The sequence below is a fragment of the Athene noctua genome, chromosome 1 (assembly GCF_965140245.1).
Source record: "Athene noctua chromosome 1, bAthNoc1.hap1.1, whole genome shotgun sequence".
NCBI classification, from domain to species: domain Eukaryota; kingdom Metazoa; phylum Chordata; class Aves; order Strigiformes; family Strigidae; genus Athene; species Athene noctua.
Genome location: NC_134037.1, coordinates 144,061,305 through 144,197,089, shown reverse-complemented (window position 1 = coordinate 144,197,089; position 135,785 = coordinate 144,061,305). Strand labels below are relative to the sequence as shown.

Genomic DNA, 135,785 nt, shown 5'->3' with positions numbered 1-135,785 from the left:
ATATATAATTACTTCCAACTCCCACTCTCCCACTTTTTTTTTTTTGTTTTTAATTACACTTAATTTTTCAGCACTACTGTGTTCTCTTAAAGTGTTCATTCCAAAAGCCTTACACTGTCCTGTGCACAGGGAGTAACCATGATACAAATGGTATTTTAGAAACCGGTGCATAGAATAAAATAGTATTGTACATAAAAATACTTTCCCTTTGTCAGTATTGAAGTCTTTTGCATGTTTATTCAAGAAGTCCTCTATGCTCTGAAGAAGCACATTTATCATCTCCAAATTTCACTTTTCTTCAGCCATTTAACTTCACATAGTTTCTCCCGAGAAGATAAAAATAACCATGATGTTTGTTATTGAAGTTGCAACAAGAGTCAGTCAAAATGTACAGTATTAAATGTGTGCTTTAAACCTGGGAAGAAGATTATATGTCAATTTCTCTAGATTACACAGAAAAGCTGAGGTAGACATTATTTCCACTCCTTCAATGCAGTAAATAACATTATTATGCACCTTTCATATACCTAAGGTGTATATGGGCTGCTTGTATGACATAAATAAATGGAGAAAAAAATAAAATGTTAGAGAAGGAGAAGGAGGAGGAGATGGCTCTCCATGTGCCAGAGCAGAGATCAGTACTGCAGTCTATGGAGGAGACCACACTGGAGCAGATGGATATTCCTGAAGGACTGCGGCCCATGGAAAGCCCACTCTGGAGAAGAGGAAAAGAGTGAGAAAGAAGGAGCGGCAGAGAGAAACCGTTGTATAGTGACCATAACACCCCATCCCCACCGCGCTACTCAGAGTTTGGGGGGTGGGCAAGTAGAGGAGTCATGAGTAAAGAAATTAAGTGAGCCTGGAAAAGGGGGGAGGAACAGTGCTGTTTTGATGTTTGCCTTTTTGTTTCCTACTACCCAAATTAGTAGTTAAGTTTTTATTTTAATTGGCAATAAATTAAGTCCATTTTCCCCAAGTTGAGTCTGTTTTGCCTGCGACAGTAACTGGCAAATGATCTCCCTGTCTTCACCTCAAACCGTTATTTTTCTCTCCTTCCTGTTCTTCCCATTTTCTGCCCCAGTCCTGCTGAGGAGGGGAGGGAGGGACTGGGTGGCTGGGTGAGAATTTGGCTGATAGCCATGGCTAACCCACAACAATGTTGCAATGCCAGGTACTTCCCCCTCTTCTTTTAAAATGAAAATTAGGGTTAGAGTTTTTTCCAAGATAAGTGCATTCTGTTTCCAAGTAAAGCTAAGAATAAAGAGGGTCGCAAACTGAAATGAAACGTGAAACACATTAGAAATAAAATCATCTTATCAAAATGAGCACTGCTGTTTCCTCCTGGTTCATTAACTGCATGTTGTCTATATAAAAAAAAAAAAAAAAAAAAAAAGAAGTCTGAAGATTAAAAGAATCCAAGCCAATGCAAACTGTAGGCTTAGTCTCTCGGTTTCCCCTGACAGATACCAGTGATTCCAGGTCAGCTTGAAAAGGTAACATAAGCCAATTATTCCATTTCTGAGCTCTGTGGGGAAATGTACTTTCACATAGGTCCACCTGAAAGGGCCATTAGCTTGAAGACATTACTTGGTATCTATGAACTGGTATTAAGCAGCTTGATTTTATCTTCTGTGAGTAATGCATATCAAAACATGACTCTCATTTCTTTCTGACCCAAATCAACATAACACCCATGTTGATTAGTTTCAGAAGCATTCTACTTTCTCGCCCTTGCAGTGGCTTCCAGGCCAGTTCCACCTCCTCATGCTTTCCTACTGCTACAAAACCCACTGCCACAAAACACAGACTTTGCAGTTTATTCACTCAGTGACGCTTGGTTTTACTCACATCATTCTCTCTTAGGGCTGAAGCTTCCTCACACACATCTCTTTGGCAGCCTGACTTTCTATTTTGCATCTCTCCGAGACCCTCACACAACCAGGGGCAGCCCTTTAGTCCAATCTGTGACCCACCCCCAGCCCAGTGAGCTCCTGATTAAGAGAAAGGCTGAAGCAGATCTATGCGACAGTCTCAAGCCACAGCTGAGATGTCTGCCTACATGACATAGATATCACGGAGGAAGCCGGGATACCAGTGATAGAGGTCTCTAGGAGAAAAATCTTGTCCTGTGCTGCACACACCTAGTGCTATGCTGGGAGAGAGGTAGGGTTCATCTCACCTGTCTTAGGCTGTTTGTACAGGCATATAAATCCAAGTTTGTTTTCTAGATTCAGCCTATACACAATGATGAGAGAGAAGCATTCAAAACAGCGAAGATGAATCACACTTTCACCATTGAGTACAGATAGAAAAGAGGCAATTATTTTATCAAACCTATCACGCACAAAATCCTCTCTGTGTAAGAGTAATCTTTCCTTTCTGACCACAGCTGCCTTCGTGATCAGTTGGGAAACAGTCTTTCCTGCTTCTTTAACTGATAGGAGCCTAGAACCAGCTTGCCAGCACCAGACCACTAGCACATCAGGGTACTCTAGAGAGCTGCTAACCTCAAAGTGACATTTTTTCCAAACTGAACATCAAAAGTGACAGAGTCTGCTTGCACTTCAGGATCTCCCTTTGCCAAGCAGCAATGTCTAAGAAGCTGCACAAAAACATGGGAGGAAAAAGAGTCCATGCAAAATGCAGAGTTAATTCTACTAAAACCTGGTTTTAGTACCTGTAAGAATTCTCTTGCATATTGCTTGTATTTGTTTTTCTTCAATCAAAACAAAGGTAAAGCACAGGTCTTAACATGTCTGTGAAAACTAAGGAAGGGTTTAAGTGCTGATTATTATAACATTTGAGAAGGTGTTCATAAAGATTTTCATCAGAGCTGACAGAGATTAACACTGTATGATTACATATTTTTTCCCTTGAACAATTTCTTCAAATTACAGCCAAGATTACTTCCAACAGAGGAAGAAAAGATTTTGGCTGTCCTTCCCAATAACCCAGCTGAATCTGTAATTTGAATTTGTAATTCAGCTTCATTTTGAACCTAGAGAAGGTCAAATACTTGTACCTTCGATAAGCATATATTAATAGTAATGAGATTGGCATTAATAGTCTGCAAAGATCTCCATACACACAGACAAGTCATTAATATTTTGGATACATCTCTTCCATCACAGGAGACAGAACCAGCACACGATAGCTGTTCCTTTAATTTTTTGGAAGCTGAAATTGTGAGCAAGTTGAAATGAAGCTTTTACCAAAGTATGGAAGTGGGTGGCAATTGACTACTAAATACTAAATTATTGATAGTTGTCTACTAACATATATTTCAGTATCAACTTCAAACCTCTTTCTCCTCCTCCACCAAGTGAATACCATGCTGCTTGTTTTTGAGATCTTTGTCATCTGGAGATGCAGCTTCAAATCACGACACTCGTATTTATTTTTCTTTTCTTTGGGCTCTTACTTCATTTCTGATTCCTGACAACGCTTGACTACGCACTACAGGCCTCTGAGGTAACAAAACAGTTTTCAGCAGACAAAATCATCTTGGAAATTACAGGCAATTGAGTCGTCTTCAAAAATCCAGACATGACACGTAACTGCCATTGACAGAGCATATCATCCGAAACGAAGCAGCTGACCGCCTTGCACAGCAGCTACCCTGAGCACTAATGGAGCTATTTTGCCCTGCCTATGCAGACTGAGAACAGCTTAGTTATTTGTATCCCCATCAATTTAAATCAAAATAGAAAGGCCAAATGGGCCCATTTTTTGGGTACAGCATCCATTTATCAGTCTGTGGCATTTTAAGGACAGACAAGCCCTGCTATTCCATCAATTAATGGTCTTGCACCACCCACCTCTTACTGGGGCCACTAGCTAATTTTACTCTCAATTTCTCTCCTGCTTATATGAAACTGGACAGCTATGCGTGGCAGGGAGCAAGACAAGTAGTACTGACAGCGTACATGAATCATACTACTAGATTAAATATGGCTTGTTAGGAGAATCACAGTGCTAGGAAACCTGCTGCATTTCAAATAAATAATATATAAAAAAGATAGTTTCTACAGTCATCAGGTTGACCTAGTTGAGTTAGCACTGATGATAACACCCTCTATGGAAGTCAAGTCATGGCAGCACTACTCTGTAGACAAACACTTTATCTGGGATTTAAAAACAATTTTCCACAAGTAAACCCTACTCCATATTCTTTCAAACAGGTTCAACTCTCCCAGTGTCAGAGCCAATCACCTCACAAAAGAGAAAATTAAGCTAATCAAAACCGTTGGGGAAATCAGTCTGATCAGCAATTTGCCAGACTGGGGAAGCCACCTGAGATTTGTTTAAGGATCAGTACCTGAGGATCAGGAGGATATCGTGGCAAACAGAAGCTGATAACATGTGTACAGGTACAGTGCCTAGTAAAGATAGCTGGTCATATAATCGACACTTTCTTACTCCAGCGAAATTTTAGTATCCTTTGTTGTCTGGAAAGCATGGGCTAAAGTCCCCACGCTATATCCTTTGTGTACAGTAATGTCAGAATCTGCCAAGACTCTGTGCTTCCTCCACATAACAGTGCAGAGCTGAATGTCTGTGTGCCTCGACCTTCAGACACAGGGAATTCCCGATATCCACTTCCATGTTGGCCAGTCATCTTCCCACCATTGCCTGTCCAGACTTCCAGTGGATTTATTTCAACGGGTGAGATGGATTCCTCATGGTGTTTCATTAAGTCAAAAGGAGGGGAGAGATAATTTAGGCTCATCTGAGATGCTGGCAGAGACACCCTCCTAAGAGCTTTTATTGCCATGGCCATATAATAATACAGTCAAGAGAAAAAATGCCTATAGTTTGACATGGACAGCCTGAACCCATCCTCACATAGCTTAAGAACTTGCGCAGCTTCATGGTGTTTGGGCTCTCAGTCTTGCTGTCAAGATTTCTTCTCCAGAACCATTATCAGGAGACAGCTCTAAGGGCCCTGCTACCCTTACACACTTATGCCAAACCTTTCACGTTGATGCGATCCTGTTCAAGAGACCAGACTTCTGAACTTGTCTCAGCCTGATCCATTCTCAAACCTTCTCTAGTAACATTTTTAAGAACAGATTCAGACTCCCGTTTCTCTGTTTCTCTTGGAGGTGGGGGTGGGGGCAGGGAGGGGAAAACTTTATGTACAACATGATTCCTGTGGTTTAAATTGCTTATAGAAATTGTATTTTTCAATGAGTCTTCATAATACAGTGAATTTTTAGTGCAGCCCTCCTGAGCATTTTAAAGGACTCCCAGGCTCCATGGTAAGTCTCAGAAGTGCTTTGCATTTGTAATGAATGGAGGAAACATGATTCATTCTGTAAAACGCCAAGGAAAAGGCAATAGCCACAGCCTTTATCTCAAAGGACAAATTGTAGCTACAAGCACCCAGCTTGTAAGAAATGTTCTATAAAGAGTTATTTTTTGAGTTAATTTTCCTCACTCCAAGGAGCAAAACAGTTTAAAAAAAAAAAAAAAATCCTGTTCTTTTGAAGTTCCTGGTTTCTTTTTGATGCATAGACGCTCATCCATCTCAGACTAAAAAGACTTCAGAGGGAACACTGTCTTTTGTCTTTTCAGATCGGTAGTTCCTGCTGGACATGAGAACATCTTATCCTTGTGCAGCAGCTTTGCCTGCACAGAAGTGAGGTTCTGGAGAAAGCACGTGCGTTTTGCTGTGCATTCAGTCTTATTTTTAGACAGCCAAATAAACAAGTAAATGCCAGTTCTCTTTAAGCAACGTACATTACTGGTCTCCTCTATAAGCAACTTCCCACTAATGTGAATCAAGATCCACCTTCCCTCATTCCCAGCTGCGATGACAGGACTTTCACCTGCACTTGCTATATATAGGTTTAAATTAGAAATATTAACTGAGAATATACAAATGTTGACCAAAGGGACAACTAAAATTCGAGACCCTTGGTGACCTGTGATGACAGAAGGAATGGTATTGATGGCATTAAGTCTGTTTTATGTTTCTATTTGTAGAGGTCATTAATATCCTTCTCCTCCCAACTGAGGGGGATGCTGCTTTTTCTAACAGAGCAGGTGGTTCCCCTCCTAGGGGGAGGTCCTCCACTCCAGTCTTTTTTTCCTGAGAACATCTTTTATTCTTTCCATCTTTCCCCATATTTCATGAGTTATTTCAAGCCTGCTCACTTGAGAGACAACTTTAAAGCCATCTATTTCTTTATTTCTAATTCACTTACTTTCTAATTTGCATTTTTTTCCTAAAGACCCACCACATTTGTAAAACAGGCAAGTCAGTAGCAGGTAGGAAATGTTTGCTTTTAGTTTTTCTTTCCTATCAGACTGTATTCCCCCCCCACCCCCTTTTCAGATTTAAATAAGGAATCAGGAATCAAAAAAATACCTTTGTTTTCTCTGCCCGTTATGGGGCATCTCGTACCTCATCCTCCACTCAATGCCAGTCATGACCACTACTGTTCAGTTCCCTGCGGACTTTGCTGACCACACAGTGCTCTGTTGGGGGCTCACATCTCACCACCATGACATTGCAAGTAAACCAAGAAATCCAGCTATTTTCATCTTCCATTTTCTGATTCTGATACTCTAAAAATATCACTGCAAGGCAAGGTTTTGAAGTCTAAGGCACACTAACTCAGCTGGCCTTAATGACGCATGTTATATCTAGAGTACAGATTAAACTAACAATAACATTTTAACAAGATTACCCTAAACATAAAGCCAAATCGCTCCTTTTATTTCAAAATTACTATGAGAAAGGTAACGTTTTCTCAAATTCATTGTCTTCAAAACTAAAGGTTCATTCTAGATGAATACTAAAGTTTATGATTCATGCTATTATAACTAGTACACAGACTCTTAAAGAAAGCAGTGTTCAGAACTGAAACTTCCTTCCTCCATACCCTCCGCTTTTGTAAGAGACAGCATTTATACTTAGTTGAAGGGCATGAGCATAGTTGCTCCTTCAGTTAAGTGCTCCCTGGGCCCATTTATCTCCAGCTAATAATCCAATTTGCCTGGAAGTACTTGACTCCAGTGGGAGTACAATTCGTAGAGTGACTGCAGAAGGTAGTTCTTAAGGGACTCATCATATTACACAGAGACAGGCATTTTAAATACAGAACATATTCTGCCAAAGTGAGGTTCACTCATGCAGCCTGCTTCAGTGACATGGCAGTACTATGGCTTGCTTTTATTTCACTACTCCCACTTAAAACGCAAGTAGCAAAAAACCTGTTAAATCATTCATGGATTCATTTTACAGAATAGAGAGACTGCTGAATCCGGCTGTAAACAATAATTGTGCTTTTGATCCTCATCATACACCACATATATAAAAGAGAAAGATGGAGAAGTAATAGGGAAAAAAGAAAAATAACCAACTACTACAAATGCACTTTTTCTACTTACTTTGACTCAACTGGTTACAGGTGGTTTATATCCAGAAAACATAGAAACCTACCACAACCATCACCTTCACATAATACTTCCCTTTGTATTCTCTCTTGAAAGGTTACGACAATAGCCTGACTTATTAACACACAAAGAAAAAAAATCATCTCTGTTCCAGCCATTGTATTTAGCACCTCATAAACCAGCTCATATTATGGTAATGCTTCTGGGGTAAGGATTCACATAATTAAATATTTCACAGCCAGGAAAAGAAAGCAACTCTTGTGTTTAAGCAGGGCTAAGTAATCTCTCACAAAACACATGCTGTGATTTCAGTGGGTCTCTTTTTGAGACCCAAGCAGAAAGGATTTTTGATTACATTTCTAAAGACTAGGTCTCCAATACGAATGGTGGAGGATGAAACTGAATGCACAGAAGTATGAAAAATAATTCCCAGGACTTAGGAACCGCAGGCCCTTAAGTTCCCTAAAACTCACTCTATCAACCTTCATGGTGGCAGTCAATACATCTTAGCAGTGAGCCTCCCCCAAGGGAGCCAGCTGTCCTCTGACCCCAGCAGCTCCTGCAAGGACCACGTGCCCTTGGGAGAAAGATTCCTTCATACAGCCATACTCCTACACAGTTCACTTTCAGCTGTGGCCACACTGCCCCTGGTTAATAACAGCTACATCAACATCCACCAATAAAACACACTTAACAAACCGGCAAGAAGGATTGATAGCTGGTTTGCTACGTTCCCAGCAGCTCCTGCCAATGCTGAGCCATTTTAGGAACACTGCCTCAGAGCAAAAGCTCCCACACCAGGAGAGCGAAGTGCACTTCAGCTCATGCACATATGCACATGAGCCTGAGTTTTGGTTACCTCACTTTATCTTTCTCCAGGCAAGGCCTGAACCGTTCACTGAAGTTCCTTCGTGCAATCTAGCAGCCAAATCCACCTGGCTACAGCTCAAACTCTTGCTTTTCAGTAGCAAAACCTTCTCCAGGTGCTGCTTGTGTGAGGACCTAGCTGTAGCCCATCTTTATAGAATCACAGCATCATTTAGGTTGGAAAAGACCCTTAAGATCATCACATCCCACTGTTCACCATATTCCAAAATACTCTTCTGAGGTAGGGGGAATCCAAGAAATACTGCTTTGATTTAACACCACTGCCACAAACTGTGGCACAGTGCTTGATTCATCTGAGCTGTCATGGCAGATCAGGGGAAAAGGTCTCTTTGGAGGATGTCAGGAGATGATGATTGCTCCTGGCACACACAAAGATTCCTTTGATATCCCACTTGTACCTTCCAAACTGCTACCAGAAATGCAAGGATTTTTCCTCTTTACATCAAAAGCCTTTTCTATTCACTTGGAATACCAATGTTGCCATGGTATCCAAGCACTTTAAAGCCAGACCTGCATTTATGTGACTTTTTCTGCTAGATGAGGAAGTGGTTTTGTCCCCCTTTTACCAGGATCCAAACCCCCAAAGACCAGGTCAGGTGCTCAGCAGCCCTGGGAGTGTTAAGGCACATCCCTGGAGGCAGGCCCTCCAGCATCTCTAAGAACCTGCTCAAAACAACATCTCGTGGTTTGAGTGTTGGAAGGAGCTGGAAGCAACAGAACTACCCTTCTATCTACATTATGTGTGGGAGCTAATACAAAGAAATTTAGAATGAAGTGTTGACTCATAATGACACTAATGCAAAACCTGCTTCTGAAAACAATCCCTGCTCATTTTTGTCCTTATCTTTTTCTGTGCGTTAACAAGAAATGAACGAAACAGAGCATTTAGCTGATCTTTTGTGCAAACACAAAAGCTTTCATCCACCTCACATCTTCACTGACAAGATGTCAGTGCATACCCTTTCTTAAAATCCAGTTTGGAAATACCCAGCAATCGTCAGTTGGTCTCAGACACATTGTGCTGCTTCAAGCCCCCGCAAGCCACGTGCTTGGAGGTGCCTCCTGCTTCCCTCTAGAGCTGTCTCCCCCCTCACCCAGCTAGCTTGGCCCTGCAGGTCCTCAGACCAGAGCAGAGACTTCTCCTGCCTTTCTGGACATTACTTCTTCTGAACCTAGACATAAGCATTAAACCTGCCAAGCAGTCTGCAGAGCACTGACTCTCTAGAGCATAGGATTTACTCCTGCACAATAAGAGTAACATTTCTACTGAAGCGAGCCATTTAACAGAAATTTCATTAGGGAGAAAGGTCACCTCTCTAATTTCCTCTATAAATCCAATAGGACTACAGACAAATTTATTTCTGCATCTAAGAAATGGCATTATAACTTTTTACTTGAATGTCATAGCATCGTGTACTGTGCTGTCACATGAACACTGCAAGACGAGAGCAGGAACATTTCCTTCCATCCAAGGCTGTGCTTTTCCCTCTATAGTAATAGTTAATATCTTCTTGTTATCTCCCTGCTTCCATCTTACCTCATAGCTTTCTATTGCTTGAGTTTAGACACAGGACTGTTGTGGGTTTATCTTGAAGATTCAGGTGGAAAGAACAACCTCAGCAAAGTTTAAAGGCGTAAATCTGTTAGAGTGGGGACATGTGGCTGCCTGTTTTCTTAGCTGTCACTTGTGCTGTCTCCATGCCCATGTCACTTGCCTTTTCTACAGGACACCAAGCCCCACAGAGAGGGAAAATACACATTTCCAGTCAAGAGCACACTGTGCACAAAACATGTACTGACAAAATTGTCCCTGTCTGTTTGGGGTTCACCTTAAATTTAGGGTGCTACAGATTTTTTTGCTTTAGTAGCTTATGCACACATTACAAGATCAGCTTTTATGTTTACATTTATAGACGACAAAATAGCTGGACGGGAGGTCTGTGTACACAGGCACATTTGCAGCCTTGGTGGCTCCTCACTCACTCCCTGGTTGTTCAGGAACTACCATGGCAGTCACAGAAGGGACATGAGAGTCAATGGCTGAATTTCTTTCATCTAAATGTGCTCGCTTCTCTTTAAAGTTTATTTCTAGTTAGGAGACATTACCATATCATCGATGCTATTAATGCCCAAGCTGTTCAAGCCATCACCATTAAGTGAGTATGAGCCCTGCTTTCAACAAGAGAAACAGCAAAGCCAAACAATACAGCCAATCGATTACAGACAGAGAAATTAAACTCTTATGTCCTCAGTCCTCACCCTTTCTCCCTGGTAGCTCTGCTTTGGCCTAGGCAGTCAGTGAAACAGGTCAGCTTGGTCTGAGCATGCTGTGGCTGTGTGCGAAGAGCCCAGGCTGGCAGCTGGCAGGCGGGAGGGAAGGGTCAGCCGGCGCCCGCTGCTGCCAACAGCACCTTCTCCTCACACCCCTGCTGGGCGCGGGGCAGGCTGCTCCGCAAAGGCATGTTGCAAAGTGATGCTACGGACAGATTTACTGAAGAGAGAAGCCTTCTCATGCCATTCACCCTCATCAGTTTTTACTTAAAGGATGTCATGTTATGTTAGCCTAATAGTCCTCTAGCTCCAGCTTAATTGAACTGGATGAACTTAATATTGACTTTCTGTTCATTGTATTTCCTTTCTGCTCTCCTCATAAATGGGGATAAACTTGAATTACATGCTCATGTATGTGATTCTTCTTCACTCACACACCACTCACACACTTATATAGCATCCTTTCAGAAGGCCATTAGATGACACCTTAATCTTGAAAAGAAGTTATTACGCAATTGTCCACAATGAGGTCATGGTCTTAAAAACCTTCAACAAGGCAAATAAATGTCATTTACACTTCTACAGGTATGGCAAACTGAAGCACAATGGCAGCAATGTTTAAGGTGTTTCTGGTCCAGCCTGCTCTGATGGGGTTTTCTCTGGTACAGCTGTTGGGGTGTGGAGGATATTTAAAGCACTTTCTCATAAGAATATGTTCTTTTGGTTTTAAGCAAGTGACAGTTGACCAAGTTACAGCCAGGCTTCCAGAAGGTTATAGGCAGCATGTAAGCAGGTCTTACCTTAGCTCATCCTTGATGTCAAACTGAGTCCATTCTCAAACTGAGAATGTTGTTCATCACCTGCGGAGGGAACCCTACCTTAAGAATTAGAGAGCCCAGTAGCTAGGAGGGGAAACCCACACTCCCTCCTAAGCACTCACACCATACCCTTTAGTACCTGTTCAAAGCTCTTGTAGGTCTCCATTCTAAGGTATATCAAGGCTTTTAGTAGTAACAATGCAGAAAGTTGTCATAGAAATTAATTAGGCTTCTGAATTAGGCTTCACTGCGTAAGTGATTTTGGTGCAGTAGGAGCAAATTTACAATGGTTTATTATTGCTAATGTAAGAAGAGCAAAAATGTTTCCTGCTAACTTGGTTACTAAAGTAGCCTTGTACTATATTAATTTATTTCTTAGTTTAAGATGTTTGTAAACTCAGTAGAAAGGATGTTTTAACAGGAGAACATTAGTGGGCCAGAGTATGTTAATATTTAATTAAAAATAACATTAATACTTCCACATCCATCATAAGGGAGTATGAGAAGATAATGCACAGAACAAAGTATACTTTGCAGCATCTCTTGCCAGATAGGAGCAACTAGATTAGTTTGATGATTTAAACTAATGAAAGTATGTGGTGTGAGCTTGGGGAGGACTTACCAAAAATAAGATCCTGGGGAATCAGTCTTTTTTGCTGTTGTTCCCACACTAATCAGGTCCTGTGTCTGGAGCCACAGGGTATAGATTTTCTTTCCTGGAGCACTTAGCTGTTGTTGCTTGTATGATTTGTTAAAATTACCAAGGGGTTTTTTTGCTGTGCAAGCACACAATGTTTTCTAGAACTTCAATGAGGCTGTTAGAATGCCAAACCTAATGAAAGCATATTTAATTAAGGAATGTAGCTTTGATGAAAGAATATTTAATTGGGGCATGGTCTTTCTTCTGCTGGGCTGTACCCTACTGCAACAATCGCAGATGCTGATGGAGAAGGAAGGGCAGGGACCACAGAAATCAGCTGGGTTCAAGTGCTCTAAGTAACCTCTTTTGCCCTTGTCAGAGGCGGAGCGCTGGGTTAGATGGACTGCTGCTCCCATCGGCGGGTCTGTCTGCTCTTCTGAGTCAGCTGTGCTAATGGCGGGGACCTGAATTTGCCCAGGTCCCCTCTGCTGGCTGTAATGTCAGGGAGAAAAAATTGACAGAGAAGGAGGGCAGGTGACACTACCGCATGACACCTGGAACACAGATAATCAGTAGCATACCCTGGGAATGCATCTGGCACATGGCATTTATAAATGGCGTTTCCGGATATACAGAATGGCAATTCTGCAGCCAAATGGAGAGGGGAGACCCAGGTCACCGAGCTCAGGTCCAGCTCCTGCAGGCTGTGTCCCCCCATGCATGTGGTAAGGGCAGAGGGGTCAGGCTGTGACCTCTCAGACCTCTTACATATGCAAGGCAGATCTTCCAGCTCCCTTGATCCAGCTGTTTTGTCTGTGTGGCTGTGACTTTCTAGTTTCTATTAGGGGAAGATGGCTGCTGCTCACATTCACAAAGGTGAAATTCCTGGTGTCGGTCATTTGCCTTGCCCTCAGCCCAGATTTTCTAAATCAGCTTATTTGGTTTTAATAAGAAAAACTGCTATTCCCTTCACATTACACCTAATGTAATATCTAAGGGGAAGCTATGTGTATACTTTGCACTGAGCTAATGCCCCACCACAGGCTGAAAGGTGAGCTCCTACCCCAGATGCACCATCTGGAGTGGTCATCTGATCCCTTGCTGAGCTGTCACCTAAATAACAGAAAAATAGTCCTAAACAGATAGTAAACACAAAAAAGTGCTTGACAGGAGCACAGTGGAGGAGCCAAGATGCCCTGACAGGCGTAAGAGGAGGTACAAGTGGGGGCAGGACCTTTTCAGTGGCAGCTGCTATAGATCCCCTCGGCCCCAACCGTGTAACGTGACCTTTACATCACTTCTCATGTGCTTGACTGAAGTGGGGAGGTTTTATTCCCATCCTTCTCCTGACAGGGAGGATAGAGCTTCATCTGAACTGGGGAAATCAGCTCTTCAGTTTACTCAGTGGCAGAAACTTTTGAAGCCACATCAATCTGTGTGTCACTGACTCCAGGGCTGCTTAGTGGACAACGAGCTGCCACCATGTGTCACTAGGTTCAAACCCAGACAGAAGTCACCCCTACCGATGTATGAGGCACTCAGACAGCTGTCAGAACACATTACTCGCCATTTGTTACGTGCCCAGATATTCCTTTTTCAGGTCTTCTTGAAAGTCTGTTATGAATTTTAAAAAAAAAACAACAACCAACTCACAGAGTTCAATTGTCATGTTTCCCTTCCCACTTGCCTGTGGGGAAGAAGTGATTGGGCTTTGCAAATGAAGCCAGCAGAGATAACTGACAGCAAGAAAACTCTGCAGAGGAAATAGCGTGCATCCCCCAAGTGTATGTGCCACACAACCTGTGCCAACTAGCAAGTCAACCTGCTCTGGTAAACTTCTGTGGATGAATGACAGTGTCAGCAAGTTCTTCTATCGACCCTCCAGCAAACAGTCCCAAAATTAACTACCAGCCGCATTTACGGCCCATCTCAAATAAATGTAACAGAGTATTTGAATTTGAACTGTGGGCATTTTTCAGATGAAAAGCAGTCTGGCACTCTTCTTCAATTTCTTCCTTTGCCTTTAAAACTCACCTTGTTTTTCATTTGGTTTGATACAGTATCAACTATCACAAAGTAAAGCCTGTTCCCACCTCTGTCTGACAGATTGCCCTTTCATGGTGAAGAAATCCCGGAGTTTGGAGCCTCACCTGCCTCTGGGTGTACTGAGTCTGGCTGGGGTGGAGTTAACTTTCTTCTCAGCAGCCTGTAGGGTGCTGTGCTTTGGATTTGAGAATAAAGAGGTTGGTAACACACCAATGTGGTGGCTGTTGCTAAACAGTGCCTGCACAGTGTCAAGGTCTTCTCCCTTTTACAACTGAACATGTAACATAGACTGTAAACAACATAGCAAGGAGTAATGCAGAGAGGGCTCTGGGTTAGAGATGAGATAGATCAACCATTCAAAACATTTTAACTCCTCAGCACTGTACCATGTGGTCATTGGTTTAAATTGCCTTTACTTCCTTTAAATAACGAGTCTAAGAGGTGTCTTTAATTTGTCTTTATTCTTAGGTCAAACAATATCATCACTGAATTGAAGAGGTTACTGGTTGAAATACAAGTGCAGTGTGAGACAAATATGGAAGATAACACTTCGCAAATAAATTAATACAGAATAATTGTCTTTGCATAGTTCAGAAGTGAAAAGTAGGAGGCAGCAGTGCGCACGTGCTGTGAACTGACACACACCACCACAAAAACCCAAGTTCCTAGATGAACTCTTGCAGCTGCAAATAAAACAAACCAAACCAAAAATACCCCAAACCTTAGAGAGCGCTAACTATCAAAAAACAGGCAGAAAGGGAACTAATGAGCTTTTTTTTCTTTCTTTTTTTTTTTTTTTTTTTTTTTTTTTTTAAACAGACCATGCTGCAGAAGGAGTGTTTTCTCTACAGAGATTCTTTTAGATAATCTGCCTTGGCATCCCATAGCCTGTCATACCCGACTGTGATGCTCCTTTATTGCTGCCCATCTGAAGGCCTATTACATTCTGTCCCTGACGAAGCTGCTCTTCTGAAAATCCTCGTCGATTCTGCTGTGCTTTCCTGCCCAAATACAAACAAAAAAGCAACATACACACATACCATTATTCTGCATATTCTCAGAGGATCATGAAAAGCAATCTGAAATTGGCTCCTGTTAACAGATGTGTCCCCTGTAATGCAATATTTCATTTGCACCGTCCCATGGGCTGGACAATACTGGCTGGGCTAATTGCTTTCCTGAAGTTAGAAGTAATGCTCCCGTCAAATCTGCAACACTTCAGACTTTCACTGTACCACTTATTCCAGAACCCCAAGGGACTTCCCCAACAGCTATGACAGGTAAAATATTTATGTGGTGTTGTATATAACAGATGTTAAGTCCTATAGCTCTTAACAGCTGTAGTCCATGGGATCTGATCAATGAGACACTTACCTGTGCTGTAATACAAGATGATATTAGAGCAACAGAACAAATTGGTGTAATTTAACTCAGAGGAGTAAATAAGAGCTGAATGTACCCAGACAAACAATGGGACAGAGGAGCGACTTGCTCATTTTCGCTGAGTCAATGATGGCTGTCTGCAGGACAGAACAATTGTTCTGTTGCCATTTCCAGAGCTCTCTCCTCTAAGCAATAGACTTTGCTCTTTGCACCTGTGTCTTAACTGTATGACAGTCCTTTATCTTCTGTCAAAACATACTGACCACTTTTGTTCAATGTCCCCGGTCTCAAAAGCCCCTTGGATCAATGAACCTTTGTTGGAGTTTAAAAGGAGCCTCTTTTCCCTGAAAATACCACTGAGGGCCAAAGTTGCAGTTAAGAAGCAGCACAAAAGTTTGTTCTCTACTGCCTTAAGAGAAACTGTTCATCTTGGATCACTCTTTCATTTATACAAGGTGGGGAAAACACATCTTCTACAAGGGAGAAGGATCAGTCTGTTGCTACCAAATGAGCCGTATGAATCAGCAGAGCCCCAGACTGAGGGAGGCTTTCAATCAACCAGACTCTACTCCCACTGAAGTACAGTCTCTCTCTGCTGTGTCTGTTTGTCCTGGGATCAGGTTACCCTGCAATATAGGGCATCGTGTTACAGCTCCCCTTTTCTCCCCACTGCACCACTAGATGAGAATGCTAGATTAGGTGCCTGCTGTGATTGAAAACCATCAACATGATCCTCTCTGTGAGGGGCTGATCCTGCACTGTGCTGAGCACCCTGGCTTGAGTCCAAAAAAGCTCTTAAACTCTTCGCTGGGCTCAGGGTGTTCAGGACCTTGCAGGAGAAGAAACCATGTCAGCATGAAAGCCCAGCAAAGCAGAAAGGTGAGAAAGATCCACAGGAAACCACTACTGACTTGTCATTTTTCAGAACGGGTCTCCAGTGTTACTGTATAGACTAGTAAGAGGTCTCGTAGACGCCCATCACAGGCTCTCAGATCCCCCAGCTCTTGCCGGAAAGCATGCTGGTTTGGAGGCAGGCAAAATGCCTCAGAAAGCAATCCCCTCTCACTGCTGCTTAATTTCTTTTCCAGAATACTTACATGGGCATCGAACTACTGCCAGGAATCAGAGGATGTTTTTAGAACTACTCCTATTACCTAATTGAATCTCAGGTTCACTGTGTCTGCCTTTATTTTAATTAAAATCCCAGGAACACATTCTATTATTTTTTTCCACTCTTCTTCCTAGAATTTTCATCTGTGTTGTGGAGTATATCCACAGAAAGTTGAAAAGTGAACAGGGAAAAAAATTAGAACTGCAAAGAAGAAAAAAGAAGGGATACTAAGGGGAAGCCTAGATACGCAAATAAAAGTTGACTACATATTCAGTTTGGATCACGTAGTGTTATTTTTACCATCCAAAGCACCACATTTAGTATATGATGGTCTTATAGATAACAACATATACTTGCATTTTGCTTTTAGGTTGGTGGAAATGGCCTTAACTTAGACTGTAGAAAAAAAAGGTGAGGGAAGTCTCACACTACATCAGGTGCTGTTTGGCCTGTGTGCCATCACCTGGCACCACCCTTACCACAAACTGAGCCCACCAGATCTGTTAATTTTTTATTCCAACTTTGTCCCAGTGCTTGTGGTTACCACACAAACAGCCATGGATCCATGAATCTTGCTAGGGCATGCAAGGAAGGAGGAATTGGGTGGTGGGACTGGGTGTGAGAAGTACTGGCAACAGAAAGTTAAAGTGTGGGGTATCTTAATCACTGTATATCCCTGCATGGATACTCTTACTCCATTTATTCTTGACTTCTTTCAATCTAACTGAAGGCGATTAAGGGTCAGCCTGAAAGCCCTGACTTATGACTAACACTGGGTGGCAGTGAGGGGGCTTGAGCTGCCTGAAGGGATGGGAAAGCTACTCAGAAAACAGCTCCTGACCTGCAATATGTTATTTCCTTATAGAAATAACACCCGTTTTTCTTAAGGCAGTGGCTATAAAATGGTATTTCAGGGGCTGCAATAGCTATGGATTGGCTATCCAGGCAGTATGGGCAGGACAGACAGCTAGGGAAGAAGAAAGGTGATCACATCTTCATTTATGCCAATGAAAACTGTTCCCACCCACAATTAAGAGTCCAGATGAAAATTAATTTTTCCGTGCTGGACTTCGTTTTAGTTACATAAAACAAATAAGACTGTCTGGGTCGCAGTGATTTCACGTCTGGTTTATATTAAAGCATGAAACTGGATTTGAACCCAATTTTAAATCCAATTATATTCCATAAATACAAATCTATTTGTGCACTGTATTAAGTTAATTTAAAGTAATTTCCTATAAAGAATGCATAGGAGTTTGCAGTTACTCAAAATTCAAGTCTCCCTTAGACCACAGTTAAACCAGTTCAAGGTTTAAGACAATGAAAGAGAAGTTTGCTTTACTTTTTCTGAGCCTCAGAAAATTCAAGGAAACCAAAGACAAGTAGCCAAGACTCTTTTTGCTAACATGCCTCAGACATTTCAGCGTAAGAGATACTTTTGGATGGCAGAATCTCCTGTCAGTAATATGCCTGTGGGGCAGGAGGGCTAACTGTGGGAGGATTTCCTTTTCTTCCTGTTCCTGCTTCTCAACCTCCCTAGACAAAACAAATGGAGTTTTAGAGAAAATAAACAGCTTTGCTATACCAGAGAATTCTTCACAGATAAGTGGTACTCCCCAAGAAAAAAGATTACTAGGAAATGAAATCATTTTTGATTTGATGAAAAATGGAAAGAGGCTCAGTAAAGGGGTCACTATCTGGGGGTTTGCATACACCCATGACAGCCTTGACTTCATTAGACTGTCTGTTATCTGATGTGAGGCAAAAGTACGCTTTTCCTGCCAGCTACTCTTAGGACACAAATATCTGCATGGCTGCTGCCATTTTCGTTCCTTTTTCTTCATAAGTGGTCTAGAGGATTAGCAGAAGCTGCTAAATAGATGAACGCCATCAAAACTCGTGGCTGAGTTTCCTAAGTATCATTGATCTCCTTCTAGGGAATAAGAGTCAGGGATAACATCAGTGGACAAGAGAATTACATCTCTTCCTCAGTGATCATTGTGGGTCCCTCACACAGCAGGATGGATATGCTACGAAAGTGCCTGGAGCAGGATGCTGCACTCCATCCTGTGTGCACTACCAAAAGCCAGCCATCCAGTGGGGTCCCCACGCACGTGCACACACGTCCACACCAACACAGCCTCTAACAGACATGTCAAAAGTGGCGCCTCAAGGAGGAAACCACAGTTGAAGCCATGGGCAATGCTCCTTGGTCCTGGTACCAGTAGTGCTGTCCCATCTCCGGCACAGGAGGGACATGTAAGGTGGTGTGACGGCAGAGCTCCATGAGAAAAGCCTGCACTACACAGCTCCCACAGGGCTCCTTCCCAGCAGCCCTGCTGTAACTTTAGGCCAACAAGATGTGGTAAGATGTGGGCCTAGCAGTGATGCTGATAAAGTCAGGAACCAGTGAAAGGTAGAAAATGTTGCTGCCTGGCTGGGTCTTTGCTTCCCTTCTCTAGACTCCAGAGAGAAAAGTCTCCCCATTACAAGGAAACTTTGGAAAGATTCTTCCCTTCATTTCCAAATAAATTTTCTTAAAACCTAGGGCAGATGATATTACCAGCTTCCCAAGGAAGACAGGTCTGAGCAGCTAAGCTCTGGACTTTACCTGTGAAACCAGGATGGATCCCCTTTGTAGCAGCCGTCATCCTTGGTGACTGCCAAACTGCCCAGAGCCATTAAGGTTCTCTGCACTGCTGCCATGTCCTTCCCTAGAAAGCCAGAGAACGAAATTAATATAAGAAATCCTTGCACAACAAATAGCTTGGGACACATCCAATAAGACTGTTTATGAGTATTAACTAAGTCACTCAGCTCTGCTGAAAAATTGCATTATAAATATTGTTTTACCATTGCTGAAATTGAGGTACTGACATGCAAGAGCTCATGCTTGAAAGCCACCAAAGGGACAGCGTTAAAATGAAACTTAACAATTCAGACACTTCCAGGTTTCCAGGCTTCTAGCTGTTTTAATGCCTCCCCCCATACTATTTTAAGTCCTTCTCGACAATCCTTTTGGCAAAATTTTCTCCTAAGAAGAGACCACTTTGGTGTACAAAGAATGGCAATATACACAGTAAAACATGGCTGAAGGAGAACAGTGTGTTAAATAACAGTGCTGTGTCTCAGTTTCTTCACCTGCAAACTGGTAAGACTGATCCCACCATTTAACCCCTGGCAACTCCAGACTGCCCTGTGTTAACAGAGATCACAGCAAACCTGGAGAGCTCCTGTGCAGCTAACTCTTATCAGTCATTCCCAATTTAACCACCAAATCACCTCCCAAATCCTCCCTACTGGCTTCCTTTCTCAGGCTGCCAATAATCATAGAATCATAGTATGGTTTTGGTTGGAAGGGACCTTAAAGACCATGGGCAGGGACACCTTCCACTAGCCCAGGTTGCTCAAAGCCCCGTCCAGCCTGGCCTGGAACACTGCCAGGGAGGGGGCAGCCACAGCTGCTCTGGGCAACTTGTGCCAGGGCCTCCTGCCAGCCAGTCCACCATTCTTCAGCTTCCTCCCTATGTAACCTCACTTTAATCCTCATTTCAAGAAGTCAGGGCTCATCTCATCTTCAGTCAAGTGAAAGTTACATATCTGGTCATCACCAGTTCTTTAGGTTCACTGCATAAACAAGAGAAAAGCTTCTCTGGGGATAATTTAGCCCATCTGTATTGGGAAGGGTGAAATTGCCTATCACTTGCTTAGAGGCATGCCTTCCACCTAGCTGAAAATTCACCATGTTTCCAAGAGAGCACCTTACATCTTTGAAATATAAAGTTCATTTTCAATAGAGGTTTGCATTTACAAGTTGTATCCCCTCCTCTTGTCTCTCTTTCCAAAATGAGGATAATTGCTATTTTATTTTTTGGTCAACATCTTTTGCTGATTCTGCCACTGAATTTTAAAAAACAAACAAACAAACAAGCAAGCAAGCAAATCAGAAACAAGAGAGAGGTGGAAATTTTTTTTAAAAATTAAGATTGCTCCTTTTTTCTTGGTTCTTCCCCTGGACTTTGTCACTTGGTGTAAAAGTGCAGGGAGTCAGACAGATTCTAACTCATTACCCAATCCAGACATGTTAACTTTTGAAAAACATTCTAGCAAAAATGAGTTGCAGCACATATTTCCAATTGTGTGAGGTGGTAAATTGTTGTAAGTCTGCCTTTTGCCTCCCCCTTCTTCTGAAGTCCTTCCGTGTTTCTATGATTCTCCTCTCTCTCTTTCTGTTCCAGTTCTTCCTCCTTCCTAGGATAATTTATCTAGTTATCAGATCTGATTTTGACTGTAAGATATTCACTTTTATATATATGGGATAATAACTAATTAATAAAAACACGAGATACTAGAGACATGCTGATTACAACAGATTTCAGAAATACCTCCAGTGGACCAATATTAATGAAAATCACTGTAGACCAGCTGGAGTGTAGAGGGAAGCGAGTATTGCACGTTCTGTGTTTACGCTATGCATCACCCTAATTACAGGCAGATGCAGTTCAGGGCTTTGGTTCACACTAACCTAAATACGTAACACACCGTCTGAGGTGAGGAAGACACCCTAAAACTGAAAACATCTAGCAGCTTCCAACTGTGGCTGTCGTACAGCCTGTTAAAGTTCATAGCAATCCTATCTGCAGGGGACCATTTGCTCAGAAAAATCAATTGTCAGCCATCCAGAATCCTCGTTTTAACTGTATTTGTTAACACAAAAATGCATCAGACAGGGTCCTTGCTGAAGAGGGCAGCTGAAGAACTGACATCCCACACGCGCATGTACACAGGTGCACGTGGAAGGGCGCGAGGCAGAGGCACTCAGAGCTCCCCGGAGCAGCAGATGTACCATATGCTGTAACAGATGCCACATACAATGTCCTTGGGTTGCCTCCCATATAACAAGGAGCATGGTGACTGACTGGGATGAAGCGGGATGTGAAGAAGGATTTAAAAGTGAATGAGCTGAATAATGGCGGCAAGCGCAGAGAAAAGAAAAAGAAACAAAAGGCGGGTAGCAAAATATGATGATTGGCCTCGCGAAGCCATCTGGCAGCCCCCCCACGCTCTGCGCTCGGCTCTGCTTTATTTGTCAGTGGTGAGTGGGAGACGCTGCAGGGGAAAAACAGACCAAGTGGGAGCCGAGTGCCACGTGACAAAACAAAGCCACGGCCACGGCCCTGCTTTGCAGAGCCTCCTTGCTGCATATGAGGGGTGCTGTGGGTGAGGGAAGAACCCAAATCCGTGTGGTCTTGTGACATTTGCCCTCTTCCAGCAAAGGATACAAGGGGCTCGGTCATGACCATAAGAAGGGCTGTGAAAAATTTTAAATTTCCACTGAGAAAGTCACCTAGCGCTGCAGCCACCTGACAGAAGGGATAATGCACATTCTCTGAAGCCAGGCTTGACCCTGCCATTGAAGAAAATTGCGGTCAGTGCCTTCCCTCAGCTCCCATACTTGCTCGCTCAGAGCCACGGCGGCTGCCTGCCTGGCCCTCAGCCTCAGCATCCCTGAATCATGCTGCAGGGACCCACGCCGACAGCATTTCTTCTGCATCTTCAGTGTCTCCTGCAGCGTGCCCTGAATAGCGCAGCTATATCCACAGCTTCGTAGAGGATCTTGGCACAGCCTGTACAAGGAACAAGGGGCCTCTAGTCACTTTTTATGGTGAGCCTTTCTCTGGGAGAAACCTGGCTGGAAGGCTGCCTTCTCCAGGTCCAGAAAGGGGAAGGTTCAAACTCAAAGATGGAGCACTGCTCTGCATAGTATTCCTCAAATGCTGTTTTGTAAAGGCTGAACAAGTACTCAGAGGTACAACCACCTCTTACCTGCCTGGAAATCTACTGGGGAGGTATCTGTAAAAAACAGTGAACATAATATCTTGGGCATGGATTAGGGAAGGCTGCTCAGTAAGTTTAAGTCAGAAAGGACCGAAAGAATGGTGATACTTCTCCTGGACCAAGAAGCTGCAGAGATGAAGAAAAATGCACCAGATGGACTGAGTTTGAAACAGCCAACAGCAGACTGCATCCAAAAACATTTCCATTAATCATTACTCAGAATTTTAAAGCAAAATTTCTTGGAAAACAATTAGTGTCAGAGAAAAGCTGTTTTTCAGTCACACATATTTTTCTTTCCCTATAAACATACATAGACATCTCCTCTCTTTCTAAAGAGGTTAAGGCTTGAAGTGTAGGAGTGCTGTAACTATGAAATAGTGAAAAAGAGACTGTTCCTCCTCTCCAGCTAATGCATCCAGGTTCAGACAACTCAGCCCTGAAGCAGCACAGATGCTAGAGGTCAGAGTTATGGTTAGACACAAAAAGCTTGCAGTGACTCACTGCTGGAGAGACATACTGTTTCATCTCAGCACTGAAATGAGCAGCAGGAGGGATGAAAAGGGAGTGGGAAAGTGAGGAGACAGATTAGTTGTGGGAAGTCCTAAAATAACATCGGAGAAAAGTCTTGTATGTGTCCCTCCTAGGTTGTGAGTTGTGTTTTGACTTCCTGTCCTCTGGAAGTTACTAGCTTTTTCCTTATATCTGTTGAGAAAAGGTGATGAGTGAAAGGAAGAGAAATGAGGAGATTGCCACCATCATTAGGAGCTTTTTGTCTTCAAAGCAAGTCCTTTTCATCATTAAGGATCAATGTACCATACTTTCATTTGAGTGGTATGAAGCCATTATGAGATGCAAAAGACTGCAAAGAACAGCATCTGAAATGACCTATTATCATCCCTTACAAGATAGATGGAGTTTCTCTTTCAATAATAGCCTGCTAGGCTGGAGGGGGGGGGGGGGGGGGGGGGGGGGGGGGGGAGAGAGAGGAAGAGGGTGTTACTCCAGGAAAGTGAAAATCCCTTCATTTAAGACATTCAAAGGTAGCTGGGATGAACACTAAAGCCTGAGCTGGAAGAAATCGTCCTGCCCTTGTGCCCAAAGTTAGGATTTTTCAAGCAAATCTGTCACCCTGAGAAAATTACAGATCCCAGTCACTCCAGCTGTCAGTATCTCCTTCCCTTCTATGCCATCCACAAAGAGCTCCCTAGTCTTTCACTCCTCAAGCTGTCCTTCAGAGTAGTCATCCCTTCCACATATCCTGACCGTCTATGAATACAGACTCCACTGTTTATTGCTCCATGTGTGTTCCTACACAAACTATTTTGACCAGCTTTCTCAATGGATTGTTTTTCTCTTTCCACTGTTTCATTCTCATGGCAGATTTTTGACCCTTTCACACTTGCCTGTCACTACCCTACAGCTGTCCTTGCTCTGAGCCCTCACACAAAGAGTTTTGCATCACCTTGTCCAGAGGGATACAGGACATACAGTGTATTTGCCTATAGCACTGGGAAGGGATGCATCACCGCAGAAGTGGGCAAAACCAGCCACATACGAACGCACAAATGACTCAGCTCTTCAGGAACTACATCACGCAGCTTCCATTTTGAGCATGGGATGGAGATAGCCTTCACCTGGGTTACTGCAAAACTACAGGGGCACTCTGAATTTTTTTGCTGTTGCCATAGTGACCTCTCTTAAAAGACTGTATCCTTAGAGAGAGATGCTCAGCTGACATGGTGTTAGCAATGAGTTTTGCTTCTTGCTAGTCATAAATGAGCCTCATCAGCTTCACAGAGGTATATATGCTCCTGGGAATGCATTTTATAGAGCTAATTTAGGCTTTGCTTATAATTTGAAAACTGCAATAAAATCTTGTCACCAGAAAATAAGGGATCTCCATATTTGCTATTAGAAGCTATTTACTTGGAAATAATTAGCATAAAGAACATTTGTTTTATTATGTCTGTGGATTTCTATCAGAATGATGGGGTTTTGGATAACACATGAGCTTGGAAGGGCTCCATTATGCCCTCAGGGTAATATAAATCCCTCAGAGGAGATAATGCAGCACCGGAAGAACATGGTAATGAGGTAAGGCAAACAGAAACAAAAGATAATTACATTAGAGAATATGCCTTAGACAAAATGCACAATTACAACACATCAAAGCAAAGTAAAATGAAGACTCCAAGCTGACTTCTAGTTTATTATTTTTACCTTCCCATAAATCCACTGTCTGGAAAATATCTGTTGTTCTTACTCCGTAGATTTCAGCAGCTTTTAAGAACTGAGAAATTTGTTCCATCTGCTTGAAAGCCATTTTTGATTCAGAGATCTTTGCAATGGGCTCGTTTCCCTTCGGATGTAAACTGTTTATTAACTTGCATAACAGCTGAGAGATAAATACAGAAACAAAATTAGAAAGCAGTCACCAAACTAGAAGGCAATTTCTGCACATGCTGCAAAATGCTTTTGACCTGGCCGGTTTCTGTCAGGGACATAATTTCTTCAGTTAAAAGCAAAGTGAATTGATAGTAATCAAAGTATATTAGAAATGCATTAAAGCTTTCATCAACTGATGGCAATAGCCTCACCATATAAATCCTAATCCACTAGAAACAACAAAGCAATCACTGGTAAAGATTATATAACAACCGACAGAGAAGAAACCACATGCCCGAGCCAAAAAAATAAGCAATGTCAATTGAAATATTGTTAAAGTCACTTTGGCAGAGATTCAACGATTAGCGTATTCTTACAGCCCACTGCAAACAGCAGCATCTGCCTGTTTTCAATAAACCAATGGAATACAATGTTTTAGCTACAGAATTATTCCCAAGAAGACAACAGTTATGACATAATCCAATCCTTCAGATTTTCGATATCTCTTCACCTCTCCCTGTCAACACTGATTATTTCTTAAAGAGAAAAGTATACATCTGATTTTAAAACAGATCTCATTTAACTGTATGAGAAAAAGTGCTGAAGGAATGAGTCACACTCATATATAGAATGCATGACTCATAAGAATCATAAGGACTGTACTAATTCCAGTACACTAGTAGAATAATTATCTTCTAAGATTAAGACTCCTGATCAAAAGGAAATAAATCAGAAACAAAGATACATATTTCTGCACTGGCCATAAGCTCTGGCCAATTTAGCTAGACAAAGACAAAAAATAAGGACACTGGGCATATAAACCCATGCAAGTACACAATTAGATAAAACACTTACCGTTCCATCCATCAACCAGGTCTGAAAATGTTGCCTTCCAGGAGGAGGGTGCTCTATCTGTTCTCCACACTGTACAATAATCCAGTTCACCAGCCTAGACTCTAATTCCGGGTCATATTTCTGTTCAATCTTTTCCTGAACTTCTCGGCTTAAGCCATAGCTTGGTCCTCTGTTAGCCATCTCTGGAACCAAAGCAGAATTTCCTTAGTGGGTAGAGTCCTGATCTGCAGCTTTGGAGTATGCACCAGAAAATTAAAGAATAAAAGAGTGAGCAGCCTGCACTATACGTTACAGTTGAACAGATGTTCATCAACACTGAAAGTAACTGTATGGCACCAGCTATAGCTGTTCTGCAGAACAGGGGAGGGATCAACAAGGGAATATCCTCTTCCAAAAGCACAAATCAGCTACAACATTTGTATTTAAAAAGAAGCAAACACCGGCAGTCCCCTCATCCGCCCAAGCACAATAACAGAAGAGCAAGATTTAAAACTGAGTAGGTTTTAAAGAGAGGCTTCTGTTATGTTTAGAGAGAATACAAATAGAGTACTCAGATCAGTGTTAAAGCTGCCTACAAATCGAAAAGCACTTTAAAATTGCCTACCTAATACTTGCTAATAGGAAGAAGGTTGTACATGGGAGCTCAAGCAACCTGATTAAAGATGCAGTCAGGCTCTTCCTCAGCAGAGATGCAGCGATGGATATCCAGAGATCAGCGAACTGAAAAGCGTTGGTGAATTTAAGAGACGAAGGCTGCCACAATGCCCTGCTGCTGCTGCAGCATCGTGGTTTGAAGAACAGTGTATTGATTTGATTTTCCTCACATATGAGGAGGGTCAAAGCAGGGGCGTTGCTAAGAGCCATTAAAGAGGCCTGCCTACTCAGTCACAGCCTGGGGATCCTGTTTATCTCGCCCATCTGCAGTCTGTTTTCATGCATGTTTCCTCAGCCTTGCGCTGTTCACCCTACAGGCTCTGTTTTACTCCACCTAGTCTGCATCGACCCAAACTGCACCAAGCATCCCAGTGCCAGATAGTTAGAAATACAAATACGGGAACTTTAACAGACTTCACTCCGTTAAACAAAGGTAACGAATTACTACATCTTGTTTATTTTTAATCACAAAGCAGAAGCAAAACCTTTTTCTCCATTCTGTGTCACGATGTCAACAGGCTTACAGTGTGAAAAATAATTTCTCCTCCTCCTTGTTCAAATGCTGATAAAGTTTCAGCAAGGGCACAATAGAATGAAAAGTCAAGGAAGAGAAGGCAGGTAGTAGAATATTATCGCCACCCTATATTTAGTATATACTAGGCTATCAAATAGGGCAATTGTGTCCCAAGAAAACAACTTGGGCCACTGAAAACAAAGGAAAATCACCAAAAACTAGCAAACCTACTAGAAAGCACAAGGATCATATTTTTTGCTGGTATGAGTCAGCATACCTCCAATGACAGCAAGGGAGCTATGTCCATGTACGGTAGTTTAAATTTTGATTATACCACTGCAGTGGTGGGAGGGGAGAGAAGGAGAGTTAAGACAGACTTTTCTTCTGGTCTCATTTGCACAGATCTATCCTTTACTAAATAAAATCATTTTGCTCCTCTCTGAGTTGCACCAGAGTTTGTCAAATATCTTTCACCCATGCTGTACTATCTACCCTGCTATGAAATAGTTCCCTTTTGGCAAATGATTCATGTCCAGCTTGATATGAAAGGAAGTTGATAAACCTGAGGTGTATATACAATTAGCTTTGCCAACAAAAGTCCTCCTGCTGCATTTAAAAAGAAAAAAAAAAAAAAAAAAAAGGAAAGGAATACAGCTCCTTATATATCTATCTCATAATAGCGTCTTCATCCATTACTTTCTCATTTTAAGACCATGAATTCTCAGATTTATACTGCTTCAGATGTTGCCGGGCTTGAGCAGACTCACGAGATGAAAAATTTAATAGATGACCCAATTCATTGTTGTCCTCCACAGGCATTTCATTTAGTGCTTTCTCTTCTCTGCACTGGTAGCTTTAAGACTCTATGAAATATGTGATTACATAACTCAGAGCATGCTACGTGACAGGACCACCACTTGAGCACTTTCCATCTCAGCAAGGATGCTGGTGAAGGCACAGCAAATGCACAGGAATCAAGACTGCAAACCAAGCCTGGGGATCAGAGGAGTAAACTGCAGCTGCAACAGGAAAAGGCAGTACATGAATTTTATGTCCCTTCCATTCAAGCAACTGTTAAGGGCCAGGCCTTACTCTCTCTGGCTAGTTCCACAAAGAACAAGACACTTTATTTTGCACTTTCAGATCTTTTTGCGTTGTTCTGTTTAGAAGGGAGCTACCCAGGTTCCTTGGCTGTTTATGGTCACAGCAGGGCATCCAGTGCTCACTAGCAATGAGATTTCAGGAAAGCCACCTAAATTTGCATCAGCCTCTGACCCCATTTCCTAACTTGGGAGCAGGGTTAGGTAATCTAACTCTCCTAAACTGCAAAGCAGAGGTTCCCCCCTTCACAGATGTTGGCTATGCAACCTGTTCTCGAGGGACCATTGCATACTGTGAAAGCTGAAAAGCAAGTTTGACCATCAATATCAATTTTTAATAAGGCTTTGAAAACCAGAAAAGCTGCAGAGGATTGGAAAAAAGCCAGCCCCCTACCAATATTTCCAAAGCATGAGTAATCAAATCATAAGCCTGCTACTGTGCCATCCAGCCTAGGAAAACAATGGGATGAATTCTTTTAGAAAGCGATAGTGTTGATGCAATTTATTAAAAGTGCTGTAATACATTAGAGTTGGCTACTGCACAACACATTGATTAGAGAACTAAACTGATTCCAAAGCAACATGACACATTGAAGAGATTAAAGCTGGCTAACTAGTACGTCCTATAATATGACTGTAATTGAAAAATCATTCATGATCGTGTATATTTTCATTCAGTTTGTACAAGGCTGTGTTCCTAGGCCTGAACTATTTAAGATGTGATTAGCAGTCACAAAAAAAGTTCATACTCCCAGGAAGATCTCAGCTCATGCATGCCACAATGAGCAAACAACAAAGATAAAGACGATTCCTTGAAAGCAGGCAAAAATATGTCTCATTGCAGACAAAGTCTAGCCACGAATGAAGTAAATTCAGTAACACGAATGAAGTAAATTCAGTAACACGAATGAAGTAAATTCAGTAACACGAATGAAGTAAATTACTCCAGTAACAAGAGAACTGAAAATTAGAGCCTTTACAGTAATTACCTCAGAAGGATTATCTGTTTAGCTCACCAGAACCAGAAGTTAAGAAATGGCAAGCACATGCAGCTACAAAACAAAGAACTGAAGGAACTTGAGTTCCTTCTGATGAACGGAGCCATATTAAAGCCTGGCAGCTAGAAATGTGATGTAGAAGTGGCAGGTTTTCAGCAGCAAAGGTACTACCACTAGAACACTTCACCTACTGCTTCTGATGGATTTTGTCCTCTTATTTTTCTTGGGAATGCAATATTGGAACTAATGACTAAACCCACAAATCTCTTCAGTAAGTAGAGATGAAGCTTGAAGACATGAAGTAGGATTTAATGCCTGTAAGCGCCGTGGCTCATCTTATGCTTTCAGATAATGACAATATTACCTTATAAACTTTGTAAATCTATAAACAAATGCTGCCAACAACAAAACTGACATTATCTCACTACCCACGTTTAGATCCATGGTAGCTTGATAGCTTTCAATGTCTTCCAACTGGAACAGAGAGGGAGAAATAAAACTTGTCCTGCTACAGAGCAACCCTTAACCTTTGTTAGATTCTGTCTGGCAACTCACTCCTTGGAGTCTGGTATTTCAGTCATCCCAAAGCACTATCTTTCAAAGTATGCTGGATCAGTTCCCATCAGACAAAGCTATCCAGCGATCAGAATAACTGGGAAGTCCAAGCTCCATTGCCCAGGTCTGCCACTGTGCAATAACAGACCTTTCATAACTAAGTTTAAAAAAAAAAATCAGTACATTTTCCAAATCTGTAAAATGCTTTACAGCACCTGCCTTCACAAGTAAACTTCTGAGGCCCTGCATATAAAGCCTATGTCGTGACGGCACATTTTCTAGAGTTGCAGAGAGGATGCTAAGGTTCCATACAAGCTCAGTGCAAGTACTGGGCCTTTTTCAGGGAGCTGCAAGGCCAGCTAAGTGCTCTGCAGACCCTTGGTTTTATTCATGGACTTGCTTTGTGATAAGATATGTGGAGATGTTCTACACAAGAAAACTAGTCAGAGAAGTCAAAAAAGAGGTATAGGAATATTGCCATCTTTTTAATTGTGCAAACTGGGTGGCAGATATCAGAACAGGGAACAACATTAATTTGAAAAATTCTAACTTCCCCTTTATTATGAAATCTAAAATCTAGAGAGCCTCAAAGAGAAAAAGTGCTAACTGAAGCAAGTATCTCATCTTTCACCTGCAAAAGGGTTTCTTTGCCAGCTCTGAAGATGCTAAGCCCCAACAAAGTGCATAGTTTGAACACCTCAAATTTGAGATTAAAAGCAAATTAAGCCAGGAACAAAGGACCTTCCTATTTGTGGGACAGAACAGAAAGCACTGACACTGCAGTCTGCAAAACAAGGCAGCTCCTAAGGCTGCCACAAAATAATAAGTGTTTCTGGGATTCATAAGTCATTGACCACTTTGCAGGCAAAAACAGTTACCACTTACCACTGGAAACCAACTCCTGTAGATATAATTGCCAGCATTCCTGATATTCAAGATGACCTTGGAGGTAAATTGTGTATTTTAAGTCTCAAGATCTTTTAAGTCTTGTGCTGGATTGACAGACTCCTTGAAAGGAAGCCAACACATTTCATCATACCGATTCTTTATCTGTCCCCAACACAAACAATACCTTCTGAGAACTACCTTGGTCTGAAAATTATGCACTGCAATACACATTAGAACAGAAAAGAAGTAACAACTTAATTTCACTGAAACCTAGGTCAAAACAGACAGCAAGATTTATAAACAAACAAACAAAACAGAACAAATCTCCTAACTAAATAAATGCTTCTTTTTACGATTAGGGATTTAGCTTTGCTGTCAGAGGCTTTTTCAAGAGTTACTGTCCTAAGGACTAGCATGCTCTGGCATACTTTCTGCCAGCAAACCACATTCGATACAGAAGCAAAGCAAAGGATTCTCATAAGGCCCAGACCTGTTCCCAGGCAGCCCATGTCCTTCAGGAATTGCTTTTCCAGGATCAAAGTCTGGGCAGGCCATTGACATCACTCCAACCCTTTAGTGTGCTACTGTCCAGCATACCTTTGCTGCAGATATGAGCACCTGCTTCCACCCCAACCGGCAGCCGTGACCTTCTCGTGTTGCCATGTGGGAGGCAAATGGACAATATGGTGCAGGTCAAAAGGCCCCCAAAGAACATAACCTTTCACGTGCCAGCCTAAAAACATTTTAAATTTGTATTTTAGTCTCAGAACCAAGTGACTGGAAGTTTTAGCAGCTGTCATTTGGTTTTCATGCCGAATATAAACGCAGAGCTAGCTGAAGCTCCTTGCCAACCACAAAACAAGACACTGTAGCAGGATGAGAACGTGTCTATCCCTTCTCATCCACTAGCAGATCACAAGCTACAATTACTGTGTCATACGGAGGATGCCCATTTCTCTTTAATGGAACAGAAGCACTGGACCATATAACATACATATGCAGGACTTGAAAGAGAAATACAAGGTCAAGCCTGCAACTAGACTGCAATAGATCCTATCATTTAGATTTATGCAGACCATGGCCAGGGCTGTAACTAATATTCTTCTATTCTAGGCAAATATATATTGAAGTGAGATGAGGTCCTACAGTCACAAAGTAAATCTGAGCTACATAAACTGATCTATGAGCAGTAAATCTGTGACAAAAGTAAATCTTTTGTCCATCTCTGTCTCTTCTTCCCAACCGTTAGAGTAATCTCTTGCCCTAGTAAACACCTGCAGGAGAAAAGCAACATGCACAGTGGCATTAAAAACACAAATATAGCAAGCTGCCTGCTATTAAACAGAAGAGCCAAGTTCCCTCTGCCTTCCCTGTCCCTGCTGGGCTTGAGAACAAGGGCAGAAGGGTGAGAGCGTGCAGTGATTGTTGGCATTTCTGTACGTATACTTAACACAGTTGTTGAATTTTCACCAAGCTTTAGTAAAATTCTGCATTCTCACACAGCTGACTGAATTTGTACATCAGTGCAAAGCACAGACCACTTATCTTAAGAGACAGGTGAAACACATAATCCTCTTCTATTTCCAGGGAAGCCTTTAACATAATTTTTTTAGCCTTGTTTTTAAAATAAAAAATAATCTGAGAGGGTAAGGTAGGCCTCCCTATGACAGCACAACTTAAAAATCAAACTAGTTCAAATCTCATTTTTCCCCAGGACACAATTTTCCTCCCATTTCCCCCGCCCCAGAGGAGAGGATAGGGAACAAGGAGAAATGACAAGCACAGACCTGATTTAGCAACTCTGACTAGCATAGGTTCAAAAAAATGTTGTAACTCTGTACTGCAGTATGACCAGAGCATTGGAAACATGTGAGCAGCTGCAGACACATAGCTGGATGAAAGTTTCTCTCTAAGCACGTTTTAATTTGCTATGAAAAGTATGGTACCCCATAAATCTCTTAGCCCCACTGAATAACAGCATGTCCAAGAGAGCACATAATCAAAATTAACATACAAATGAAACAGCAGGAGGCAGTTCTTCTAAGGCCTATCCAGCTAGGGGGGTTTTTGTGAACACTGCTTTGTTTGTGTTTAGTGTTGACGGAAGAGAAAATAAATCAGCTAAACTGAATTTACATGAAACACTTAAATACCATTTAACACCAAAAAAAAAAAAAAAAAGCGCTGAAGTGTGTAATACAGAGGCAAACAACAGAAGAGACAGAACAAGTAGGATACTTGTTAAGATAAAAATTCATGTATATAAAACTGCATTAGTACAGCTCAATATACAGAGAATAAGAGCGCTTGGTTATTAGGAAACAAGTTGAATAAGCTTTAGAGAGCTTTCACCACATACTGGTCTATTACAAAATTTAATCCCAAACACAGGAAGGCATGTCTCACCATCGTCTCCCTTTTTAGAAAGCAGAATTGTTTATTTCCAAGTTAAGTCTCAAGTAGTTTGATTTTGCAATAGATCTGAAACAAAAATGTTGGTAAGGACTAGGGACAGTTGAGGTCAGCTGGTAATGCTTTTGTTTCTTTTTAAGGAAAACTGTTACCTGCTTCTTCGGTACTATATGCTAATCAAGCTTCCTGCCTAGCTATAACGGCTTTTTGTTATTTACTCAGGAAACTTGAGTGACTGTAACTAACTCCTCAGCCAGAGTTAATGTTATGTAGTTTAACCATTACATATAAGATAAATACCTCGAGGTGTTTATTCAGCTAGGGTTGTTTGATCAAAATCAACAACACAAGGAGCTGAGTTGCTCAGTTAGTGTCCAGAGCACTCTCGTATTGTGACAGCAGCGTCAGCCCAACGAGTCCGTACCATACTCAGTGACAGATGAGCCCAGAAGTCATTTTCAGAGTTGTCAGAAGTGAAAGATACAGAACGCTAACAACTTAAGCTAAGAGTGCTACTGAAAATAATTGAGCGTAGATTAAGGTATTCAAAGAAAACTAACGGCCCCAGGCAGAATAAGAGTTGGTAAGTCTGAAAGCATAAGAAACTGATCATTTTGTGTGAATCAAGCTTATTGTTGAGGAAACCTATGTTACATGTTCACAAAAGATACTTTCTATTTGGCGGGAAATTAGAAATCTGTATTTAAAAAAAAAAAAAAAAAACAAACCACACAAAACAGAACATAGGAATTCATTACAAAGGATTTTGAAAATTTGCACCATGCAGACCTTTCCAAAGGTTAGTTAGGAAAGGTAACCTTTTCCAAAGGTTACCTTAGTTTAATACAGTATTTCTAGAGGAAGGAAATACTTGTTTTTAAACATGACTAATACTGAAAATAATTCACTTTGTAGACATCTACTGGCAAAGATGAAAGAGATGCCACCAGCATTAACTCAGGGGACAAAATGTAGTACCAAATAAAATCGGAATGACACCATAATATGTGAATATTACATTATGCAAGATTGTCAAAGCCTCCTGGTAGGTCAAGAGCTAGTCACAGGTAGGATGTAAATCTCCCTGGTTATCATCTATCCCTTCTTCCAGGAATATGAACATGCCAAATTGACAGTAATCAAAATTCTGGCAATTTCCAGCATGAACACAAGGAAAATGTCTGTCTGCATAAAGTCTACCTGAAAGTCACCTCTTTGTATTTAAGGAATATAAACTGAATTTAGAAAATGGTAAATGAACAGAAAGAAGGGCACTAGCATTCTCTGCATCTCAGCACACTACCTAGAATACTGTCTCTATGACGGAAGTCTCATCTCTGACTTTGCATTTGCGCTGTATGTAGCAAATTTTGGGTGTATCTATAATGTAAATGCTACCACTTATCTCCATTTAGCAAGCAGAGAAAGAAAACAGAGAGAACTAGAAAAAGACTGGCCTGCAAAAAAAACCCCTCCCTAGGATTAAGTTTCAGTAATGCTGTGATTTGAGAACTTATGCTGCAGCTTTGTATCCTCAACAATTATTTCAATCCTGTTATGCTGCCTTCTCCCACCTAATGTTATTACAGCAGAATAATGGGGAAAAAACTCAATACCAAACAAAAAAAACCCAAACCAAAACAAAACCCCTGAAAACTACTCGCACATCTGCTCCCCTCAACATTTGTTTTCAACTGTTTTGCTCTAAGGCATTGTAACAAAAAGACCTTAGCCATAAAATCAATTATTTAATAAAGGCTAAGGTGAAGCTTTGAAAGACTACAATGCAATTCTTTCAAGAGAAATATGCAGCTACAGTTTATAAAGAAATAGAATGACTTTTTCCTGCATGAATTATTAAAAGCTAAATTGAATGTTTATAGGTATAACTCCCAATTTTAAAAAAAGCTCAAAAATTTTCAGCTACTGAAATAACTTTAATATGTGTGAACAAAAAGTACATCTATCACAACTGGTAACTTTGGGTCTTAATAAAAATTAATTACTTTGGAATTACTGCACTCCACTTTTTTCAACTTTTTCTTCCATTAACAGACAACGCAATCTAAGAGATGTGACAAAATTGGATTAAAAAAAGTCATAGTAAGCCAAGAGCAGAAAGTTATGAAGTAACTTAATTTTGATTTGACTATGTCTTTAAAATTCACATAAATCTACTTTTCAGTTTTTATCAGATGCAAGTCACATGAATACATGTAAAGCCAACAACTGTTTAACAATATATAAACCTGAACATAGCCCAACCTTCAGGAATGGAATGGCCAAGCAATTTGCCGAAATTATCTGAACTAATTGCTCTCAAAAGTAAAAAACACATTCAAAAGGTCTTAAAAGTAAATTTCATATTCTTACAAACAGAAAAAAGTCTACTCCAGAAACAGAAATACTTGGAAACAAGAATTCATGGAATGCTGCAATTCCTCAAACAAGTATCCTGAGCTAGGTTAATTGAATTAAGGAACTGGTACACTTGAATTACAAGGTTTGCATCTAAACTAGAGGCATCTTTTTTACTCTCATACCAGAACTCAAACTTTTTACATCACAGTTTCTTGGGTTTTGCAGTACTGAAGCCTAAATAAGAAGGTAATAATATTTCACAGGAACTCATCAGAAATCTAGGGCTTTTTGTTTTATTGTTGGGGTTGGTTGTTTTAGTTGTTTGGGTTTTTTGCTAAATAAAAAACATTACCTCAACGAAGCTCTATACAACATACTTCTACTTACAATGTACTTCTACTGACAATACTAACACTGAAAACAACAAACTCTCGAGAAATCTCTTTCCCCCAGGAGCTTTAGTCTTTTAAGGTAGCAATAGTGATGCCATTTGCTACTTAAAATACTAAAGCCAGAAACAACTATATACTTCTGACTGATGCTTCATATTAAGGCCAGCCTGAACTAATTATAGCCTCTCACCTAAGTAAGTTCCTCTCAAGTTATGAATGGTACCATATTTCTGGACAAAAACCCAGGTAATAGTCACATTTGCAATTAAATCTATTTACTATTAAATTCTAAGGATTTACATTACAAGAATTATCCAACTATCAAGTTTCAGTTACAGGTTTTCAGACTTGCCAATTGTGCACCTCAAATTCCTAACTCTGGGAGACACTATTTCTAATAACCTACAGTTCTCAAGTCATAAAAAAGAGGCAGTAATGCCCTATGGTCCTGCACCCCCCCACTTTAAAGAGGTCACTATAAAAGAGTCCCTGTTTCAGTTCAGTTTCAGTTTCCACCAAGATTATATATTGCTCCCTTAATAGTAGACCCACAAATCAATTATTACAAAAAAAGAGCCTAGAAAAGAGGACATAAACCCCACTGATCCTCCACCTGCACTTTGAGGCCCTGTGTTGTCAGAAGTTAACTTCTTCCTTATGTAGTACCCCAAGCACACCATCAGGGTGTGCCTTCCACTTTTCAATTTTAAAAGTACTGAAGGACAATACGATAATTTATCTGAAATCTGTTTATTGTGCTTTCTGTTATTCACTATTTCTAATAACAATAACTTTAGTGAACACTTAAGTTGTATTTTGTCTTGCACAAATGGTTCCAGACATAAGATACAAGAATGTTACAGCAAAAGGACAATAACAAAAAGGTGTCAAAGTCACGGGAAACTGAAGTTTTACCATACAGGCCAATAGTAACAAAAATGAATCAACATTTTGGTACAAAAGTGTAGGAAGCTTGCGAAAAAAGGTTTTAAGTGGTGAAGGAGAGGTTCTAAATACAACAGCAGCACTCCTCCACATTTTGGACTGTCTGTGCAAATGCAGCATTAATAAAATACCTGTCTTTACGAAACAGAGGTAAGGAAACAGCAGGTAAAGCTCAGTTCCTACTGTGATAGTCACAGGCCTGGCATCAACTTGTTAAGGACAGGGTTTCTGCTACTCATGGAAAAAGAGTCAGGTGTAGAGTCCATGCACATACACTACTCTGCAGTTCATGCTAGTGTTGCCAGCTTGTCAATTAAATCATCAACGGTATTCACAAGAAGTTTTGTATCCTCCTTCTCACTCATCCGATGTTGGCCAGTTTTGCGGAGGATAACATCCACATCTTTGCTCAAAACACGATCAGCAACTTGCATAGAGATCTGCCAAGGGACATCACCATCTTCCATGCCATGAATGAGTCGTATGGGACATGTTATCGGAATAGGACTATTTAGCAAACAGTGATTTTCTGCTTCTCTGATAAAGTCATATTTCAAGGAGTAATACCCTTCCTCATTGTGCTTTGTTGGAAATTTCCATTCACCTTTTTCTTCTATTTCTTTTTGTGCCTATAAAAAAGAGAGCAAAGAATAGACAAGACAGATGTTATGAGTTATTTAGTGTCTCAACTTATTTCTGCTCTAAATGCAACAAAACTTCCCCAGGCATAAAATTTCATTTTGTTCATTTTTATTAGCAGAGAAGGTATATTCCTGATTGCTTCCAGCATCCGAGAAGGCAAACCCCCTAGCATGTCACAAAAGCTACTCTGCACATCTCTCCTGAAAATTAATCTAGTTAGGATTCACCAATGAAATTAAGTTTCTCAGCCAGAATCTATCAGAAATAAAAAGATGTATAGCCACCATGAACCATGGTCTCTTTGGCTCCAATCAGTTCACTGAACTTTAAACAAAGAACATCCTAGGAAAAATGGAATTGCCAGCGATCAGTCTTTTCAAGTCTTTGCCACAATAGCTGCGTCTAAATACTGTATTTCCAGAATCTCACCTTAGTTTTAAGTAGTAATAATGACACTACGAAGTGCCTTGCAAAAGAAAAGAACCCACCACGGAAATATTTTAATTATTCTAAAGTATGAGTTATTTAATGCTATATTTATTTGTCACATTATAACACCTGATTTACTTTCCTGAAGACTGGACATCATCATCAAGGAAGCAACTCAGAGACATCCCACTATCTAAATCTTACAGTCTTTACAAACATGCTAATCTGAAGAATTCCCTTTCTACACACACAACCTGTGTCAGACTCATCTCATCCCATGTCATCTCAATTACTTTAGCAGCTACTTCTCCATCCTTGAAAGCACAAGGATCCAATTTGAATGCAAATATAAGACATTCAATATTGAAATCTAATGGACTGCTAAACAGCAGGGATCTGACTTCACATCCTATATGCCACAGTAATAATAAAAACACATTCTAGGTAGTGCTTACACTAGCTTCATACTAAAAGCACAGAATTTGCAGACTTTCAGATTAATGTAAATTTTCAGCTTACCTCCACCACATACACAGAAAACTTACTGGAAGACTTTCAGGAAAAGTACAGTCTGAACAACAGAACTTCTTAAATGCTTGATAGATTTTTAGATTGCACAAAAGCCAACCATCATATTTACCTCGATGGGAAGCTTCTTAAAAGTTGTCACAAGATGGTCTGCTGCTACAGCTACTCCAACTAAAGCAGCTACTTTATCTGGGCGTGCTATTGCAGCATGAAGCATCAGCCATCCACCCAAGCTAGAGCCCACCAGAATCTGAAAAAGAGAGAAAAGGAGATATTATTTTACAGGAAACAGCTAATAATTTTTTTCTTCTTTCACAAAGTATCAGTGTTCATTTTGTTTAACTACTTAAACCTTGGGCATAATCCTGCTGTCCTTACCCAGGCAGAACTGCTGTCACCTCCAGTGGAAATTTTGCCTGAGTAAGCACCACAGGATCTGGTATTTTATTATTCTTTTTGTTTGGCATGGCTGGTTATTGCTGTCTGAGACTGAAACACTGTAAACAAAATGAGAGTGGAAACAATTCAGTATCACATGCATACTTTGTTTCCTTCTTAAAATAAATGCACATGGTAAAGGTTCAGCACATTGAAAGAGGTCAACAAAATCAAATCATAATCCAAAACCGTTTTAAACACAATACTAGGTATTTTGAGGTTGCAGGAGATTTCAGGTTTCTCACAGTCATTTCTAAAGTAACTGAAGAAGTCAAATGCTGTTTCTTCTGATTTTTTGTTAAAGCTATTTTATCATACAGAGTAGCTTATATAGTAAAATTCTTGCAAATTATTTAATTAATGCATCAGCATGGGACAGTGACATACTTTTTCATGCAGAGGGCTGTGCCACTCTGGACAATTTCCTGTCCCCTATCAGGTGGAAATTCCACCATGAGGCTTCCTCAGACTCCCTGGGATGACAGCCCCGCTCTGAGCAGAAGGCTGCAATAAACAACCTCCAGAAGGTCCTGCCAACCCACGTTTCCATGATTTTGTCATCTACCTGCTTGCAAAAGAGGTCTTACAAATATGACCTCCCAAATGACTGAGCTTGAAAAAGGGCAGGTGTCAGATGTTAAATAGAAGCTACTGTTGACCAGAGCTACTATGGCATATTTTTGATCAATGTTCTACCTTGAGGACAAAAAGCATTCTATATTTAAAAATAAAATACAACCTGTGGTCCATCTGTAAGTTCATCCAGTATAGACAAAACATCTTTTCTCCACTTCCCAATTGTACACTCCTCAAGTTTACCATCTGAACTTCCACATCCCGTATAATCAAATCTGAAAAAATAACCATCAGATTGAAAGTCACAGTACTGTCTATAGTAACATAGAAGCTAACTAAACAGTACCATTTAAACAAATCAAGCAGGGGACAAGATAACGCACTGAATATTTTCTTACTTGTATCACTAACAACCAGAAATCGCATGAAATGAGGTTTAGACAAAACACAAGCAATTAAGTGATACAGGGTTCTCTTATTGTTTAATGTAAGAATATGCAAATTTACCAGAATACTTCCCAGAAAAAAAGATTTCCCGGACAAGAAACCTAAAATACTTCAGTTTAGAAGGTATTTTAAAATGTACAAGATCTCTTTCAAACGCTATCCCCAAATACGAGGACTTGTGAAACTCAGCATTCACCCTAGTCTGTCAAAGGAGAGTATCACCAAGCATGTGCATGTTCTTCTAAAATCACAGACAACATTGGGAAACTTAAGATTTGGCAGTTAAGAAGCATGCTTACAGTGGTAACTTAAAAAAATCAGAACTCTGGGTCCTTTATTTTTCATTTCTGTGCCTACAGCCTTAATGTAACACATAGCACTGGCTAGAACACAGAAATTGATCAGAGAATTTTCTGAATTACTGTCAGAACTCCTTCTTCTGATTTACCTCAGTCTCGCTACAGACAGAAATCCTACGTTTGAAACGGCAGACACTTCTTAGCTTGTGTCCAGCACAGCATGCATTCCAATCCAAATGCCAAAGTCTACATTTTTTTGAAAACCCCTTCCCCCAACGCATGATACTAGTTTCATTTTCACAAGAACAATACTCTGAACATACCTGATGAAAGCATGACCTAGAGAGTTGCAGAAATCTTCAAGGGCAGTTGCCTTCTGACCATTCATATTTGAATTCAAGCCTGGAAGGAAAATAACCCCTGGATTCCTGCCTTTTAGTCTATGATAAGCAAGATTTGGTCGATCTGGTCGAGTAAGGAAGCTGACCGATGATTTCAGTCTGCAAACTAATAAAAAGAGTTATTTTGTACAATCACCATGGTAATCTTGGCAGAAATACTAATATTTTTATAAAACTAGGATTCAGGAAATATGGGCATATTATGTGAAAATAAGGTACTTTGGTTCAAGAAAAAAAAAAAAAGTATCTACTATATTCTTTCATGACTAACTAGTATTGATCAACTTGAAAGGGAAAACCGATTGTGATTCATTCTCAAATCATTAAATGCCAACCATGTAAGTTCACTCACCATCAGCAAAGTGGCTGACTGAAGCCAAATGCTAAGATTTCCTATACTTCATTTGTCCTCATGTTTTATACCATCTTGAATATATTTACTCATTTCACATGAACTGGTAAGATTTTTCATCTGCTTAGTTTAACTTTTAATTTTTCCTTCTTGTTTCTTCCAGACTGAATTCCAAATATAATTTGGGGACTGAAGTACTCTGTGCAATCATAAGTATACAAACACACGAGGTGACAAATTTTTGATGACAGTTAAAGCTGAAGGACAAAAGTGCATCTGCATCAAAACCCAGATCCACAAAGGTGCAGATGGGGTGAAGCAGACGTAGTGGGGAAGTTAAAAAGTGGGAACTGGGAAAGAATCTAGTGACTAACTTTTTCAACATGATGAACATAAGTCAACATTAGTATTGTTTAAAACCAAATTAAATATATAACATCTAGCCTTTTTCATCATATCAGCAGCTATTTCTGCTTAAATTAAAGATTATTGCCAGGAACACTGAAAAAAAGGCTTATTTTATCATTACGCCATCTTAACATCAGCCTTTTTCTCAGATATGAAGCACAGAAGGTAAAAAACAAAATAAAGCTACATGTTCTGTAAATACAGACCAATACATGAAACACAGCCCATAATAAGAAACAGAGTTGACCGCTGTAGAGCAATGATTTTCTTATGCATCTCCAAAAGAGGCACAGATATCCCATTACAGGGTTGGTGTATTCCTGCTGGAGTAGTCATGGTATTCCAGTACTCAGATTGTTCTCTTTATCCAGAATTAAATATCACTTTCCAAACCTAAGTATTTTGCAAATATTAAAAAAATTAAAGATCATTTAGCACAACTTCTGTCAAACTGATCTGCAACATAACACATTGAAGAAAAGTTTTCCTATCAGCATAAACTTAAAGTTATCTTGTTTTCAGTTCAAGATAACAAACCAGACACATTTGGAAAGCAAGCACTAGGTTGGACTCTGTTATTCACATTACCAACCATCAAAAAAATTGGTTTCAAACAAGGAAAAAAGATTAACAAAGGAAATGCTAACCAATTAATAACTATGATGAATCTCACAGCTGCTACAGTAATTTAAGTTTAGCAGTCTGCTGTACCTCTGCTGTGGGGGAGAGCAAGTGATTTGCAGAGGGGTGTTATGGAGACTCAATCCACTCTATTATCCCACAGAGCAAGATAATATGTTAAACTGAAAGCTTGGTCAAGGCTTCTAAGACTTTGATACTCTCATTTCTTAGATTAGAAGAAGACTGGTCCTTCAACACTGTGAATCAATAGTGGGGTAGAAAAACTATGCAACCCCAAACACATCAGGGCTTCCTAGTGGTAAAGTAACTGGATAAATACTGCAAAACCAGGCCATGACAGTATTACACCACTTCACTGTTCTGCAGCTTTGAGTTTGTTTTTTTCACTATCAGAGAGATTACAGTCAAGGGGTTTAGGGGGCTTTGTTTGTTTTTAAACTTGCATGTGCATGAGTAAATGTGGCTGCATATCAGATGCAGGATGCAGCCATTATTCAACGCTTTCCTACAATCTAATAGAAATTATACCCTTTGAACCATAGATTAAAACCAATAAATCTTTCCTGAAACAAAGGGACAGTTCTTCATCCTACTGATGCATCAATTATTATAAAGTGTAATAAATGCCAACAGTAAAGGTGTATTTATTCATTCATGCTGTGGCTTTTGGTCTCTGTGTGTTTCTATCAGTAATCCAGTCCGTTCTTCACCTGCCAGTAACAAAGGAAATACTCCTAATTCTTTTCCTATCAAGTTTATCACTTCTTGATGTATTTTTCTCCCCCTTGGTGGCCTTGATGACCTTCGCTTAAGTCACTGGTTTTCCATCCTGCAGCACTCTAGGGGTGCCCTCTTAACTCTTTTGACAATTGGGCAGGCTTTAAACTGCAGCTACAAGACACAATCGCTGCCTAAGCTAGTCCACAAATAATATTCCACATTTAACAAGTTACTGCAGGTGCACCAGCAGCACTCTTAACCTTAGTAGCACAAAACCCTAAAGCAACCACCCCAGCCAATCCAAAAGCACAGTTCTCTGAATTAGTGCTCTCAGACTTTCCTTTAGACAGACAAAAACATCAATAACTGAACAGCTACCCAGTAATTTCTCCTCCTGTTTTCAGTGACAGATCTTGGCAAGAGCAGGGAAGCACTTCTGAAGGGTGCAAGGTGGTACTAGTATCTATAAAAGCAAGCTACAGACACAGGAGCTACCTCCAGGAAGACCACAGGCCCCCTCCCTGATGCTATGGAACTCTCTGCATATCAGAACCACTGTGCAATTTTAGTTGTGTGATGAACAACAGAAACTGTGACTGAGCCCAGCACTGTCAAAGCCAAAGAAATCCTCCCAACAACCTTGGAAATGCTCCAGCACTGTGACCTACCCACTGACAGCAGCAGCAGAGGATTAATGCAGCTGTGGGAGAGAACGGCCTCAACATTGTCCACACCTCGTTTCCTGCAGTCGCCTATGCTACAGGAGGAAGGCGGCCACCAGTAGGACCTGTTGCTTAGCCCACTCTCAGGGCACCCAACGGCACACTCAGTAACCAGCTATTCTGATCAGGCTATCACTCTTAACACACAGAAAGACAGAAAAACCACCAACAAAACCCCCCACTGTATTCATGTTCTTACGCAGATACAAAACGTGCAGCCTTACTAGCAAGTAAGCTTTACTCTCTTCTACACCAAGCAACCTCAGTTGAGGTTCATTACCTCAACAAGACCAGTCAAGATCTGTCAAATTTAAGGCAATGAATAAATTCAAGTCAGACAAGCATCGAGTCCGGAACAGCAAGATGGGGCACTACGTGTTTGGGCAGAGGATCACTGCTGAGCACTCAAAAGTGGATGCCCAGCCCAAGCTTTTCAAGCGGCCGGTGGAGGCTCACGCGTAGGCACGCTTCACACCCCGGGAAGCGAAGCGGCCCGTTCCTCCTTTTCTCAGCTCCTCGGAAAACAGCAACAGGAGCTCACACTGAAGTAAACACGCGTGGATAAGCAGCTGCTCCGCAGACACGCTCAAGTTGGGGCTGTACCGGCCCCCCCTCTGCACCCACACAGACTCGTCCCCCCGCAGGCTCGGCACGGGAGGAAAAGCCTGACACAAACCGCGTCCTCCGGAGCGGAGCGGAGCGGCGGTAACACCCCCACCCCGGGTAGGCGCCCTAGCCCTTCCCGGTGGGGGCAGCGCTGAAGCGGCGGGAGGGTGTCACCTCCAGCTGCCCGCCCCGCGCTCTGCCGACAGAAAACACCCGCCGGCCGTTACACCCGCCACGGACACTATATCGTCTCCCCTCCGGCGGACGGACGGACTGACACCCCCTTCTCCCCGGGCTCCCAAGCCGGCGGCGGGAGGAGCGGCGCCGGAGTGCCACCAGGAGTGCCCCGGGGCCCATCCCTTACCCGGGAGCCCCAGGGCCGCCATCAGCGGCGACAGCAACACCCCCGTGGCCGCGGCGCGATGGCGCCCGCCGCCGCCGCCCCGCACCAGCCCCCGCAGGGTGCCCGCCGCCGCCATGGCCCCGCCGCGCGCCGCACGCGCGCCAACGGTGGGGCGGGGGCCGCGCGCATGCGCCGCACGACCTCCCGCCCGCGCGGGCGGGGCGGGGGCGCGCATGCGCACTAGCGGGTGCCAGCGGCTGCCGGGCGTGGGGCGGGTGTGGGTCTGAGGGGTTAGTTGTGAAGGAGAAAACAAAATTTTGCCCATAAAGACACTTAACGAGCACCCCTCGGTGCGTTCTGGAAGGAGGACCCTCCTTGAGGGGCTCTCTCTACAAGACAAGGCCGTAAGACCCTGGCTGGAAAGTTCCGTCCTTGAAGTTGCCTGTATACATAGAGACATTTTATAACGTACATATATCAAATGCAATGCACATAGTTGACTGGTCCTTACAGCCAGACAGAAGGGACACTTAAAAACCTGCCGCCCCTCCCCTGATCACCTCTGTTATCCGGAACAAGAGGCCTTGTTCAGAGTTGCTTACATTCTGTGTGCTTGCTATCCATGAGAAACAATGGGAAACTATAGGCTGCACAACTGTTTATCATCGCACATTGTAGGCCACACAAATGTTTCTCACCGCACCCAAGGACACATACTAAATATTACTGTCCATACAGATGTTTCTCAGCAAATCCAAGGGCGGGTTGGACGCATCAGCTAGGTCAGCCTGTTCTTCAAACCACTAACAATAATTCGTAAGAAACTTCTAATCAGGAGCTACCGTTCTTGAAAAAAAAAGAAACATCCTGGAACATGGAAGCTTGTTAAAATTGTTTAATGTACATCAGCTTAATTAAGAGATTAGAGTGCTTCACCCTCACCCTTTGAGGCTGCACAGAAAATTAAAAACCCACCGTAACCTTAAATTGGAGGAAGAGTGTTACTAACCAATGATGGATTGAAGGGCTAAGGCTTGGACAACAGGCCCAAGCCAGAGTTGACCTACAGATGAATCCTGTATATTTTATAACTGATAACCATAGTGCTAACAGGTATTTTACTAAGTTATTACAAACCACCTATTCTGATGTAAATGTGGAGGTATTGAAGCCTGAGCAACAGGCCATGAGACAAAGCTGCTAACTCAGTATGTGATCATTAGTGAAATATGTATGGAAGATGTAGCTATCTTAAATTTATCTTTTCCGTCCTTTTTGTGTGGATAACAGAGTCATGGAGACAGTTGTCTGTCACTGAGGCCTAATCTGAGACTTTGCACATAATCCAATTAGAGAAGCAGAGGAACTCCCTTAGCTTCCCCCTTGAGCCTTGGCCAGCCTCTGAGGGAATCTAATGTGAGATTGAAACCAGATATTTTCACTTAAAACAAAGGTGCCAGCTATTCTGGTTTGAGTATATTAGGCTGGACCCTCTTGCGGTGACTTTGGATGCCTCACCTACAGATGGATGCATCACATGGGACTTTGCACTTGCCGGGACAGGCTCTTCAAATCCTTGCTGGAACTGGGGCTCCCTGGTGTCTGCCGATCTGGATGATGGAAACATATGCAAGTGGTGATGGATCTTTCTTAATCACTAGTCCCTATCTCAAGTAGTAATGATTTGATGCATTACCCTGTATTTTCCTATTTGTTTAAGTGCACTTAAACACTGTATTATTGTTATATTATTTAGTTACTTCTAGTAAAATACACCTGCTCTTTTCACTCTGGTGTCTGAGTTTAATTGGTATCCCTAATCAGAAAAACTATTTATTAGAGACAATAAATAATTAACCAATAATCATTATAGTAGATAAGTAATCATGTAGTTTGAAGCGTATAAATACTCTAAAGTTATTTTGTGCAGAGTTTTGAATTGTGGATGCTTTCCACCTAGCACCCTGCACAGAATAAAGCCGTACTGCCTCTCTGAACTAATCTTGGGAGAGTATTTCAGGTAACATCTTCATTGGCATCAGGGCTCAGCCTTTTCCTGGCCTGCAAGGCATCTGAACCAACCCATACCTCCTTACCCATCTCAGCCTCATTTTTATGGGCATAGCAGCCAAAACAAGGTCTTTAAGCGCCCGTACCTTTTACACCCAGGCTACGGCAGTCATCCAGAAAGGAAGAAAACAAGGCTAGGGAAAGTCAGTGCCTGCAAAGGTAAGGCTGTTTTCCCAGGCAAGTGCTAGACCATCCTGTCAGCAGCTGTCGGTCAAGGGACACAGCAGCTGAGGTTTTTGAGACACAGCCTATGTGGGTTAGCAAGTGCCCAAGATCCTTCAGGGTAGGTGGGTACTTGACTCCCACAGGGTTAATTGTGGAGGGCTTGCAGGCTGATCATAAAAGATAGTGCCTACCACCATGCTTTGCTTGCCTTGTCTTGATGTCCACCACTACAAAACGCACCACACTCTGTGGTGATGATAGCAAACTTAGTAAAAAAAAAAAAATCATAAAACCACATGGCTTATACAATGAGCTAATGCTTCCTGCAATTAAAGTCATGCCTAAGTCAAATATAAAATGAGAAAGTTATTATGTACATGCAATAAATAGACTACATTCCTAATTTTACTGCCATTTGAAAGATTATTTTCCATAGCTCTTTTATGGTCAAGCATATGGAATGGTTAGATCAAGTATTACTAAGAAATAAAAAATTGCTTGCACAACTGGATATGACTATTTAAAAGGTAACTAGAAATGTCTCAAGATAAAGCAGCAAATGAATATTTAAAACAAGTGTATTTTTAAAAATGTTTATTGAAATGCCTTCATCGCATCATGCAGGATACAAAAATCATTATTAGAAAACCTTTATAACCATACTTAGGAGTAAAATCAAGATACAACATCAGGGAAAAATAATAATTATATAAACCAAAGCAATTTATTTCTGATAGTGTTTTAAATCATTAGATTACAAGCTGTGATCTGCACAGATGATAACAATTATCTTGCAATAACAGTCCTTTCTTTCATGATTCAAGATGAAACTAATGTTCGTCATGCTAGAGCAACCATATCACCTGTGTATACCACAAAAAATTCAACCTGTTCATTACAGATACAGGGTTTAAAAAGTATAACAAAAATATTCTGCCAGCATACTTCTATTCATTCCATCAAAAGCCATTAACTTTTCATCAAGAAAAAAAAAAGGCTAATGTGCTTTCTTCTATTACACAAACCACATAGCGCATAAGTTTTAATTACTGAAATAGAACCTCTTTAAAGTCATATTATAAGAGACTTTCTTGAAGTTCAATTAAATAATTTATGTTTTTGCAATATTACTCAAGGAATTAGAAGTGATTTTAAAATGGGAGACCCCTGTACCCTCAGGTTTTTTGTTGTTTTAGGTATCGCAGTCTCTGCTGCTTGAAATTTTCAGCGTTTTTTATTCATACACTGCTTAGCGGAAACTCTTAGAACTTGCTTCTCTTTTTATTCTATTTAACAGCATTATTCTGTGCAGATACATATTTTGAAAAAGCTCTCCAGGGCTGAAAATCTGACTTTAAAGATTCTAGATAGGTAGAGGTTTTGATGCTTGGCTTCAAGGGGACCAATGTTTGAGAGGTTTCAGTAGAGCATTCACTTGACACAGAGTAAGGTTAGAACCACGCTGGGACCTTACTACATAAAAGAAAATTGTTGTAGGCTCTACAATCAGCTCATTTTATTCAATAGAGAAGATTAAAAACACCCTCCTTATGAGGAAGTTACTACGCGTGTCTCTGTTTCATGTCCTTGTGGAAAAAATGCATCTTTATAAAGCTATTCTTCTGGATTTCTGTTGAGCTCCATAGATGCAGACTTTAAACATGCAGTTGAGTCACTGAGTGTCTGAACACACAGAATATCCTAATAATTTAATTACAATAAAAGTCATTAAGAGTTTTGGCACTGTCCCCCCCTTAGAGAAAGTTAGGTACAGCTAACAATATGAAAACAGTATGATAAGGGAATCGTGTAACTCTTTGGCTCTGTTGTAATATTTAACTACTAAGGCAAGAACTCTGTGTACCTTAGGGCTGCTTTTTTGTTTACATTTTTATAAAATACTTGACTAAAAGTTTTAAAAAGTCACCTAATCATCTATAAATGTCAAATGCTGCATATTAAAATATATGCTTGTTACACCTTTTTGTTCCATTACTAGAATTTTTGCATACTGATGAGAACACACACATTTGTAAACTGTTTAGTATGAGTTTATGAAGACATTCTCTATATAAGAGAATTTGTAGAAAATTATCATTAAATCAAGATGCTGTAATTAAAATTGCCTGATTACCCATTTTGGAGGACTACAGTTCTCTCAATAGCTTTAGCTCTTTCATTCCTATAAAGATCAACTAAAACAAGTAACAACCCCCCCCCCCCTTTTCAATGCATTTGTAAGCGCCTCTCATTCTGAGGTTTTGGGTGCACATCATAAGGAGGACATTTCAGAGTATTCACTGGCTTTTCGAGGTTTTACTACATATGGCTAACTTCATATGTTACGTTATTGCAGTATGCCCTATTGCCCCTTCTGTTACAACATGAAGTGGGTGTAGCCTTCTGCGCCTGTAACAATAACATCCATCCATATCCTCATGGCTTCTGGCGAAGGAGCAACCATATAGTATATCCGGTCATGTGTCTTAACACTGAAAGTGAGCAATGGGTTGGGACTCTAAAATAAAACAGAAAGGAGGACATCAAAAGAATTACAAAGCCATTTAATGGTACCAGAAGTGAAATTAGTTACAGGGAGATTTATGATAGGGTCAAGGAGAAAGATAAAATGCAAAATGCTGTACCCACTGCATCCTACATTGCAGCACTGGAAGCAGAGATGTGTTTAAAGGGTTTGTATCCACCATAAACACTTACATACAACATGTTTCCACTAGACTATTACTCAGTAGTACAGGGCTCCAAACTGTTGTTTCATGCCCGAATAACTAACTCCCCCGCTTCATCCAGTGATCAAAACCACCTCCATGTGCCAAGGATATATTTGGCTTGTTCACAGCTCATTTCAATTGCAGATGAGAGACAGGGGATGCCATGAGCTGCCAGCACCAGTTAAGTCCCTCTCCACAACAGACACCATTAAGCCATCTCTTGATTTGCCAAAGCCACTGATTCCAGTGCTCCTGTCACTGGACTAAGGAATTCCTCGCAGCAAATCCCAGTTGGCAGGTAGACACTCCTATCTCTGCTTTCATCAGTATAAAAAAAAACCAACAGTGCTAATCACTGATCAGGCTTCATCTTCCTTTTCCTCCACTCTGCTGGGTTTTTTTGTTGTTTCTTTTTTTCTGAATAATGTCAGCTCTCCCTCTGACTTTACAGGAGCTACAATACTTCAGGTACTGCAGTATGATACTCAGTTAAGACAACAATAACAAAGTTTACCTTATATGCGTTCTTTAGATGATCATAATAAACTTCTTCAATAGCTTGAAAATATATTACACCTTTTAATTTAGTTTCATGTTTGTCTAAAATGAAAAAAAGAGAATTGAGAACTGAACAGTACCTCAAGAAGCAAAAGCTTAATGTGCATTTACATATATGTTCAGCTGATAAGTAACTGGACCAACACTTCTGCTTGTGAAATCCCACAGAAATCTGCAACCTTTCTTACTAGTTAGTTGGTTTTGTTGAGAGATGCATTTCCTAGTTTAATATGTTTTCTTTTCCACCTGGTTTCCAAGGAAATAATGCTTTTAGAGTTTCCTCATCTATTTGCAAGTTACTGAAGTGTCTAGACATTATGGCCAGTATTAGCCAGCAGAAGGACAGATGTCTCCAGGATACATCCAATCTTCCAATTCCACGAGAGCCAGCCAGACTTCACATAGCTTGCAGGCTAAGACCTACAGCTTGCCTTCAAAGGAAAACTGTTATGATAAGCAAATTTGAAATACAGTCTGATAACAAAAGCTTTACATTAGAACATCATTTATGCTTGTACTTAGTAAAAAAATGCTTCTTCCCATTTATAATAATCTCCCTCAGTCTCAAGCTAATATTTATTATTTAAATGGGAGGTTAGCGGATTGTAGACAAGTTGCTATGAGCTCTGACACATGAAAAGTTTACAGGAGATTAAAAGTTTCTGTGCACCAGCTGCATCATCATAGCTGTCTTTTTGCACTCTCCTACTCCTGACACCCAAAGTAAAAGCCACATTAATTAGACACAGTTTGCCCCTGTTGCAAAAGGAAACTCCCCATTTGCTTCAGAGCGCCTGCGGTGAGAACACCTGAATGGATAGGTACTCCAGGGAGGCTGCTAACAAGGAGTAGGTTGTTATCCAGCGGTACTGTGTTTCTGGTACCAACACCCCACTGCAGCAAAGCTGAAATACAGGGTAGACATCTTCTCACTTAAGTTTTGATATCGACAACAGAGACAGAGCTGACAATCTCCCTGTGAAGTCAATGGAAACAAGCAGACACTTGCAGGGGGTCAATAAACTACTTTAGACATCTTACAATATTGCTTTTTGTCACAGCATTAACTAGTGAATCATGAAGGCAAGGATACAGACGGTGAACTTAACATCCTAACAGTCACAACTATAATGTTTCATGAGAAACAGGAACAGGGCAGATAAGCATCTACAGTACCCTTCCTGCAATGGAAGATAAATTGTTAATCTCAGAGGGTGACACTGAAGGGCAAACTTCCCTCCACTCTCAGTACTTTTACATTAGGGGAACATAATGCCTTCTGACCCCAAGTCAGTAACACCTTAACACTGAACAGTCATGCAGAACACATCTTTATCAGTCCCTTGAGAGATTCTGCTGTCATTTTGAACACTCATGAAACTCAGCTTACATCCTGTTGGTAGCTGCAGGCAGTTTCAAAAGTTTCATGTGATGGCAAAAAGAAATCCCAAAGACCAAACGATTTAGCACTGGGAATCTTCCTGCCAGCCCCCAGGCGATCCATAAAACTACTGAGGTGTAAGATTATGACGTTATAGAGCAGTATACTGCCTGTGCTGTACAAGCAAACAGTGATCCACTCCTCTTTCAAATCCCACCTGGGGTCTTGGTTACATGAGCATTTCAGGTACCCACAAGCTCCCAACACAACAGTCTTTGTAGTGTTCCCTGTATGCTTCAGGTCAGAAAGTGCAGATGCTTCAGCTGCTGCACTAAATTGTCAGACTTTAGGGTAAATTCTTTGTTCAGTACGCTTGCAGAACTAAAACAATATACAAGCATATTCACTTAGTGTTCAGTTACTCTGAATTTAGTGTAAATATTTATTTTGGAAGTCTACTACATATTTAAAAATCTAGATGGAGCCTCATTCATACGAGCAGCTGCACTATTGTGCAGCTGGTACGTAATTCTCATGAAACTGTGTTTGTTGGCTGGAGTCCTTGAGACATTATGAAAAATTTATTTGGTAATTGAAATTGCATTATGGCAACTGTACTGCACTCAAAACTGAAACTGTTAACTATTAACACAGCTACTAAAAAAAAAAAATTGTAAAAATCAGTACCAGATGGGAACACTACTGTATGTTACAGGCCTTGCTAACCAATAAACCAGATGTTAAGAACAAAATTTTAAAAAGTTTGTCATGTTCTTCATAGTATTACTGCAAACAAGTAAGAAATATTCAGTGTATATGTAATTAATGAATATAATGAATTCAAAAGTGTGTTTTGAAGATGATGGACTGAGCAATGCATGAACCCTACCATCAATTTTAAGTTCCTTATGAGTTGCTGGAAAGCAATAATGTCATAAGAGGAAATGGAACTGTTTGGGTGGGTTTTTGTACTCGATGTTTTCTTCTGCTTCTTGGCAATGACCATCTTATATATGCCCCTGTCTGGCCTCTCCTAACAATAAATATTCAGAACACAAAGTCATTTTTCTGGCTTCCTCTGAAACTTCAGAGTCAAACCCTGTGTGGATTTGCATAGCAATCAGACATATATGTTCTTGAATTCAAAATTTCTGGGTTTACCCCAAGATAACAAATTAACGTAATGCTCATAATGGCTCCAGATACTGTATAACACCACTTAAGTGTACAGACACCTCTTCAGAGTTGCATGTCGTTCATTTGAAATTCCTTAGACTCTCAAAATATGGTAAACTCGCAGAGTCTACTCCTGTATATTTAATTTCCTGAAAGACTTTTCACCACATCAAGCAACAATACTGCAGAAGCATTCTATTTAATTTTCATGGTATGTGTAATAAATTATATTCTTGTATGAAGGGTACAAGAAATCATTCTGTCATTGGGGAAAGTATATAATATTTTAAAATAAATTATGTGGAGCCATTATTCTGTGTACTAGGAACCTGATGAACTTCCATTTTTTCCTCTTGCCCATCCACATCTCTCACTTTGTTATGCTCATTTTTGCCTTACCTGGCATTAGGATTGAACAGTATAGGGAAGGGATTGCACAAGTGCTAAGTTACATGTAAAACACCTGACAAAATGGAAACGTAAGTTTTGTTCAGGACTCCCTACATGTTCATAACTCAGCTGAGGTTGATAGGAAAATAGAGGGACAGGTGTGCCCCTACTAATCCTGCAACCTACCTGCATAATAAGTAAAAGTTCTCTTGTTTCTGTCAAAAACAAACCATCGTTTTTTCCATGTTTTAATTTTTCCTCCCATTTTAATCAGAAAGCCTCGGCAGGTCTTCTCCGTGAGGGAGACATGGTAACATGTCTCTATGTTGTGACCAGCTGTTTCGATGTGACTTCGTAGGTCAAAGTCTTCCTTTCTAATGGGCAGATAGCGAGTCAAGGGACGGGCCTACAGTAAAGAAAAGAAAATTGTATTATTTTTAACAAAAGCCTTACCTTCTTCACTCCTTCTGCTGCAAGGATGTAAGTGCGAACTGCCCATAGAATCTACGAATGAACGTAAGAGAAATAAAGAGCTTTTGCTGCAGCCCTAATCTTCTTTAAAAGAAAAATCCTTAAAATTTGTAACTTTACAGTGTTGAATAACTTTATAAAAGCCAGATCAGAGCATAGGAGTTTCTTGAAATGTTCAGTTGATAAGCTGGTAAAACAGGGGCCAAAGCACAGAAAAGTTGTTTTAAAATTAAAACATTAATTAAATGTAAAAGGTGTGTTGCTGCTTCAGATGAAGGGTAAGAACTTAATTTGCATGCTGTTAAGATAACCCTTTATTTCTCTGGGCTAGATACTCACTACACATATCTCACTCATTAATATTTTATTGCTACAGGTATTTTCATGCAAAGTGTAATATAAATAATAATATGCTATTACAGGAAAAATTAATAATGAGAGTGAACTGTAATCACCAGTTAGTTTCACAGAGACTGCTGTGAACAAAATAGAATTATTTTCTTCTGAACAAATTAAATGTGGTATCTAGTTGACAGTCAGCAATAGGGCACAGAAAGCTGAAGTGCACCCCTCTGCAAGAGACAGCAAAGCAGCACAGGAAACGGTGCCTCATTCCTGACTGCAGTTCAAGACTCTGCATCAAGTCTGGATAGTATCAGTGGGGAGAACAAGCAGGAGGAGGTAGTGATTTGGGATCTTGCCAGATGCAGGAACATGCCAGTTTTCTGTGCCTGAAGGATCTATGAACACACTGCCACCCCCCCACCCCCCTTTTAAACACAGAAGGCAAGTCTCCCATGGCTCCTGTTGCAGGCAAGGCAGACAGAGGCTACATCACAGGGCGACTCAGAACAGAAGCAGAGTTTAGGTGCTTTGAATGACCCATCAAAGGAGCGTCTCCCTCTCTTTCTCCCCCCTGACTCCAGAGAAGTCACTGACCTGGAGAATCTAATCTGCCCCTGCTCCATGCCTAAAGTTAGCCTGCTAAATCCGAGTGTGAGTCACAAATCAGAGCGACCTTCCCTCATCCCATTTTCAAGAGCCACTTGGCACAATGGGAGCTGTGTTGCCCGCAAGAACTCTTAGAGCCCTTCTAAAATTATGCAGTCCCGTATGATACAGGCTGGCACCAGCAAGTGCAAAGGTGGAGTTCCTTCCCCTAGTTTACGTTTCTAAGTGCCAGGAAGTGCTGAAAAAAAAAAAATAAAAATTGGGTCTCACTGTACAAAGGAAAGAAAAAAGTTAACAAAAACATCAGTTATTTTTGACAGATGTGCTTTGTCTTCCTGCCAATTCAGTCTTCAGCCTCTCTGTCAAGTCTGCCAATTAGCAGTAACTGATAGGCCATTCTATTACAACACATACACGCTACAATTTGGAACAGAGACATGAGCATTGCATCGTTGCTTATGCCATACTTGAGTTGTCATTAAAATTTCTTAGAAAAAAAGAAGGCATTCAAATAATGTACACATAAAATTTAACATTTGGTAACTAAATTTTATATATAAAGAATGGATATATTTAACCAGAAACAAAGTTCCTCTGCAGTTGTCCTATTGTTCTGATTTAGTGTTATCAATTAGAAAGGCAAGTTACATAGGAATGTTAATTAAAAAATATAATAGTAACTCACAAAACAAAGGTAGCACAGATAAAAGCAGAAAGATATTCAAATATGATACGGAATCTTCTGCGCTCAGATACGTATATTAAGATGGAGACATCGTCTTGCTATACTATACCAATGATAAAATGACTGCCTAGTCCATTTGCTGTACCGTGGACATCTTATTAACTGAGATGGACTAAATAAATAGGTAAGACCTCTAAACCTAAACAAAGCTCAGGATACCTCTAAATCCTAAGAAGCAAGAAGATGTTGGAGGTAACACTGTTTTAATTAAACAATGTTTCTCATGTTGTATAGTCCTGATAACATTAGAAAAAAAAAATATTACTTCCTCTCTACAGTAGATGTGGAGCTGGAAAAGCTTATTCATCTGGGGTTTTCAATCAAATATTTGGAAGTGACAATTCACATTCCAAGCTATTTTATGTATTAAAAGAATGGGGAAAAAAATTACCAGTGTCTTATAAAATTAATAAATACTTGGACATCTATCTAAGGCTCCAAGAGCCCAAACATACTTTTAGCAGCACAGTTGCACCTCAGAAATACTAAATCCATATTCAACTGAAAGCAGTTCTGATTATCACTGGCAAAAATACACTTAGTCTCTTCTGTACACCAAGGGAAAGTCTGGCACTTAGAAACCTGTCATGTCAATGTATATAATCTCACCTGTGCTCTTTGTTTCTCACGTATTTTGACTTCCTTTTCAATTAATTTTTGCCTCTGGCTAGTTTCTTCTTCCAACCTTTTCTCCAGTTGCTCTCTGCGGCGCTTCTCTTCTTCCAGAGCTCGTTTTTTAGCTTCCATCTCCCGTTCCTAAATACCACAGCATATGCAGAACTTCAATTACACAGTCATCTGCAGAACTTCAATTATACAGAATCATCTAGGTTGGAAAAGACCCTGAAGATCATCTAGTCCAACCATTAACCTAACATTGACAGATATGGTGATATGACACCATATCCCTCAGCACTACATCAACCTGACTCAAACACCTCCAGGGATGCGGACTCCACTGCATGAAACTATATACATGAAACTATACTTGGTAATGTAATTCCTAAGCTAGAACTAAATTCCTTTTTGCCCCTTCAGTAGGCAGAAATATATATGCAGCAAAGTGGACCAAGAGCTGGAATCAGAATTGCAAATATTACCACTCTAGAAATGAAGGTTCTTCTTAAGCAGCTCTCCTAGCAGGCGTAGGAGCAATGCTGACCTAGCCTCTGATGAGATTTTGCCATCAGCTCACCCACAGAGATAGCAGGTATTGACATGAGCTCAGAGATGTAGTATGAGGGTGAAAGGAGATCAAACTAAAGGGGGAGAGGTAATTTTTAAAGTGCCTATTAGGTGTAAACTATTTAGGGTCTAGTGTTGTATTTAGGAGGATATTATCTAACATGCCCATTCTTAGTTTTACTCATAAAATTATGCTTACCCTGGTCTCAAGCAGCCTAGTCTTTTCAGCATGCGCTTGTTTCAGAAGTCTCTCCATCTCTTCTATTCTTGCAACATTTGAAGTGCTAGCACTGCATCAAAAAAAAAATCATTTAAAAGAATACTTGGTATTTAAAGACATATTTTACATTCCGACATTAGTTTTGATCCTGTTCTGATCCAATTCAGTGCAGTAGGACACTAACAAGAAGTAATATATAAAGTACATGGTATGCTCTTCATGTATACATTCCCCATGCAGAGCTGTAAAAAATGCAGACTTGAGTGCCTAAAATTGCATCTTGTCAGTCCCCTGTGGTCTGTCATCTTCTCCTAGATAACAGAATATGGATGGAGGTGGTTACCATGTCCTAACAGAACATGCTCCTGATCCTCAGAGCTGGCATTAGTAGCCATCTAAATATACCAGTCTCTGTTTTGTGTCTGAGCTCATCATCAAAAAATGCTCAATAAAAAGAAGATTAAGAGGTATGCATAAGGGCCATTCAGTGACAGAGCGGTGTCAGGAAGAATCTACTAGTTAAAGTAACTGGCAAGCCAAAGAAATCACGAGTACTAGATCCTGGCCCAGCACAACACAACTATCACCTTTGTCTGTCCTTTTTTCTTTTGTTTCTTTTTTCCAGTGCAATTTCTTTGTTTCATCTCAATTTAACAGCCATTTCAACTGTGGCATTTCCATGGCATGCTCTCTACTTTGTTTTTCATCTTATGCTGTTCAAGAAAAACAGTTGATGTTAAATATTACTGCATTACCATTAATAATGCTATTAGACTAAAGCACAATGTGAGAAAATATAATGTTTTCAAATGTTTAGGGCAGAGAGCAGCTTGACTCCAGATTGTACTGAAAACGCTATTTGACCACTCAGGTGGATGTGGGTATCAGATGCAGATTTGCTTATGCTATTTAATAGCATGTAGACCAACTGTGAAGGGACACAGGTAGAACGGAATTAGTCCAAATATGTGTACTGGGCAAGGAAAAGAAAAAAGTAAGAATGGCATCCTTTGCTTTCTGAGAATGCCTCTGATGCTTATATCTGTAAGACCAGGACTTCTGACAGTCTTCAGAAGACAATTCTCTGTCTGATACTGGAAATATATTTCATGAGAGGATGCAATAAAATATAAAAATACCATACCTCATTTAACCCAAGCTTGCACAGAAAAGGTATAATCCATCTGAAATCTATCTGAACTTTATTGAGCTTATTGGCTCTGACAAAAAAAATGAGACCACTGACTTAGATGCCTAAGCCTAGTTTGGCCAAAGTATGTTTAGTCGATGGGCCAGGAGACTCTGCACCAAATATCGTCAGTAAAAGCAATGAGACCATAATTTAAAAGTCATTTGAGCAACCTGGAAGACAGTCAATTTCAGTCGGTTTTCCCATATTAAACTGGTTAACACTTCAGCTTAGTTAAATTCTTTCATCCTTGATTTGCTTATCCTGCTCATAGAAATTATTGCACTAGCAGAAGATCACAATCTCTGAAACCTTTGGCCATGAAAAATAATTTGCTAACAAACCTTGAAACAACTGTTTGGTGAGTTGATGAATGATTACAGCAGTTCTATTTCTTCTGTACTTTGAACACAGACAGATCTTACTCATTCCCAGCAAAAAAAGTCTCAACTTACACAAGGTAAAATATAACCTATATATTTTAAATATGTCAGAAAAAAGCATAATAAATTGTTTTCCTCTAACGTCTGATATGGATAGGAAAGATTCTTAAACACCATGTAAAACAATCTGAATAAATTTTGCTTAAAGGAAATTTTGTCAAGGAAAATGAACTGTCTATCTTCCAAATTTTGTCAACAAAATCAGAGCACACTCTTTCCTTCCTTCACCAAAGTTTGCCTTGTGAGAAACTGAAAGATCTGCTGTAATGGGTCCTTTTCTGTTTTCCGGATTGGTTTGGTTGTTGGGATTTTTTGTTTGCTTGTTTGTTTTGTTTTTTCTCTTTCATCACTGGCTGGAAGCTGCAGAAGAGCCAGAGGGAGGCAGAAGGGCAAACAGCACCAGTGAAATTCCACAGCCGTTGGGGCTCCCCATCCTGGGCTGGAGATTTCACTTACGAGATGACCCCGAGGTAGCTCAGACACACACCATTTTCCTCTGAAACGGTCAGAGCACCAAAGAGAGACAGATCTCATATCACCACTCTGTTACATCACTGCAGAGATAGGGTTAATTCCTAGCCTGTCTCCAGCTATCAGAAACTTGCTGATTATATATCTATTTAAAACAGAAATCCTCAAAACCTGAGTCTCAATATTTTTACTTTAAAAAAACAGCCAGCAGAATGAGTAGCACTGTATTTTCTGAAACCCTTAACATTGCAGTGATAAAGGCTACAAGAGGAAATCAGTGGGCTGATACCGTTACAGGAAACAGATGCTGAATAAAACAACACACTAGCCAGAAAAGCTGTCCTTGTGTTCATAAGGGATTTTTAATCCTGTGACAACACTGTACTTAATTATCAGCCTCCACTTACGCTTGTGAAACTGCTGGGGCAGGACTGTGAGCAGAAATGAAAGCACTATCATAAAACCAGACTGTCAGAAGAAAATTGTTTGCACACAATTTTGAGAGCCAGCTGGACTGTTCTTTTAACACAGAACACTGATGTTTCTTTTATCCAAGGAGCTGTGTGTGAGCTGACAGCCTCTGAGGATGAGAAAAGCAACCGAAGGCTCTAAGCCATTCAGTGTCATCTCTTTGTTTTTATTGACCTAGAAAAGGGAGAGGAAGGGGTAAAACAGACCACTGGAGAAGCCCTAAGTGTTTCAGCATAAGGCTGTAGAAAGCTAACATGCTGGACTTGCAGAACAAGTGTACTTCATTGCTCCCAGATGTCCGTGAGAAATTTCCTATCACAGGAAATTCCTTCCCTGTAACAACCAGGGAAGGAAGCTCAGCTATTACCCACTCTGAAAAAAGCATCGACAACTTCATACTTTCAGTTCAGTACAGACACCGAATTCTCTGTGGCCTTCAACATTATCACTTAGCCTCTCCATATTTTTATTTTCCATCTTTAAAGAAAGCATGAGATGATAGCTAAACCTGATTATGAAGGCCTCACATATACTAAACATTATGCCTGTCTAAAGATCTTACATTTTCTTAACCTGTTAGCATCATTCACATTACCACAGCATCAACATGTACATATTCTCTTTTTTTGGGTATTTACCTGGAAATGTTATCTGGCGAGCACGCCGATATGCTTGTCTCCATACTGTCAGAACTGTCTAAGCTTAATGAGTCAAAGGCATGGTCCTTGTAGCTGCGATCTGGGTAATGGAAACTATTCAAATACACATTCGATTCAGATGCTGTTCTGCTGTAGAATTCAGGAGACTTCTGCCTTTGGTTTTCACAGATACGCTGATGGTTATACCCTACAGAGTACAGAGAAAACATTTCTTTTACACAGAAATTTTGTCACCCGAACATAACGTGTTAGCAGCAGAAGTGTTTTGAACACCACCTTGGTCTTAAATGCATTGTGACCAAGGCACTACAATATTACGGTTAATTTTATGAGTTAATCATCACTGAAATAAAACCTTTAAATACCTGTTTTATCTACAATGGACACAAATATATGCAAATTAGTATGGCTGGCTTTTAAATACATATTCTTGTATGTGTATTATGAAAATTTCATTTGAATGAATGACATTTTCATTTTAAAATTAGGCCTACTCTGGAAACTAATGCAGCTAAATTCAGGGATCTAGAAGAATTGCCACTGATTACATTAAAGAAAAAAAAAAAGTCCTGATATTCAGTGGTCTTGAGTACTTGTTTGGTTGGTTTTACTGAATGTGGATTATTTTTTGTCTGTTTGGGGAATTTTGCCTTCTGGTAACTGCAGGTTAGGCTTTTAGTTTCAGCTGAAATAATATAGTCTACTTGTCACATCATCATAGTGACTAGTGTAATTTCCTTGAGTTTTCAAACTGCTGTTCACCCTACATGATTGAAGCAGATCCCTGTAGCTCAATGACTGTAAAGAAAAATAAGGTTTATTCAACATTTAAGTTCTTTGTACTGTTATTTTTCCACAAAATCATCCTTTCTGAAAAGTCATCCTTCTTGAACACAGGGAACGTTCTTCAGCTACGTCTCCTTTAGAAAATATCTCTTCAGAATTATTTTTATCTCATGTCTCCATTGCTCTTTGTAAATAATGCAGCAGTATTTACACAGACTTACAGAGAGGTTGTTGAGTTTGGCTGATGAAGAGCATTGTATAATGACAGTTGTCATTTTAACTGCTTAAGTTATTTTACAGTGCCCTTTTGAAGTTGTTCAATCTATGTGATTACAAATGCAAATGCACTGCTCATCTTCTCCTTCAGTCAATGCAGGAAGTGAGACTTTCTCACAGTTCTGATACTCAGTCAAGTTTACAATACTCTCTGCACATTCCTGATCCAAAATCTGAGCTGGTGGCAGAGTTGGAGATTAGGAAGGACTGTTAGACTACATGAAAACCTCTCAGTCATACGGGAAGGCAGCCACTGACATTCTACATGTTTAAGATAATCAGATGCAGGAAAAATGCAAAGGTACAAATGCAGCAAAGCCCAGATAAAAATTTTTACTAGACACCATTAAGACGCTGATATTAGGAAAACATGCTTAGAGTGAGAATATTCTCCTGCCTTACTCTTATTCTCTACCTGCACATACAAGGTTACTGTCTGGTATTTTTTGCTGTGCTGGAGTAGGGAGAGTCAACAGCTCTACCTTGGGAAGCTCTTGCAGCTCTACCTTGGAAAGGCTATAATATTCTCCAAAACATATCTGAAAAGCGTGACTGAAGCTGAATAATTAAAGCACATTATTACAGAAATCATGCTCTACAAGCATTTCCAAAGCACACAGTTTCCTCCTTCCTCTTCACTTCACTCTGTACCATACAAAGGTTTCTTGCAGACAAAGCTGGTTTCTAAGGAACTAATAGGATTCACCATTTGGAAGAACACAAAATCTAAATAAAAGTTCAATTGCACTGATTAGTAAAAGACACAAAAAGGACACAAATACACCTCAGCAGTCATAGATAATAGCATCACACAACGCAGGTGTTACTGATTCACGTGTGCAGTTTGGATTTTTTGCCATTATGGCAAATGCTGCTGTTACTGTAGACAAGCATTTACCTTTCATACTCGAACCTTTGGAATGACTAATTGCTCCTGTGAAATGGTTATCAATTATTCATTATGGAAAGAGAAAAAAATAAATTACTGAAAGAACTTTATTCAAATGCACGTTCTTCTGTTGAGCATTTTGCAAAATGTTGCCTACTCAGAAATCTTAATTCCATATCTTGTATTTCACTAAAAAATAAACCCATCTAAAAGGCATAGAGTAACATGGAAGTTCTACAGTCTCCTAAAGGAAAGTCAACCTTCCATGAAGATAAAGAACACATTTTTAAGTAAAACAATTATCCATTAAATTTATGCAGTCATGCAAACCTAAGCAAAAAAGTATAGAGTTGTTAGGTCACAAAATGAGACACATTCGCAGAAACGCAGCGTAACGTGATGTTCTCATTTTCTCCCCATGCTGTAAGCGACACGCAGTTCAAAGCTCAGGATCAGCTGCGTATCAACATCAAGAAGCCTCACAACCAACCTGCCTCCATTGCAGCCCCGCTTACACATTGCACAGGCACAATCTGTTGCTTAAGGAATTTTTAACTGCTCAGGTGTGAATTCACGGAACATGCACTTAAAAATAGCAGACTTCTTGTAAGGTCCAGTGCTTCACTAAAAGTTTCCCAGAAGCCAAGACTTGTATCAGCCAAGTCTAAACTGATGCAAGAGCTAAAACGTTTCTTGTTGCATTGGCCCATATTCTGTGTAATGAAACTGTACACTTAACACTGTTAACAGCCATACTACTGGGCAAAACACTGAAAATATCCATAAAGCCATATCATTAAAAAATATATTTCAAAGGAGTTATTGCAGAATCACAAAAACCAGATATACCACCACAAAATTATGGTGAGGTCAGAACTATAGGTGAAAGCTGTTACTGAAAGTGGCACTGTCAAGTATGTTAAAACCCCCCCCAGTATTTAATAAAAAAGTTCACAGTAGATTTCTTTCTTGGGTTTTTGGGGTTTTTTTGGTTTTGGTTTTTTTTTTTGTGTTGTGGTTGTTGTTTTTTTTAAGATTGACATTAACATGTCAAGATACATTTTTTTTGTAGGGAAACATGCCAAAGTATGAAGCCCAAGTCTGTCTACCTTGTCATTGTCACCCACAGATCTGCAAAGATTTCTAAATTTTCTGCTCTACTTGTGTGGCTATCAGCAAAGGAACAAAAAATTAGGCCTGCACAAAGCTATAGCACTGCAGATATTAGCATTAATCAGAAGTTTTGTTGTGACAGGTTATTTGACAGGAGGAAAAAAGCATTTTTAAAGTGCTATCATTATTTTAAAATTACTTAAAAGTTTTCCAAGCTTTAGGGAACTACTTGACAGTGCTGATGCAATCGGTACTTTTGCCAAAACATGCCAGTGATAGATATAGCTAGGTAAAGAGATGCTTTCGTACCTTTTCTGGCTTTTCCTGAGTTCAGTAAGAAAAAGAGTAAAAAAAAAAAGAAAAAAGCAAACTGCTTTGAAAACCTTATAATTTTTTGTACATATATACATTGCCCTCAGTATATTGTTTTTCTGTAGAGCTTAGAAAGAATACAAATTACCGTCTCGCTGTTACCTAACTTTGCTGTCCCAATAGCGCTGTGTCTGGTCTTACACCTTAACTCCCAGCTAACCATTCCCTATTCCTTTCCGGAGCCCATCCTGCAATCAGCGGGGCTGCACTGGCTTACCCTCCCTCCTTGTTCCTGCCTGTCCTTGCGCTGGCTTCTGGCACCCAGCACCCCATGGGAGCCTCCTGGGGCCAAGTTTTGACCTGGGCAGAGTGAGGTCTCTGGACTGTACCAAATAGCAGCTTCTTCATTCTTTTTTTGCACATGGTTTGCTTACAAAGGCAGATACACAGGAGGTGAATTGATAAACACAGTCCTTCAAAAATACCTTGTGAATGGCTACTAAGAAATAGCTTTTTCACTAATGATTTATATCAAAGATCCTTCCTCTTAAACATGTTATAAGTTGCTCTTAACTCAGGCTGTGATTACTGACAGTATGGTAACAACTGTTTCTCTCAAAGACAATTCTTGAATTCATGTGACTGACTAAACAGTTTTGGTAATCCTGGAATAAGGACTAGTACTTTAAAAAAAACCCTATGAAAATATTTCCTACTGGATCCAGCCTAAGTTTTATTCACAGACAGTACTTGTTCCTGCACAAAGAAAATGAGATTGAAATCCATGTTCAAACTCAAGTGGCTGTTCTTAATTTCCCGATTTCATTTTTAACTTTGAATTTTTCATCTCAGACTTTGACGTTTACCTTCTTGTAAAGTATATTAGAGAAAACTCATTTTAGACCATTACTAGTCTAGTGCTAATTCTCAGATAATGTCTTTAACCTAGCTGAGCTGCCACCTTCTCCAGGCACCACTGAATATACTTGTTTTTCAGATCTATATGAACACGCCAAAACATTTAGTCTAAAAGTTTGCTCAACCCTTTTAAGCCCTAAGGAACGCAGTAAGCTACTAATCCCACTTCAGGAGTGCATCCTCCTCTTCGTATAGCGATTTGTGGGACACTGCATGACAGCCAGTGTTCCCGAGTGGATGAAGGGGCATTTACCACCTGAGATGCTGGCTCTCCACCAAGCTGAGCACACCCAGCTCCAGTGCACCTGGCTCAGCTGTATGCTCAAGGTATGAGTAACCCGAGACCCCATGTCCTTTGCAACACATCACCTCCAACACAGAAAACTGACAGAGTGAAAAACTTGTCAAGTGGGAAAAGAAATGCAGGGAAAGCAAGCAGGGGCTCAGTACACATGACAAGTCAAGAACAATTTTTATCTATTCATCACTTACTTTAGGTGAACAACTAATTTCTGGAGCAGGAGGAGAAGTGAGCGCTTATTTATTAGTATAAGCAGTATCTATACATTTGCAGAGTTCCACTGATTTGGTAGAAAATCTTACTCCTCAAAAACTTCCACTTATTCCAAAGAGGCAAACCTGATCTACCTCAAGAATGTTTCTGTAAATACAGTATTTATTACATCATAAACATTTAGCACAGAGTGATGGAATAAAAGAATGCTGCAAAGGATGTCCACTGACATGACATTTGGCTTGGTTTTCAATAATGTATTTAAGGATGTTTGCTAAAATTCATCTTGCTTACAAAGACCCAAGTCCTGCTGATCTTAGTGGAAGCCATGTAAGATTTCAGAATTTAAACTGACAATAATATTCCATTTCAGTTGTACTCTGTGGTATGTTTAAATACTACTAAATTAGAAACATTTCCCAAATCTCACTATCCCACAGAAATGCACCTTCTTTATTCACGACTTTGAAGAGAAACTTGGTTTCCTTCTGCACACTGAGCATGGTAATGAGGTGCTAGGGGAAATCAGAAATCACACCAAGTTGAACTTAGTCCCTTCCCGACTCGTACCACAAGCCATTAAGGCTATGCCTGTAAGGCTGAATGAAAGGTCTCTGAAGACTGTTTTGTCTGGCCCTTCTGTACAGCTGGATAGAAATACTCTAGGATCTGACACTAGCCACCTGACTTGGACATCTCTGTCCTTGCTGAATTCTGCAATGCAGTGCAGAAAAAGCCCTGCAAAAACTTTTGTGGTGTGCTACCAAGACAAAGGAGCTTTCCCCAACCTAGAAACATGGCACTTCAGAGCCACAGAAAGCAGTTATACTCTTCAAGCTTCTTCAACATCTGTAAGTTCAGGGAGCTCCATGTTAAACACAAAGGGGAAAAAACCCTTCGTTAACTACTAAGGTCAAGCCACAAACAGTCCTTGCATTCCTATATCCTTTGTGCTTTGGCTATGTTTCTTTGCAAATCTTGTGACAGTTCAAGTAAAGCACCTGTCAGCAGAATTACTTCCCTTTGGAAAAGCTGATATTTCAGAAAAAGACACCTAGAACTGTCCTCTTTCCCAGTACAAATTAATCCCTTAAGCCTCTCTTCATAATTTAGTATTTCCATTCAAACTGTTGGATCTTTCAAAAAGTAATGGTCAACTAGTATGGCAGGCACTATAGCACACATGATTCCTCATGGCATATGAAAAGTACTGTGCCAAATGCCTTAATGAATACACCTCACTCATTCTCCCTGCCTCTCCTCTTTGTCAGGCCATAATTCAGTTCTGATTTGTGAGGTTTCTTTTTTTCTCACTCTTAGGACAAGAAATCTGACTCTACTCTTAGAATTATCTTAGTTGCACAGTGACAAAATATTAAACATTAGAATGGATCATTTTTTAAAAAGAACTCTTACCTTTGCCTGTATTAGGTTTGGTAACACTTTGTAATTGTGTTATAAGTCACATACTAATGCTCTTTTGCAACCATTTTACAGAAATATTTCCAATTTTAAGCATTTCATCTCTTGTCATCAAAGTTTAACCAAAACATCCTTACTGATTTTCAAACTGAAACAGAGTGTTTTCTGTACAACAGCACAATAATGTTGAATCCGAATGTACTTGCAAGCTATTTCACCCTTGCACACACGTTACCAAAGAAGCTTTTCAAGCCGAGTGTGAAGCTCCTTTTGCATCGCACCTGAAATACTTCGAGATAAGTCAGCCACAACACAGTAGGTTTGTGGAAGGCCTGCTGCTAGTAACTAAAGCTTGAAAACAGCAAATCACAACAGGATCAGCTCTATACAGTGAACATAGCAAGTCATGGTCCTTTCTCAGCAAGCTTGTTCCGTCCCTGCATTGAGTCATGTTGGTGCATATGACTGACCTCAGTCATCCTCTTTGACCTTTAACAGCTGCTAGCTCTGACAAGTCCTATAACAACAGGATGGACCCTATCTCAGCTCAGGAGTAGTCAGTGCAATTCTACATGAAGACCTCTTGCATTTATATTGGTAACAATGATGCAGATACCAGAAAGAAAATAAACTGACAGAGGGCACTGAGGAGCAACTCCATTTGAAGATTAGACACTTATGAATAATGCATCTCATTAAAGCAGAAACTGAGTGTATTGACTCAAGTCAACAAACAACAGACACAGAATCCCAAAGCCTACAAGATCATGTTTCAGAGATGTAAATTCCTTTTGAATCCAGAATTTCCGTGTCCCTATTGTAAAAATGCAGCTATCTATCCACTATAAAGCACTTCTTTCCTATTTTGTAGCCCAGATATTTAAGACCACTTATAATACCGCAGTTACAGATTCTCTAAGTATCTGTACTAAGGTATCTCTGCCAGGAGAGTTTGTCCAGGCAAAAATATATGCCTGTGAAAAACAATTTTTAAGTTCACAACATGAAAAGAACTATTAAAAGAAAAAAAAAAAAAGAAGAAGAAAAAAAGAAAGCAACATGTAATATATTGCCTCAAAATCACCCACAGAAATTACCCGGTTAACCCAATGTGCATTTGTCAATATGCTTTTCTTGTCTACTGGATTACATTTGATGACAACGTACTTCAAAACGACATGTGCACTTACGTCATAATCTTAACATCTTATTTTGCCAATATCTGAAAATGACATTTATAGCTTGCTTTTTTCACCAAGAAGTAAACTTTCATTTTACAGCCCTGTTGATTATACTAACACCAGTTTCAAGCTTATTTCCTGAGAAATTGAATACTGACTTTACACAGAAATGAATCCTATAAAAAGGTCTTACCTTTGTGCATCCTTCTTGTCTCTGACTCTTTGGTCATGGTTGCCAGGCAGTGAGGAAGTACGCTGCCACAGCTGTTGCTCTGTCCTAATGGTAAATGTCCCTGCAAGAAATTTTGTAAATATGTGCTTAAAACCACATTTCAAGACCTTTTTTTGTATCAGCAATTAATGGTAAAATAACTTGCTTTATCACAGGTATCAACATCATGTCGTATCAATCAGCCATGGTTATTTCAGTTGTGCAGAGTTTCTATTAGGCCAAAATGTTTTCAAAATAGCATTTCCACCTTCCTGCTGTTTGTTGATTTAGCACAACACAAAGAAAGAGTATTTTCACTTCATACATAATCTTATCTTTACTATTTAGAGGCCTTAGGCAGGAAGGAAAACAACCTTTTGTGTCTCTAGAATCAATATAAACTAGCCTGAAAATACAATCCTTGAGTTAGCGATCATGCATTTATGATTAATGTACTACAGCACAGCGTTTTCAGAGGTCAGAATAAAGTCTGGAAGTATGGAAGGCTTCATGTGTATTCCCGTAATTTAATAAAGCTGAAGTTCTTTCAGAATCAGTTTCAGATGTGAGTTTGGGGGACTACATAATGCTTACAGTGCTACCCCAACCTTACCTCTAACATAATATAGGTTGTTATATACACACCGGAAGGCTACTAACAGCATGCAACTACGTACTTTAGATGCAATGCTGCGTCCAAGTGTAGCGCTATTGAAGTGTGGCGATACAGACGGAGTTGTTTTCTTGCGAGGTAAAGTATCACTCATGTACATACATTCCCTGTGCTGCTTCTTTCGCTCTTCCAGATTTCTGAAATGCTTCAAATGTAATTTGTTACAGTTTTGACAAAAAGAATTTACTTACTTGCTCAGTTATGCTCTATATGGAGTATAGTGAAGGTGACAGACTAGGAACTTTCCTGGAAAGAACAAAATCTAAAATACAGAGTATCTCCTGCTTCACAGTGCTTTCCAAGACTTCTAAAAATATCACATTAAAATCACCATGATTAAGAAGATACATTACATTCATGTACACATTTTGTGTACATGTCCCTGTACCTATTTTTTTAAAAAAAAAAACACACTCAAACCTAGTGCACAATTGCAAAGGAAAACATTTATTTACAAGTTTTCTAATGAATTGGTGGCTTAAAACCAATACGACTTTGAGAGGCATTGTTCAAATATATATGAAAAATTAATTTAGGATTTCAAATACAGTCACTTATACTTTCTTGCTTCAAGTTTTCTGACAGTTACAATGGCTCATAAATATTAGTATTTGCCTCGGGATTGTTTATATAAGGAGAAGTTTTGTTCAGTAACATTCTATAATGTATTATGTTGAATTTTAAATGAGCAGTGCCTTTAAATCCAAGACTCTGCAAGCACAATCAACTTATGATCTATCATATCACTCTAGTAACTTCACACGTAAATCAAGTTCATGGCCACCATAAGAAAAACAAACAAAATAATCCCAAGTTATCAGCTTTGAATCTATTACCTGTTGTTGCCTGCGGTGTTTCTTAGCTGGCAGAGGTGGAGGTGTATCAGATAAAGGAATAGGATCTACATGAGTAGCCATGACCTCAGGCCAATGGACTGATGGAAGTTGAGCAATAGAGCGAGGAGAAAGAGAGTGAGGAAACACAAATCCAGAACAGAGAGGTGATCTTAGCTTTATAGAAAAAAGAGAAATTACACACAGAGTTTTCTTTTTGGAATTGCTCAAAAGATACGGCACATACAAGCTGCAGTTTTAGCACTGTGTTTGTTGGAGCATTTAGCAGAAAAGGAGATGTGTTGTATTGCAGCTCTCAAGGCATACTGAACTGCCAGAAGCAGCACAGAAATGCCACACTCTAAACCAGCTGCTGCCCTATTCCAACACAAAGGCAGGTAGCTTTACATTCATAAGGTTATTCCATTCCTTTAAGAGGGGATTTATTCAAAATTTGCTATGGTCATTACAAAGGCAAAAACATCAAAGAATGACAAAAAGAGAGAGTAAGCTAGAAGACACAGACTGGACAGACTCCACGGAATAGTTAAGATAAGTAGAAGCTACCCATCTCCCACATACATTCAATATGTACTTGTACCACCACACAGGGAAAAAAAAAAGCTACAGAACATACAAAACGAACACATGAGCACCACTGACCAAGTAATCATTAAATGTGTCCACAGACCATTTACCAAAGGTGCCATTACATTATAGTGTTCGACAGGCAAAGATTGTCACTTATTGCTGCTTGGGTCATAAGCATTCAGGTCTTTTGGCCTTCAAAGTCCCATCTACATTGTCAAAGACACTTTACAACTGGAGCAGTCCTTCAGCTTTACTATTAAATTGTTACCTGACTCAGTAACTGGTAGACAGCAGTTTGCCTGAGGGTCAATTTGTTACATGTTGAATTACCAAAAGAAAATAAAAGAAAATAAAAAGGCAGCCATGAAAGAACAATGCAAACACAAAGGGAAATGTCTCTCAAACAAACCTCTTTATTTTGTGGCTGGCTCGTCAGCACAGCCGTGGAAGGCTCAGTGGCAACTGCTTCAGCATCTGTGGGGGGCTGAGTGGAAGGGGATATATTCGTGCCATACAGCTCACTAATTTCACTTACACTGATATAGCCCTAAAAGGAGGAATGCAGAAGTTAAAAGGAGCAAAAGCCAAAAGACGTGCAAGAGTATTAATGTATCCAGTACGATGAAAGTTAGTTTAGAGTGATACAGCCAAATATTTGTTATCATTGAAATGCTTCATCATAAATAAAATTACCATCAAGCCTTTCAAATGTTGAATACTTGGATTTTGAAAATTATTCTTCATTTAATTCCAAAAACATTCATGTAATCAAAAGGCAAATGTACATTAAGTGACCAAAATGCTTTACTGAAATGTAAATACCCTTTAGAAATTACGTGGCTCTTTCCTGGGAAAGCAGTTTGGGGGAAAAAGGAAGAACAAATCTTATTCACTCATCTTTTTATTTATTTATTGTCCATGTTTAAATTAAATAACTTACCCTGAATTGTTTCTTGACTAACTATTAAGTAAACCAAATGACTAATAGAACTGGGAAGAACTTATGTAAGGACAAGCCATTGCTACTTTATGAACTATGCTGACACAACACCTTCCATTTGTGTTACCTGGAAGTCCTTCTAATTTTTAGATGTTACCAGAAGACTCCAGTAAGATGCTGTTGGTGCTAGCCCCAAAGCCATTACAATTTTTTTTTCCCCTCTTTTTTTAAACAATCCTACAGGAGGTGACGGACTGAGGAAAGGCACAGACATCAGAGTGTGCTTCTGCCTGCAGAGATTCATGCAGGCGGATTTGAGATATAATGACAGAATACAATTATTGTATGTGTTTTGGTGTTAAATAAAACACAGATTCTAATCCATGGTATACAGGATGCCAGACTGTAAAAAGTCAAATGTCCTAACTTCTTATCCATAGAAAATAAGGCTATGCAAAAGGAAGAATAAATCTCTTGAAACAATGTCATAAAAATAAGATAGAAATATGCTTATTTTTTTAAATCAAGATTGTAAGCTGCTTTTAAATTGAGGGTGTCAAAGGGGCTATGTTTCTATTATCGTACCAGCACACTGACCTGCTGGTATGTATACTTCTCAGTAATAGAAGCCACAGACTGCTATAGCATTTCTTCTTTTTAAAAACACATAAATTTACCAATGATCATAGAAGGTAAGTCGAAAAAATACTAAGACTACTATCTATCAGCATAATTTTCAATGTATATTATCAGTATTTAAGGCAGATACACAATTCTGGAAAAGTAAGTATCATACTGTGAACACAGCACTCTAGAAATAGGAGGCAAATCTTAATTTGATACTATTTGGTGAACTATTAAATGAGGGGACTGAGTAAGTAGCATGTGGCCACACTACAGTAGAATAGAGTCCAGTATGAATAAACATAGAACTTGCTTAACCATCTTGTAGTAGCGGTATATCAGTAACCAAAACTTGGCAAGTCTATGAATGCAATATTGTATTCATTTTTGTAGAGGATAAAAGCACTTTGACCATTAATATGAAAAACATTCACTTCAGACTCACAACCCCAATGGGAATTCACCATGGGGTTAAAAAAAAAAGCAAACAACAAATGACTGTGCAGTGCATTAGCTCAGGCCCCTGTTACATTAGATTAAATAAACAGTTTCAAGTCAGATTAGGCATCCAGATCATTTTCTCAGTGCTGAAGTTTTAAACAACATTGATTTTCCTCACTTATTTGAGTACTGGGATAAGTATCCTGCCTCTTTACGAGAGGCTGTGTTACTCTATTGCTGTGCATGCAGAGAGTAAGCTTCACAATGGATGGAAGAGAGTTACAAATGTGTGCTTTGGTGAGGAGGAGATGGGAAATCTTGGACCGCTGACTCGACTGATACGTTAGGAACCGCATGGTGAAATTAACTCCTGCGTGCAGGCAGTCTATTTAAGCCTGTGAACCATTTGGTGCCTGATTTTTAAAGGTGCCAGAACAGCCAGAGAAAAATTAAACTGGACCGAGACAAATGTTAACATCTGGCAAGGAAAGGCATTTCTTTTATAGGACAGAGCCTATGGGGACACCGAACATGAAACAGATAACCCATGCTGCTCCTTCTCTTATATGCCTTGAAGTAAGTCCTGACTGACTTCACTGCAGGGAATGGAATGACACCACTGAATAACCCAATTTCAGTAAGAAGTGTCAGGCTCACTTAACGTAGTTGCATTTTGACGTATCTGTGATTAAACAAACCATTATGTGGATGCAAAGACAAAAATCAGAGATAGCACCTGCTCTCTAGTGAGAGAATGAACAGATCCATCTCGAAATGAAAAAAAAAAAGAAGTTTAGATTTGTCAGATGTCCAGGTCAGAACAAAACCTAGGACAGTGAAAGTCTAAGCACCTGCAACATGGCAAGGAAGGGTGCTCAATGCCACTGGCATGTGTAGTAGGCCACCTGGCTTCACCAGGAACTTAGAGGTCAAATCAGCAAGAACACATTTCCCAAGTGAAAGGTGAAAGGACGTGTGGTTGCTTTAGACTTCAAGAGCCCAACTTCTCACAGTGACATCTACATCATTAGATGTGGCAGACCATGTTCAGGGCTGTGATACAAGCAGATCTGGCAAGTCCAGTCAGACCTCTTAAGCAGGAGTTAATGAAGCAGCCATAGATATCCTTCAGTGTATTTTAAATGCTAGATTTTCCACTTCTCCATTTATAACTTCATGTTTATCTGCAGCTTGCAGATTCATCAAGTCAAGAAGGTAAATATGGGGGTTAATGCTAATATCATACGTAGTGACTGAATCCTTGCAATGGGCTGTGTCTTACCTTATGCTGACCTTGATCATGGACCTTTAGGTTTAAAGCAGTACCCTTCAGGCTATGAAATCTTGAAAGCTGCAGGTAAGCTCTACGTCTCATCATGTATTACCCAAACTCGGTTTTTGTCAGCAAAGAATATTCAACACCTTTACTCTAACTATTCAAAATAGTTAAATAGCTCAATAGGTATCTTAAAACCACAATAGCTTTAAGTCTTCAATTCAGTGCTTTTTAAAAAGATCAAAATGCACATTTGTCATGCTTTACTGCAGAGCCTTAAAATAAAGGGAGGGAAGGCAATGATAAAAATCTACAGTGCAAAAATAAGACTGAACTGTATTTGTACTTGAACAGCATTATTCCCAGACCTTGTTAGTCTTCACTTCAATGAGATCTAATTGTCTATTTTGAGAAAATTAGACACACACGCACCCCACACGTAAAAATGATCATTTTTCCAGAGCAAGAGATTAAGGCGATACCAGTCACATCTGGGAAAATGTCAAGAGAAGCTATTTTTGCTCACCCATGCATTTGGACTTCCATGAATAGCTTTACAAAGTAATTTCATCACATCTCAAAAAGACCTGTATGAATAGACTTCACTAAATACTAAAGTGCTTTTGTATGAAGTGTTATTAAAAGTTACTTATGGTAAAGTCAAAAGCAGTGAATCCCTTTACCTCTTTTAGACTATTGGGACTGACAGGAAATCCCTTTCCTCCGGAAAGCGTGGAATATTTCTTTTCCAGATTACAGAGATTCTCTTTTTCCTGTTAAAACCAGACATTTTGTTAAACACCAACAGCTGTTTAGTAACAATAAATGCTAGCCATTTTCTTAACTGTGTGAAGAAACACACTTGGATAGAAGGCTAGAAACTGCACAGCAGAGCTCTTTTATTACATGCTAAAGATATCTGAAAGACAATAAATACTTACCCTCTGCAGCATCATTATTAAGTTGTTTTTCTCTTTTACAAAATGATCTTGTTCTCTTTGTGCTTGTTGGACAATATGATTGGCTTGTTTTTTGAGAGCAGAAATCTTTTCCTAATATAAAAAAAATATAATCACAATTTACATGTTTTATTTTCAAAGCACAAGACAACCTGCAGCAAGGATCCTATTCATGAGAGTTTGCTCATTCGTATGAGTGAAGCGGTAGGAAAAGAATTTTTTACAAGACAGCTCACTGCTCTGAAGGAGATAATTAAGATGTAGACAATAAAGAGACAATTTATTCAAGACACAAAAGAACAATTGCACATATTATTTAATAATACGGTGACTACCATCCATATACTAAACAGAACTGATTCGGAAATGCAACTTCTGATCTCTGAAAAACTGGTATTTAGTTTGTTGAGACAGGACCTTTACAACCGATTTTAAAAATCAAGCTGTTTTCTTAATTTAGTGCTTTATTATTATTTTAACAAAATCATTTAACATCAACATCAAACATGAGCATAAAATAACTGTAGTTTTGTCCAGAGCGTACAAATCTCCTTTCTTGAAGAAGAAACACTTTAGTACTTTGTGTAGCAAACTCAAGGGTATAATTTTCATATTTAAACAGACACACAAGGCATGGAATTTTATGGATTTATTTTGTTTTGGAGAATCCACGATTTGATCTGTGTGGGATGTACTGGGGCATCGTCTTTGCTTTCAAAAGCTTTTTCAAAGAGGAAAGTTTTGCACTATTTCCTACAGATGGGCAGGTTGTAGATCCATTTCATCTCCTTTACGCTCAACAACAAAGAACAAATGAATCAAGTGTTGGTGCTTTTACCTTTCTACTGACAATGCTGCGCTGATATTCAGCTACTTCACGCAGGAGCTGTTGCGTTAGATTTTCTTTCTCTTCATCTAACCTGCTTTCATGTTCAAGCTGCTGAAATTCCAGATCTTCAAAGTGTTTGCTTTCTATGTCCAGAAGATCAGCATCCTTAAGTAAAAAACAAAAAGGCAAGAAAAAACTAATCATGCTTTCACTGACACCAGAGTAAAGATACTCTCAAACTCACACAAAAATCAGTCTAAAATGGTATTTATGTATCTTGTACAACATGTTCTGACAGGAGTGCAATGCTTTTAATGACCTACTGTCATAATAAGAGAGAAGATAGGGCTAATCGTTATTTTGATGTTGCTTTCTCCATCATTCCTACTGTTGTTGCCCCACCACCACCTCTGCTGCTGAGAAAGATGAAGCACCTGCATGGTGAGGAAGCTGTTTTGCAGTGTTCAGGGCAAGTCGGAGCCTCCCAAGCACAAAGCATGCCCTGGCTGGGCAGATGACTCTGCCGTAGTCTGGCTGTGATACTACCAAAGCCTGAACCCATTTGGTGAGGTTGTCACGTGCCAAACTGGGAGAGCAACTGCTTACCAAAGAACAGAAATTATCATCCCACTAACACTGGAGAACTGCACACTGAATTAACTAATTATGGGACTACACTTTCAAACAAAGGAGTCTGAACTGCTGTTAAAATGTCTTCAGGTCTAGCCCAATTACCAGCACTGTTTTTATTAACAGACGTACAGTCAGATAAGACAAAAGATCTGTGGAGCTGTGTGCCATCGTCACACTGCTGTCACCTCAGCAGCAATGTCCAGCCATGCAAGCTGCTCAGTCAGAGGCTGATCGTGGACCACCGAATTGGAGCTGACAATTGCTCCCTGCAAAAACACACAATTAAGGACTCTAATCATCCACCCTAGCCAGTAGGTGTATTACCTCAGAAAAGGTATTAGCCCGCTTTTATGCATTCTTCTCAACCAATGCCAGGTTTTGTCCAGAAAAAGAGGTTGAATGCTGCAGAAAAGACCCAAGAAATAAGAACACACCTGCCTTCTGCTTAGGGATGACAAGATAAAACTCATGATGCTTTTCAACACAAGAACTGAATGCTAATTTTTCTCCTGAAACATCTGTTTAGTCATAAAACAAATTCCTACTTACAAGTTCCAGAGCTGTGAAGAAAAGGGTGGTTTTAATAATCACAGTATTATTAAATGCTAAGGCTCTCTAAAATAGGCACATTGTACATACCTTGTTATGCAAGAAAACCCATATCCTGTAAGCGATTTATCATTTTAGAGAAACGCAAACTTACTCCTTATTTCAACCTAAGGCAAAGGCTAGTGACTAGAGATAAGCAGATAGGTCTCTACAAAGGCATTCAAAACCAGCTTCCAATGTACCAGAGAAAAACACGGGATGCAGAAACTGAAGAATCCAAGTTGCTATATGAAATACCAACATCTTCCCATTATTCTCCAAAGATATGCCTTTCATTCGCAGAAGTAAAGAGATCAAAGGCAAAAGCATGGGCTAAAAATTACAAGAAAGCAGTTGCCTACAATGCAGAAGTGCTTTATTCAAACCAGTCAGCCACCTTCAGCATTCAAAACAAACAGAAGGGCTTTGTCTGGTCCATGAAAGTCAACAAATTCAGCCTATTTCTTACCAGATTAATTGCTACTAAGGCAGAAGAACAGACTTCAGAGAATGCAACTGGTGGCCAGCTGAGCTCACAAAACACTATATTCTTTGTGAGATGTGCTATGGAACAAGAATTTCATCACATTCTGTACCACTGTGTCCATCAGGGAAAAAGAAGCGTTCCTATATATAAACCACGTCCATTTTTGAATTAAACACCCTCCAAAGGGTAAGCGGCAGTAGGTTAGCTCTCCCAGGGGCTGCAAGCCAAGGGAGGAGACCAAGACCCTGGGCAGCCTGTGGGAGCAGGGCACAGCAGCAGGGGCAAGAGAGCTGGCTCTGAGATGTGCCCACAGAGTCCTCACCATAACGTTCACAAGGATCCCACTCAGCAGTGCTAGATTTGTAGGACAGTCATAGCTCTTGCTGTAGTTAATGGCTTCCTGAATCAAGTAGCAAGCATACTCTCTCTATTAAAATAATTGACATCAAAATATTTTAACAATCTATTAACAACGTTTCCATATTGGATTTCCAAACCATAAATTTCTCCTGCACCTCTGTTATTGCAGTAACGGCACTGGAGAAAACGCAGTGGGAGAGAACCTGGTCCTTACTTCAGGGGAGGGAGCTCCATGGGCCCATTTCATCTGTGAAAGTCTGGAGAATTTTATCTGAAGAGTAAGGCATTTTCTAGCAATAGACAGTGTCTTTTCAGATCTCTGCAGGAATCCAGGCATCTATTCTCATTCTCCATTTATGTGTATCTCTATAAACCCAGGCACATGAGAACAAACAAGCTTTGGTGCTTTCATATTAACAGTGAAGGATGAAGCATGCTAATTAACTTCAAATAACCCATCAGGAAGATGAATGCTTTCCCTCAGTGCCTTGCACAAGCCCTCAGGTTTCACCAGTCTCTGATGGAGTGTCCTTCCTGCCCAACTGGGAAAGTATATATTCATTACGGACACTGGGAAGCATACAGAGCGTGCCAGCTCCCCACTGCCAACCCCAACCACAGACCCACTCTGTCACCAGCTGCTACAGTGAAACTGGCTGCCCGCTCCTCTGGGGCACAAACTACAAAATTACTGAAGTTACTGAAGTCCCAGAGATGAAGCAAGAGGGAATTCATTACCTTCACACCTTCTGTATTGGCAGTAAAGCAGCACAACATAACCAGGCTCAGATATTTAATCCTGTACCGGGCTTATTTTGGGGAAAGAAGATTTTTTTCTCTATTTTCGGTATGATACAGTAATTTCATAACTGCTCTCACACTTGATATGCACTTGAGAGCTACTGTGCACTAATTCAGTGCTTCTGCTTTGACCACAGCAGCCACAGCTAACTTTCACTACAATTAGCCTGAAATAACATGCAATAGGTCTACCTGGGCATTTAACTGCATCCCCATATTTTAAAGTTTTGTCCCATTTTTAAATCCAAAATTGTTATTAAGCCAACCTGTAAGGAACAAAAATATTTTTAAAAAATTAAGATTTCTAGAAGCCTCTTGGTGGTCAAGAGTGAAAAAGGATTTACTATCATCCTGCAGCAAGAAGACGGCAACTTCTCATTAATTAATATTTTTATTAACTTTTTACATAACTTTAATTATGACTGCACAGGAGAGGCTTCCCTTCCTTTTAATATGTATGAGATATTACATAACACTGCCTTTTTTAAAAAATTATTTTTAAAGGTAACTTACAAAAATCTTTATCTCAAAAATCAGAACACTTCTCAGTTACTACAGAAGAATTTAACATTGTTATTTCCAAAGATGGACTTTTTAACTTTTTGCTCTTTGAAAAAACAAAACAGAATTCTGCAAGTAAATCAAAAATCTAAGGAATACTTCCTGTATTCTTTCCAGAAAAGCCCTTTTTGGTCACTGCTATTACAGCCCTTATTCCTGATATAAACACTCATGTCAGAAAAAAAAATAAATTAAAAAATCAAGTTTGAACTTCAGATGGGCTCTTGAGCTTGCTGTACTAATGCTCTGAAAATTATTTCCACCCCCGCTAAAGCTAACTGTAAGCGGTATATAATCCACCTAACATTAATGCATACTAAAATCTTTCCACAAAATATAACTGTACCTTCACAGACAGCATTGCAGCTTTTTCAGTTACAAATAATACAAAATAAAATCAAGTTGCAATTAGACTTTATGCAAAGGTTATTACACTAATGTGCAACTGTTGAAAATACAGGAAAAAATAAAGCTGTTTTATTAAGTAGTATAATCTTCAAAATGCATTTTTTCAAAGCACAGTGCAAGCTAACAGCTAAGTTACATGCTGAAAAAAAGAAATTAACCATGACTTCCCTGAGACAGCCATTTACAGCACTGCAAAGGAGGAGTACACAACAACATCAACCAACAGTGGCTGGAAAGTGCTGCTAAAACGGCTGATCTCACTTGCCAAAATCCAACACCTGTCTGCTCACACAGGTTAAGAGTGATGCTCCATCATCCATCTAAACATCACGACAGCTTCCACACCACCCAGCAGGCCTTTGGGCACATAGCCCAAAGCTTTAGAAATGTTCAACACAAAATGATTTCTAATCCGCCTATTTGCAGTCTACTCATTCACTATCGTGCACGTTATCTATTACAAGCATTCCATAAAAAAACATAACCCTCGTGACTATTAACAATTGTAAGTTGCAAATACGTTCAGACACTGGATACTTGAAACAGAATACGTTACACTTAACTCTAAAAAAAATTTTTAAATAAAAAAAGTTAGTGCAATCTTGAAACTTGCTACTGACCCTCTTCAGCTGCTGCTGTAATTGTTCCCTCATGGACTCAGGGCAATTATCAAGCTGCGTCTTCTGCTCGGAGTAAAGCTCCTGAAGCCTCTCTAGTTTTTCCCTCTCAGCATCAAGTTTTAATTTCTCCTGAAGCATGAACCAGAAAATAAACACAATTACCTTCACGCCCAAGCAGTTGTTAGTGATTATGACAGTGTGTGGCAAAACCTTAACGAACAGTTGAAGCACATACGTCAAAGACAGAAACATCTTGTTAGTTGAAATGCAATAGGGGGATACAGAATGATGAAAACAAAACATTAATCATTTTAGTGCGGTGATTAATTCTTCCCCTCGTCACTGCGTTTGGTACCCAGGCCTGGATGATGCTGTTAAAGCCCACTGCCCAAACACTTGTCTCACCTAATGAAAAAAAAAAAAAAAAAAAAAAAGAGGAAATGGTGGCCATGTTAGTGAGGTAAACTGATGACCTGATGAAAAGACCAGCTTTCAGAAAGCAAAATGGAGGGAAAATGACTGTTGTCTGGCAGTGAGGGGAAAATGGATCTTTCCAGGAGAATGAATTACATGCCTGTGTGCCTCTGTACAGATAAGTACATTTAGCAAGCAGTGAAAAAACAGAATGACACAGAGCCAGGAAGTCCAGTTGCAGCAGAAATACCAAGTGATTTAGCAAATTTGCTTCAGGATACAGAAACTGGAACCTGTTCTCGACAATCAAAGGGAATGGCTCGACCTCTCTGGTCTCCTCCAACTACTTCAGCTTTCAGCACACTGCTTCTCAACCTCAAAAGCCTTTAACCATTAAATCTGTGTAATAAAATACAACATGATTTACTGTTCAGCACTGCTCTGAAGACTGGCTGCAGATCACTTAAAGCTACCTTGTAGACTATTATTTATCTATGGACCAAAGCTTGGGAGACAGTACATCAGAGTACACAGAATTTTCTCTGTGCTTTTTACTTGCATCTACACTGGCCAAAGCAGATGCATTTTATTTAACTGAGCAATTAATAACTGGAAAAAATAATATGCCTCATATGCCAGGCATAAATAATCAAGTCCTTGAAGCCCGCTCTCTGCCACCTTCTAGAGTCACACAGGTGTAGTTCCCTTTTCCTACTTCTTGTTCTGTTGTTATGGATCACCTTTCGGATGGTCTTTAACTCTCCTTAATACTCAAAAATTAACAGTATCAGTCCCAAAATTTCAGCTGCTTCTTTTGGATGCTCCTAGAACAGCTGAATTCTGTCACAGCATGCACTCATTTGTTCTCTTTCCGGTCCAAACTATTATTTAACTTTAAAATCAAATGTGTGGCTCAGCAGATGCTATATGATCAGACATGCTGCAGCACCCTTACTCTGTGCCACAGAGAAGGAACTTCTTTTAGCGTACAGTATTTGCCATTTCAAACTGTGAGGTGGTCTTTCCCCAAAACCTCTTTGCTGTTCCTGATGAGGTCCTCAAACCCTCATGCACAATAACATATATTAGTTGCCTGCTTTCTTTATGGTTTTATCTCTAAATCTGAGTGGGATCAGGGGCTGAGATTTCATTTTCCCAGTATTTAAAAACAATAGGAAGCACTCTTTTAAGCCCAATGTCAACCAAATTCCCAGCTCTGTTATTTTCACTTACACATGCAGCTTCTCAGCTCACACAATCAGATGAAGAAAATGCTGAACATAACTTCTTTTTAAGCTTGTAAAAATGAGCAACTGGGGCAGCACATTCAACTATCTGGACTTCCTGTACTAGCTTCTGTCTTACAACAGCAGCAGCAGCAGGGCTCAGAAATGCAGAGGATATAGCACGTGCAAGCTGCGTATTGAGGAAAAAACCCCGCAGCTCTTGAGAGGTCACCTCTAGACCTCTGTCCCCAAGGAACCCCATTTGCTGAATCATCCTTGCTTCCACCACAGAAGGACATCTATGAATAAACGGGAAGTTCCCCTCCTTACAAAGCTTGCTGTCCATTTAACATTCAACCTACAGTCTGGCACATCGTTTCTCACTTTCCTTTTCTGCCCACCTAGCAATCTAAAGCAGCAAGGACTTCTCTGACCTTAGCTGCACAACCCTACCTCTGAAGCTATTAATAGCTCTCTAAATGTCTATGTGCTGCAACAAGCATGCTCGTTCATTAACGACCAAGTCAAATCTCGAGTATGAGGAGACATCATCATCAAGTATAAAACTCCCTGAGAACCCTGCCAGAGATAATGTTACTTCCCCCAAGAAACTAGAAATGTATTCCTTTGAGATTGAAAGCGATACTCATCTGGTCTATTTATAGCATAGGAAGTGCTAACATCCCACCAAACTGGCTCCCTTCAAAATGTGGTCTTAACAGGAAATATCACTTTCAGCAATGAGAAGCACTATATGTTTTGAAGCTATGGAGTTAAGTTCATTGACATCTCTGGCTGTGCATTGGTAAGGTCCGTTTAATTCACAAAAAGTAATTTCATAAATAATCGAATAATCAGAATTTTTTCATACAGTCTCTTCTATAAATGGATCAAGGCAAGTTCTTTTAGAAGGGAAAAGATTAATAACTTTGCAAGCCAAGTGCAAGACGCAGCTGAGGCAGGCCTGCGGCTGACTCCGCAAGCTGTTCGCTGAAGAGCGGCCAGCGGCAGAGCTGTGAGCAGAACCCACGTGCTCCAGCTGCTCATCTTCATTTAACCGCATGAGCTTGTACTTGTCAAACATTTCTCTGCAGACAACCACTTCCCAGCTCCAGCATTGACTCTGGAGTCGCATTAACTGCAGTCTGGCTGAATTCTTAACATCCTGTTTCCAGAGAAGAGAAATACAGCCCAGTAAAGCATGACATCTGGTCTTAGTCAACTTGCCCAACAGTCTGCCTCTAGATACAGGTTAAATGAATTTGGGGCCAGCCAGGATACAGAGCAAGACTGACTTGGTTGTTGATGATGCTAGGACACAGCTCAGATCAGTTTTGGAGGATACCTGAATATTGTGAAGGAGAGCAGAAGAAAGAGTTGACATGTGACACTGTCTCCCAAGAGCATAGACACAGGATGTCAGCAGAGCATCCATGGTATGAACACAGACCATAAGTGATCGTGGGTCACAAAAGGAAATAAACCTTTAGATGTGACAGAATTGATTTTAGGGCAAAGAAGGAGGGGAAAAAAAAAAAAGAATAATATATATCCAACACTTCTCACAGATGTTGAGAACACAGAGGCGATAAAAGGACAGTATTAAAGGCAATCATAGCCCCCAGAAGAATGGGAACAACAGAAAGATAGATCAACCAATTGCTTCAGTGTTGTCTCCTGTGGTTCAGGATGCCCTATGCCAGTTCAACACTGCTACTTAAAAACCCTAGCAGGTCCCCATACCCCTTCTGCAGAGAAGTTCTGCTTTTTGATTTGTCATTTGTCACATTCTGTTACTGCTGACAGGCACGCTAAAATTGTAGAGCAGCATATGTCTGCATGTATATATGCCTTCTGAACCAACCTTCCTGCATAAACTGGTAGACTCTGCAGAAATGAGTCAGAGTAAACACGAATGAAATAGAAAGCTTCTGAAAAATCCAGATAAAAATTGGAAAAAAAACAAAGCAAGAAACCATTTTTACCAGGTCGCTCTGAAATGGATTGTATGGCTAGATGAATCGGGCTCGCTCTACAACCTGCTAATACCCACATCACCAAAAAAACCCCCAACAAAAACCCCCAAGGTATGTGTTATTTTCACAGAGAAAGAGAAACTACAGAGAAACCCACAAGCCATAAACGATGGAAAAAAAAAATACTGAATGCCTTCATATCCAACAGACTCTTACACTTTAAATGTTCCAGTCTGAAGTACTCCAGGATCTTCCTCAGTCCAACTCACCTGTAAATCATCATGGTTTAAGGTAGCAAGCTTCAGACATGCACACCCTGTCTCTCAGTAGGGAATCACCTGTCTCACAACTCACAGGTTTCTGAGAAATAAGGAGAAGCACAGCAGTTCTTTGATCTGAAAAGCTTCTCCATCTCATCTTCATGCTTTCAACTCTAGCCAAACTTCATTCTTTTACACTCCAAAACAACATCCCTCCCCTTATCCAAAATAACCTACTGCAAAAGCTAGAATTGGAAGAGAAAGAGCATATTACTGCAATGATTCCTTTCTGCTTGGAAGTGGTGTAATGCTACAGAGTTTGTCTGTTCAGTAAAGCATTTTGAAGATTAAGTGGAAGAGCAAGAAAAGGTGACTTTAACAACTCACTGATGAAACTGGCCTAACCCTTGCCATGAATTTGTAAGAGAATACTCTAGTCCCTAACAGAAAGCAGGTTAGGAAACGTAATCTGTTCTTCAGTGGTTACTTGCTGAAAGGGGCAAATGGTACATTTGGGAAAAGTGTTAAAACTGAGGTCTACCAACTCTTCCAGCACTCTTGCAAATTGAAAGCATTTCCAATGCTATGGCTGATACAAATCAGACAGCATACAACTCTGATTAGAAAAATAATGTTGAAATTAAACAGATCCTCCTGTGCACAAACTGTATGTGCTGCTCTTCTACTTTTTTTTAGACTATTTGCTGCATTCCTTGATCTCTTTCTGAACAGAAGGATAGAACTTGTCGTGATTTAGTTGTTTGTCACTAAACCCATGTGAGGTTCATGAAAGAAAGCATTAGAGAGAAAAAAAAAAAAAGTATGCCAGGCATATGAAAAGAAGCGTAATATGATAAAAGGTGGTATTTCACAATAGTTCTTTTTACTGTATGAGTGGTAACTAACGTATTCTGACTGTATACAGTGCTGGCATCTCTATGAGAGATCTCAATTGTTTTGTTTCACATCTATGTATAAAGCTCATGTTAAAAAGGATTTTAAATCAGAGTAAGCAATCCCTTTGCTGTAAATGAAAAAAAAAAAAAATCACAACAGCTGCACACATTAACTTGCTCCTAAGACAACTCAAATTTTTTTTAATTTCAAAGCTCATTCTCCAATCACTGCAATGTGCTGTCCTAGTGAACAGATGAGGAGGCAAAAGAAACCCCCTGATTCTAGAGCACTGTTCCTTCATGAATATAGAAGAAAAGGAAATAATCATCCAAACCAGAAGAAAAACATATCAAGTGAGAAAATTAGAGAAAATTAAAATTCTGTATAGTCTTCAATATCTAAATGACAGTAAGAAGATTTTCCCTTAGTGGTACAAGCCATTCTGCTATTTCCCTCATGACTGTTTTAAAAGAAAGCTTGTGAATTCAGATTTTTCTCCTTGAGTCTTCATAATCATCTTTTCCTCATTTGTGTTCTCTCTCTAGGATTTCCTTAAGTGGATATATCCAGTAGATGCAAGGATACCTCAAAATACTTAATCCTGTGTTTCATGTCTTATGGAGGTTAATAATGTTATAGACGTGATAACTCATCCATTCAAAACATTTACTAACATTTTGCTGAACTGGAATCTGACCAGGAAAGATTTAGAAGGTTACGCTATGATGTGTAAATCTGTCAGATTTATTAGGATAGATAACAAGAGCAGGAATTTTGAATCCAGAAGAGAAAGGATTGAGGGGAGACCACCAGTATATTTAACTCTGATTGCTCATCAGACAGCTGCTCTTTCCTTGACTCAGTTTTTGCAAGCCAGTAAGTACTAATTCAGCAAAGAGGCCAAGCTTCAGACATTTTGGCATGCCTGGGATATTCTGTTAATGACTGAAAAATAATTCCACAAAAGCATGCAGACAAAATTAAATGTATTCCAAAAAAAGATGAGTTATCTGCTGCCAGCTGCTCCTGATTTCTGCCCTTGAAGAGGGACAGGAAACCCGTGTTGATAAAGAGCCCCAGAGTACGTATTTCTACCATGACATAAGGCAAAGGTCCTCCAGAAGAAAAGGAGTAACCTCCTTGTCTTAAAGCACAGCCTAAACTTTTCCATAATAATTGTTTTCAAACTCTCTGCCAAAACTCCCATTTAGCTATGATTACCTCCCACAGCACTTCTGCCGAATTCATTACACATTTTAAGTTATTCCTGTTTATTCATGCTTGCTGATCTATTCTTTCTTTCCCCAGCTATATTGTTCATTTCAACCTCATGCTTTAACTTGGAGACATCAGACATGGCGAATCATTAAGCATCTTTCTCCACATATGCTGGACTGCATGCTTTAAGACTAAGGAAGCACTGTACAAAAAGAAAGTACTTTGCAAATCTGGATAAGATCCAACTGGGCAAATACAGTCTTCTCCAGCTTCCTCATAGACAAATGTCAATCCTGAACTAAGTCTTGTGAGCAAAGGGTCATTGGGAGGAAGTCATAATTGTAAATAGCATCATGGACCTGAGGTGCTGTTCCACTTGAAACAATAGCATCTTTATTGTACACCTACAGTACAGTAACATGAATGACTGCCACGGTAGTTACAGGGAGCTGGGCCCAGATGGCAGGGAGAAGGGAGACTGGCTCACCTGCTTGCTTGTTCCTGGGTCCTGCCCAGCTTGGCTCTCTCCGGAGTAATTTTGTCAGTATCTGTAGCAAAGCTCTTTCCCGGACAGCTTCAAGCTGTATCTGTCAAACTGTGTTAACTGGCAACTTATCATGGCTGTCCCTGCACAGCTCGGACTTGCAATTATCAGCTTAAATGCTGCTATTCAAGTATGTAGTTGGTCATCTTTTTTGTGTGAATAAAACCAAATATGTAGCATGTGGTAGTTAAAAAAAAAAAAGAAAGAATGAGATGATCACAAGCTGTGCTCCAAAGCATGGCCATGGAGGCAAAGCCAGACCTTCCTCCATACACTAGCAGGATTTCCAGCATCTCTGAAAGCAGAGGTCATGCCAAACAGCTCTGGAAGCAGCTACCCCAGCCAGGACAACTGAGACCTGTCAGCACTTGTACCTGGCAGAGATGCACCACAGCCAGAACCCATGGAGACCTGCAACAGTGCTGAAAGTCTCTGTCAACTTCTTTTCAAAATGGCAACTGCTCATAGCTCTTATTTCCAAAACCCAAGTAAATCAACACTAATTGCTTTGTTCCTTACAATGTGTGTGGTGGTATACTTACAAAAGCAAGGGAAACACTTTCAGCTCACCACGGGTGTGTGCTGTGTTATCTTCCCCACTGATTCACTCATTCTTCCTCACCAGTAGTCCTGGCACGTGTTCAGGTAGGGCTGAGCACAGGACTCGACTGAGATCAGAAAGCAGCATACCATGTAACATAAAAACCAGCTTGCAAAATCACTTCCTCATTTACAAGCAAGGTGCTGGGATACAGAGACATTGTACCACAGCAACGAGCACAGTGGCACAGCCCAAACCTGAACTCAACTCTCCTGCCTTCAAGTATCTTTTCCAGTCAATTCTCTTACCTCACAGGGCTAGAAACTGTGGTGTTAAAACTGTGCAAAAGTTGGCAAAGTTTTCTGTCCTCATCTAAATGAACTGTGCACAGGGCATTAAAAAATAAATTAAAAAAAGAAATCAAAGAATCGGGTAGAAAGTAGTACAGGAGCTTCCACCTACAGTCTATTTCGAGTACATAACATGGCTCAATAACTTAGGTTGCAGTTTATGATCTCTCTTTTTAAGAATTTCACAGGTTTTTCAAACAGGTGCATGGGTAAGGATGAAACACAACCAGGCAGGGGTTTCCTGTCAAACAGGTGCTGAGATCAGTGGCAAATTCCAGGAGATGCTCAAGTCGCTTCAGAGACAAGTGCCATCATGTACAGCACTAATGCCCCACCATCGTTTCATGAGTGAAATTAACTCTTCCTCTCACCTCAAGACGACAGATATCAGTCCCTTACCCTGACAGAAATGTAACCACTGTCTGAGCAGTGGGACCCAACAGCTTCTTGCCAGAAGAAGCATCACCAAAACCAAGATCACTGCTATTATCAGGGGTGAAATATTCAGGCAACTAGAAGAAACTGTGACCACTGTGGGGACACTGGGACACTTGTTCTTGCAAGGAGCAACACAGAAAGTACCATCAGCAGGTTAGCCACTACTAGCCAAAACCTGAGCCTTAATTCTGTTTAAGAGGTCTTAAGTTTCAAATTATTTCGGCCAAAAGGAGGACCAAGCACCCTTTTTGTGGGGTGGGGTGTGTGTGTTGATGCTGTACCACTACAGAGCAAAGATGTTGCCTGTCTTGCATCAGATCTGCAGGGCTGCAACTTTAAACGTACAGACACACAAATCAAGCTTTAAAAAGATGTTGTTGTTTCAAGTCAGCCAGAACTTTTATTTGTCAACATGACCAGCACCATCTGTTTTGCTGGCTGACACTACTTTCCCCAGAACTCCAGCTGTCACTTTATATTTCGCCTGTTCACAGAAGCCTGTCTCCCATTTCTTTTTTAAACTTTCACTTTTATTCAACACTTTCAGACATCTTCCAAAACAAAACCTGTGAGCTCTTTTAGAGTTTATTTCTACAAAGATAATTTCTGTATTAACTGAGCCATAGCTTCAAGTCTAGAGCACCACACTCACAGCTGGGCTTTTTGTTTGTTTTTTAAAAAAAGGAACACAAGATAAATGACAACTAAAATACTGTAATTGATCTGACCAGTGGCATGCTTCATACTGAAAAAAAATGCCATGAGTAAAACTTTCCTTTTATATAACAAAAGTACTTTTTCTAGGCTGCTTTCCATATTTCAGTTCAACTAAAAATTTAAACTAGATCTGGCATTTTAATTTTCTGACTGCTACACACTCATGTTCCGTCATATGATCACAAGGAAATTTGAACAACCTTCAGGTTTTAGAATAATTTCCAATAGTTTCACAGAACTTTGAGGCTACTAGAGAACAAATGTAAAAGGCAAAAGATCTCTTAGAATTTCTAGGTATGTTATTTGTTACCACCTACCAACCCAAACTAGCAGCATCCTTTGAAAGGGTAGTTTGCACCACCCTATCTGCTATTACCAAATTTAAACTCATCTTTATACTACAAACCAAGCATAAAGCACGTTCCATGGACAGCTTAAAACATGACCACAGGCAACACCGAAAACTGAAGGATCATGGAGGCATACACAAGAACAAGGAAAAGCACAGGCAGGGAAGTTCAAGCTTAAACTAGGCATGTGCTATCACTCCACAGGGCAGAGAGGTGGGAGCACCACTCCTCTCTCCAGACACAGGCCTGACGAGTACAGCCACAAAACAGCATTCAGGCTCACAACAGGGTAGGCAGAAATTGAGGACAAAAAGCTCAGAATAAACAATGCAAGCTGTAAGGCATGAACTAAATGGGAGCTGTGAAGTAGCTAAAAATGTGCAGCTTGTCTAAGCAAAAGCAAGTAATGCAGAAGAATTCCAGGTATTTTTGGAAAGCTTAAAAAAAGAGGGGGAGAGACTAGCTAGAGTATTTCCACAAGTGACAGGTTTAAATTATGAGGTAGAGGATGAAATTTAGAAAGGAAACATCACTGGCTGAAAGCCCTGGAAAAACTTCCTGACCTTGAGATATTATTGGCGGTGGCACATCCCCTGTGGAGAAGGGACTTGCCTGCCTGGAGAGGCCAGCAGAGCCTGCCAGAGGGAACCAGTGCTCCCTGGTTTAGGGGAACAGCTTCATCTTGCAGGCCCTTTCCATTTCTGTACTCAAAATCTTATTATAGTACTATCCTATTTTTCAAGAATATGTTTATATATATTTGCTGCATATTTGCAAGCAATTAAGTATCTGACTATAGGAGAACTAACTCATTCCTTGGACTTAATCACAGAGAGAATATTCTACAGTACTAAAATTGTCAGTTAGCCAACAAAATAAACCAACATAATCGCTTTAAAATTACGTACATGACAGATGTCTTATATCATTCTATATAATAAAGCCATAGTCTGAAACCGCAGCCTTCTTTCATTCTATTTGTTGAGAAAGGATTTTTTTTTTTTTTTTAAATACAAAATATATAACCTACAATAGAAGGCAGTGGAACAGTTCAATTAATACTGTTCTTTTAAACAACAGATAAGCAAAGTCCAAGCCCTATATGGATTTTTTTATTAATCAAAAATATCTTCACAGTAGTCAGGTCATTTTACTTAAGTGTACTATATTTTGCTCATCAAGCATACCTTGGGAAACAAGACTGTTACAAGGAGATGATGGCAGGACAACTATTTTCTTCTTCCATATTTATCAAGTAAATTTACTTATAGACAGTACTTCATAAAATAACCTCCAACAATATGTTAAACATACAAATGTATTTTGAAGATCAAGGGGAACAGAGCACACAGCTAGCTAAGATAGCTCAATTACCTTTGTCTTTTCACCAATAACATTTCTCTCCAGCTCAGCTATTTTCCTGTTTAGATGATCCAATATTTCCTTCTCTTTCAGCAGCTCTGTTGTTTCAGATTTCTGTTCCCCATCCAAAAGGGCACATTCCATATCCAACTAGGAACACAAAACATTTTTCAGAAGCAGTCCAGATTAAGAAGAAACCTTGATATACATTATTTTCTGGGGGAAGGGGAGTGAGTTGGTGATTATTCACAAGAGACAAACACTTTTAAAAAGGGGGGAGGAAAAAAAAGAGTAAGTTTTTCTGCCACAAAAGTTAAAAAGAGATCACAAATCTGAGAAAAAGTAAACCTGCAACATAAAATACTGAAAAATGAAGTCCAAACCAACTTTAATTTGAAGATTCTTTTTTTCCAAAACTTTTTCTTTTCTATCTCTTCTCTGTGCTTCCTCCTGCTATAATACTGTACCGACTCTCCGTGCCCAGGCTCCGTAGCAACCCTTTCTGGAACAGCTGTCTCTTTCCTGTCACCGATAATTGGAGCAAGTACAACCTAAATGCCTGGCCAGCTTAGTCTGCAACTGTGAGATTCCAGAAGTCAAGAGGGTGCCAACATACCCCTGCCACCGTAAAGCCGAAGAGGTTTGAAAGGAAGTTGTCTCACTTCCTTTCTCTTTAAACGGTCACAGGAGATATCCCCATAAAACTCCCAAGTGACACAAGGTATTTAGATCTACTGAGTGACCATTAAACAAGCAAGATTGTTCTAATTCCACTTCAGAGTATAACAGTTACAGCTGGGAAAGGCTAATCTGAGCATCACATCCATCTCCCATCTGGGGAAAAATAAGCTTCATAGTAGGAGACTGCCAGGTCCAGGATTCTGTGCCTAATCCTGGTGAAAAAACACAGAATATGAAGGCTACATACATCCCCGTGTACTTGCTGAGCCCATCACACTGACGCTATGTAGACATACCTAACAAGCAAGACATTTAAAACCAAAACATACTTCATACCTCTCTCGAGGATTCATCCATCTGGTCATTTAAATCTTTGATCTTCTGCTCAAGTTCTTCCAAGTTATTTAGTATTACTATGCGCTCCTCCTCCAGTCGACCAAGCTCCTGCCCTCTTTGCTCATCACTTGTGCATTCTGGTATCTGCAATTGCACATTACAAGAGGCTCATTAGAAAAAGATATAACACCATCTTTCCTTCTCCCTTCCCATTGTGTTCATTTTAGACAAGTATGGTGCTGCTGGTTTTGAACCCATTACATATTTCCTATCTGCTATATTGCTATTTCTATAATTAGAAGGTGTACAAGAGAAACCAACATGATACTTTACTTCCAGGCATTGGAAGTAAATACTATACTTAACATTAAATACTATTCATTCTACAGGAATTATTAAAACCTAACCTTTAAGAATACTTTACATTCTGTGCTATTTAGGTTGCAAAAACCCAATTTTTCCCTTATAAAAATAACACAGATAAACTAAGATGCTTTTTATTTAAATTTCAGCTGTTCAGATAATAAAAGCCAGGAGGTAGGATAAGACATTTTTGTAACCAGCCATTAAGAAGGGCAGCTTCTGTAAAATAAGCACAAAAGTTGGTTCTGTCTCCCCAGTTAGCACTGATGAAGTAGGACTCTTAACATTGCTCTTTTTATTGCCATTTACTTACTAGATAATTGTGCCAAGAATGAAACACATCATTAAGAAAATACCTGTGATCTTCTACCAGCAAAGGCTAGATCAAAGAGTATTGAGTTTCAAACGTATTCTTCATGTTCATTTGACTCCAGGGGCTTGCGATCCAATTACTCTGGTAAGGCTGCCCGCTCATTGTCCCCAGTCAGAATGAGAAGCGGGCTGTATGCAGGGCTTCACGTTAACCACTGGACCACACAGCCTTGCTCAAAAGGAGCTCAGCTCAGCTACTGAATGGCTATTCTGAGAGCAGGCATTTTACCCTGAACAAATCTGATCTCGATATTTTAAAACAATGAGCTGTGTTTCATTAACACAGTTGCTTGTTATTGCTTTTCTCAGGGCTTAGCAGAACAGCCTTTACAATGAGCGAATGAATGGTATTCCTTGATTAGTGTTAGTAATCCCAGCAGGAAAGCCTCTTTTTGTCCGGCATCCTGTTCAGATAATGCTGACACAACATCTTCGATTTCAACTTCCTAATAAGGGTTTCAAATAGGATCTCTGACTTGCACGAAGAAAGTAACAAATGGGAAAGAAATGCAAGACCACAGTAACTTGTTAGGGAAACATCCTACTACCTTTCCAGCACAGAAGGACCAAGCCACAATAGCATGTTTCTGTTCAACACATTTTCACACACTGTAAGACTCAGCAGACAGATTTCCAGGGAGAACCCCCTTTATAAGATGTTTGCCTACCACACCTCTCTCTTCTTCTTCACGTACATCTTTATAGCCAACAGAAGTGTGTAAGTTAAGCAGAGCTTAAATACAATTCATGTTAGGCATAACTGTGCTGAAGCTCATAGATTGTGCAAATAACAGGAAAAAGGAGAGACACAAAGTACTCTGAAGGTGTGAATTTGTTAAACGGAAACCTGCTTTTATGGCTTTGCTTGGCCTTACTATGCTCCCAAGTCTAACTCTTGAATAAGTTATTTAACACACTGCCTGTCGCCAGGATTTGCTGCACTGCTGGTCTGGCACACCAGAGCCTAGGCACTGACGCAGGTCAACAAAAGGCCCTGGCCCCAGTCTGGAGGAGGCTGCTGCTGCCCTAGCTGAAGGAAATTGTTAGGAATGCTGTTAGCTCAGTTTTTGAAGGAAAATTTCTCTCCCAGCAATTAAACAAGAGTGTGAAGTACACAGAAATGGAGCTGCAGCTTACTAAACACAGGAGTTGGGTTGGAGAGGCAGGAGGCTGGCTGCTGCCGTGCACCCCGTGAAAGGCAGCAGCTGATTTGACAAGTGGCTCAGGTCCAACTCTGGGAAAGGAGACAGGACAGTAAATTTGAAACAGGAAACTCCTCTTCACCTCCCGTGCAACTGTTCTGGTTTGCCCATGAAAAAACGTCCTCTTCTTACAGAAGACAGGAACCTCAGGCTGGGAGAAGACAGCAGAGCATCCCTTCCCTCCTATATCCCAGCACAGTGCTAAGCAGGGTTCCTGAAACTTCCTTATAAATTATATATAGTGTGATGATTTTTTTTTTCCCCTCAAGCAAATCCTTCTCCCCCACAGAATCTTAAAACTCTTCCTGAACTATACATCCTTCTGAAAAAAAAAAATCCAGTACCAATAGCTTCCAAGAAAATGAAATAATCATTTGCTGACTGCTAAACTGAATGAGCCCTGAAATTACTTCTCTCACCTAAGCTATCCTAACTGTGGCCCCTGCCAGGACAGCCAACTCCTAGAGGAGGATTTTGAGCAGTTGAACCTGGATTGTACTCCTTCTTCCTACAGAGTGTTACCTTTGGTGTGATGCTCAGGTAGGACGATTCAGTGGTATCCTTCAGGAAGCCGGGAGCAGCAAAAGGTGGAGGCTTCGCGCTTTCATTGAAGTGCTCATCGGCTCTCAACCCTCTAGAGGAGAGGAAAGTGGCAGTGCCACGGCTGTGGGTGCTCAGCTCCGAGAAATCCGAATCACTTGCAGATGATTTCAAGTGGCTTCTGAATCTTGGTTCCAGATTCATCTGGGAGTCTTCAAACACCGAATCCTCGTCAGAGAGCTGAAGTTTTTCGAGTTCTTTGTTAATTTTTTGAACATCAGCAACTGTTGTAGCTGCAGCGGGGTCACTGTCAGATTTGGAATATTCTGCACACAGATTGAGGATTGTCTCCAGTCGCTGTCGTTCCTAGTTTTAAAAAAATGTAATAGCACTAAGAATCACATGTGAACTAAAGTAAAGATGAAATAAAGAAAGTTTACTGGAATTTTTTGTTGTTTTGGGTTTTTTTTTTAGAGTGAAGGATTAAAGTCCTCTAGTTCCATGTATGTGTCTAGCACTGACAGATTATAAACAGATATATACAAATAAATTACCATATGAGATGAAGGATCAAAGTTAACATGGAAGAAGAACTTAAAAAATGAAAAGTACATTTCATAGAAATGAACAGCTACTTAAATAAGATGTCCTAACACTTATTTATCTTTCCAATGTAGAAAGTTTTAATATTAAGATTCAGGCTGTTGTAACCTTACCCCATTTGTATGTACACATGTCCAGTGAGCTCATTGTATACATCACTAATTGCTCCACTTTACACTTACACCATACTCCTACCAAGCTGCAAAGTATCACACAGATTCTCCATGAACTCACTCATTCCTGACTTGTTTGGATTTTCTGTTTCGTTAACTCTGATTCCCTTTTTTGGGAGAGAATTAGTCCACATTTTGAAACACACAGTTTTAAGAACAATAACAGAAATTGAGGCATCACATCTAAAATACAACATGCATCAAATGCACAGAAGTGGGGGAAATATTTACAAACCAGTTAACTCAAATTCACTATGGATTCACACTAATGTTTCAAACTTGAGAATCTGAGTAGCTGTGCCAGTTTGACCTGACTTCTTCAAGTTGCTACAAGCATTTAGTTCCTAAAGGACTTCTAGATCTCTATGATACTTTATAAGAAGTACCAGAAAGCTGTATTTTTTTTTTTTAATTTTACTGTATGCATAGCTTCCTGTAACTTCTATTTCAGATTTTTTTTTTACCTTTTCATTTCTAAGAGGTAATGATTTTATGTAGTTTCATGTTTCTTTTGCTAAAGAAGAAAAATAATGTAAATAAAAAATTGCTTACCATAAGCCTATTGAAAATTCTGCTGGAAAAAGAACCACTGTGAGATTTCCATGCTTGACATTATACCTGCACTAATGATCTCATTTCTGATTTCTAGGAAATTCTTATTTTTAGTATTTAAAAAGAAAGCCAAAAAACCCAAATCAGCTTCCTTCCCCAGGAACCACTGCAGACATACTAGCTTTCCAAGCTCTACCCAGCATTACATTTGCAAAGAGGATTTGCAAAGCAGTTATTGCTGACAGTCCCAACACTCCCTATGCCCAACAGCAAGCAATAACAAGGATCAAGCAGTGCACTGCCTGCCCTTTCCCTGCTGCAAGCCACTGGAGTTTTATGAAAATTTAACACTGGTTTACAAGCACTCAGCTTTTTATACAGCTACCAACAGACTAGCCAGTTGTATGGACCACACCTTCACATCACCCTGCATCACCCGCAGTTAAGAGCTGCATTTCTGAGCTGGAGAGCCCATCTGAACCCATCTGTTTCCAAGCACTACCCAACCTAAATTGCTCTGTGTGACAAAAGTTTTGCCTTCAGGTTCCCAGGTTCCCACTGCAGGTTTCTTCCAAAGCCTCCTGTACCGGCACTGGCAGAGACGAGCCGCTGAAATAACGGAGCCTGAGGCAGCTGTGGGTCAGCAATCACAAGCTTCTATTTTCCACGAAATGGGTCCAGCAGATTCTCCAGACATCCTTCAACCCCAAATGATCGACATAACTCCCCAAAGCCTTGTTCCCTCCGGGCAACCACTGCCAGACCTTAAGCCTCTTCCCTTACCCCTCCAATGTCGCTATCCTCCCTCTTACTAAGTCTTTTGGCCATGCAACCCAATTCCTAAAGTGCTGTGCAAGTGCTGGCTGGGATCGCCGGTAATTACGCAGCTCTCCCCGTTGTGACGGCACCAGGCCTGGCCTTTTCATACAGTTGTCATAATGGTTACAGATGGGAAATGTGGCACCAGGACATGCAGTTCCATCCTTCCCCACAACAGCAGGGTGCATCAGATTACACTGTGTCAAGCCTCCATCCTTTCAAAAACAATAGGAAATGGCAAATTTCAAAGCACAGCCACTGCTCATCCTCGCCTCAGCACTTGGGTAAGGGGTTCTCACTGCAAACCCACCCTTTGCTGAGCAGTCAGGGAAAAAAAAAAAAAAAAAAAAAAGCAATTCTTCCTTCCCCAGCTCTTAGATGATCAAAAAAAAGCTTAAGAATTGAAGGGAAACCTCTACCAGTCTTCAAACAATTCCTGATGAACTTTCAGACACATTACAGAAATACCGGTATCTCTCACTTCTATTTTGACATGTGCCAAGAGGCTTACGGACAGGAAGCTCTATGGTTATTTTATACGCTCTATTCTCATCATTTCATCTCAGCCAACTCATTCCAGCTCCAGCACACCTGCATTTAACTGTCTCCAGCATTAATTTGTGAGTCAAGCAGCAAGCTAGGAAAGCACCCCTGCAATGAGAAGTGCAAAAGCAGTAGCACATGGAAAATCCAGTCAATAATTTTGCAAGAAATACCACACAAGTTATTTGTGATGCTGAACACAGCAGAGGGGGAAAAAAAAAGATATGTCAAAAGAAGGAAATGGGTTTAAAATTGGCTCTGGCAACAGGGAGGGGTGTTGAATCAAGCCTTGTAAGCCTTTCAGTGTACTTCCCCATAAAATGTCCTTTCTAACAGACTAAAACCTCTTGATATATTTTCTGTGGATCTCTTACCTGCTATGAAGAGGGGTGTACAGGTCTTGTGCACTCTCTACCTGAGCAGTTTCACCACTCCTGGCTTTACCACAGCTAAACACCACCTATGGACAGCTGCTCAGGGAGAAGGGTGGGATAAGGAGATAATAATACCCCTCTCTTACTGATTAACAATGGTATTAAAAGACACCCCTGGCATATTGTAAAGAAAAATATTCCAAAATAGCAGAGATAATACTTCCCACTTTTTTAACAGCAATCATGTTAGTGATTCCTAGATTTGTTCATCTGCTGCGTGTCACATATGAATTTTACAAACGTGTAGAGGTGATGCTGTATCTAGATATCAAGGCAAGACTTGGTTAATCAGCTGTGGCAAGCAGGAAGCTTTTTAGATAAGTGCCATTAGCAACTGGATAATCCCAGATTTCATTAAAAATACATATGCAGTCTATCCTTTGTGACCAACACTAATGAGAATTATGGCTCATCCATGCAGCCAGGTCTCCCTTTGCCTGAAGAAGAGCCTATTGCTCTTTTCAGCTACCAAAGAACAGCACTTTTCCACTGCTGTTCTTTAAAAAAACTCACGTGTAGACAAGCAACCAGTTTCACAGCAAAAACCTGGAGCAGCAACTAGTCAAAAACGATGGTGGGGAAAGAGGCAGACAGACCAGGGAAAAGAGCAGCAGAAACTCCTCAAACTTACTTTCTTACAAATACATTCAGTACCCCACAGACAAGAGGGCAGGAGGAAGGTTTCTCTTTCCTTCCTGTATTTCTAAAGAGCTAGTGATTTCCTACCTATCAGATATTGAGAAGCTTATTTCAAAGCTAGATTTTAACTGGGTTTGAGAACAGCTTGCCAACTGTTCTTCCCTTTCCCTCCAGTTTGAACCAGTTTCTCACTCCAGCCTCAATTATTTCCTCATTTTCAGTCCTTGTTTTGCTATAGTTACATCTTTGGGCTCTGAGGTTCCCACTAGCAGTACAGAATTCAGCAAAAGCGCCTGTATCTCACAGCTGATGGGCAGGCAGCCTCTCGCAGCAGAGGCACCTGTGCAGAGAAGCGTGGCAGAGAGGCCGCTGCAGCTCGGGGCAGAGGACCGGGAGCGGGGACCAGGCTGGCACGCCTCGTCCTTACCTTCCCAGTACTGGCACCAAGGAAATGGACCAGTAAAAGCAGAAGAGATGAGCGGCACAGAGTAGAGCCCACGTCCAGGGAGGAACTGAGCAGACAACTTTCTGCAGAATTCGCTCCTCTATCTGCAAGCATGTATTTGGCTCCAGATGAAATGTCATCAGCTTCCAAAATAACAGCGTTGTTCAGACCAGTGCCCCCTTGCCCCTACAGTACCTATGCAGACACTCCTTTTCAAATCACGCTGGCGACAGGAGCCTGAAGTGCAGTAAGTGAGCCTTAAGTTCTGTAAGTGAGAATATGTCTCCTGAAACGGATTTCTTCCCAGCCCTTACTATTCATTTGCATAAAACATAAAGCTGCAAAAATTAAATGTACGTAATCCATACTTTGGATTATTAAAGATCCCATAGAAATGTTTTGAAACACATTTAAAATGGAATGTTCCTGAAAATTTACTGATTCATCAGTATCAGTTACATTCTGCTGGGTTTTTTACCCTATTATATGGCACCTGTTAATTTACTCAATTAAACTGATGTTAAGTAGCTATTTTGTAACACTATAGAGACTGTCAAATACTAGTGGTGGGAAAAATTACCTTGATCTAGCCTTTGTCTACTTGGCTGGGGTTCCTGTGAGAGGTCAGTCACACTTTTATATACAGCTTGGGTACTTTATGTTTAAAGGGTCTATAAAAAGACACAGTGCCAATATAAATTTATAAAATACATATATGAGGTTTTTCCAAGCTGTATGGGAGATTTACATAAGTTCTATTAACCATCATTTTAAAGCAGTACCACCTTGAAAATTCAAAAATATTTTCATTTCATTTTCCCCTCACATGAGCACATCTTACTAAATTGTAATGTATCAATGGAAGCCAGGCACAGGTATATTCTATACCATTTCCTGCTTGCAGAATACACTTAATGAAAGCCAATGCTCTTCTGGCTGTGAAAAAGCAGACTATGGAATAAGCTCCTTGAATTTTATTACTGCTCGTTTGGGCATCAGTCCTGTAAGCTGCAATCTCTCCCATCACAATTCCTGCATCTAGAAAAAACTTCATTAAGAAGCCTAAGCCTATGTTTACAGATCCATACAGGCACCTGGACTATGGAAGGTACCACACAGATACTGCACATGTAATTTTTAAGTGCCTACCACCACCTAGAGGTAATACGTTGTACTGCCTAAAAACCAGCAGTAGAAAAACCAAGTTCAGTGTTAACTCAAATGAGCGGGCATCAAACAAAACAGATGGCCTTAATATCTATCTGACTATATTATCTGTGCTGTTCCACCCCCAAACCTCCCCACAGGCTGAAAAGAAAGACTGCCTTTCATATTCCAGCAGCTACCACAGTTGGGCTTTTATCTCAGATAGGAAAAAAAGAGTGAGATTTCCTCTTAGAAAAAAAATAACCTTCAATAGCTAACTGAATCTCAATGAATACTCTTTGATCACAGTGATATTTTATTTTCCTTGTTCATGAGACTCCTGGGCTAGCTGCAGCAGTAGATAACTCTTGACTTCTACCTACTTGTCTAGAGCTTGTATAAACACCCCTACATCAAGATGCAGTCAGCTGGGCTGGAGAGAAAGCAGAAGCAGATTGAGACCCACCAGCCTGATACCTGCACAGGCTCCAGGAGCAGCCTCATACAATCCCACCCATTCCCAGAGCCCACCAGTCCCCAGCGATGGCAGCAACAGGAACTCTGGTTCCTCACACTCCTCAAATCACAGAGGAACAGGCTGGCAAAACAGAAGTGGCACCAGTCTTCAGCTAGTCTGAGTGAACCCAGCCATAAAAGGCAAAGCAAAAGAGAGAGGAGAAAAACACCAAATCCTACACAAGTACATACATGTCTTTTCTGTTTGCAGCACAGGGACAAATTAAAACTCACAAGTTTAAATCATTCTCAAAAAATCCTGCAATGCTTATTTTCGCTGCTTATACCCTTTTTTTTTCCTCTGTTTATTTCTTTGGGCAATGACAGCAGATCGTTTGATTTCATATGCAGGTCATAGCAGCAGCTCAAAATGCAAACTTCCAGAGGAGTCTCTATCACTTAAAAAGCAAACTAAGCACAAATAAAACTCACAGAATAATTTATATGGAAAAGAAAAACATGAAAGTAAATACAAGACAGCAAGGGCAGGTACTAGGTCAGATCACAATGTCTACATAGATTTTACTTAAAAAAAAAAAAAAATCCAGAAGTGAATACACCACCTCAAAACCTGCTCTGTGCCAGAAGGCTAGCTGGTGCAAACAAAGATGCTCTCCACTTTGTATCCGGGCTTAGGTTTCTAATGAGGTTCTCTGAGTAGCCCTACATTTTTCCTCTGCCTACCTTCCTTTGAAAACACACTCTGGAAGAGTCTGACACTTGTGCATAGAGGGACTATGTTTCCCCTCCCATTTACCTACCAGTACAATCTGACCTTTTACTCAGCACTGAAAACCCAAAGCACAGTTTTGCTACCCATGGGTGCTTGTTTAGTTGGGTGTTTTCCCCCACTACGCAAAAGAGAGAGACCTGAGCAGACATGGATCCTGAACCTTTGGCCATCTCATGGTACACAGGGTCAGACAAAACTGTTCTTTGGAAGCTCAGGCTGGATATATAAAGATTCTATTTGGATAGGTCCATGACCAGATCCACACAGAAGGTCAAAAAAACCCCAAAAAAGGACAGGCTCTAATATTCAAAGAGCTGATGTGCTTTTTTTTTTTTTTTAATACTTTTCTTCTTCTCAGAGATCTAAAAACCTATTTGTGGTTTTTAGACTCTCAAACCATTGGAAAGAGGCACTCTCCTGATAGCAACTCTTCCACCAGGTAGGTCTAACTAGGGGAAAAAAAAAATACTGAACAGGATCCTGCACAGTAGATTAACTCAATCAAGAGGAATTTCCTTCATATTCAAATTATATGCAACACACAATCTTTTTTTTCAAAAACTTTAACACGTATGGAAAAACAGTAGACAAATTATCTTTTTAAGGAATCGGGATGTGAAGGATGTATTGTCCATCAAGAAAAGAAATGGGGGGGCAGGGAAGGGAGGAAAGTAGTTATTACATACAAATATAAAGCTAGAACAATTTTTAGCATTACTGAATACTGAAACAACCCCCTATCTTCTATCCCTCACCACAAAAAAAACCTAACTGTTCTCTTTGAAATACAAATATGGTCTGCTACATTGGCTTTTATGACTGATTATCTCAAGTTTTACAGCATGACTGTCTGGAAAACCCTCTGGTAAACAGCAAGCACCACTTTGCACACACAAAACACCAGGACTAAGGAGAAGGGAGGAGATTTCTCAAAGGAGTGGAGGAACAGCAGGGATAAGGCAGCAAGAATAAAGAGAAGCAACCCCCTAGCATTTCTGCTGCTGCTTCCCACTTCTGCATGGCCCTCCTCACCCTCTGGAGCCTACTCCTTGCTCCCAAGAAGCCACAGCTTCAAGGGGAACCGGCAGAGGTTTTGGGGGCAAAGGGGGCAAGGTAGGGCAGGGGTTCTCTCCCAGAGGGGAGAGGGGCCGTGCCTGCTGCCTCATCACGCTCAGGACTTGACTCTACAGCCCTGGCTTTAAGCAGGCAAAGACGAGCATTTTCACATCTTACAAACCCACAGCATGTATCTTAGGCTACAGCGCTGAGCAGGTTAAGGATGAAAAGGCAGGCTCCGGCTCACGTTAACACATTCGTCTCCAACTTGTGTCAAGACTATAGGAATGGGTTACAATCCTTCAGCTGAACCTGCCCATGGGTGTAGCTCAAAATGGGAGCTGTGGCCCTGCACAGGCACTGGGCCATTGCTAGTGGTCCCTGATGGGCATCCCACTGCTTCTGCATTCTGCCTCCCCACGGCTTTTCACCCGGCCTGACCAAGAAAGTGAACTCCCGTGCAGGCTGTCTGCATGCAAACTAGACAGGTTTAAAAGTATCCTATCCCCATTTTGCTCAAATCCATAAAGATTTGAATTGAAGCAAATATAAAGTTAATGTCTCAGATCTAAGACTCAGTAATACAAATTGGCCCATCTGAATGACCTCGGTTTCCACGTGGATGATAAAATCAGTACAATATGAATGCATGTTGATAGGGTCAGACTCTTGCAGCCACTGAGAAAACTTTTTCCAAAGAAATACTAAATATCCTCTCAGGGATAGTTTCAGTAAGAAACTCAATCATTTGTGTGTTCTGAAAACCTTTAATTTTTTTCCCCTACACAAAAGTTGTTTCAATAATAAGTTATATTTTACTACCAGGTTTAATCTGAAGCAGTATGCATTGCTTTATGTTCACTAGAGACAAAGAGAGAAACTATCCCCCTCTGCCACTCTCCAGTTTTGGAGGGGGAAAATGAAGGAGGCCTCTATTTTCATGAAATTACTCAGAAGGAAAAAACACAACCAAGCAAAGAAGGCTCTGGTGACACATGTTGAACCCACAACAATGTCTACCTGACTCTGCAGCACACATGGCTAAGCAGCTTATAGTGGAGTCTTATTTTTATTTTTACCCACTTACCACAAAACAATGCCATCATGTAAACCAAATAGTGCTGGATGCCTGCAGGGTAATTCATGGGTTTTATGTACGTAGACATTTTAACAGGGTCCACAGGATGAATGAACGCATTTACAAGGGTTTCAACATTTTTTTTAAGATAGCTGAATGGTACTGTCTATCCAAGCTGTTACATCAGCAGACTCTTTAAGCGTTAGCTTCATGGACTGCAATAATAAAAAAGACATCTGAAGCAGGCAACTTGAATTTCAGAACATGGCAGCTTATGCTTTGCTGTACCCTCCTGATGGCTAGACCTGGGATGGACATTTTGCAAATGCTAACCGCTACGAAAAAATTCAGAGGACGAGAAAAAATTACCAGCCGTTCCATCTCCTGCTCCCGAAGCCGCTCTTCCCTCTGCCTCCTGTGATAGTCCATGAGGTCTTCTCTTCCTGAAATGGAGCTAATGCTGTTCTTCCGCTCTCGCATCGACGTTTGCAGTGAGTTTGGCGTCTGTCTGTAACTTTCCAGATCTGGATCATCAAGTTCCACAGAACTGGTGGAAAGGTTTCTTCGGACAGAGAATGACCGGTCAAAATCCACTGGGGAGAAAGAACTACTGGGACTTGTCCCTGAGAGTCCAAGTCTGTCAAAATCATCAGAAAGATATGGGGAAGAAGGTGCTAAAAGCATTTTTTTAGCAATTCGAGGGCTTGCAGGAACACTAAGAGTTGAACTGACATAAGGATTATTTCCAGAGACAGAGTTTGCATGTGGTAAAACCCCTGAGCTGCAAGAAGAAAAATTCAGGTAATTATCAGCATCGAAAGCATTCTGAGGTAGATCTTTTTCTCCAAGTTTTTTCCTTTTCGTATTACCCAGAGAGCTTCTGGGGGGCAAACTTAATGGCACCAGCTGGCTTTCTGTTGATTTATAAAGTCTGGGTAGGGAACGACTGTACATTCCCATATGACTTAGAGATCCACCAGAGTACTTCCTAGGCCGTGAACCCAGAGTCTCCATCATCACATCCTTGTGCTTAACTGGTTTTATGTGAAGGGCCAGGCTGTCTTCAATATTCATTCTCCTGCCTTGCTTTGGGCTAGAAGGCATGCTGGCTGCCCCCGAATTGCTAGCAGGTGAAAGCATCAGCTCATTCCCCGAGCTTCCATTCCACATGGTCATAAGAGAGCCCGAGATCTTCCTTGTCTCTAGCATTCCTGGGAAGTAGACATTGTCGTACGATTTGTTTTTCTGACTGTACTTTGAGTAGTAAAACTTATCCATGTGTCCAAGGGATTTTTCATTTTCTCTGCTGGCATGAATATCAAAGTCTGTCCTTCCTAAACTGTACCCGCCGAGGGATGGAGATGTGCCCGAAACAGAACCCAAATGCTTTACAGAGATGCTTTTGTCTGGAAGATACAGGCTTTCACAGGGGAACTGCTTGCCTCCTTGAATTTTGGTAATAGAGTGTGTATTTTTAACACTGGAGGAAGAATTAGGTTTAACTGGCATAGGTTGTGAAAGGGTTAAATACGAGCCAGCATAGTCCCCGTTTGTTTTAAATTTGAGACTTGATGAATATTTCTTTGGGTTGAGGTTTTCCATAATATCCTGGAGACCATTTTCAAGGGAATTCGCCACAGAACCCTTTCCCAAACTAGCATTTTGTAATTCCATCTGGGTTTGTGTGTGGCTGTACTCTGCCATAATCTTACTGGAATCTGTAAAGAAGAGAAAACAAGAAAAGAAACTTTAGCAAGTAAGTAGCCTCTTGCATACGCACATCTGCACATTAGCTTGAAAAGAACACTTTTGTTAAGAATTACTGTGCTTGTAACAAATGTGTCTGAGATCCTTAAGCAAAGGAGGGGATGCACAACCTTTCCATCTCTGTTTTTGAAAAAGACAGAGACTAAAAAGGGATAAAGCAACATCAACAAATTCACACTACAAATCAACAACACAGTTGGAAGGAGGGTAGACTCTTTCTTTGATGTCCTATCCACTGCAGGAGCCTGTGGCTCAGCCCTTATAATCCTAGGCCTCCTACAATGACCATAAAATAAGGAAGCATTACTGTCCTGATGGTTTACAGCTGAGGAACTTGAGGTGCAGGAAGTCAATGTGAAGCAGACAGCAGAGTGAAGAACTGAACACAGGTCTCCCAGGATATGGTACATAAGATGCTGCTCTGGACTACCTCTTCTTTTAACTTGTGCAGCTAGTGCATCCAAGCCCCATTATACTAATGAGCTCAATTCAAAGCTCAGTAGGAGTTTGTCACCTTTCTGCTTGCTCTGTGAACTGTTGTGCAAAGCTTCATGGAGAAGTCCAAAACCGAGGCCCATTTTTCAAGGTGTTTCTGCTCTTAAAATACAAAGCTGTAACTATATCTGCAAAAAGCTCTTCAGTTAAAAGACAGCCTCAAGGAAGTACAATGCTAGGCCCTGTGACTTCGTTCAAAAGACCAGCAAAAACACAGGATCGCTGAAAAAAACTGACCAAGGTTTAAGATTCCAGGTCCTAACACTTGTTCAGAATTATAATTTATATTCTGGAAGATGACATCAACCAAAAAAGCCTTTGCTGTGGTGCACGTTATTGTTCAACAATGTGTCAAGCTCCAGCCTACAGTTCTTTTGCCGAAGCAAAAGACAGGAGTTTTTGCAGGGTTTTTTTTTTTTTTTACAGTTTTTGCCGAAAGCAAAGACAGGAGTTCAGCTCCTGACAGTGTCAGTCACTGCAGGAGATAAACAGGATCCCCAGCAGGCTTGAACTTAAACCTCAGCTGATGTAGAAATGGCACCATTAACATTTAGAGCAGCTCCCTGGATGTGCTAGGCTGTGCTTTGAACTAATAAAGCACTCTCCAGTGTCAGCTCCTGCAGTGCCAGTGAGTGTTGCTTCTGAAAATAATGGTCAAATCTGGGATTTACTCTTGGCTCAGTCACATTTCACCTGTGACTTCAGCTATCTCATGAGAAACCTTATCTCAGCTTGTCACTCGGCAGGAAAACCTAACAGCCAAATGTGTAAAGTGCCTTTAAAATCCCTGGAGGCAATACTTTAATCCTCTTCCACTTCAGACAATTATACGAACCCAGACACAAAACTTGGATTCCCACCCACTACCAAAGCTGATATGACCCGTTTCATTGAGGATCACTAGGTGCAGGCATCTAGCAGAAGGTGGCAATGCATTCTTTAAGGGGGTCCTCGTTTCTGAGACTTTCCTGGCTAACAAGGCAAAAAACCCTGGAATTCATTACTGCCCAAGGCATCATTCAGTAGACCTCTGTTGCACAGGCTTCCTCTACTCACACTGTCTTAAGTCTAAGTGTGTAACAACACATTCTCCTCAATTCTTAAGGAACAAACCCATAAATTTAAGACCAAAGGTAACCATCACTAATAACGTAATTAAGAAGGCAGCAGATAGAAGGAGTCAGCATTACAGGGAGGGGGAAACAAAAACAAACAAAAGAAATCAAGCACCTGCTTGAGCATAGTGGATCTGGCTGAGCATGTGTTAATTACAAGCTCTGGTAGTGGCCAAAAATTTTAAGTTGTAGCTTCAAAACCAAGCCTCAGGTTTAATATTACACATAATTTAATATCTTCATGCTGACTGTGGTTTTATTTGCTGTAATTTTAACACGTTTGTTATGATACAATTACCCAGGTTGCCTTTGAACAAGTAAGTTAACAGAGCTCTCCATCAGACCATCACTGTGGTGAACAGTGAAACTGCAATTTCTTACAATTTGACATTTTACTTAACATTTTTTAGCTATTTTCACAACTTTTAATCAACACAATGATGAAGTTCAAATTAACAGAAGAAGGAACGTGACCCATGTTCAACAAAACTCTTGTCAGGACAAGACATAATCATCTGGAAAAGATCAAGCATTCATCATATTAGTGGTGTTATAAGGAACATGAATAAGATGTAAAAGTTATTTAAGAGCACAGATATAAAGCAGGATGTATATGCCTTGTATACCTAGCCTTCCTTTGTGGAATGGAACCCAGTTTCCATCCTTGTCTCTTTCTCCTTCCCTCTTCCAAATCTCCCTTAAAATTGAAAGCTACTCTCATATCAAAATTGTACCATCCAAATCATAACTTGAACACAGTTTAAGTTCAAATGTCTTTGCATAAATTCCACTGACTCCTATATAAATAGCTTAGCAGATACATTAACGGGACATTAATAATTGTTTATTACTCCCTTGCAACACCAGTAGAGCACATTTAATCCTACGAAGACTGGATGCTTTTGTCAAAAAACAAGTTAGCACATGGAAACTTTCAGGCCTGTTCACCACAGCGATGAAGGGTTCATTGTACTTGAAATCCAAACAAGTACAGTAAGAAAAGGTCACAATACCTTCGTGTAGCCACTTGGATTCAAATTTTCTCTACTACACTTTATGCCAGTTCTGTGTTTTTGGTTCCAACACCACAGTGCCCGCAATCATACAGTTAAATCCCAACTGGAGGACAGCACATGTTTAGCTGAACCGTAGCTGCTTCCCACAAACCAGATCTTGTTTGTTTTGTTTATTTTTAGGGTAATGTTTGGGATGAGACTTTATGAATACACCAGGATGCTTTACACATCCTGGCTGACACTGCCTTCACATATGCAGCTATTGGGACTGAGGCCAGGAGCTCCGGCACATGGCATGCCCTAAACTCATCCTGCATCCAGGTCAGATCCAGCTTTCACTCTGTAACCTTCAGCATGCAACACAAGGCTCCTCTGTTTAGCAAAGTATTTGCTGCCTGGAGCTATACAGAAGGAAATTCTTCCATTTCTTTTATTTTCCTTTTCTTCCCCTCATTCCTTTTCTTCCTTTCCCGAGCTGTTTAGCTGGGGTTCACTGATACCTATTCCAGCCAGGCATTAAACTGATGGGGGAGGGCTGCCTGTCTGCAGTGTGTTCAGCTGTGGCCTTATTTTGGGTGGTAAATGGAGTTAGACACGGAATAAGAGAGTGCTGATTTTATCCATGCGTCAGGAGAATTAAAGGACCAAAATCAATAATAAATTCTGACAGATCTCAGCACATCTACAAACAAACTTCATTTTTATTAATTGATTACCTGATCCAACATTCTGAAAGGAGGAGAGGTTACTTCTGTTTGGCATCATATTCATCTTCTACAGGATGGTTAATACAACACTAATTTGAGTGAACCAGATAAATTTTGACCTGTAAATAAAGTAACAAAAGAAAAAAAAAATTGTGTTAAGAAGTGTATTCTGAAAACATTTTTCAAGTGTATAATACAGACCAAAATTGACTTTTCTTACGGTAAAATTTCCAGAGACCGCTCAGAAAGAAATATGTTGAAAGACATTTGGAAAGGGCACTCCATGTTTAATGTGGAGACTGTGGAAAAATCTGTCTGCAGTTGTTTTATCAGTTTAAAAGTCCATTTAAACTGATTTGATAATCAGGTGTTACCTATGATCCTGACTCTCTGCAGGCAGTTAACTAGTCACAGTCCCCAAGTTTCATCTGTGATTCTGTAGCTTCCTGAAGAAACCATTAACAAGGTTGGACCTTCTGCTGAAGGTTTTATTTTTGAAAGCACATAGGCCAATTTCAGCCCACGCAACACCAGCATCCTGCAATCACAAAGAAACCTATGCAAAAACAGGTATGAGATCCAAAACACAGAAAATGTTTTGGCATGCAAAGATTTCTGAGGTTCCAAAGAAACCAGACTAGGAATGTAAAGAGATCCTTTAAAGTTTATATTAAAAAATATTTTTAAAAAAATGATATGGTGACAAGAGAGACTTGGCTTAAAAGAAATACCAATATTAAATCCCAGCCATTAAAGACTAAAATTAAATCTAAATCCAAATAGAAGATCTCTAGTGAGTTGCTCTATTAAAAGATTTTTTTTTTTTTTCCATACACACATCTGTTTTTAAAAGGTTGACAAAAAGGCTTTAAAAAAAATTGCATCAAGTGACAAAATTAATGGTGACCATCTGTAGGTCCTCTGGGCTTTAACTCTGGTCAAGCAAATAGAAACCCAGCAAAAAAAACAAGTGAAGAATAGAGACAGATGTCTGGGGCTGTCTAGAGACAGGCACCTATTTAATTAACTGCAGTCATTACAGCCGCAACATTTCAGGTCCCCATTGCACAGACTTCTCGTGCCATGCTTTTTCACATTATTCTCCTGGGAGGACAGCCCTGGGAGAAGGGAGCTGGCTGCTAATCCCTGCGCAGGGAGGCTCCTTCACCATGACCTCTGGCTTCTCCACCTGCTCCCCACTCCAAGATGCTCTCCCATGGGGGACCATGCCCTGTCCTCCCCTCTGCTCCCCCAGGAAACCCCCTGCACTGGTCTCGCTTCACAGTGCTTTTTCCTTCTCTGCAGAGGTAGTTTCTTAAGGGGGGAGTTTCCACCACATGGGGCACCTCTCTCCCCCTACAGCAAGAGGTGGGCTTCAACCCTGACAGCCTCCTCCAAGAACATACAGTCTACCTGCTCCCCAAGGAGCCAGGGTGAGGAAGGAGGCCATTGGAACACCATACCTCCTAGGGAGGCTCACCCGCCACCACCAGACTGAAGCCCTCCAGAGCAGATGGTGGGAAACAGCTGGGACAGTACATAGCTTTTCAACCCAAGTTTCATGCTCAACAGGTTATTTTGTTGACATGAAATATTTACTGTCCTTTTCACCCCACTAGGTCCTCCACCTGATGGAGAGTCTCCTTCCCTAACTCCTTCCAGGTTGACTCGCACCCTTCAAACATGAAAGCTGTGTAGCGTCCCCAGCGCCCTCCTTGCCAGCAGCAAGGCCGGGGGGCTGCCTGAGGACCCCCCAGTAGGGCTGCAGCCGCCAGGCAGCTGACCCCAGCAAGAGTTAACAGTGGTTCTCCCTTGTAGAACTGGCTTTCTGCCTCTGGCCTGCCTACAAAACGTGAAGGACTCAGACAAAAATCCTGTTAAAACTGCCGCTACGTTGCTATCGTGGCATATCACTTCTGTAATCTCTACTAAAAATACTGCACTTCAAGCCCAGAGCTTCCCCAGAAAAGAACTAAAAATTAACTTTTCAAGACATGTTCAACTTGACACAGAAAACTAGTGACTCTCACCATTTCACACCGTTCTGTAACAAAAGCGTATTCTCGAACGGAAAATTAAAATAAGGACAACTCGGAATTAAAAGACAGAAGATGGGGTTGCTTTAAAAGAAAGAAAAATGTGTAACTGCATTTTCTGTGCTGCTTTACAGCTAAAATCATTGGTAAGATCACCAAAAAACCCATCCTTTATCTCATAAGATGATGACTACCACTTAATCAATGTGACAAACATTAAGGAGAGAAGAGCTGAGAGAGAAGGCTTTCTATGTAATTGAAAATTCAATCTTCAATTAAATTTGGCGAGTACCTGAGCTTGCTAATAGCCAAAAGGAAAAATGTCTTTTTTAAGGTTAAATATTTATATGGTTTCAATTCAAGTTTGAGAACTCATTACACATCTCTCTCCTTAGAGGATGAGATCAGAGAAGTCGTCACCTAGCAATAATTGGATTGGAGGGGTGGGGGGCAGAGCTTTCTTAAACTCCCCACTGTGAGCATAAACAAGAAACAATTAATGAATTAATGAGCTAAGCAAATGAACAGCTGAATATCCTCAGTTTATCTGCTCTCATGAAATCATATTCTTTCAGATGAGGGTTATGCTGGGCCTCATCCAACAACCAGTGAGGCTGAGTCTCGTTACAGAGCACGTGCCGTGCTCTGCCTTGGCTGGAATGATTTCATCTGGGATTTATAAAGTCATCTGAAGTGAATGTATACAGCATTACCAATCATGTTTCATCTCTACAGTGCCCAGGCCAAATTAAGTTTTGTTTCACTAACGACCAGAAGAAACAGTGATTCATGACTCAAACAGGCAGCAAGTCAAACAAAGGATTCCAGTTTTAAGATACTAGATATAACACAGGGTGGCTTTACAGTAAAAACTCTTTTCCCTTGGTGTTGCAGCCCACAGCTGCTGCTCAACCAAGCCGGAGGTTCAGCTCTACCCAGCATTTAGTCCACAGATTTAGGGAAACGTTTTCTCAGCACATAGTTTCTGCCCCTTCCTTCTGTTTGGGCTGATAGCCACCTCCCCTTAGCAGAGCCTGCTAAGGCACCCGCTTTGCTCTTACTTACCAATCAAGTGGGCTGCAGTGCCTCAGGCATTGCTAAAGTGCTCCTCTGAAAATAAACAGTCCATTTTAAACAAAGCTCTCGAATTTGGTCATCTTTCCTTTAAGGTTTTTCCACTCTTCATTGTTTCTTCATTTTCAGTCTCTTGCAAAGGTTCCTGGCAGCTCCCATCCCCTCTCCTGTCTCTGACACTTCCCTTCAAAACCTCCTCCAGCAGTGTACAGCCACCCACAGAAAATATTGAAACCCCAAGTGATGGAGGGTGAGGACAAAAACCCGTTGTTGTCACCATCCACACAATATCATTAGTTTAATTTGTTCTGAAACAAGAAGGTTTTCAAATGAGTAGGGTCTGTTTCAACTATTAAAATAAAACATGCACAATTTTGGAAACAAGAAAGCCTCTTACAATTTCAACATGCTGAACAAAATTTGGTAAATGGGTGCTGATGGCTTCGGTGCCTGGAGATTTAACTTTTCGAAGGTATAGCACATCTATGTGCATAAATGGACTGCGCCATTACCAAGCTGATTTACCTTTTTCCTGCATAATCTGAAGACAAAGTACTTGCTCCTGACTAACTCAAGCCTGTTTTTTTCACCAATTTACTTTGCTTACTTACAAACAAAAGTCTTGATAGGCTCAAACTGTTGGGAAAGTAAAACTCACCGGGATCTATAGTTTACCTCTAAAAACACTTAAGTGTATTAATACAACTTTCCTCAACCCCTTAAAGCCACTGTCAAGCTAAAACAATATATTCACAGAAAGGCACCTGAATAATTTGGTGGAGATTCTGTACCCATAAACTAGCGAATGGACACATCTTTAAGAGAGAGCACAGTCATCTCTGCCAAAAACTGGGCAACTCAGCAAGGCTGTTATCTAAAGGTCGCCTTAAACATCCTTCTTCATTTCCTCCTCCTCCTCCCCCACAACACAATATACTAGACCCTAAGCTACAGCTAATTTCCTGCCAGCATAGCCCTGAAATCTGCTGTCCCTGGCTTTTCATGAGATAGGTCCTGCAATACATTAATTCCCATAGTGCAAGTGAGCACAAAATCTGGTTACAGGTATAGCGTGGTTTAGTTCCTAAAGCTCACAGTGTGGCACCTTCACCAACTAAATAAATTAAAAATCAAATATCTGTGAATCAGGTTTGACAAAATCACTCCCCCGTAATCCTGCAGGCTTCCGATGTGGAAAAGGGAGTGGCAGAGGAAGTCGCTCTTATGGCTTATCTCTTCCTCTGAGAAATGATCATGTTGGACACTGGAGAAGGAGCAGAAAAAGGGCAATGCAACAACAACAGAAAACACCCTAAATAACTTTACTCCCCTCATAAACCACATCTATATTACTGGAATAATTACCCCAATTACTCCAAAACTTGCACCCAAATAGGGCATTTTTAAATATTTTGTCCTACTGTATAAGCATGATTCTCCCCTACTTGATAAGGACTGATGTTGTAGGCATTGTCAAATCAATTGCTCTTTTCAGTAGATGGATGTAATCATTTTAATCAGGTCATGACAACTGACAATTTTAAAAGCGCATTAAAAATGAAAATATTCATTACCATGTAAATGCTATAGCTCAGTGACTACAAGTTGAGATTTAAATAATTGACATAAGAGACACTGACTGTTGAGTGAGTCCAAATAAAAAAGACAGTTTTTTATGCTGAAAACGCTGAAGCTTTATAACTTTTTGCGTCATAATAGCTACCTGAAATTGAAACTATTGAAGTACACACTTCAATGAATCTAATCTCATTTCTATGCATTTGGTAGGACAAGAGATTAGATCACCTATTCAAATCACATTATTTTAGTACTGTCTCCTTATTTTGCAGTCACACAAACCACTGTTTCATCTGGACTAGTTCACTGAGATAAGTTGAGGTGAGAAGGGGAGTTAATTCTTTTCTGACCAAACAAAAGCCACCAACAGGTAGAACCGTATTAGAAGAGATTTCTGTTAAAACAATTATCTCCCTTTTTCATGCAGAAAAACAGGGCTGGCAGGGGACAGACCAACCTCAAGTCATACTCCTCTTTTCTATCTTGGTACCTTTCTAGTAGTTAAGCTTAAGAGTCAGCTATCTGACACAGTGACTGATTCATCTCATGCCAGTAACAACGAGCTCCCTGGTATTATTCTGACACTATTTCATTAACTCCTTTCCTACCGAAAATTTGAGTGGGCTCAGAAGATTTGCAAATCGAGACCTAAAAAAATTCACACAGATGTGCCAAATAGAAAGCTCTGCTGGTGCACCACTGGTGGACTGCGATTGCTTGCATCTCATTGTGGAGACTTACAAAACCCAAAACAAACAAGATAGCTGGTGTAGAAATAAATATACATAATATTCTAGACCAATATAATTCTCACTCCTGAAGCCCAGCAAATACAGACTTCCGTCATCTAAAATTTCAGGAAGGAGGTTGAGTGAAAAACAATTATAAATCCAAATTCATACTGTACAGGAGCAAAATTCTCACTGTACAAGAGCAGAAAGACCCTAAAGAAAAGTTTCACCTTTCCCACCCTACCTGACATGATAAACTTGCCTCTAGGATGCCCCTAACAAATTCAATGAGAACTTGCCATACACAGCAGGCAGGTAAATCCCAGAAAATCTAAGCAGCTAGAAAAACTAATCAGAATGGCTTCAAAGATCATCTACTCCCTTTTTCTTTTGCTGCCTTCTTTTTGGCCTTCTTGGATGTCCTTAGCATTTTTTTCCCCCCTCTATTGCATTTTCCCACTCTCTCAGGCAATCTTTGCCCATGATCTGCTTTCCTCTGTGCTGATTTCTTTCACTGCCACTTTGTGCCTGTCACTTCCTTTCGTTAATCAGTTCCCTCCAGTGCCCACTTATTCTGACAGTTTGTGTCTCTCTCATTTCGTTTGTCCATTTCTCTTCAATTTGTCTCCTACCCGAGATGCCTGCCCCATATTTCCAAACTCCCCCTCTGGGTCTTTAACGCTGCTTCATTTTCCAGCACTCTCAGGGCAGCGAGCATGCCCCCAGACTAAATGCTTCTCATCACACTTGCTTGGCAAACCACATCATGACAGTGACAGCTCAAGTGGCATCCGCTGTAGCTGTTGTGCTAAGCCATGGGTCTGCCTGCACAAATACAGGACAGCATTTATCTGCAAGTCTGCATTCCCTCAAGCAAGGAATACAGGTAACTATACCTGCAGTTACACCACTTAACATAATTAAGGAAGTTAAGTAAAATGGTTCACTTAAAAACTGATCCCACCTGCATGAGATTTGAGTAAGAAAAAAAACAAGCCTGGTCACATTTATGGAGTTCACACCTATATCACAGTCTCTGGAGGACCTTCTACAGGAGAAAACTCCCCTTGGATTTCCGTGGCATTTTGCATGTGCCCCACCCATCTAAAACAAAACCTAAATGAACAGCATCTGCTCTGAACACCCGAAACAGGGCATCATCTTACACCTGTTTAGTTAATTCAATGGGAAGCACTGTTTGCTATACTGGCAGTTACTACAGATCAGAATTAACTGTTTGTTTGAACAAATGAAAACAGAGAGAATACACACCACACGCAGTACGTGCAGCATTAATTCCTTGATAAACAATCACCAGCACTTCTCCCCACCCACTTTCATTATTTCAGCTTTTCTCTGGATCTTCAAGTGGAAAGGACAAATAAGATCTTCCCACCCAAACCCCTTCAGCCCTTGTGATCCAACTCCAGCCCCAAGGTGGACCTGCAGTATTTACCACACCCATCCTCTCCTTCCTATCTAAAAACAAAATACTCCAAATTTTTCCTGACAGATTGTGTTCCTTCCCAACAATGGTCAACTGGTCTCTTTGCATACTTTCAAGAAGCTGGTTGCTAACTGTATCTGATAAGCATAAACAGTAACCGATATGGAAAAAATTGAAAAAATGACTACTCTTCCTGTCCTGGTTGCTGCCAAAGAGTTCCATTCCCTCACTAAAAACACAGACACACAAAAGAGTCAATTTAGCATTTGTAAAAATGGAAAGGAAATACATTTCTGGTGTGGAAAAGGAACCGCACAAAATGAACAAAAATGGTACTACTGGCTCTGGAAATGATACAGTGTTACTATCTGACGGTCCTAAAAGCATCTCTTTCTTGGTTATCCTCTTAGTTCAGCCTACCCCGCCCCTTGACAGCAAAGGTAGACACTCTTCCATCTTCTGACTACTTCACCTCCTTGCTCTCCTACATCGCTTCCTTCTGTGGTGGGAAAGCAAGACCACCCTCTCGTCCTCTGCGATTCCATTTGGCACTCCCGTGCCTTACCTCCATCCCCCTCTCTTCCTTTCCCCATGTTAACACCTTATCTTTGGGGGCCTTATCTGTGAGAATATAGGGAAAGGAAAAATTGAGAAGTTCACCAAATGTGGGAACTTGCAAAACCGCCTCTCTCGCCTCCCTCTTCCCCCCAAACCGGGGGAATATGGGGCAGAAAGATGAAACATACACCATGTTGTGACTGGCCACACGTCGGCGAGGCTGCCGCGGGGCGGAGGGCTGGGGCACACCGAGAAGACACCTTGCCGAGATGGGCATCTGCGGGACGAGGAACTGCTGACAAAAGCCATGTGTTTCAGATCACACAAGCACTCCGTGGCAGGAGCAGAAAGCCCCCTCTCCCGAGGCTTTATGTAAGCACAGCCAGTCTATTTACACTTCTGCGCGGGGGGAAATTCCTCCGGCTGCTCTGGGGCAGGAGGAAAAGGAGCGGGGACCGCTGCTTCCCAGCCCGTCGCTCCCCGAGGAGGCTCCGCTCCCCACGCGGGTCCCGCCACCGAGCCGGCGGCTGCGGGCACCCCGGGTGGCCACACCTGGGGGTGACTTACGAGCTCTGAATCTGCCCGCGGAGACCGAGCCCAAACCGCTCGATTTCCGCGAGCCGTGCGGCCGTAATGCCGGATTCCTGCTGCTGGACTCCGGCGATGCCGAGGCGGCGTCCATCGCCCGCTCAGCCCCGGGAGAAACCCATCCCCGCCGGGCACGGCAGCCTCCGCACAGCCGCGGGAGGCTTTAAAAGCCACCAGCCTAACAAAGACGCGCGGACAAAGAGCCCCGTCCCACGTCCTCCCCTCCACCAGGTAGATTATTGACGATGGAAACCCGAGCCGAGCCCCGTGGTTCCTCCCTCGCCTCCTCGGCCCACGGACGCGCGGGGACGGCCGCCCCCGCCGCGGGCCGGGGCAGAGGCTTTGTCCGCCGGCGGGGACGCGGCAGCGCCCGCCAGCACCGGGGGGAACACCCCGGACAAAGAGGGAGAGGCGACCGGCGCCGAGAGTGACGCGGGGGGAGCCCCGTCCCCTGTAGCTGCGGGGTCTCTGCCGAGCCGGGCGGCGCGGGGGGGTGGGGGAGGGCGCCGTCCCCACCCGTCAGAAACGCGAGGGCGGCGGGGGTTGGCACAAACTCCCCTAAAAGTCTCCAAGAACGGGGGACAGCTGAGAGCAGCGGAGCCGGTGTCAGCCCGGGCTCTGCGCGCCCGGCAGGGACCCCCTCCCCATCCCCGCAGGGCTGCGCCGGCGGCAGCGGAGCCGCCGCGCCCCGGGAGCGCGACACCCACCCCGCGGGACGGCGCTTCTCCCGGCCCCGCACTCACCACCGCCTCCGCCTCCTCCTCCTCCTCCTCCTGCCGCCGCTGCCCCCCGCGCATCCCGCCCGCCCGCCGCTGCGAGCGCCGCCGCCGCCGGGAGCCGCCCCCCGCCAGCACCGCCCCGCGCAGGGGCGCGCCCACCCCCCCGGCGGGGCTGGGGCGCGGGGCACCCCCGCGGGCGGAATGGTTCGCTCCCCTCAGGCCGGGGTCGCGGGAGCGGGGCGGCCGAAGGCAGCCGCAATGAGGGGGGGGGACGACGAAAAGGGGAAACGCGCGCAGAGGTACCACAGGGCCGGGGGGGAGCGGGCGAGGCGGCGGGGTCGCGCCGGGGCCGCCCCGGGGAGCAGCCGGCGGAGGGGCCCCGTGGGCGCTTCAGCAGCCAGCAGTATGGATCGGGAGGCAATTTCCTGCCCGCGGGATTAGCTGAGCAAACAGGGCGGCTCTGGGAGGGCGCCCGCCCGGTTTTCCTGACCTGGGGGTGCCGTTTACCTGCGCCCGCCTTCCTCCTCTTCCTCCTCGTCCTGCCTAGGGGAGCCGTGTGGAGGGGGGGGGGGAGCGCTGCCCTCCGCCCTCCCGGCCTCGGAGTGAGCCCCGTTGCCGCCGTGCCCCGGTGGGGCGGCTCTGGCCCCAGCCCGGGGGTCACACCCTGCTGCCGCCTGCCAGAAGCCTCCTTGAAATTTAGGCTTACCTGGAAAAAATATGCCTGTGCGCGTATGCACCTATACATACAGATCAATATGTACGTATACACGCACAGGGCCCCCAGGAGAGCCCCGTCCGGCCCCCACGCATCACCGAAGGATGCGCACAGGTGGCAGCTGCCACCACCAGCGTCTACCTGTCCCGAAGCGGGGAGCGGGACGGTGACCCCGGCTGGGCCTTGCTGGCGGGGCTTTCACTGTACACATCAGCCCCGGCTGGGCCAGGCGTATTGGCCCACGCAGCGCGTCTCACCTGCCCCGTGTTCGCGGGGGCTGGGGGTGCCGATCCGGACCCCTTCAGAGGTCCGTGACAGAGGCAGCGAGGCTAACTGCTGGGTTGCAGCTGTTACCTGGGAAAACAAATGACAAAGAGCCTCTGGGGAGGTGTCATCCCACCCCCAGGATCAGTGGGTGCTGGCAGCCCAGGGCATGTAACGAACCTTTGCTTTCCGAGCACATGTGTAGTGTCAGCTTGGTAAGGAAAACTCCAGCGACGAGAGATGGGAGCCGGCCTGCAGGACTGCGCTCAGGGCAGCGAGCCAGAGTGGCCTTACGTAGCGATCTTGTTTCGTGCTGTGTGGCCTCGTCACTCTACCTTTCCCCGCTTGTTTCCCAAAGAAGAAGTTCGGGGATCTCGGCACGTACCTGCTGCACAGGGATCCTGCGGGACGAGTCAAAGCTCACGGTCTGCAGGTGCAAACCGCTACCACCATCACCGACTGTTCCCACCCGCCGTGGGGAAACGGGCTGCATTTAGATCCGGTTCCTGCCTTGCGTATTCCAGGGGATATTTTGCTTGGCTAAAACCGTTACTTTACCACAATATAAATTTTGTAATAACTCATTAAAATCTGGAATCTGTATAGTAACACCCACAGTACCAGACAATATTAAAAAAAAATAGCAATGGTCTTGGCTGTCCTTCTGTCTACCGTAGTTTACATATAAAAAGACACAGTTTTGAGACTAATTAATAGTCCAGAACCTAAATGAGCTCTTCTGCAATGCTTCCACAGATGTCAAAATGCTTCACGTACTGCTAGTGTTGAACCTGAGTCTTCTGTTCTGACACTAAGCAAGCAAGATGGAGTACAGCCAGTTAAAAAAATAAAGGCATTTACATGTAATGAATGCAGAGTTAAGGACATGCTCATAGCTGGAAGAGGCAAGTATGACTTTCAACCCTGCCACAGCCAGAGCCAAAAGCAGTCAGCCTTCCCTTCATCTCACGTGATCTTCCTTTTCCTTTTAAGTGGGAAAACTGTAAGTAATAGTCTGCAAAAATTTCCCTAGGGGAAATGATGCCTAATAGTATGGAAAGGAGTAACTTTAACCACAAGTGCAAACTGTTGCTCTGAAGGACTTTTGATATGACGGCTGAAATGTTCCTTTAGCTGGTTCCTACACAGTAGGTGAGGTGGCAGCAAAGCTAGGTCAGGCAGAGCATGTGTTTCTTCTCATACATATACGCTGGGAAAATTTTATCCACGTCAGTATCATCTGTTTCTTGGCAGCAAAGGAGAGAAAAGGAATAAAGCTTATTTCTAAAATAACAAGAGGTATTCAAAACCAGCCATAGCTGAGGCCCTAAAATAACTTGATAAATTGGAATGTCTAACAGGCAACGGTCTGGCAATTTAAAACAAAAAAATACTCTCTTGGACATTTTACGAGTAGGAAATTCTTAAAAATTAGCAAACAAGTGAAACTCCAAAAACTGAAGAGCTGAAAACTCTTGTTGGAACAAAAGCAACCATACTACTGTTAAAGAAAGTCAGGAAAAAGGGTATGGAGACTTGCTGAAGAGCTACAAGTTGTAGATGGGTTCAACAGTCCACCTAGCTAGCTTTAACTGTCTTCATGGCAGTTGCACAGCTACATCAACTGTACTGCATATCATAGAGGCTTTTAAAATCCTCCACCCCTGAGTATGCAAGCATGCCCAATAAAAGTGTAGTTGCCATGGTAATTCATGTAAGTAGAAATCAAATGTTGGAATGTTTGCAAAAAGTATGCTTTAATCAGGAGGATTGAAAAGGGTAATAAAATACTTCGGTGCCATGCTACTGGAACAGGAAGGGACAGATCACTTCAGAACCGAATTCACCTCTGAGCAGACACCTGCAATCACAACCTCCGCACTACCTGGTCCCTCACTTTACAGGCTTTATCCACATCAGGTGTGGACATGACTGCATTTCTGTCAAATGAGCCAGAGCCCACAGCTGGGAGTTGGTTCAGGCTTTATGCTACCTGCAGGAGTGGAGACAATACCCAGCCTGGCAAAATCAGTTAAGTTACACCCAGTCTTTTATTTAGCGACAAAACTGGTCTGGTTTCTTCCCTTTCCGGTCTTATTTATTCATTTGGGTTCCCAATCTACAGTTTGTGACCTTCTTTAGTGGGCTGATGCAGTTTCTTGTGAAAACCAGATTGAGGAAATGATCCAGGTGAAACCTCTTCCTTCCCTGCACCTCTCCCCCTTCTGAAAAAGGCCCAACAAGTAGTTTGCATTAGAGTGATTGATGAGGAGTAACATAGATCTCAGCAGCTGTGCTTGAGACTGAGCCTCTGTTTCTTGAACCAGCATCACCAATGCACCAATGGATTATTCAATTGCACTCTTTCCGAACAAACGTGGCATTCTGAATTATTGTCTCAGTGAAGAAATCCAGCTGTTGCTTGCCATTGCAGAATAAAACTACATATTTGTTTATAGTTTGAAAATAATAACAGAACTTCTGGTGAAACTTCAAAACAAGTGGTGATTCTTCTGTTGTAAATTCCTCAAAGACATTTTGAGGCAGTGCAGCAGGCTAGGTGCTGAAAGAAACTTTTAAAGGCTTGTTGGGAATCTCTGCAAAATAAAGGCAACCTGGAGCATGATTTTATTAATCAGTACCATTCTCATGGAAAAATCATGCCCAATAATTATACCAGTCATCCAAGTTAAAATCTAAAAATCTGTTAATGCAGCACACAGTAGAGAGGTATATCAAACAAAAAATTAAGGTAAGCTGGGGTTCAGGCAGAGAAGTGTTCTTGTGACTTGGCCTGAAACTTTCTTAAATTGTCACACAACAGCTATCAAGAAGAAACTGCCTGGGGAAAATAAGTTACATGAGTAATCAAATCTCATGCTCCAGGGCACAAGTCAATTGCTGGAAGGGTCAAGAAAGGAATTTCCTCGCTCTCTTCCTTTGCACAGTTGTACACAATTAACTAGGTTGTAATTGCAAGGCAAGAAAGCGGTTAGGTTTTGCATTCCTCGGACTCATCAAGTGCTGGCTGCTTTTGCAGCTGAATTCAGAGCTTAAGGGATGGGTCTGGTACAGTGGGTTTTTGTTGCACTTCTGTGAGGCTTCGCTAGATTTGCAGTGCAGTTGTGAGGTCTGCTCCTCCTTTGATGCTGACTGCCTAGCTCTAAGTATGGCTGCACTGCAGAACTACCATTGAAGTGGGGACTCAACTAATTTAGCTGGTTTAAGTTTTCTATTAATAAGTAGCTACCTTAAAAAAGTCTTTATCAATAAACTGCACAACTCATAACAACTCATTGAAGTAGCAGCAATGTTATAGCCACAATGGCCTAAAGATGTAAACAAGGCAAGATTTGTTGGAAAGGTAACCATTTTTATTAAAGAAACTAACCCATTCAGTGCAATAAAAGATCATGCTATTTCTTCTTTAAATAGAACATTTCAGCAATCAAAAGGATTTTTGCTAAACACAGGCCAGACATTACTCTGCTTTGTATCACAAGAGCAGTACCCTATTAGCTTGTGTATGGCTATCTGTCTTTGAAGCTGATTAATTGCTTCCCTTCGCTAGAATCAGCATGCTTCTGTGAATGGGGGTGGTTTACGGCTTAATTAGCCAACTCTGACACTACAGCTAAGCTCACTATCGTGTTACTAAAGTTCTTCTGTACACAAGTATATTTTTGATATATGATCTGTGAGCAAACATGTTGAAAACCGCAAGCGCTAGGTCTACAGGCAACACCTGGGTCAATGCTCCTCATAGATATTAAGTCAGTAGGGAAATGGCTGGCAAAAAACATGGTGCAAATGCCATAGCTACACTGGTTTACAATTAATTATAATCAGAAATTAGGGCAGCAACTCATTTTGTACTCAGTGGCTGGATACAAGAGCGTCTTCATCCTACAGTTGCTGCTTCTAGACAACTTTTTCCCAGCAAGCAATGAGCTGATTGATGAATTCCTACATGCACCTTAGTCTGGGGCCTTACAACTTGCCTCTGATGCCAAGCCAAGGAAGTTTTCTGTTCTCCTTTGGTCTCTATCTTTATTTATCAAATCTGGATGCAGAAGTCTTTTATACACTTAACAATGTGGTGGGTCATGTCAGTGAGGTAGTACTTTCTTTAGTAGGAAATAAAATCTAAAAGCATTTAAGCTACTTGTCCAAGGTTACACAAGGAGTCTCAGTAGGAGCAAGGTCTGGCATATGAGAACCCAAGATACTACTTCAGTTTCACAGTTAATCTGTATGAAGATAGATCCATGTTGAAATAAATACTCATTTTGGTTCTTCCTCCTGCAAAAATTATCACTCCTTCAGGTGAAACTCAGTTAATTAGTAGAGTCAAAAGAGGTAAAACAATGCATTTCTACCAAAATTAAGGGTGGTTGCCAAAATGTACTTCATTCAGTTTGGAGTCACTTGTCCTGGAATTGATGTAGTGGCTTTCATAAAGGAAAAAGCTCTGCCTAAAAAATATTAGATAAAATATATCCTCACAACTGATTCATGAAGCTGCCTTTGCTGACAAGTTTTTGTATGTGCATTGAGAAGGGTTGGAGAGGTTTTTTCTCAGCAGATGGCCTCCAAATGTAGAATTAAGTCCCATTAGCAGCATAAAGGATGACACAATATCGCTACTACTTTCCTGAACTAATAGGGGCAGAATAAGATGCAGAGATACATTTTAGCCTCAGCTTTCTGGGATTTTTCTCCAAACAGAGGCAGGATTTAAAGCAACTGAAAAATATAAATTATAACCATTTTGTCCCTCTGTAGCCCTTACTTAAAAGTGCCTTACAGATTTAGACAAAATATCCAAAACCTCAAGATAAACATCCTAAGATGTACTAATGCCCAAGGCAAAATCAACGAAAACCCAAACAGTAATCAAGTGACAACCACCAGCTAACCTCCCCACTGTACTTGCACCCCCTTCAACAAAATCCTAAAAATACAGCAGGCTAGTGGAGAGGCTCGCAGAATCAAAAACGTTCCATTCCTGTAAGAATGTGCAGCGGCAGGGGGAAGATGAACAGCACTTCCCTGCAGGTTTTTCACTGATGGGTGCTGTAGGAATCTGGCTCCTGAGCCCAGGACAGCTTATGTACCAGACAGTTTGTTGGTGTGCAAGGCACGATACAGCATGTAACCCTTGCTATATGCCCCATGCCAGATTAATCCATATCCTGGTCTTCCCTTTCTCCTTACATGTAAAACCCATTTTGGGTTACCCTGGGGAATAACGGGGACCATGCCCATCCATCCTACTGGCAGTAGTGTTTCCCGGTGCTCATGGCTGGATGTGCTGCCTTCCTCATGGGGTCTGTTGGCATGCCAGGAATAGGATTGGGCTCCAGCAGACAGAGCTGGGAGTGAAACCATGGGAGGGCTCCGCATGACCTCACCCTCCACACAGGCTGCAAGCTGCTGGAAGAGCTTTTGGCATTGTGAGTTTAGTGTAAAGAAAGTAAAGCACTTGGGTACTTTGGATTCAAAGCTCTGCATCCCTCCACCTGCCCAGCCTACCGGGGTTAGGGACTGCACTTTAACCTGAAAATTTACAGGGCAGCACCTCAGCTAACAGTACGATGGTAAACGTCAAAGCAAACTCAGATATTTGGGGAATATGAGTAGTCTGGAAATGCTATTTTACAGGAGCTGGACCACGAAAAGCCTGCTGATCTACGTATGTATCCTTGTCTACGCTGCTATGTATGTATCCTTGTCTACACTGCTCACCTGAGAGCATCCATCTTCATCCTGCAGCGCTGCTCCTGCCAGCCTGGGTAGCCTCTTTGCAACGAAGCCCTATATATGCTCTTCAGTCTGGGCCTGCACCACAGCGGCCACAACACCACGTGCTTCCCATGAAATTCCCACTGACTGATGTAGGATTAGGCCCACAGGAAGCAATAAAATATGCTCGCTGATCCCAGAGTATCACAGGAAATTAACATATGACAATCTTTAACACATTGTTTTAATAAATTATAATTTTGTACTGTAGTTTAAAGACCACTGTGAAATCTGAGCTAGGAAGCTGGGGGTGGTCTTGCTTCTTTTTCATAATGTCTTGTTTGCACGTTATATTTTTTTTCCTTCCTCTTTGTACTAGTGAAACCTTAAAACAGTCAGGGAGGCATCCCAGTGCTTGTGAGCAACAACATTCATTTTGGTTGCAAGCTCCCCAGAGTGTCCTGTAAACTAGAAACCCATTCTAACCAAGGAGAGATATGCATAATGTATCTTAGTGATACACTTTGCTGACAAGACATAAATTAGGTAGCAATGTGAAATGTGGACACAAAAGTAGCCTGTAGGAGCCACGTGATTAATGCATAAAGAGAGGAAAGGGCGGCCAGTGGACCCTCATTAGACTTAGGAACAATTTGTCATTAGCATGCTTTTTTAAACCTCAGAAGTTTAACAGTAGTGTTTATGCCTCAGATCTCCTCTTTAGTTAAGGGAGGTTTCAGGTTCCCCCTCCCCCGTTCATTTCTGGAGAGGCTGCCAATTCTTCCCAGAGCTAAAAGCAACAACTTTCTGCTAAACGTTACTTCATGCTTCTGGTATTAATCTAATAGGAGGCTAGATGGGGAGGAGGGGGAAGCAGCAATGAAAGCTGATTTCCTGCCATGAAGTGGGAAATCCATAGAAAATTCAGATATAACGCTAATTTTAACAGCTGGATGACTGCTTTGGCTTTTATTTGCCATAGGAACATGCAACTGCATACTTTTTTTTTTTTTTTATAAAAAGAAAACAGACATCAAGCAAAAGGCAAAATAAAAAGAAGGCTTGCAATTGTAAATACCCTGATTAAACCATCCTATTCAACTATGCTAGAAATATCAACACATTTTGCAAATTGCCTCTCATTTCTGTTAACATTTCTAATAAGAATGTTCATGGAAACAGAAAATATACAAGGAAATCGTCTTGCTAATCAGCACTTCAACAAATATTTACTTGGGAAGTGCTCCAGCAACCACTTTGAAAAGAGTCTTAGCGGTTTTGAGAATCATGCAATCGGGACATTGAAATCAAACTCCCCGATGGAGGTGAAAATTTTGTAGCAAAAAGAGCAGATTGCGAACACTCGATATGTAAGTCAGAGACGAGTTCTGTAGCAGTTCATGGCCACATGTAACATACATGAAGAACTGTTAGCAGCACCTCTCTCAAGTGTGCAGCATGCCAGTGGTTAACTTATAGTCAGCCTCCATTCTGATAAGTTCTTTATTAGGAAGGACTTGACTATCTATTCTCATAGTAACTGTTGGGAGGGTGATAGCCACAAGTGTAGTCCTTTATCTTGACTATTAAAAAATGCTTTTTTCCTCCTTTCATGCTTTTCGCTCAGCCTTTGCTCCACCTGTTTCTCACACGCCATATGGCTCAAATCACGACATATTGCAGGAGATTTTTTTACATTGATGCAAAGAAAGCTTAATACAGTACACATGCTGAAACTGAACCCTGTTTTGTAGATAAAGCAGCACTGTAGCTTGTTTGTGCACGCTATGTATACTGGGAAGGATCCTTACTGCAGTCTTTCTTGATTATAAAGCTCTACCTGCCCACTGATGCAAGCAATCAACAGAAAGTGGCAGCTGGTTTTTATGTCACTAGCTGCAGCCAGCTGTTAGAATGAAAGTGTTAATAACCATTTTCATCAGTCCCAGGCTTGCATTAAGCAAACTGGAAGACTCAAAGACTCTCAGGGGTAGTGATGGCAGAAAAACCCCAGAAGCTAACACCCAATACATGAAGTAGAAGTTACGCTATGTGAGCCAGGAGGCTTCTCGTGGGGCAGATAAACACAGGGCTGGAACATTTGATAGCTTGAAGTACTGATGGGCAGGAGAGACACAAAATAAAAGCTTTGAAAACAAGTGAGAGAATGAGAAAAGTTGCTGTGGATATTACATTAGAAAAGTTTAAAGAGATGGAGCTTCTTACGGGTACAGTACTGCTGAAATGGAAAAGACATATAAAAAGAAAACTGTTTCCAATTTCTTCATTCTGTGTTCACAAAAACCAGGACATTATGCAGAGTTTTTAAGTCAACAGGACCATTGCCATCGCTCCCTCTGTACTCCAAAAATTCCAGCTGGTATCAGGTTTTCCTTGTAATGGAAACAAGCTGGCAGAACTTCAAAGACTTGATAACAGCTTATACAGAGAAAGGACAGCAATAGTTAGTTATATTTCACTATTAAAAATGTTGTTTTCACCTCTTTTTTTTTTTTTTTTTTTTTTAAGGGAAGTTGGATAGAATTTGGAAATACTTAAAACGGTGGCACTTGTATCTGGTTGCAGCTCAGGAAGAGAACGTGAAAATGTAGCTGTACTGGAATTTGTTTGGGAAAGGCTATCTAACAGCTCAACTTTCATCAAATATGCCATGGCCAGGGGCTACGAGCACCATGAAATCACAGACCTCAGTCGGACAGCTTTTAAACAACTAAAAAACTGAAATGGGAGTTTTGAAAAATAGGGATATTAAGTACCCTATTTATTTCTTTATTTGAAGGCACATAAATCACTCAACCCTGATAAACATTGTCTTAAGAGCATGAACACACTGAAGAACTTAGGAAACTGAGTGAAAAAATGTTGAGTAAGTGGAAATAAGCCTTTAATTTATAATCTATCAGATTATAAATTTGGCTTTGATGGATAAATCCAGTTCAAACAATTCCCTCTCAGTCTTAATGTTGCATCTTTTCTAATTTTTGACCACAGTAGGATTGCAGGTTCACTTTCAAGACTGTCCTAACTTTCCATGTCGTGCCAAATGGCATCTGTACTATGTTAAATTGATGTGAGCTGTGCCATTTTGCAGAGATTTAGAATTATGATGGGGCTCACAGTAACCAAGGGCTGAGCATCTATAAAAATAAGATATTTTTATTTCTCTGGAAAAAAATGTTTCTCTTTTAAAAACACTACAGTCTCTCATTTCTTTTCTTTCTCCTCTCCTCCTTCCCTGATCATATGCAACTGAAGAAACGGCCTTTGTTAGCTTTTTCTGGGCTGGCAAGAAGCCCAAAGATCCAGCTGACAAAAACCTCAAGTCAGCAGATCCAATGGGAGGAATGTCCTTTTCAGAGCCCCCGTTTCACAGTCTCCCTGTCACAGAGCATCTCAATAGGGCCACACAGAAGAGCCTTCCACAGCCGTTCATTACAACGTGAATCATCCTTACTCTGCTCCTTGTGCTTAAGTAATTAGCTCTCGATACCCACCTGTTGTTGCCCAGCATTTGCATGCTGAGCTTTGGGGGAGGCTGATGTGACAGCATCTTGTCCAAAACAAAGCTCCCATCAGTGGGTTCAAGGAGCAATTGCAAGGCTCAGTGGATCGCCTCCTGTCTCTCCCACCCCTCATTATGCCTGTAACGGGGCATCCCATACTCGGAGGGAAGCAGCCTGAGAGGGCTGTGGTAGCCTAGAAAATGTACAGTCAGCAAAATGTCCTCGAGTTAAATACGCATGTGCTGCTGTACGTCCCAGCCCACTACTGGATCACTGAGTTTGCACCAAAATTTCTAACATGAAAGAGTCAAGGATTTGACAGAAGCTGCTGGTTCACAGTGGTCAGTAGTCAGAAAAACAGGTGCTGTGAACAAACTTTAGGGTCTACCTCACGCACCAGTTGGATAAGATGAACTCTGGAAATTTTTTCCTGAAAGGAATTGGGTGCTTTTTCAGGAAAAAAAGAACACAGTAAATAAAGACTTCACTAGGCAGCACAGCAATCTGCACTATGGTTTCAGGGCACGGAAGTTGTTCATCCTGTAATCAGAGCGCTTCATATAATGTCAAAATAAGCACTTATTTCTCACACAGCTTTCTTTACTGAGCCTTTCCTTAGCCAACACAATAAGTGAACACTGTTCTTTCTGTTCTTTCTCCTCCCCTTTCCTCAGCAGCCCTTTGGTATTTACCTCCTCTCATTTTGGATTTCCTGTCTGCACCCTAGGGAAAGGATTTTCCTGTGAGAAACAAATGTCACACTGCTGATCTGTTTGGATGCCAGTAGACCAAGTCTATCCTCCATGTGAAGCAAAGCTTTCATCTACCTGCTATCAGAACAGTACTGGCCTCGGTTTATTTTTTTTCCTGACCTTGTATTTGGATCTAGCTTTAGAGAATTAGCTTTCTGGTCCCTACCAGAACTGCTATTTCCATGTATTAAATTAAGATGGATGCAACATTTTGGGTAAACGAAGACCTAAATTGGACTAAATCTCAAAATTAAAACCAGACAACAAACATTTTGAAAACATACCTGCTTTCTATAGTTTGCTGCATAGCACATATCTTTTTGGTTACTGTGTTTGACATTCTGGTCTGAGAGGGGGAGAAATGCAAATGAGAACACTATCTCTTTTGCATATGTGCGGAGAGCTGGGCACAGTGACTCTGACACGAGTATCCAGATACGGTGATATTAAACATATGCAGCTGTTTCTGAAATTACAGAAGGTGTTTTTTCATAAGGGGGGAAAACTTCCTAGCAATTCACACCTAATTATTAATGGAAATGAAAGCCACCAGCAGAACATGGGAGGAAAAAAAGCTCTGCATCTGAGCAGCCTCAGTCCCAGGAGATGTGTCTGCTCAGATGGTTGGGACCGAAAACTTGCTTCACCTCAAACACAGATCGTAGCTTTTGTCTTTCTGCAGGGACCAAAGAGATCAGTAAACCTTTTAGCCTCTTGACAGGATCATGGCCAAGGCTGCTGAGGCCCCAGGCATTTTGCTGACAGGCTTTGGAAGTGCTTGGGAAGGACAGAGATGCCACCTTTCCTCTCTCACTCTGCACAGGCCAGAAGACACAACACAATTGTGCAGTAAAGACAGAAGAGTCATATGTGGAAGATCACTGGGGAACGTGTTTATGCGCATGCATGCTCAAGTACAAGGTGTGCATGATATGTTGAGTACACATAATACCGGCAGAGTACAAAAGTCTGGCTAAAGAATGTGGTAGGATATATTGCTTAATGTGTTTTCATTTAGAGGTCTTCAGGGTGTTTGGTGCTTAGGATGTTGAAAATACCTTAAATCTCTTTGCTATCTTCTTGTGGTACGTTATGAGATGCTAGATCACCATGATTGAAACAGCCTGACTGTGGCAAACAACAGTCTGTGGCTTTGAATGGGTTGTACTAGATGTCTTCAAGCTGTTATAGAGCATTGGGGAGTGTTTTGTGGCTTGTGGTATATGCAGAATGGGTGATTTGTGGACCTTTTGGGTCTAACCAGCTATTACCCCTGTGCTCGTGAGGCACTGGATTGGATCGCCCTGGTGGCTTATTCCATGTACAGTGTGTGGTATCTCACACTGCTCACTATTTTGTAAGAAATAAATAATCGACTTCATTGTATCTTCAGTTTGAAAGTTGACTAAAAATGTCTTTATTACACGTGAAAAAAATTTTGCATACAACAGTCTAGATGTTGAACTCTGGGTGATGCATTCTGCAAAGCTCAGAAAAGCCAGTACTCTGTCTAGTGCATTGCCAGGGAGCTAGCTGGGGTTCAGAAGAATGTAGCAGAATTACGTACAGCCTTGCTTCAGTTTTACCTTAAGCCCATTTGCTTTGCATTTTCTGCAATGTAAGCATAAGAAGATTCTAAGTCTACACTTAGTGATCATTCATTGGACTAATGAAAGTCAGAGCCAGACTTGTGCTTTAACAAAAGTCAGCCTCAGTCATATGGCTGAGGAGCCTGCAGACACTTTAAAACCAGAGGAACTATCTCTGGAAGGCACTGTTTAGATGGTCTTGAACTTTGTCTCAGTTGCAGCCCAAACTCATAATGTTAGAAATCTCTTAAGGTCATGCTTATAAATAGACTGTCAAAAGTCTTTTTCAAATAAAGACACAAGGGACAACCTTTCTGTCACAGCCAGACAACCCATTCACATGCTAAATCTAGTCAACAAAGCAAACATTGTGCATAAAATCTGGTTTCCTCTAAGTGATGAAATAGGTGAATAACGACAAAGCAAAGCTCATTCAAGAGAGAGAGCATGTGGGACACTGTAGTAATCAGACAGATGAGTAAAGGTTAACTGTGATCAAGCTGACCGAACAATAAAGAGAAAAAGCAAACCTCCACACCCAAGTGCAAGTCTCACTTTGCCAACTGTAACTCTGTATCATGTAAATATTCCTCTGTGGAAAGTTCCGGTAGAATCTACTTAGACCAGGTGGGCCTGGTTTGTGCTTTATTCTGACTTGGCCTCTTTCTTCTAATTGATGTTCATTTATATTTTCCACACTGAAATCTGAAGTTGCCTTTCCTATAAAAGGCTCTCTTGCTTAACTACAGCTAGAGGCAGAGATATCTGTTTCTTTGCCACTGCAATAATGAGGAGATCCATCAAAGCGTTACCGCATTCTGAGATTGTCAGTACTTCTACATCATTTCTCTCTGTCAGATGGACAGATGTTGGAACCTGGTACTGCATTTTTCTGATACAAAGCCTTCTTATTTCAGAGCAACTCCTTAAATGCAAATTCTCCCATATCAGTGAGAACTTCAGAGCAGGTAACACCTTGCTTGGCCTGACTTCTGAAAAGTCAGCTTTTATTCAGTCAAGCAGCAAGTATTTATTTTGCTGGGACTTTGTTGATGCCTTCTCTGTATGCTGCTCTGATGCTTTTCTGTTTTCTCTTCCACATGAACAATACTCAGCCACCTGCATCTTAACTTCAGCCTGTTATCAAACCCTCCACCTACACAACACATTCTTAAACAGCTTTATACATACCCTCAGTTTTGGGGTGGTGGCTCCTATTGTTTCACTATCTATTCCATAGAGCTTAATTGCACTTTGCAGTTGATTCAAATGAAGGGTGGTTGTTACGCCCACTACCTTCAGCAAGACTTCAGGCAGCTGCCAGCATCACAAGATACACATTTTTAGTACCCAGGCAAGCCATTGTGTTTATGTCCCTCAGAACTACCCAACAGGACACAAGCCATCAGCAACAAGTTTTCTCGGACACACAAATCTCTTCCCATAAAACTTCTGGAGCTGCAAACCACCTTCTGCCTTCCTACAGCAAAGCAGCCCTGTATTTAAATGCAGCAACTCCCTTTTCCTTGAGAAAGGTAAAATCTGAGTACTACAGGAAAACAGCCTGTTCCACTCTCCTGTCCATTAAATCACTCTCCCCAGCTAATTCCCTTTTCCAATTAAATCTGCCAACAGGCTCTTCTCTTTGCTGCAAGAGCTAGATCTTCCCTTACTGTAGATTCATAACTCTACACATTTCAAAATTAACCGGTATTGTCAGCTAGCCTCAATGTGGTATGACACAGAATAGCCAGAATATCTTGGGAAAAAAAAAAATTACCTTTCAGTCAAAGCTGGCATTTTTGGCAACAAGAAGCAGCTCTTTTTATACTCTGGAGAGCTCTTGATAATGGGACACTTATGTTCAAGTTCCTGCTGTGTTCATCTGAGGTCTGGAGTTAAAAAAATCCCTGCTCCAAGTTAGACAGAGCTACCACTTTAAAATGGGATGCGTCCTGTGTCAGGTCAGTGTCTGATACCACAACACAAACGTATACAGAGTAAAACATCCTATTAGCATCCAAAAGCAGACATTACATATATATTTTTCTTGTTAACTCAGTTGTGTTAAAGAATAGTAACATTTCAAACATTTATCCTTTCACTCCAGCATGGAATAAACAAATTTCAAACCTCCAGCACTGCTAAGGAGCAAGCATTGTACTCCAGCAGTAACACAACTGCCACACTGGTAGCAAAGGAGTTCAGGCTTTAGACTTCCACCGCTCATATGGTATTTCCAGACTTTTGGATGGTGCTTCAGATACGAGTCTCCTAGGAACTGACTTGTGCCAACTTGGCAGTCCCCAGTTGTTCAGGTTTTTTTTACTGCCTTGTCTTCCTGGGCCGAGGCTGACGGGTGATGGAACGACGACCTTTGCAGAGCTTCATAAAGCATAGGATGGTACTCCCAGCACAGCAACAAGCTCTCCTCCCTGGGCCACGAGCCCTTGTAGTGCAGCTGATCCCCCACCATGATCATGCCCTTTGCAATCATCTCCTTTAGCACAGCTTCCGAATGCTCACATCTAGACTGGACCAGTTCCCAGGCCGAGGAACAATCCCCATTTACCTAATGACACCATCCTGGCCTAGAACAGGGATGTCCTTTCTCTGACCCATTTGACAAAGGAAATTTATCAGCTTTGGAGCTTTTCCACTTAAAACAGAGAGGCTTGTGTGAACGCCGCTTGCCAAGACCTGCTCCATGGAGCACACAAAGGAGCACAGTGTCATGGAAATAAACGGGCTGCTTCCTTGCACAAGCGCAGTGGTATCCTTCAGCCTGGTGGTCATGCCCTGGCAGGAACTTCACCTGGCATCTATTTTTGTCAGCCAACAGGTTATAACCCGGAGGCAACACACTGTTGAGAGCAGACACAAGTTGTTCACAGGAACAAACAAAACTGAATGCATGGGCAGGCTTTGGAAATCCCATGGAAGTTTCATCTGATGAGTGATGAGAAGATTGCAAAAAAGCTTAAGTACTTCTGGGAAGTACCAGATCCCATAACTGCTCCATCCCAGGAAATTGCCTCATCATTAGACAAAAGTCATGCTACTTCTTGCTTTTTTCTCTGTGGCTTGATGAGTCTTCCCTTCCTTTCCTGACCAGATCATGACTCCACATCCACAGGTGAGGTGGAGAGTGTCTCTGTGCCAGTTGGTTCACTGGATAAGCCAATTATCCTGCACATGAGGTGTAAATTTGAGCTGCCTCAGGCAGCAAAGCAAGCTCATGCTGAATTGATACGCCTTGCTTCCTGGATGAGAGGTGAGCACTGCCACAACCCAGGAGAGAACAGTAAACCCCCTGTGTATAAAGGGACAATGCAGGTGCCTGAGCACCAAGCTACAAATCTTGATTTCAAATAATTCTGCATTTCAAAGATGTGAGCATGCACTCAGCCTGGGAGAGCACAGGAATTTGACACATTTTCGTTCCTGTCAACAGCCTTTTCTTGGCTGTTTGCTCTCTCTGGTATGTTATGAAGCCCCTTTTTGGGCACCTGGACCAAGACTGGGAATTGCAGTACAAGCTCTGGGTTTTTACGACTTAGGCATGTTGCAACTCAGTGTTCTCATGCCTGAACTGCTGTCGTCTGTAACAGCTTGCACGGTAGTGGAGATCCACAAAAAATTTGCACGAGTGACTGCCAGCTGGGAATTTTCTAACTTTCAAGTGCTCGGTTCTCTTTTTACAAGATTTTAAAACCACACCTTGGTAGGTTTCTAAAAGAAAGTTTTAAAAAGTGTGGAAATGATAACACATAGAAACTTCAGAATTTAGTACAGACCTCTAATCTCTGGAGTTAATGCTAAAATACGCTTGCAAACCAGTGACACATCTCTGCTCTAAAGCATAAAGTACTAATACTTCTCTCTGAGAAGGTTCAAAGAATATGTATCATGAGCATGTGCATTTCCCAACCTAAGTTCTATAGCCTTTGGTGAAATGTCCCGTAAAACTAAGCATGAGGCATGCACCCATTTACTGAATAGTTCATCCTTGGCTTTTGAAATTCATAACATCCTACACAATTAAACTGAGCCCTTACTGTATATATTTTAAAGTAGCCCTGAATTCATATATTTGTACCTGCTCTTTCTATAACAATACAGTGCTCCTCAAGGAATGGCTGACAAAGCATGGATCTTTACTAGGCTTCAAAAATCAGCAGTCTAGAGGAGAGTGAGCTTTTGCCATTCAGTCATGCACGAGCTGGCAGAGGAGAGGAGGTAACAAAACCGGCTGTTCTACCTAGCTGGCTTGTCAACACATTGTCCCCATAATTAGCCATGCCCTCTGCAACCTCTTATTCGGCCAGCTGGCCTAAGAAATATCAACATCTCCTCAGAGCTGACAGGTGGAGAGTCCCAGTCAAGAAATGGCATGAGCTCACCTTCACAGCGATGTGGTAATCCTTGGTGCAGTGACCCGCGCTCCTCGAGTTTAATCATCAATTCCTGCAAGCTGGGGTCAGGACACAGGACTTCATTGATGAAGACATACTAAACCTTGTCCAGCTCAGAGCACACACACCGAGGCTGCTGGAAGGCAGAATAACCATACAGATGAGCCAAGTCACACTGATATTGTATGGAGTCTATTTGGAGGCTTGGCCTCAATTAGCATATAAATGAAGTGATACACGAAGTCGCAGCTTGCCAGAAAACGAGACAGAATAATCTCCCCAATTTGGCAGCTCTCTAGAGCATTTAGTTTGTGAATGAAGAGCCAGGCACACTTTGAAGCCAAGCTGGGTCCGCGGTTTACAGCCAATTGACTCTTCATGGTGAAAACAGGTCTTGAGAAGTCATGAAGCAGACCAGCACTTTTTCTGCTCTTTAAGTTTCTATTATAGGCAAGTGACTTTAAAGATACTCATCCCCGTTCCAGTAGACTGATAGCATTTCACCTATTGCATCCTACAGGCCCAGATGAGCTGTGGTATGGCCCTCCCACTGCAGGCTTCTGGCCATTAACAGAGTGCTTGATTTTATTCCAAGTAAAGGAGAAGGAACTGAAAGTTCACAGGAAAAATGATATGGAGATGTGACCACGTAGCTGCCGAGCTTAGACACAGACAGAAATTTTACTTACAGATCTTTATTAAAGAATAAGGAGGCAAAAATCGAAACAAAGATCTTCAAAACTGGTGCAGAAGAGCATAGGGGGAACGAGGAGCTGTATTTATTTGTATAGCCTATGCAAGCCTTTTAAGGTATTTCAGTTAAGAGAGAGGGAAGAAGGCTTGTGTTTTTGTGCAAATGCCTTTCACATTCATTAGGGTTTAGTTTTCCTTCTTCAAATATTTTCAATTGTCAGGGGCTCAGCTCAGACGTAAAAGCAAGGAAATCTAAGCACAAAGGCATGCAGATTTTTCCAAGAGCAGTGCAGTCTTGCTCCTATAGCTTCATAGTCTACTTTGGGGAGGATCAAATTTCTAGGGGAGAAAGAAAAACAGATTTAAACATAGGTAAAATGTAAAAGGCAAATTAGTGCTAGGCAAGAATTGTCTTTTTTCTTCAGACACTTTAGTTCTGGTTTGAATAGACTGCCTTGAAACAAAATCTATTCTCTATTTACATTAGCAAACACATTCAAGCCTAGCTTGACTATACATGTAACTGTATTTTGTTTTCCATCCTAGGACAAATGCCCCTCTTCATTAAAGGGTTGGAGTTACAAGAAAATCTTACTGGTTTCTCTTAAAAATCCTCTCTGCATCTTTCAGCTAGCTTGTAGTTTCTTTCTACACTGAGTTTGTCCCTTCCCCTCATTTTTAAGCTCCAGTTTAGTGCTTTCCTATGATGCTGTTGCATCTGCAATCTGGAATTGCACAGATGACTCATTCTTTGCAAATGCCCAGGGCCGCCTCCTCAGCTGGGGTGAGGTAGGTGCTATGCTTCTGCACTCCTGCCCATTTCGCCTTGTAGACATCTGAACACACGGGTTCCTGAAAAAATCCACAAAGTCACTACCTAGAACTGGACTTGCTTTAGCAGTCAGTTAGATACAATCCCATCTGCTGTTCACGACTCAGAAAGCTATGATCTGAATAACCGCTTTTTCTATGGCATGAAATAGTCAAACAACCTTAATGAAAAACATGAGTGACAGTCTGGTTCAGCAAGTGCTGGGATTTTTAACAATTTGGATGAGAGAGATATGTGACATCCAACTGATTTGGTGCAAAAAAATTACTGTCATAAGATAACTATAAATACTATAATAAATACAAAATACTATATAAATATAATAAATATAAATTTTATATAAATACTCCTTGAAAAGCACCCCCTTGCCCATTTCATTAATATTACCCACCTCTCAGCAACATGCTTTCCTGGTAAGCCATTTCTGGCACAGCTATTGTGTAAAGGGTGGTTTCTGATCTTACACCCTGGAAAAAATCCCATTCAAGTTTCAACAAGGGAGAAGTATTTCATTGAAGAATTAACATGTTTAACCCACCCTCAGAAAAAAAAAAAAAAAAAAAAAAGCAGCAAAGTGGTTCATCAAAAATTAGTATAGAAGGATGAAATAATCCCATGACTCAGGGTTGAACTAGAGTAATGATGCAAATCTACTAGTGACTCCAATGTGCATCTGTTCAAATTAAAGGGCAAAACTGCTCTGCTCTTGTTAGGTCTTGCATATTCTGACACCACCACCTGAACTGGAACAGCAACATAATTTTCCAGTTGTCTCCACACTTTGCTTTCTTGTGGTCAGAACCTAGGAGTAGCTCCGACAAAAAGAGAGGGCTGCTTCCCAAAATTTTTGCTTTGTAAATATATTTCTTATTCATGCTTGTAGGCACATAACATCACCCCCAGCATCAAGAACCACGACAATGACTTATAGCTTGGAAATTACAGTTTATTATGAAATGAAGACGCTAGCTGTGACCTGAACTCACCCACGAGAGGACCTGCACAGATTACTTCATTACATCTTGTCTCCATCTCTCTTCCCCCACCTCAAAAATGCAAAAAGCAAAGCAACATAGCTTAGTAGAGCAAGAGTAATGATAACAACATGGAGCTTTTGCCTGGTTTGTATTATCTCAGCACTGCAAGGCCCCTGCTCTGTTCACTAGTGAGGAGTGTTCAGGGAACCAGCTCTGTCTGGCTGAACACTTCTGCATGCTCTGTAGCAAAACAAGACCATACAACCACAAGAATCATTGTATGGGCTTAAGCTATTTGTCTTAAATGAGCTAAGTAATAGGCTGCAAAGGGAAGTCTGGTCCTGACCTACTGTATCACTCTTTATGGGCTCCACTACTGAGCACATGACCTTCACCGCAGGAGACAAAACCTGGGGACATGTGCACCTCCTTGGTATTACACCAGGGACAGGTGCCACACACATTTCCCTCCTCTGACACAGTTTCCAACCTCTGGTTCAACCCAATTTTAATTGCTTCCTTTGCTGTCCAAGGGTAGGGAAGCAGCAGGAGCACACTGAAAGGACTCACACCACCTTCCTGTGGACCACCACGGGGGTGGCCTGTCACGCAGTCGCATTGGTCATCACCTTCCTCTGCTCCCCTTGACAGCTGCCAGAGTTTCATCCAGCCCTGACACCCGCTCCTGCTCTGCTACAGCGTCCAGTTAGGAAAGTGTATGTGGTGAACAGTTCGCAAACCTTCAGAAAACCCCAGCTATTTTTATTGAGCCTTCCTGTACCTATTGCTTGCAGAAATGAGCATTAAGAAAGGTCAGTAACAAGGCTGAGTTCTCATTCAAAAGGAACTAATGTGCAAAACAACGATCTCTGAGAAGCTAACAACCTTCTGTGAGGTTCAGCATAAACTGCAGAGACCAGCTGCAAAATAGCAGTTGGATTTCAGCTATAAACAGACCCGAGTTTTACAGGGGGTTTATATATCTATTTTGGTGAAGTTATTTATTCTACAGGAAAAATGCTATTTGTAAGGCCCCGGGAAGGCAGGGGGATGAGAGGAGAAAAGGAAGTCCTGCCTGTGTTGTTAGAAGAGGCTTCACTTCTATACTCAGAGACTCTAAAATAAACATTTCACAAAGCCACGAATTTGGAGCGTCTTCAAGAAAATCATGCAGGTTTTTTTTTTAAAAAAAAAAAAAAAAGAAAAAACAGATTTCACAGCTCTTCCATCAGGATATTTAAAGCTACTTTCCTGCCTTTAAAAGCACACTTGTTTCCTGGCTGGAGGTGGGGAAAAAACCCCACAGAGATACAGAAATTATAGCAAAAGGTAGGTAAGAATAGTATGTGTTTTCATATCTGCATGAGGTAAATGGAATGAAAACTGAATT

At 41.2% G+C, this 135,785-nt stretch overlaps 3 protein-coding genes across 9 annotated transcripts; all 3 read right to left on the bottom strand.

The window, feature by feature from the left end:
• Window positions 1-14,509: 14,509 nt before the first annotated feature.
• On the bottom strand, window positions 14,510-26,616 carry TAGLN3 (transgelin 3). Of its 2 annotated transcripts, none has more exons than XM_074899008.1 (5): window positions 26,292-26,616; window positions 25,640-25,821; window positions 24,620-24,794; window positions 19,173-19,275; window positions 14,510-15,068 (listed from the first exon to the last, which is right to left on the bottom strand). In XM_074899008.1, the coding sequence occupies exons 2-5, from the start codon at window positions 25,817-25,819 to the stop codon at window positions 14,927-14,929; spliced, it is 600 nt and encodes a 199-aa protein (XP_074755109.1). In that variant the 5' UTR covers window positions 25,820-25,821; window positions 26,292-26,616; the 3' UTR covers window positions 14,510-14,926. The 2 variants fall into 2 exon arrangements, with proteins under 2 accessions (XP_074755109.1, XP_074755099.1); XM_074898998.1 differs by having other exon boundaries at window positions 26,244-26,615.
• A 9,631-nt stretch (window positions 26,617-36,247) lies between these two features.
• Window positions 36,248-44,164, bottom strand: ABHD10 (abhydrolase domain containing 10, depalmitoylase). The gene is made up of 5 exons (XM_074928426.1): window positions 44,033-44,164; window positions 40,141-40,324; window positions 39,235-39,346; window positions 38,170-38,307; window positions 36,248-37,087 (listed from the first exon to the last, which is right to left on the bottom strand). The coding sequence occupies exons 1-5, from the start codon at window positions 44,145-44,147 to the stop codon at window positions 36,746-36,748; spliced, it is 891 nt and encodes a 296-aa protein (XP_074784527.1). The 5' UTR covers window positions 44,148-44,164; the 3' UTR covers window positions 36,248-36,745.
• A 2,674-nt stretch (window positions 44,165-46,838) lies between these two features.
• On the bottom strand, window positions 46,839-106,279 carry PHLDB2 (pleckstrin homology like domain family B member 2). Of its 6 annotated transcripts, XM_074898937.1 has the most exons (19): window positions 106,168-106,279; window positions 101,428-102,776; window positions 92,304-92,687; window positions 89,845-89,988; window positions 88,840-88,977; window positions 78,535-78,663; window positions 74,086-74,241; window positions 73,230-73,340; window positions 72,972-73,061; window positions 69,417-69,554; window positions 68,420-68,593; window positions 67,588-67,728; window positions 66,893-66,992; window positions 59,268-59,475; window positions 56,035-56,125; window positions 55,260-55,406; window positions 52,670-52,889; window positions 49,493-49,578; window positions 46,839-48,764 (listed from the first exon to the last, which is right to left on the bottom strand). In XM_074898937.1, the coding sequence occupies exons 1-19, from the start codon at window positions 106,220-106,222 to the stop codon at window positions 48,624-48,626; spliced, it is 4,002 nt and encodes a 1,333-aa protein (XP_074755038.1). In that variant the 5' UTR covers window positions 106,223-106,279; the 3' UTR covers window positions 46,839-48,623. The 6 variants fall into 6 exon arrangements, with proteins under 6 accessions (XP_074755038.1, XP_074755067.1, XP_074755058.1 ...); XM_074898966.1 differs by lacking the exon at window positions 68,420-68,593; XM_074898957.1 differs by lacking the exon at window positions 69,417-69,554.
• Between the last annotated feature and the right edge of the window lie 29,506 nt (window positions 106,280-135,785).

Bases quoted from the DNA above. Each gene is read 5' to 3' on its own strand.
- TAGLN3 (XM_074899008.1), bottom strand. From the start codon at position 25,819: ATGGCTAACAGAGGACCAAGCTATGGCTTAAGCCGAGAAGTTCAGGAA. The intron at 24,795-25,639 runs GTAAGTGTTTTA...TTTATCTCTCAG, and splicing joins CCTGGTTGATGGATGGAACG to CTGTTATGCAAGTTAATAAA. The intron at 19,276-24,619 runs GTAAAAATAATA...CTGGCTTTCTAG, and splicing joins GACAGTGGATTTATGGGAAG to GGAAGGACATGGCAGCAGTG.
- ABHD10 (XM_074928426.1), bottom strand. From the start codon at position 44,147: ATGGCGGCGGCGGGCACCCTGCGGGGGCTGGTGCGGGGCGGCGGCGGC. The intron at 39,347-40,140 runs GTATGTTCAGAG...TTATTTTTTCAG, and splicing joins CTAGGTCATGCTTTCATCAG to ATTTGATTATACGGGATGTG. The intron at 37,088-38,169 runs GTAAATATGATG...TCTTTTTTATAG, and splicing joins TTAAGAAGCTTCCCATCGAG to GCACAAAAAGAAATAGAAGA.
- PHLDB2 (XM_074898937.1), bottom strand. From the start codon at position 106,222: ATGAATATGATGCCAAACAGAAGTAACCTCTCCTCCTTTCAGAATGTT. The intron at 69,555-72,971 runs GTAAAGGGATTC...TCCTCCTTTTAG, and splicing joins GTCCCAATAGTCTAAAAGAG to GGCTATATCAGTGTAAGTGA. The intron at 66,993-67,587 runs GTACGTAGTTGC...AATTTCTTGCAG, and splicing joins GACGCAGCATTGCATCTAAA to GGACATTTACCATTAGGACA.